Source organism: Dromiciops gliroides, chromosome 3 (assembly GCF_019393635.1).
Source record: "Dromiciops gliroides isolate mDroGli1 chromosome 3, mDroGli1.pri, whole genome shotgun sequence".
Classification (NCBI taxonomy): domain Eukaryota; kingdom Metazoa; phylum Chordata; class Mammalia; order Microbiotheria; family Microbiotheriidae; genus Dromiciops; species Dromiciops gliroides.
In genome coordinates, this window is record NC_057863.1 from 297,250,202 (window position 1) to 297,394,380 (window position 144,179).

General features: G+C 36.6%; 1 protein-coding gene and 1 non-coding gene across 2 annotated transcripts; one reads left to right on the top strand and one right to left on the bottom strand.

The window, feature by feature from the left end:
- Nucleotides 1–43,670: 43,670 nt before the first annotated feature.
- On the bottom strand, nucleotides 43,671–115,544 carry ZFX (zinc finger protein X-linked). Its single transcript, XM_043994809.1, is given in 25 exon segments — nucleotides 43,671–48,050; nucleotides 48,052–48,111; nucleotides 48,114–48,260; nucleotides 48,262–48,378; nucleotides 48,380–48,412; nucleotides 48,414–48,452; nucleotides 48,455–48,679; nucleotides 48,682–48,704; nucleotides 48,707–48,751; nucleotides 48,754–48,841; nucleotides 48,843–48,890; nucleotides 48,892–48,974; nucleotides 48,977–49,058; nucleotides 49,060–49,089; nucleotides 49,091–49,176; nucleotides 50,713–50,853; nucleotides 51,416–51,446; nucleotides 51,448–51,551; nucleotides 52,156–52,299; nucleotides 52,494–52,591; nucleotides 52,593–52,641; nucleotides 85,667–86,236; nucleotides 96,620–96,708; nucleotides 106,905–107,055; nucleotides 115,177–115,544. Coding segments are annotated over 23 exon segments (2,376 nt in total). The 5' UTR covers nucleotides 96,681–96,708; nucleotides 106,905–107,055; nucleotides 115,177–115,544; the 3' UTR covers nucleotides 43,671–47,978.
- Nucleotides 115,545–123,403: 7,859 nt separating this feature from the next.
- LOC122752060 lies at nucleotides 123,404–123,510 on the top strand. The gene has a single exon (XR_006355864.1). It is a non-coding gene; the product is annotated as a U6 spliceosomal RNA (small nuclear RNA).
- The last annotated feature ends 20,669 nt before the right edge of the window (nucleotides 123,511–144,179 follow it).

Below are 144,179 nucleotides of genomic sequence, written 5' to 3' on the forward strand. Positions count from 1 at the left end.
TTAAGAAAATATTGAATAACAAAATAAATTCTTATTTATAGCCTTTTGGAGGAATATTCCTGATTTTTCAAACGTTTTATTGGCATATTGTGTTTTTACATTACAAATGTTTCCAGATCATCCCCACTACATGAGAGCTCTCTTGTTATAGGCTTTTAAAAAATTGATCCATGGAATAAAAGAAAGAAGAAAGAGGGATCATCAAGGGATAAAAAGGACCCAAAGGTTAAAGACTTAAGGAATAATTAAAGAATCAGGAGAAATGAACGAGGTTGAGTTGAATTGATACTCCATGGTCAATACACCGACCCATTTAAGGGAATCAATATCTTTTGGAGAAAGTAATAACAGAATGGGAAGTTACACAAATAGGGAGAGAGGAGATCAATGATAAAGGAGAGCAGGTGATAGATCCCCACTAAATCCATAAGTGAACAATGAAGGAATATCAAGGTCTTTAGTCTTTCAACAAGAGTAGGATCTTTGAGAAAATAGAATGAAAGAAATGGAGGGGAAATATTGAGATGGAGAGGTTAGAAAGTATGTCTCACTCTAGAAGGGAAATGAAAGAGTGCTATTAAAAAGCACTTCTGGGGGGCGGCTAGGTGGCGCAGTGGATAAAGCACCGGCCCTGGATTCAGGAGTACCTGAGTTCAAATCCAGCCTCAGACACTTCACACTTACTAGCTGTGTGACTGTGGGCAAGTCACTTAACCCCCATTGCCCTGCCAAAAAACAAAAACAAAAAAACAAAAACAAAAAACAAAAAACAAAAAAAAGCACTTCTGGGGACAGCTAGGTGGCACAGTGGATAGAGCACCGGCCCTGGATTCAGGAGGACCTGAGTTCAAATCCAGCCCCAGACACTTGACACTTATTCGCTGTGTGACCCTGGGCAAGTCAATTAAAACCAATTACCTCACCAAAAAAAACAAAACAAAGCAACAAAAAAGAGTTTGAAATGACTGAAAAACAAAAACGAAAAAAGGCTTTCAGAGTTGTTTGTTTGGGGCAGCTAGGTGGTGCAGTGGATAAAGCAAGGGTCCTGGATTCAGGAGTACCTGAGTTCAAATCCTGCCTCAGACACTTGACACTTACTAGCTGTATGACTCTGGTCAGGTCACTTAACCCTCATTGCCCCACCCCCCCAAAAAAAAAAAAAAGCATTTCCATGGTGGGAAAAAGATATAAATTTGTAATGAGAGAAACGGAACTTATGATGGGTTTCATCTGGGATAAAGAACACTAAGACATTTCCCACAGAAAACCATATATCTAGATAGTATCATACCCCAGGAAAAGGAATATATGTTACAAAGGGCAGCAAGAACCCAGAGTGATAGGGGAAACGTAATCAGAGATATTCCCTGAGGAGTAGAGAAAGATCTTGGTAAAGGCAAGGGATAAAATTGAGTTTTATGATGTGGAACACAGAATTGATTCCCACCATTGAACATGGCTTCCATCAGACATTGCTTCTTTAATGAACTGATATTTTTAAGAGTGAAGCCCATATAAGAAATGATGAGCAGGCAGATTTCAGAAAAACCTGGAAAGACTTAAGCGGACTGATGCTGAGTGAAGTGAGCAGAACCAGGAGAACACTGTACACATTAACAGAAACATTGTGTGATCAACTGTGATAGACTTAGCTATTCTCAGCAATGCAATGATCCAAGACAATTCCAAAGGACTCATGATGGAAAATGCCCTCCACATCCAGAAAAAAAAAACCTGTGGAATCTGAATGCAGATTGAACCATACTATTTCTACTTTCTTGTGTTTTTTTCTTTTTTGAGGTTTTCCCCTTTTGTTCTGATTCTTCTTTCACAACATGACTAGTGCAGAAATATTTGATGTGATTGTATATATATAACTTATATCAAATTGCTTTCTGTCTTGAGGAGTGGGGAGAGAAGGGAGGGAGAAAAATCTTATGAAAACAAATGTTAAAAACTATCTTTACATGTAAATGGAAAATAATAAAATATTTTTATGACAAATAAATAAAACTACTCTAAATTGCAGAGGACAAATAATGAACAATAATGAAAACAAAGGAAAATTCAGAAAAAGATGATATTAAAATATAACATTGGAGGGAAAGGAAGAGAAAAAGATTCCAAACTATATGCCTGTGTTGCGGTGGGAAAAAAATAAGGTTCCAAAAGAGAGAGAGAGAGAGAGAGAGAGAGAGAGAGAGAGAAATAGATAAATATGTAAATAAAGAAAATAATTAAAGTAAGCTCAAAGAATTTTTTATTAGACAGGTAAATGGGTAATTGGGGAAAGGGAGATGAAATCTGGGGAAATTAGGCTAGTATAATATTCACCATAGGCAAAACTAATCACAGTGACAAAATACAGATTTCTGAAAGGATGGCAAAAATCAGTAAAAAAGAAAAAAAGTGGGGCAGCTAGGTGGCGCAGTGGATAGAGCACTGGCCTTGGAGTCAGGAGTACCTGAGTTCAAATCTGACCTCAGACACTTAACACTTACTAGCTGTGTGACCCTGGGCAAGTTGCTTAACCCCAATTGCCTCACTAAAAAAAAAAAAAAAGAAAGAAAAAGAAAAGAAAAAAAGCCTAACAAAGCTAGGAATCATAACTTCGAGTCTAAATAGGTTAAACAATAAGAATAAACAAATGACAATATAACAAAACTTAATATTATATAATTTATAATGATCATGCTTGTCCCTAATGAAGATTTGAGAAACTTCTCCTTTTTTCCTGTCTTTCTGCATGTGAGGAATATGGGTGTGGAATATTTACAGATGCTATCAAAATCAGTTGATGGTGACATATTGGTTGGTTTTGTTGATCTATTCCTCTTTAAAACAATCTTTGTTACAAGGGGTGGCTCAATGAGAATAGGAGAGGAAAGGGATATGTTCAAAATAAAGGTGAAGTAAAAAAAATGTATCACTAAACATAAGATCACAGAAAGAAAGAATATAGAGAAGAGAGACAATCACTGATATATCAAAGTCTTAAAGAAGCAAGGTTTCTGTAATATAAGGAAATAACTCCACTAAACAGTGGTTGTTGTTTGCCCTTCTTGAAGAAGATCATGACATGAGGGTGATGTCATGACTTACACTGAATTGGATTTAAGTGAGGGAGGACTCTACAAGGCTACCAACCTCACTCTCTCCTGCAGAGTCATCTGGGTCCAGTGACAGCTAGGTGGTACAGAGCACTGGCCCTGAAGTTGGGAGAACTTGAGTTCAAATCTTACCTCAGACACTTACTAGCTGTGTACCCCTGGGCAAGTGACTTAACCGAAACTGCCTTAAAAACATCAGGGGCCAAAAAAAGGCGGGGGGGCAGCTAGGTGGCACAGTGGATAAAGCACCAGCCCTGGATTCAGGAGGACCTGAGTTCAAAGCTATCCTCAAACACTTGACGCTTACTAGTTGTGTGACCCTCATTGCCCTGCAAAAAAATTAAAATTAAAAGAAAAGAAAACATCAGGGGCCATCTGCTGTTGTCCTGATCTATGACTGAACAGGAAGAATAGGAAGAACAAGTAACACCTCCTTGGAGAAACCACAAGTTTCTTACAACCCAGAAAATTCCGCCATATCAGAAAAAAACCTGTTGATAGAAAGATATCACCTTGGCACAGTTAACCAGGCCTATTGCCTCTGCAGGAAGGTAGTAACTTTGCCTTAGCTATTAGAACACTTGCAAAGTAAGAAGTATGTGTATGTTGGTCTCTGTATATATGTATGTGATATGCCCCCCTGGAGGTGAAAGCACATCCTTATACACACCTCTACACACTGCATGTCTGTTGTGTATTTCATCTGCCTTACTGATAAAAGTGAAGACAGGGGTTTCAGAAAAGTAGAAAAGATTTGGAACAGTTGCTATGGGGATACAATAAGGACTCAATCAGAAATGAATTAAAGGTTTGAAGAACAGTGATGATAGCCCAAATTGGGTTAAATAACATGAATTTGTGCTGAACTGAATTAGTGCCTTTTGTGACTTTCTCCATCGATGTGAGTCCAGGAATAAGATTAAAGACTGGGTCAAGATTGCTAACAATTTAAAAGTAGAGGGAAGCATACTACTGAAGAGACTCACCATGTAATAAATTAGGTTCTCAGACCAGTACAAAAACTTATTTAATAAAAAATATAACTGAAGTTCAATATAATTCTAACCTAACCATGCAATTTTGACATTTTGAGTTCCAACTAGACACTAGAAAGAATATATCCCACTGCCAACACCCACAAAGCAGTCCTAGAGATGAGAGAACACTGCTTCCCTTTGTACCCAAAGGGTAAATAAAGACTATGCCCTATAATAGCATATGGAGGACTCCACAGGCTACAAGAAGAATCAGTGGGAGGGAGGACATAAGGCATTTTTTTTTTCTGGTTTTGGTGGGTACAGGAGGGAGTGGCAGGATGAAGAGTTGGGAGCTCTGACAATTGAGACATTGTGCAAAGGGTGAGTGAGGAATAAACTAGGGGATGAGGCTATAATGAGTTAGTCCAGGAAAGTAGTCTAAAAGATAAGGGTAGGCCTTGAATAGAAGTTGGCATGTGAGGGAAGCCTTTTTTGGTTAAAAATTTTCTTCCTAAAAAAAAAGTTCTTCCTTTGTGATTGTAGGAAGACAAGTCAGAGACAAAAAGAATGTCAACATTAACACAAATATTTATAGCAGCATTTTTTTTGAGGTAGCAAAGAAGTGGAAACAGCGTAGATGCTCACCAGTTGGGGAATGGCTAAACAAACTGTGGTATATGAATGTAATTGAATGTTCTTCAGAGGAGTTCTCTGCTTTTTCAATAGGTCAAGTAATAAGCATTTATTAAGAGCCTACTGTGTACTAGTCACCATGCTAAGGTTATAAAGACAAAAGTCAAACAGTTCCTGCCTTCAAGGATCTTATGGTTGAGGGGGTATAGGAGAAGAACATGCATATATATATTTATATATATAAAAATATGTGTGTATGTGTATTCGTATATATATATATATATATGAGGAAGGGGAAAATAAACGTTTATTAAGTGCCTTCTTTTTTATTAAGCTGCCCTTATGTAGAATGCCCAGTGGTAGAATGCCAGGCCTGGAGTCAGGAAAACCTGAGTACAAACCTGGTCTCAGGCACTTGCTAGCTGTGTGACCCTGGACAAGTCACTTAACCCTGTTTGCCTCTGTTTCCTCATCTGTAAAATGAGCTGGAGAAAGAAATGGTAAACCATTCCAGTCTAGTATTTTTAGCAAGAAACGCCCCAAAATTGGTCATGAATAGTCAGCCATGACTGAACAACTGAACAACAATAACACTAATGTCTTGATTATGCTGAAAATTTTTGTGCCCTCGGATAGTTCTTCAACATCATTGTTTTGAATAAAAGGCCTGAGATAAAACCAGACCCTGAAATATATCTTTCCCTCTCTTTTTCAGTTCCATTAATTTCTTCCTGCTCAATGAATTCTTTGCTTAAAACGTAGCTGAACTTCCAGGTTCAAGAGTGCCATTTTGAATGACCACTTTGAAGGCAACTTTCTACTCACCTAATTTGTTGGTGTTAGTGGAAAGGGGTGGTTTAAATCCTCTTTTAAATCAGTTCATGGATATCTACACACAAAGGATCCTAGACAAGTGTTCAGAAATGAACCTTTCTTGAATAAAAGCTAATGACATATGTTAGATGATGAAAAATTTCCATTCTTATCTCCAACTATCAAAAGACTGATGGAATCCTCAGAAAAAGTATGAAAAAATGATGTCAATATATGGTCTTTTGAAAAGCACTGGCTCTGGGCTCAGTAAGACTGAGATGAAACCCCACCTGTGACATTTATTGCATGTGTGACTTTGGGCAAGTTGCTTAGCTTCCCTGGCCTCAGTTTACTCATCTGCAAAATGAAAGGGGATGGTTCCTTCCAGCTCTAAATATGAGATCCTTAGAACCTTTAAGTGTGAGAAAATTAGAAACTAAACTACATATGTAAACACAAAGTGATCCAGAGTTATTATCAGAGCAATCAGGTTCAGAGAATTTGTGACAGCTGTAGTTTTCTAATTGTTTTGTTTTGTTTTGTTAATGCAACATGTTCTCATACACTGTAGTCTTTGGTCACTGACTTTTGGATGCTTGACTCTGAAATCTCCTTTACCCACAGTTCTGGGGCTGGTTAGTTAGATAGGGAATGGCAGTTAGCTCACTGAGTCAGTTGGAAGGATTCCTGTAATGCTGACTAATTGTTCCTTTGATGTGTGTTGTGATTAACATGCTTAAGATACTTGATTCAAGACCAACTCGGCCCCTGTTTCAGGAAGAAGGGGCAGATTGACTACTATGTGATGCAGATTTGGCAGCTCTGTGATGGATGCAGAATTGCAAACTTCAAGGTCTAGATTATGATATGTAAGTTATTAGGGTTTTTTTGTGGGGGGGTCCCCTTTAAATTGATTACATTTAATACTTGCCTTGCACATCCCTGGCATTGGTCAATCCAACAGAATAGCATCACCGAAAATCTGTTGAGTCACCTACCTTTCTGTGATCATATTTCCAGCTCATCATGGAAGTTTCTGGATAAATATTTTAATACATAATAAAAATAGAATATATGTAAAAAAGGAAAAGAAGAAAGAAAAGGGAAGCAAAAGTGGTTTTTGTGTGAAGGACAAGATTTGTACTTATTTTCAAAGTATCCATTTATGATGTTGCTGCAATTAGGGATAAACTTTTTGATGTCTAATATAAATAGAAAAAGAACTTTGTTTTAATATAAATTGCTGAAATATATGTATGAAGGAAGAAATTTCAGATAGGATTTTTAACATTTTAGGAGAGAAAATTGTGTATAGATCTGAGGACTGCAATTTCTTTGTTAACAATATGGTATGATGCCTTGCTTGTGTGCAAACGATTTAATGTTATAAAGAAACACTAGGGGAATATAAATATGAAGAAACACGATTTCAAGGGCATCAGAGACAGACTGCCTTGCTGTAGACTTAAGAGCTTAGGCATGATGGGTACCTCTTCTCCTTTGCAAACACTTATTTTCTGACTTGAGAGTAACAGTTTCAACCAAGTCTTTCCTGATTGGTTGGAGAGAAATGACCATTGAAATGAATCATTGGCCAAGAGCTCTAATGACAACTATTGCCCTTCATCACCACCTAGAGTTTGAGAAAGGTAATTTTCTTTTTCTTTTTTTTTTCTTTTTTCTTTTTTTTTTTTTTTTTTTTTTTGCAGCTGTCCAGGTTAAAGACAAATGCTGCTTTTCACATTAAGAGCTAACATTTCCCAAATGCTCTTTTAAGGGTGATGGTTAATTGAAAGTGCTTTAAAGGCTTCAAGTAGAGAAGAGAAGAGGATTTCCCCAGCTGAAAAGTAGTCGGGATTAACAATGATGAGCGAAGCAATTTCAGTTGGTGCAAATGTTACTGAATGGACCAATAACACTGAAGCATGCAATCTAGAGTTCTGAGCTGCCTTAAGTCCATGCGCTTTCCTCCTCATGTGTTAAGCCAGGTTCTTATAAATGTGTGCCCACTCTTCACCATAGCTACTGAGTACATTGATGGGACAATGTGATCTGGGTTTACATATGTATTGTGATGCATTTTATTATTTGTGTAGTTATGTTTTTAGCATGTTAATATTTATAGTATCTTTTGCCTTATTGTTAAATAGATAGTTATATTAAAATGTCATTATTAGGAGTGCCTGGTTGTGTAAATGGAAAACCTATTGGATGGGGACTCAGGAACTAGTGTTACTGGTAAGATAAGTATATTTCCCTTCGAGAAGATTCCCCCCAGGAATGTAATTATGTGGTGGTTGTCTAACTCTAGCACCTTAGACTTGGTTAGTGAGGATAGGATGGAGAAGTGAGCAAAGCCTAGGGGGACCTAGGGATATTTCATACACCTAGGTGAGGGGTGGGAGGCCTCAAGTATAATACTATTGGGGGTTATAAGCCACTTTGTGACTAGACCCTATTTGTAGCACCACACATAGAGTGTGGCATTTGGGAAATGTGGGTGTTCAGGCTAACATACTTGTCTTGTCACACACATGTAACACCATCTTTCTGTTCTTATTTGTATGTTGAAATGGTCATGCTTTTCATAAAGAAGAACATAAAAAATAAAAACAACAAAAGGGAGGGCCTGAGGCCAAGGAATAATAAAGAAGGTCTCATCTAGGAAGGAAACTAAATGTTAAAAAATTCCTGAAGAAGACAGAGCATTTTGTACAAGAACAAAGAACTGGAAACAAATCAGATATCCATCAATTAGGAAATTGTTAAACAAATTTAAGTATGTGAATGTGATGGAATATTTCTGTGTTATAAGAAAAAATTATTTATGATGAGTACAGATATATACGGGAATCTTAATGTGAGCTTATGAATAATGAAGCGAGCAGAACCAGGAAAATAATATGCACAATGACCACAACAATGTAAATAGAAAGAACAAGAAGAAAAAAATGAAACTGGGACACTGTAATTATAATGACCAAGCCTGGTAATACAGATGATGTAAGAAAATGTATCTCCCTCACAGTGTAAAATCACAACAAAACCAGAAGAAACAAAAAGAATTATACCAGCAAAACTAAGAACATAAAAGAAATAGATTATCATAAAAAATATGAAATATGCAATAGAGATCAAAATAATTCCGTCTCAGAGAAAGGGAACAGGACTAGTTGTAACAGAAATGTGGGGAGAGAGTGGCAGAAAACTCTTGGTCCTGATGGATTTATAGGAGAATTATATCAAACTTTAAAAGAATGATTGATGACAATGCAACATTTTATTCTTGAAGATTGAGAAAAATGGTATTCTACCAAACTCCTTCTAGAAGATAAACATAGTCTTAATACTTAAACCAAGGAAGGGGAACTATAGGCCAATATTATTAATGAATATTAATTCAAAATTTTTAAATAAAATCTTTCAAACAGGTAGCACAGTACTTCATTCAAGAAATCATTCATCATAGCTAACTTGTATTTATACCAAGGATGCTTGCAAGGATGGTTCATCATTAGGAAATCAATCAAAATAAACATAATTAAAACAAAAATATCCCAAACCACATGATTTTCTACATTCTTTTATGCAAACCCCCCAAAAAAAGTATAGGAATAGAGAGGTTTTTTTTAAAAAATGATGGAAATCACTTATCTAAAACCCAAAGCAAATTTTATATGCAGTGAGGATACACTAGAACCTTTCCCCTTAAATATAAGAGTAAAGCAAGAATTATTCTCCCTTTCCCTGCTAGTATTTGAAATAGGTATAAAAATGCTATCAATACCAAAAAGGCAAGAAAAATAAATTAAAGTCATAAAGTTAGACAAAAAGGAGATGAAACTATCCCTTTTTGCTTATGACATGATGTTTTATTTTTTAAATCCTAGGGAACAAGCAAGGAAACTAATCAAGACAATAACTAAAAGAACTTGTAAGTTATAAAATAAAGCCACAGAAATATATTTCTACATAATAAAATTCAAGTGGTAATAATAGAAAGGGAAGTTCTATTAAAAATATAATGCATAAAATATAAAAATCAACCTAGGGGGCAACTAGATGGCGCAGTGGATAGAGCACTGGCCCTGGAGTCAGGAGTACCTGAGTTCAAATCCGGCCTCAGACACTTAACGCTTACTAGCTGTGTGACCCTGGGCAAGTCACTTAACCCCAATTGCTTCACTAAAAACAAGAAAAAAAATCAATCTATCAAAGCATACTCAATACCTATATGTATTCATTTGCAAAATGTTTCTTAAAGAAATAAAGAACTGGGGGCAGCTAGGTGGCGCAGTGGATAAAGCATCAGCCCTGGATTCAGGAAGACCTGAGTTCAAATTCGGCCTCAGACACTTGACACTTACTAGCTGTGTGACCCTGGGCAAGTCACTTAACCCCAATTGCCTTACCAAAAAAAAAAAAAAAAAGAAATAAAGAACTAATATAGTGTTCATAACTCAGTCATGCATAACAAAAATGAAAATATTACCAATTAGTTTACAAATTTATGCCATTGCTATAGCAATCAAATTACTAAAGAGACAATTTATGGAACTAGACAAAATTGTAACGATATTCATTTGGAAGACTAAAATAACTAGAATTACAAAGGAAACAATGAAAAAAAGTAAGGATTAAGGGAGACTGGCACTCTCAGAATTCAAACTATATTATAAAACATCAATCATTTAAACCATTTTGTATTGGGAGTTTTTAACAGGATGATGGAACAGACTAGAAAGGGAAAAATTAAAAATAACTGAACTAAATAACAGTGTTAGATAAACTTGAAAACATAAATTACCTGGGAAAGAAATTAAGATGTCTGGCAAAAATTAGCCTTAGACCAACATTTTATGCCATATTTCAGAATCATTCAAGATGGATATACAACCTGAATATTAAAGATCATATCATAAAATAATTTAAAATAACAATTCCTTTCGCAGGGAATAATTTTTTATACCAAATTTGTTGGTCAGTTCTCTTAAGCTGCCTTTTCTCTATTCTTTATTATGAAATGGTTCTCTGGGCAAGGAAGGTGGAAGGAATAGAGATGGAAATGGTAACATAAAACAAAAGAATGCAAAAAATATTAGACAAGAGTTTCAATAAAGTAGCAAATTACAAACTAAATGCATAAAAAATCATTAGTGCTTTTATATAGCAAGGACAAAATCCAGAAACAAATAACAGAAAGAGAAATCTCATGCAGTATAACTACAACATGCATGAAGAATTTGGGAACCAATCTACCAAAACACACTCAAGATTTGTATAAATGTGTAATGAAGAACTAACCAATGAGGTTCCTAGAGGGTTACATAGGGCATGCACAAATATTTTTTTTGCCTGGTTTTAATCTAACATGTGAAGACTTTGTGAACCTACTTCCAGCTATGAGTCAGAGGCTGGTATTTTGTAAAAAACAACAACAAAAATTTTTAAATGTATTAATTACTTGTGTGCTGGCATATTCATTTCTGATGATATCCTTTCCCTCTACCTCACAAGCCCTCACTCATTGAAGAGATAGCCAGAGAGATAGAGAGACAAAGAGAGACACAGAGAGAAGACCAGTCAGAAAAAAAAAACAAACAATGCATCAATTCTGACTGACTATATATTCAATATTGTCCATCCAGAGTTCTGCTATTGTTGTTTGTCCTTCATATTCAAAGAAGACCAATAACATCACAGGGTGATATCTTGACCTGTGTAAACTGGATTTAAGTGAGGTAGAATTGCGAAGTTGTCAGCCTCACTCTCTCTTCCTGAAAATCAAAATCCAATGACAGGACAAAAGTCAAGATAACTGGCAATGGCCTGGGATGCAGGGGATGACTTTGGATTCTTTGATGTCTGACCAAGTTTAAAGCATTCCACAGTGCTTGCTTCAGCTGCTTTCATAGTAAATTGTTTTCATCTATCCATTCTGCCAAGAGGAAGTCTTCATATGCTTAGGATAGCCATCCCCCTAACTCGCCAACAGGTTTGAGGCTTATTGGTTAACTGGATTAGTCCACCTATCAAGAAAATTTTACCAGGGTGTGACCATTGTGCATGTTACAGCTTCTTGGAGCCACAGGTGAGAGTGGTTCTACATTTGCAATGAAGGGAAGGTGTTTTCTCTTAATTCTTCTTTGAGTCAAAGTTTATTCACTATAATATAAGAACAGAATTTTTAACCAAACAAAAGATAGATAAAAACACAAAAGACAAAAGAAGATCAATTAAATGAAATTAAAACTCACACAAACCCAATCAATGCACTGTGGATAACAAAAATTATCAACTGGGAAGTCAAATTGAGAACCATTTATTAAGTGCCTACTATATGCCAGGCACTGTGCTAAGTGCTAGGGAATACAAAGAAAGTCCAAATAAATAAATAGATAGATAGATAGATAGATAGATAGATAGATAGATAGATAGATAGATAGATAGATAGATGAATGATTGGGCAAATAGAGAGAGATAGATAGATAGAGGAATGAATGAATGAATAGATAAATAAATAAAAACCAGTCCCTCTTGTCAAAGAGCTCACATTCTTATGGTGAAACATGCAAACTACTATTTATAAACAAGGAAATGGAGATAATTAATGGAAGGATGGCACTAACATTAAAGGGGATCAGAAAAAAAGCTTCTTGTAGAAAGTGGCATTTTGGTTGGGACTGGAAAGAAGGCAGGGAGTCCAGATAACAAAGAAGAGGAGGGAGGGCATTCCTGGCATTGGGACAGCCAGTGAGAATTCATAGGTTGTGTGGAGTCAAGATGGCGGAGGAAAGGCAGTAAGCTCTCAGAACTCACAACATGATCATTCCAAAAATCCTCCAAATCATGCCATAGGACAATTCCTAGAGCAGCAAAACCCACAAAAGAATGGGCTGAGATAATTTTCCAGCCAAAGATGGCTTAGAAAGTCAGCAGGAGGGGGCTGCTGTGCCAAAGCGGGAGTGGAGCCCAACCCGGAGGTCACACTGACACAGATCAAATCCCAGGCAGGCTGAGCCAGGAAAAGAGACCCTGGAGCCTCTGAATCAGTTGAAGCGCCAGTGTCATCTGGAATTAAGTTCACAGTCTGGAGAGAGGGTTGAGCCTTTGGCAGGGGGGAGATTACAGGGGTCTCTGCTGGTGCTGAGGCAGAACTTAGGTTTTTCACCTCTGCTGAGAACCAGGAAGTAGGGTTGAGTAGCAGTGGCCCAGGTTGGGGAGGGGTGCAGGCTAGTCAGAGCTAACAACCACAGCACACAAAGTTTTGCTGTCTGGTTAATTAGCAAGTTGGCCTGGGGTTATCTATGGACCACAGAACAGGCCAGGTGAGTAAAGAACCTGTCCCTCTTTAAATCATACCACCTGGGACCCCCTGAAGCTTGGGACAGTGCAGCCTGGAAACAGTGCCCCACTTTAAGAAGGAGGTAAAAGTCAAGTAAAAGATAGGCAAGATGAGTAGACAGAGAAAGGTGCGAACCATAGCGAATTCACAGGGTGGGAGATGGAGTATTGTTTTTGAGGAACAGAAAGGAGATGGTTCCATTGGAGATTATTGAATAGTTGATGTTATTGGACCTGAATTTTAGGAAGATCAATCTGATAACTAAGAGGAGGATGGACTAGGGTAGGGAGAAATTGGAGAGGGGGAGCTCAACCAAGGGCCAATCATAATAATCTAGTTATGAAGGAATAAGGGCCTGCACCAGACCTGCCAGTGGCAGAGGAGAGAAGGAGGTTGTGATGGGGGGTATTTGCAGCAAAACTTCAAAACCCTCTGATAATGGTCTGATATCTAAGATCTACAAAAAATTAGCACACATATATATGATCAAGACTTTCCCTAAAAAAAGTGGTAAAAGACAAACTAAAGTTCTCAAAAGGAGAATTTAAAACTATTATTTAAAATATGAAAAATAGGGGCAGCAAGGTGGCGCAGTGGATAGAGCACCAGCCCTGGATTCAGGAGGACCTGAGTTCAAATCCGACCTCAGACACTTAACACTTACTAGCTGTGTGACCTTGGGCAAGTCACTTAACCCCAATTGCCTCACCAAAAAAAAAAGAAAAATTCTGTGTGACCCTGGGCAAGTCACTTAACCCTCATCGCCCCCCCCACACACACACAATGAAAAAATGCTACCATGATAGGAGCAAGATCTACTATGTAGGCTAGGATAGTTTTTCCTTAAAAGAATCGGAACTATCTTTGAGCTATCTTTGGATAAAAACACTAAAGCTCAGGCTATTGATGGAGCTTCTTGGTAGATAGCAGTTCTTCCCTCAGATTTGTATCAGACCAGCATAGCCAACATGGAAGCAATAAGCTACACCTACCTGAATCAGTGTTGTATACTTGCTAAATATTCTTTTCCTGCTATATCTAAGTAAACCTCCTTTTGTTCACTATTAGATAGATTATGAGTGTTTCATTCAGTTCCAGTTTTAATCCTGAAACGACAGACAAAAAAAGCTGCAAGTCACAATAATAAAAGAAATCCAAATTAAAGCATTAGGTTTTACCTCACATACCCCCAAAAAATCATAGGCAAGAAAAGTTGGAAATATTCAATATTTGGGGGGATTTTGAGGCAACAATTCACTAATAAGCAAGTGGTGGAGGTGTGAATTGGTCCAAACATTCTGAAAAGCAATTAGGAAAAATGACTAAAATGTCCTACTATGCATATATTCCAAGGATGTAAGAGGAAAGAAGCATATCATGTATAGAGTTCATAAGTGCAGTTTCTTTTAGGTAAACAAAGAACTAGGAGCAAAATGGGTGTCCTTCAATTAGGGAATGGTTAAACAACATGTAGTACATGAATATGATGGAATATTATTGACATAATCACAGAATCATAAAATTTAAGAGCTAGAATAGACCTCCATGGGGCAGCTAGGTGGCACGGTGGATAAAGCACTGGCCCTGGAGTCAGGAGGACCTGAGTTCAAATCCAGCCTCAGACACTTAATACTTACTAGCTGTGTGACCCTGAGCAAGTCACTTAACCCCAATTGCCTCACAAAAAAAAAAAAGAAAAGAAGAAGAATAGATTGACCATCTAGTCCATCTCAGATCACAAGTGGCCTTAGTTTCTTCTTGAAAAAATAATGAATATGAGGAATTAAGAGAAACATGGAAAGACTTATTTGAATTAATACAGAGAGAAGTAAGCAGAACCAGGAATATACTATTCACAATGATTAATTTACAACCATGTAAAGAGGAAGAACAACTGTATTTAAGTGAATATTTTATAATTATAATAACCAATATGTCCCAGAGAAGTGATGAGAAAATACATCTCTCCCCTTTAATTAAAAAGGTACATTCCTAAGGGTGTGTAATATTGCATTTATTGTCAGAGACAGCCAATGTATGGCTTGATTTTGCTGAACTATTTTTAAAAAATCTTTGCTGCCAAGGAAATGTAAAGTGATGAAAAAAGTAAAAGCCATCAATAAAATTTTTAAATTATTTTTTTCAAATCAACACAGATGAATAAGAAAAACTAAAAGGCACATTTTCAAAGCCTTTTAAAATAAATCCAAAGAATTGTGTTCATCGGTGAATTAAAGCAGTACATTAAGTGCATAGATTGGCAGGTTTTCTAAAAGCATTCTAATCCATTTGTGTCTATATCCTGTGATCAATTCATTGCTTACTTCCTGGCATGTAATAGTAACAATATTGTAACATTATTAGTAATATTAATAATATGTCATATTAATTAGTAATATATAATTGTAATAATAATCAATATATGCCTTTTCATTCATTTATTCATTGTTTCTACTTTTTGTTACATAGCAATGTGTCACTCTATGCCCACTGAAATAAAGAACAATTATTTTATAAACTCTGCATATTCTTTCCAAGATCCTTGTACTATAATCTGTACCTAGTGGTTACTTGATAATTGTAGAAATAACAAATGTCCAATGTGGCTTCTAGAAGAGAGGGAGGGAGGAAGAGAAAAAAGGAGAGAGACAGAGACAGAGACAGAGACAGAGACAGAGACAGAGACAGAGACAGAGACAGAGCTGTAGATGAGTCCAGTAAATAACAATCTTCTTTGTATTTGCTTGAGTATTCTGTTCTTCCTCCTAAGAAAACAATAAAATAGAAACTTCTTTCATGATTGGGAAATGTGATATTCTAATTAATTCAGTACTCTGAATGGTAGGAAGGTTCCATGTTTATTACACATGGATAACAAATTTTCAAGTTATTTGAATACAGTAAAACACACAACCCTAACAATATATCGCTCAATCTTGTTTTCATGTTTAATAAGGCTTATTGCCGGGCACATCACAAAATATTTCCTGTATGACATCACCTGTTTCCATCTAATGATTAACATATTTCACTCCTCCCAAACTGATTAAAAGTTTATTCACAGGGGCAGCCAGGTGGTGCAGTGGATAGAGCACCGGCCCTGGATTCAGGAGGACCTGAGTTCAAATCCAACCTCAGACACATGACACTTACTAGCTGCGTGACCCTGGGCAAGTCACTTAACCCCAATTGCCTCACCCAAAAAGAAAAAAGGTTATTCACACTTAGTTAAGTATCTCTGGTTGATTTAATGAAAAATTGGAGCCTTCCGTGCTTAGATAATTTGGGATATGGGTTTCTGTTCCCACACTTACAGAAGAAATCCCGATTTGGGCATGTGAATGGAAGATACCTTCCTATAAAACAAACCATCCTTTTGTTGTGTCAAATCAAATGCTTTTTTGTTACCATCAAAAAATGAGCAGGGTCTAAAACCTAATCTCCAGTCTCCAGTGGGGATGGGAAGAGGAGAGGATGATGTCTTATCATCATGCTTCACATATCTTTTTCTTGTTGCCTTAGCATCCCTTGGAAGAGAAGAACCCTTCCAGTCTCCTGCTGCTGTGGTAAAGGAAGAAGATGAAAATTCCTGCCATTCCATCTCAGCCTCCTGTGGGAGGTGACAGGAGAGGGCACCCTTCCATCAAGTTTCCAGCCTGTTTTCCTACCTTTAGGGTAGGAGAATATCACCAATCTTCCTCCAAGCTCTTGTTCCCTTACTTGAAATGCTCAAGGCTCCTGAAGTTAAAAATACGACTGACATTGCAAATCTTTCTAAAAATTTCCCTTAATGATTTTTTGGGGAGCTGGGCAATGAAGGTTAAGTGACTTGCCTAGAGTCACACAGCTAGTGTCAAGAGTCTGAGGCTGGATTTGAACTCAGGTCCTTCTGAATCCAGGGCTAGTGCTTTATACACTGCACCACCTAGCTGCCCCCTACCTTAATGATTAACAAACTCCCCACTGGTCATACCCTCCCCACTTCAGTGATTCTGAACCCCTTTAGGTCATCATTCAAAGCCCATTCTCTAACCCCTATTGCCTGATTCCTTATTCCTGTTCCCCACAAGCCACCCCAACCATCGTCCCAACCCAAAACTATATACCCCCTTCCATGTGCTTCCTGGAATACTTGCTCCAAAGGCAACAAACTTGCTTTTATCTTAAATCTTTCCATTCCTTCCATCTCCTGGCTCTCACTGAGACCTGGATCTCTTCTGATGATATAGCCTCCCTGGACTCCCTTTCTAGTAATGGCTGCATTTTCACTCATTCTTATTGACTCACCAGTTGACTTGGGAGAGTTAGAATATTTCTTGTTCCCCATTGACAATTCCAAGTTATCCCCCCACCACTATTACTCAGTAACCTCTCCTCCTTTGGGGTTCTCATAATCTATATCCACTACTTAATCAAGATCCTTGTAGCTGTTGTCTAAAGACCTCCAAGACACTCCCCTTCCTTCCTCAATGAGATCAGAACCTTACTCACAAATCTTTCTCTCTTCCCCAACTCCTACCCTCATACTAGGGAGAGAGAGAGAGAGAGAGAGAGAGAGAGAGAGTTCCTCAAATACCATCATCTCCCAGTTTCTCAACTTACTCATTTCCTTTAACTTACTCTTCCAATTCATCTCAACCACACATAAAGATGCTCATAGTTTTGACCTTCCTATCACCTACAAATGCACCACTTCTGTGTTTATGAACTCCAAAACTCCCTTATCACAATCTAGTGGCATTCCACCTCTCCACCTTCCAATATCAAGCCCTGCCTTCATACACACTGGAACCTCCAATCCTTTAACCCTTCAAGGTTTCTCACAGGTGGTAACCCTACAACTAGCTGCACTCTCTTCCTTTCCCCATTTTAACCCTTGGTGAACCAGTTCACCTCAAAACTGTCCTCTTCTCAGGAGTCCCTTGCCCCTTTATCATATTGTTGCTCATGCCCTGCCAAGCCTCAGTTTTGGATTACTCCCACCACCCCACTGCCTTTGCTCCTGTGCATATGCTGCTGAATGAAGGTGATGAAAAATCATATAACTGTGCTGGCTGAAATTTATGTTGTTCAGTCATTTCAGTTGCGTCTGACTCTTTGTGACCCCACATGGAGTTTTCTTGACAGAGATACTAGAGTAGTTTGCCATTTCCTTCTCCAGCTCATTTTCCAGATAAGGAAACTAAGGGAAACAGGGTTAAATGACTTGCCCAGGATAACACAACTGATAAATGTCTGAGGAAGATTTAAACTCAGAAAGATGAGTCTTTCTGACTCTATCCATTGTGCCAGCTAGCTGCCTACAAATTTATGTTGCACGATCTCAATTTGGCCCTCACTATTGCTGGACAATCCTTATACACCTCCTTAAGTAACTCACTCTCCTCCTCTACCACAGCAGCTATTCCAAACCTTTTCATCTGTTCTCAAGTCTCCCATGGCTCTCCCTCTCCCAACCTGTCATCTGAGAACTCAATTTATTGATAAAATTGAGGTTATTTGCTGAGAGCTCCCTCCTCTCACCTCCTTATCTTACATCATCCAGATGCCTTCTACCACTATCTCCTCCTTCATCCATCCATGTTTCACATGACAAGGTAACACTTCTCCTTGTCAGGGCAAACCCCTCTACATGAAAAACTGATCACCTTGTATCCCTTCTTCTCCAACAGACTGACCTCTCTTTCATCTTTATTCTTTCACTTATCTTCAGTTTTTACCCTGTCTACTGACTGCTTCTCTACTGCTTACAAGCATTTCCATGTATCCCATCTTCAAAATACCTTCCCTTAATCCATTCATCCCTCCTATTGTCCTGTATCTCTCCTGCCTTTTATGGCTAAAGTCCCTGAGAAAGCTATCTACCTCCACTCCCACTTCCTCTCCTCTCCCTCATTCAAATGAATCTATCCTCTCCAAAGTTAGCAATGCTTTCTAGCCAAATCTAATGAACTTTTCTCAATCCTCATCCTTGACCTCTCCTGCAGGCTTTGACATAGTCAGTCACCCTCTTCTTGATAATCTCTTTTCTCTAGGTTTTCAGGACATTGCTCTCTCTTGGTTCTACCTAACCACTCTTTCTCAGGCCCCTTTGCTGGATCTTAGTGCACATTATACTTGCTGACTATAGGGATCCCACCAGCTCTGTGGTAGGCATTCTTCTCCATCTAGATAATTTCACTTGATGAACTCATCACCTCCCATGGATTCAGTTATCTCTAGGCAGATAATTCTCATATTCTCTCTCTCTCTCTTTCTTTGGGAGGGGGGGGGGGCAATGAGGGTTAAGTGACTTGCCCAGGGTCATACAGCTAGTAAGTGTCAAGTGTCTGAGACCAGATTTGAACTCAAGTCCTCCTTAATCCAGGTCTGGCTGCCCCCAGATAATTCTCAAATCTACTTATCCAGCCTAAACTTCTCTGCTGGCCTCCAGACTCATGTCTCTAACTGACTATCAGACATCTCAAATTGAATGTCCAGTAGACATCTTAAACTCAATCTGTTCAAAACAGAACTCATTATCTTTCCCTTGCAAACTCTCCCTCATTCCAAATTTCTAAACCTCCATCTTCCCTATTACTTTAGGGCAGAGATGTGGCTTGCAGGTTGAACTACTTTAAGTGTGGCAGAACCAGATTAAAATGTAAGTAGGAAATATGAAACAAAATAAAATACAATGAAATATAGGTAATGTTAATGTAAGACTTTTTTTAAAAAGTCAATATGCAGGGGGCAGCTAGGTGGTACAGTGGATAAAGCACCAGCCCTGGATTCAGGAGGACCTGAGTTCAAATCTGGACTCAGACACTTGACACTTACTAGCTGTGTGAGCTTGGGCTAGTCATTTAACCCTCATTGTTCCCCCCCCCCAAAAAAAATCAATATACATCTAGAGGGATTTTTATGTACAGCTTAGTGATCTCTTTTTTTTTTAAACCTTTGACTTTTTTTTTTTTTTTTTTGGTGAGGCAATTGGGGTTAAGTGACTTGCCTAAGGTCACACAGCTAGTAAGTGTTAAGTGTCTGAGGCCGGATTTGAACTCAGGTACTCCTGACTCCAGGGCCGGTGTTGACTTTTTTTTTTAATTCATTATTTTTAACATTCTTTTCTTTTTCAATTTTGAGTTCTAAATTCCCTTCCTCCTACTACCTGGGCCACCTACCCAGAAGAAAGCATTATGAGATCATTTTTACATCTGAAATCACACAAAACATTTCCATATTAGCTATATTTTTACTAAAAAGCAAGGAAAACAAAGCAAGAAAAGCATATTTCAATTTGCCACTCCTGTTACTGTAGTCACTGTGTGTGTGGGTTCAACACAGGCCTCCATCCCCAGTGCCGCAGACTTCTCTTGCCAACCTCTTAGTTTTCTTAGACCATAAAAATGTCTCACTCCAACCTTTTGTTGGCTCTGCTGCTCCACAATTTGATTTGAGGTGTTATTTTAAAGTTGTTTGAAGGGGAATGTTGGGACAGTTCAGCTAGGTAGTGATCCCTGATCCACTATCTTGGCTCTGCCCATAGTTCCCTTTCCTTTCTTCCTTCCTTCCTTCCTTTCTTTCTTTCTTTCTTTCTTCATTAGTATTTTATTTTATTTCCCAATTACATGTAAAGATTGCTTTCAACATTTGATTTTGTAAGATTTTGAGTTCCAGATTTTTCTCCCTCCCTCATTTCCCTCCCCCCTCCACAAACCAGCAAGCAATCAGGTATGTGTTATAGATAGATAGATAGATGATAGACAGACAGACAGACAGACAGATAGACAGATAGCTTACAGGAAAGGCTTCTGCCTTTCCCAATCCCTCTTAATCCTAGTGCCTTCACTCTGTGCATTATTTCCTATCTACCCTATGTAGAGCTTGTTTGTACATAATTGTCTGCACATTATCTCCCCCATTAGATTGTGAGCTCCTCAAGGGCAAGAACTGTCTTTTGTCTTTTTTGTATCTCCAACACTTAGTATTAGTGCCTGCCACATAGTAGGAGTTTAATAAACATTTATTGTTTGACTCACAATGGAGGTTTATGTCCTCTACATCTTTCAGATAATTTTAAAATGGTAAAGATGTGGTCTCCTGTTGAAAAACATTTGTGAAAGGTTTTATGTTTCCTATTTTTTTTGGGGGGGGGGGTGAGGCAATTGGGGTTAAGTGACTTGCCCAGGGTCACACAGCTAGTTAAGTGTCTGAGGCCGGATTTGAACTCAGGTCCTCCTGACTCCAGGGCCGGTGCTCTATCCACTGTGCCACGTAGCTGGCCCTTTTATGTTTCTTATTAATGCACTCAGCAAGTATAGGTGACTTTCATAAAGATTTTGTGTAGGTAGGAGAGTTAGATTGGAAGCAGGTAGTTACTGATGTTCTCTCAGTCATCTTTTTCAGTGTTAATAAGGTCTGAGATCTTTTCTCACATCTTTGGTGTCTTCCCTTACTTCAGATACTTTGTAGATCATCTTTCAATGAACCCACAATTGTACCACTTACAATATCATTTCCTCTCCATATTCATAATGCTCCAATCTCACTGGTTTTCCTATCTTTGTTCTCTTGGATGACATTTCTTCCTTTTCTGTAAACATCTCAGGGACTGTGATATTAGGATCCAATTGTGGTAGTTCCACCACCCTTCAAAGAGAAAACAATTTGTTGAAACGATTTTTGCAAATCTTTTCCTTTTTTCTTCTGTTTGTAATTTTCTTTCTATTTTTGTCTTCAGATGCCCTTGGAGTGACTTTGTTTAGTTGCATATCTTGCCAGCCTTTCTTTAAATCGTCTTTTTCTCCCTGTACTTCTTTCTGCTTTGTGAAATTATGCTACTCATTGTCAATCCTTCTTCATAAGATATTATTTTGTTGTTAGTCATTCAGTTATATCCAACTATATATGACCCACATGGTTTTCTTAGCAAAGATACTGGAGTGGTTTGTCATTTTCTTCTCCAATTTGCCCCCATTTTACAGAAGAGGAACTGAGGCAAATGTGTGTTAAATGACTTGCCCAAGGTCACACAGATAGTAACTGTCTGAGGTCAGCTTTGAACACAGATCTTCCAGTTCTATCTGCTGTACCACCTGGCTGCCCCAATATGGACAAGTACATACTCTAACCTGGCATTGTCTTTGGCAGCTATCTCTGTGTGTTTATCAAGTAGGTCATAGGTTTTCTGACTGTTATGCTTTCTATGTTCTTTTGATCTTCTCATTGTGAGAATGAACTCATAGTGGTTCAACTTTTAGATGAAATTATTCTAGTTAGTGATGTATTTTCTGTTGTTCGGCTCTCACTTTTTATTTTTAAAAAATTTGTTTAAATAATTGAGGATTAAACCTTTTTAAGTACACACGACATTTTTCCTCATTATTCTTGTTACAAATTTTTGTCTGTTTTTGCTTTCATTTACAAAATCTGATCCTGATTTTTTTAAAAAAATTCTCATCTTGGAAGAAAAGAAGGAAGGAAACAAGTATTTATTAAGCACTCAATATGTGTCAGGCACTATGCTAAGTGCTTTGTAAATATAATCTCTTTTGATCTTCACAACAATCCTGGATGGTAGGTACTATTATCCTCATTTTATAGTAGAGGAAACTGAGGCAAACAGAGGTTAAGTGACTTGTCTAGGGTCATACAGCTAGTAAGCATCTGAAGATGGATTCAGATCCTCTTCACTCTATCGTGCCACCTGTCTGTCCCTAAGCAGCTCTGATAAATCAAAGTCTGACTATACTCAGAGATCACTGCTCTCCCAATAAGTCTTTTCTGTTCAAATGTAGTTGGTTTCATTCTTTGTTCAAAGGTGATGGATGAGAAGAAATATAAGGGAAAATGTAGTTCAGGAGAAAGAACTTGTAGATTTTACTGAAACCTCACACTCCTATATCATGAACACTTTAAAAAAACAAACACTGACCACAGAGAGTTTTAATTAATACCACAAAGGATGACCTTGACAAATAATTATAGCTCAACAAACCACAGAATGTAAGAGCTGGAAGGGAGCTTAAAGATCCTCTTGTTCAATGCCTTCTTTTGTCAGGGGAAGAAACTGAGGCCCAAGGTCACACATCCAGGTAGTGACAAAGGTAGCATGTGGTAGTGGTGGAATCTACCCCTTGTGTTCTGAGTCAGAAGATTGGAATCAGACCTTTGCCACTAAATGGGGATAATAAAACTTACCTTGACTACCTCCCTGGGTGATTATGAAGAGCAAATGAAAGAATATAGGATAAAGCTCCCTACTGTGGTAAGATTATTGAAATTTGGCTTTGTCTGTACCACGAATTTGCCATAGGGGTTTATTCAACTGATGAATGATTACATTCAGCTGGTTATGTTTTGCAAAAGCTACTACTGTATCATTGTCTACAAATATTCCTGGTTTTTCTTTTTTCTTTTTTTTTCCCCAGGGCAATGAGTGTTAAGGGACTTGCCCAAGGTCACACAGCTAGTAAGTGTCAAGTGTCTGAGGCTGGATTTGAACTCAGGTCCTCCTGAATCCAGGGCAGGTGCTTTATTCACTGCACCACCTAGCTGCCCCGTATTCCCGGTTTTTCTAAGTCGGCAATATAGTTTTCAAAGGGAGTGTTGTCCTCCCTAAAAGACTCAAAGTCTTTTCTGTGATTGAGCATATAATCAGTAGTTTCTTGTCTGTGTTTGAGATGGCTTCTAGAATAACCTTCTAACTGGTCTCCAAGGGCTCTAAAAAGACAATTTCCAACTCCTAATACCTTACGGAGTCTGAGTCTCAGAGCAAGTAATTGAGTAGTAGGGTTTTCAAATGGGAACTGCCTATTGCCTCTAGGCTCTGTTAGGGTTCTTTGTTCTTTAGCAGCCGCTATTGTTAAGGTTCTGAAGATCCAGACCAGAGTCCAGTTTTCCTGATGACATCTCACCACTCCAATAAGACAAGATCTCAAAGACTTTAAATGAACAGTTTTGTTTTGTTGTTTTTATTTTCCTTCTGTTATTTTATACACCATTTGTAATATGTATTCTTTGTAGAGGTCCTCCCTCTGCAGACAGTGTCAAAGAGTGGGTTCATGAGGGACCACCCCTCTGGACAAAATTTCCCATTTCTCCCTTTTCTATATTGTTATTAACATATTGTTTGTTAGCAAAGGGTATTATATTCTGTTATTTTTATTTTACTGTTTCATCAAGGAAACACCGTGTGTTCCTCAAAGAAACAAAGGGAGGAATGTGGTAAGATGATTGAAATTTGGCTGAGGGATGAGCCACACCTGGCCTGCCCTGAGTGACATGTGCTGCTGATGTCAGCAGGAGAAACCACTCTCCACAGGCAGTTTTGAAGGACTTCCCCTTTTGGGGGAGGAAGAGTAAACACTTGCTGAGGGGAGCTTAGTCTCTTCCAGAGTGACTTTCTCTTCCAGTGCAAGCAGCAGGAGCAGACAGTCCTGCGGGCCTGGCTGCAAAGCTGGTTTTCCATTGAAGCTATGGACCCCAGGTGGTGAGTTAACATACGAGCCCTGCTCTTTTGAATTAGCTGAACTGGAAGCGAGTTTTGGGATTGTATAGACTTAAGTTAGAGTTAGGAGGATTATCCATATTTCTTTTTCCCTATTTCCTTGTCTTTGATTTTATTAATTTCACCTTTGCTGTTTATTTTATTCCTGTTAATAAAACCTGATTTGTTTTGTGGAAAAGAGGCTGTTAGGCTCCTTTCTTATTGGCCTGGGAGAAATATCTAAAAAGGCAGTTCAGAGGGGAGGGAGCTTTGGACCTAGAGGTCCCTCATTATTTCCGGGACCCCAATATTACGGTGAGACACTCAATTAACTCTCCATATATTAAATTTGGCCCTCACACTATAAATAACTATTCTACTTAAATTGTAAATTCTAATTATTCTTGTTGATTATTATAACTGATTGTTCCTTAAGAACTAGAATTGTTTCTTGTTGATCTTTGTATGTCTCAGCACCTACTACAATAGTAGGTATTTAATCATTTTTTAAAAAAATGAATTGGGGGGCAGCTAGGTGGCACAGTGGATAAAGCATTGGCCCTGGATTCAGGGGGACCTGAGTTCAAATCCGGTCTCAGACACTTGACACTAGCTGTGTGACCCTGGGCAAGTCACTTAACCCTCATTGTCCTGAAAAAACAAAAACAAAGAAAAAAAGAATTGACAAGACAACTAGGTGGTACAGTGGATAGAGCACAGGCCCTGGAGTCAAGAGGATCTGAGTTCAAATCTGGCCTCAGACACTTACTAGCTGTATGACCCTGGACAAGTCAATTAACCCCTATTGCCTCAAAGGTAAAAAAAAAATTGAATTGGGGCAGCCAGGTGGCGCAGTGGATAAAGCACCGGCCTTGGATTCAGGAGTACCCGAGTTCAAATCCGGCCTCAGACACTTGACTTATTGGCTGTGTGACCCTGGGCAAGTCACTTAACCCCCATTGCCCAGCAAAAAAAAAAAAAAATTGAATTGAGAATGGCAGTTCTTTCATGCCTAGAATTGCTGGTGGCTTCCTGCCCCAGTTCTCCTTTTCAGAGAGCACCAGCTCTGCCTGTCACCTTGGTGTCACTAACCTTAGCCTGTTAATTCCTGGTCCCTCAACTAATAAAAGTTCATTTTTAGATCTCAAAAAAGAATCTTCAAGAAAAAAAATGTTCAAATTCTCATTCTCAGGCTATCTCACCATCCCTTGTGTTTTTAGAACACATTTTCCCTTTCCAATTCTGAAAGCAACATCAAGTCAACTCTGTTCCTGGAAAGAATGTGTCATTCTACTCCCCTGTGTCTCCTCTGTAACTTTCCAGACCTGATTATTCAACTTGGCTACCCCTCCTCTATATATGTTGTCTCCCCCTTTTTCAGTACAAGGACTATGTTCACTTTTATATTTGGATACTCAGCACTAGATCTAATACTTAGTTTATAGTATTTGCTTAATAAATGTTCCTTTTAATTTGGAACTCAAATTAAAAAAAAAAAACTAATCTTGGCGCAGCTAGGTGGCACAGTGGAAAGAGCACCAGCCCTGGAGTCAGGAGTACCTGAGTTCAAATCTGGCCTAAGACACTTAACATTTACTAGCTGTGTGACCCTGGGTAAGTCACTTAACCCCAATTGCCTCACAAAACAAAAACAAACAAAAAATACAAACAAAAAACTAATCTTAAAAATTGTTTTTACAGGGGCAGCTAGGCGGCGCAGTGGATAGAGCACAAGCCCTGGATTCAGGAGGACCTGAGTTCAAATCTGGCCTCAGACACTTGACACTTACTAGCTGTGTGACTCTGAGCAAGTCACTTAACCCCAATTGCCTCACCAAAAAAAAAAATTGTTTTTACATGTAATTGAGAAAAAATAAAACATTATAAAAATAATAAATGTTCCTTTTTCATTTGCTAATTCATTCATTCAATTAAGTTAAATATTAACATCTCCTTAGTTCTGTTAGGCACTTAGATTACACAACAGACCAACAGGAAAACCTAAGTTCAAACACAACCTTGGACACTTACTAATTGTATGACCCTGGGCAAGTATTTAATCTTCCTCAGCTCAGCCTCAGTTTCTTCATCTGTAAAATGGGGATATTAATAGCAACTACCTCACAAATTATTATGAGGATAAAATGAGATCATATTTGTAAAATGCTTTCTAAATCTTAAAGTACTATATAAATTCTAGCTACTACATAAATAAAAATTATTATCATTACCATTCATCCTTACCTTAAAATGACAAATGGGAGGAGAGAATAATGTCATAGTCTCTGAAATAACCACTAATAATCTTTGTAAAATTAAGTCTGAAAATATTTTATACTCAATTGTAAGCTCCACTGATGTGGCATTGAATAAGTAAAATAACTTAGATATATTGTCATTTTTATGATATTGAGTCAGCCTGCCCATGAGCAATTAATATTTCTCTAATTGTTTAGACCTCTATTTATATGAAGAGCCTTTTGTAACTTTGTTCATGTAATTCTTACATGTGTCTTGGTGAATAGATGCTATCTGTAGTTATTTTAAATAGATTTTCTCTTTCTATGTCTTCCTCCTCAGTTTTATTGATTATATACAGAAATGCTGATAATTGATGTGCATTTATTTTACATGCTACAATTTTGTTGAAGTTGTTTGTTGCTTCTATTACTTTTTTAGTTAAGTCTCTAGCATTCTCTAAGTAAACCATCATACAAAGAATGATACTTCTGTTTCCTCATTGCCTATATCTTTTTCTTCTCTTATTGCTATAGCCAGCATTGCTACTACAATATTAAATAGTAATGGCTATAATGGACATCCTTACTTCACCCCAATCTTAATGGAAAGATTTCTAGATTTTCTTTATTATAGATAATGTTTACTCTTGATTTTAGGTAGATACCATTTATAATTTTAAGGAAAACTCCATTTATTCCTGTGCTTTCTACTGCTTGTCTTTCAAAACAAAACAAAACCAAAAAACAGGAACAGGGGCAGCTAGGTGACGCAGTGGATAGAGCACTGGCCCTGGATTCAGGATGACCTGAGTTCAAATCCAGACTCAGACACTTGACACTTACTAGCTGTGTGACCCTGGGCAAGTCACTTAACCCCAACTGCCTCACCAAAAAAAAGAAAGAAAGAAAGAAAGAAAGAAAGAAAGAAAGAAAGAAAGAAAGAAAGAAAGAAAGAGGAACAAATGTGGTATTTTGCCAAAACTTTTTTTGCATCTATTGAAAAAAAATAATAAGATTTTTGTTGATTTTATTGTTAATCAAACCAATCCTTCATTCCTGGTATAAATCCAGTCCTAGTCATACTGTATTATCTTTGTGCTATATTTCTATAATCTATGCACTAGTATTTTACTTTTAGTTTTTGCATCAATATTCATTAGGAAATTTGAGCTATAGTTTCTTTTTTTCTTTTTTGACTTTCTCTGGCTTAGATATCAAGACCATATTTATGTCATGGAAGAAATTTGGTAGGATTCCTTCTTTACCTATTTTTTAAAGCTTATTTAGTATTGGAATTAATTATTCTTTAAATATTTGGTAGAATTCACTCATAAAATTATTTATGGAGTTCATTTATGGTTTGTTAATTTTTTTTAAAGATAGGGTTATTTAAGTATTCCATTTGCAATTCTGTTAATCTGAGGAATTTATCTTTTTTGTAAATATTTGTCCATTTTATTAAGATTGTCAGTTTTTTATTGGCATATAGTTAGGCAAAATAGTTACTAACAATTGCTTTTATTTTATCTTCATTGTTTATGAATCCACTTTTTTCAATTTAACACTAGTTATATTCTTTTTTTTTTCTAATCCAATTAGCCAATGGCTTATCTATTTTATTGTTATTAGGTTTTTGACCCCTGCTCCAAATCAGCTTCTAGTTTTACTTACTAGTTCAGGGGGGAAAGGGGATTCTGGGGTGTGTGCGTGTGCGTGTGCATGCATGTGCGCGTGTGTGTGTGTGTGTGTGTGTTTTGTTTTTTACTTTCAGTTTTGTTCCTCTCTTCTTTGATATTCAGAATTTCTATTTTGGTATTTCATTGGGGGGCGTTATTTGTTAGTTTTCTATTTTTTTAATTGCATGGCCAATTAATTGATCTGCTCTTTTTCTCTTTTATTGATGTAGAGATGTAAATTTTCCCCTAAGTACTGCTTTGCTTATCTCCTACAAATTTTGTTATGCTGTCCTTTTTATAATTATCTTTAATGAAATTATTGTTCTTATGATTTGTTCTTTGAACCACCGATTCTTTAGGGTTAAGTTATTTAGTTTGCAATTAATTTTTATTCTCTGCTTCAAAAGCCCTTTATTGAATATATTTTTCTTACATCATTGCCAGCAAATATGCATTTAATATTTCTGTTTTTCTGCATTTGTGAGATTGTTATGCCCTAGCATGTGATCAATTTTTTTGAAGGTGTCATCCACAGCTGAGAAATAGGTATACTCATTTCTATTCCCATGTGATATTCTCCAGAGGTCTAAACTTTTATTCATTTCCTTAACTTCTTTCTTGTTTATTTCATGATTAGATTTATCTAGTTATTAGAGGGGTAATTGAGATCCCTCACTATTACAGTTTTATTATCTAATTCTTTCTCTACCTCAAATTTATTTAACTTTCTTTTTTGTTTGTTTTTTAAATTATAAAAGTATTTTATTATTTTCCAGTCACATGTAGAGATAGTTTTCAATATTTGTTTTTATAAGATTTCTAATTTCACATTTTTTCCCTCCCTCCCCCCTCCCCAAGATAGCAGGTAATCTGATATAGGTTATATATGTACAATCACATTAAACATATTTCTGCATTAGTCTTGCTGTGAAAGAAGAATCAGAGCAAAAATGAAAAACCTCAAAAAAGAAAAACAACAGCACCAAAAACAAAAGAAATAGTATGGTTCAATCTGCTTCCATATGCCACAGTTCTTTTTTTTTCTTCTCCTGGATTTGGAGAGCATTTTCCATGATGAGTCCTTTGGAACTATCTTGTACCATTGTATTGCTGAGAAGAATCAAGTCTATCACAGTTGATCAACACATAATGTTGATGATACTGTGTAATGTTCTCCCAGTTCTGCTCATCTCACTCATCATCAGTTCATGCAAGTCCTTCCAGGTTTCTCTGTAATCCACCTGCTCATCATTTCTTACAGCACAATAGTATTCCATTACATTCATATACTACAACTTCATTTAACTTTCTTTTTAATAATTTAGATGTTATGCCATTTGGTGCATATTCAGTATTGATATTAATTCATTGTCTATGGTACCTTTTAGGAAAATGTAGTTTCCCTATTAATTTTTTTTTAAATTAGGTCTATTTTTGCTTTTGCTTAGTTTGAGCAATCCCTATGTTTTTTAGTTCTTCCTTCCACTTCTTTATAATAGTGGCTGCTAAATTTTGTGTGATTATGACTGTGCCTCCGTGGTATTTGAAATCTGTCTTTTTAGCTGTTTGCAGTTTTTTTTCTTTGACCTAGGAATTTTGAATTTTGGCTATAATATTCCTGGGGGTTTTCATTTGGGCATTTCTTTCAAGAGACAACTGGTGAATTTTTTCCAGTTTTTACTTTGCCCTCTGGTTCCTTCATAATTTCTTGAAATGTGAGCCTAGTCCAGGCTCGTTTTATTTTTTTAATGGCTTTCAGGCAGACCAATATTTCTTACATAAACTCTCCTCAATCTTTGTTACAGGTGAATTGTTGGGTTTATTTTTCCTATCAGATATTTCATATTTTCTTCTATTTTATCCAGTCTTTTAATTTTGTTTGATTATTTTTTGATATTTCAAGAAGACATCAGCCTCCAATTGGCCAATTCTAATTTTAAGGACCCTTTTACTTCAGGAAGGTTTTGTACTTTTTTTTTTTTTTTGGCAGGGCCATGGGGGTTAAGTGACTTGCCCAGGGTCACACAGCTAGTAAGTGTCAAGTGTCTGAGGCTGGATTTGAACTCAGGTCGTCCTGAATCCAGGACCTGGCTTTATCCACTGCACCACCTAGCTACCCCTGTACTTTTTTTTTTAAAACCAAACTGTTATTTCTTTTCATAACTTTCTTGGCTGGTTCTCATTTATTTTCCCATTTTTCTTCTACCACTCTTATTTGGTTTTTCTTTTTTTTTTCTCTCTCTCTTTTAAAAATCTTTTTTTAGTGCTTGCTTTAATCTCTTCTAGGAATTCTTGTTGGGCTTGTGTCCATTCTGCATTGTTCTTTGAGGATTTGCTTATACTTTTTAAATCATTATCTTCTGTGTTTGTGTCGTAAGCTTTTCTATCACCATAATCGCACTTTATGATCTTGTTCCTTTTTCCCCCCTCATTGTTCCAACCTAATTCTTAACTTTGGACTTCATAGTAATGTTGGGCTCTGATCTCTTCTGGGTGGGGGATGCTTCTGAGGTTTTGTTTTCACAACTCAGTATGGAAACCTGCAATTTTTCAGTACTTTCAAGGTTGTGTGGTCCAGGGAGAGGTCTATTTGTAGCCCTGCTTGCCTGAGCACTACATGTTACTGTTTCAGGTTTAGGTCTATTGGTTTATGTGTAATTAAATTACCATAGACGGCTGTTAGATTCAGTCATCATTAGCCTTCTGGGAGCTTCTATAGGTTCAGAGCAACTGAACATATGGCTCTGGGTCTTGAACCCTGATTTTCCACTAAAGGCTTATGTGCTGGGCTAAAGGTTAAAACTGTGTGATTGTTCTGTTTCTGTGCTCAGAGCTACACAATTAAGTTTCTGGAATTTGTTTTGTGCTCAGTACTCAATCAGGTTGCTTGGTTGTGGCTGGTCCTCTCCTCCCTAGATCTGTGACCCAGAAACAGGTAATGGATAACATTTGCCACTTGTCATCAGTTCTTGCTCCCTAAACTAGTTCAGGGGACCCCTAGATCTCTTGCTATCCCAGTAGTTGGTTCTCTTTCATCCCTGGGCATGGAATGTCCCCAGTCTAGTCGCCACTATAGTTACCACCATACTGCTCTCCTGGCCAGCTTCCACCCTCAGTGGCTACAGACCTCTTTGTTTCTCTTCCTCAGTTGCCAGGGGCTGGAAAAAAAATGACTCCCTGTGACTTTTTCTTGACTTTCCCATTGAGAATTTGGTCTGGCATATTTTCTAGGTTCTTATAGAGGAGGTGTTTGGATAGAGGCAAAAATGCTGAATCTCTCTCCACCATCTTGACTCTGCCCAAACATCTGTTCACTCTTGATCTAAAGAAGCTTCTACTATACCATGGTGCCTTGATTTTTGCAAGGTTGCTATACTTGCTGAATAAAAATATTGTGCTATGCATGATATCTTTTTTTTAATTAATAAAGTATTTTATTTTTTTCTGTTACATGTAAAGATAGTTCTCAACCTTTGTTTATACAAGCTTTACAATTTCAGATTTTTCTCCCTCCCTCCCCTCCCTCCCCCCTCCCCTAGACAGCAGGTAATCTGATATAGGTTATATCTATATATCTATATCTATATATACACATAATAACATTAATCCTATTTCTGCATTAGTCATGTTATAAGAGAAAAAAATCAGAGCAATGATGGAAAACCTCAAAATAGAAAAAAAAAAAACAGCACCAAAAACAAAAGAAATAGTATGGTTCATTTAGCATCTATACTCCACAGTTCTTTTTTTTTTTTCCTGGATTTGGAGATCCTCTTCCATCACGAGTTCCCTGGAACTCTTCTATGCCATTGCATTGGTGAGAAGAATATAGTCCATCACAGTAGATCAACACTCAATGTCGATGTTACTGTGTACAATGTTCTTCTAGTTCTGCTCATCTCACTCATCATCAGCCCACGCAAGACCCTCCAGGTTTCTCTGAACTCCTCCTGCTCATCGTTTCTTACAGCTCAATAGTATTCCATTGTATTCATATACCACAACTTGTCCAGCCATTCCCCAATTGATGGGCACCCCCTCAACTTCCAATTTTTTGCCAACACGTAAAGATATGCATGATATCTTGATAATTAACTATCTAAACTTACCTTTTGGCAAGCCTAATAATTGTCAGTGTTAAATTCTGCAGCAGCCAATAAGAATAAATCAGATCTATAAATAGATACTAAAAGACTTTAAACACTTAAAAATGACTGCTTGAGGGGCAGCTAGGTGGCACAGTGGATAAAGCACCGGCCCTGGATTCAGGAGTACCTGAGTTCAAATCCGGCCTCAGACACTTGACACTTACTAGCTGTGTGACCCTGGGCAAGTCACTTAACCCCAATTGCCTCGCCAAAAAAAAAAAAAAAAAAAGACTGCTTGGGCCCCTTGTCTCCATCTTAAATCCATTAATGAGACAAAAATGAGATAAAGTAGTAAGGGTAGGGTGGTGGGAAGAGGCAAAGGGGAGAGACTACAATACCATTAGACTTCACTCTCCTTGCAGCAACTGTCTACTCACATCTGGACCCACCTGAGTTACTAGGCAGGCCCAGCCCTGACTGCTAGTTCCTGGGAAAGTCTTTACAATTGTTTGTTGTTACTAAGGACAGATTCCAATCCCATAAACTATTTCATAAAAGATGCTTTTCTCAGTCTGTGTGTAGTTAATATAGCAATTTTTGTGGCTGATTTGATGGTAGGGCAAAAGTCAAAAGCTCCTTTTGATCTTCTCAATCTAACCCAGTCCCTGGGATTTAGATGGAATCCTGGAAACAAGATGGGATATGAAGAGGTAGGAAAAGTCTCCTCACTACAATTTCACCCAGCTCTTGTGTATTTTGTTAAGTAGAAATCCTGGGAATGATAATTTCAGGGATATAGTAGGAATTAAGAGATTTTCTTACAGATCTAGCAGACTTAGAGTACAAAAGTTAGGGGATAAGGGTCAGTTCAAAAGGCTAACTTACCATGTTCCAACCCACAACCCTAGCTTGTACACTATTTCTAGAGTACAATTTTTTGTGATTTACATTTTAAAAGAATGGCTTCAGGGGGCAGCTAGGTGGTGCAGTGGATAAAGCACTGGCCTTGGATTCAGGAGGACCTGAGTTCAAACCCAGCCTCAGACACTTGACACTTACTAGCTGTGTGACCCTGGGCAAGTCACTTAACCCTCATTGCCCTGCAAAAACAAAAAACAAAAAACAAAACAAAAAGAATGGCTTCAGAGGCATCAAAACTGTTGTTTTTCTTTCTTTTCTTTTTTTTTTTTTTTGGTGAGGCAATTGGGGTTAAGTGATTTGCCCAGAGTCACACAGCTAGTAAGTGTCAAGTGTCTGAGTCTGGATTTGAACTCAGGTCCTCCTGAATCCAGGGGCTGGTGCTCTATCCACTGCACCACCTAGTTGCCCCATTCTTTGTCCTTTATTTTTGATAAAGACTAATGATTTCACAATGTTGGTGTAAGGGTCTGGTGTGTCCAACTGTGGCTGATCAGTTTGGAAGGCACTACTGCAGGTCAGGTACAGGTGGCCCATTAGGACATTTAGAGTGGAAGGGGCTAGGATTTGAGCAGCTCACACCTGCTCTGTGCTTCTTTGATTTTACAGCACCTTCTTGGATGCCATGCTTGATGATCCTGGGCCAGCATTTAGCATGTCTCACATTCAATATTAAAGTTCTTCAGAGATACCATGAGAGTATTCTTATATCACTTCTGATCACCTATGTGAGCACTTACCTTTTTTGAGTTCTCCATAAAATAGTCCTTGAGTAAGTGTGCATTTGGCATTCAAACTACACAGCCAGCCCATTGGAGGTACATGCTCTGGAGTAGAGTTTGGATGCTTGGCAGTTCAGCTCTAGAGGGGATCTCAGTGTCTGGTATCTCATCTTGCCAAGTAATCTCAAGATCTTCCTGAGGCAATTCAAGAGGTGGTTCTGGCATGGCAATGATTTCACAGGTATACTCTGTAGATGTTCAATCTGGCATGCAGGCTGATACCACTTTTCTCCCACACTTTCTTTCCAAATGTGGCAATACATGCTTTACCCTCATCATCTATGTGGACAGCCCTGGAGAGTGTACTGCCAAGGTAAATGAACTTATTCATGGCATTCAAAATTTCTCCATTTATTGTGACCAATGGGTCCATATATGGTGTGGTGCTGGCTGGTGGAGAACCTGTTTTGTTGGTGTTGATTATCAAGCCAAAACTAGCTCAGGCAGCAGAGAATCGATCCATACCCTGCTGCATCTCAGCTTCAGAGGCAGTATTGAGTGTACAGCCATCTGTGAACAAAAAATAAAGAGCTGACAAGTGTCCCCAGCTCACCTCATCCTTTCATAACAGAGAAAAGACTGCATTGTAGCAGAAGTCCAGCAGATGGGAGCAGAGAGCAGCAACCATTCCAGACACTCAGCTGAGTGGTTGCAGCTGCAGCAAACAATATGGCAAAGTGGCCAGAGCACCCCAGTTCAGCAGAGAAAATAACTCACTCAATGATATCATGAAAAGACCTCAGAAGCTTCTTAGTGAAACAGGTATGAATTGCCTTAGACATGCATTTGACCAAGTGACCTGTGGGTTCCTTAGCTATATGTATCCTTTAAAGGGAGGAGTCATGGCAGAGTGAGCTGAATCTGGAATCAGAAGGCTTGAGTTTCCATCTTGGTTCTTCCACTTACTACTTATAGGATCTTGGAAAGTTACTTAACCTCTCTAGGCCTGTTTCCCCAACTGTACATGGAAAGGGTAGACTGTGTAAAGGCTAAAATTCTAGCTAAACTATCTAAAATCTAATGAGTGGTCGCCAATAAATTATAAGCTTTAGCAAGAGTTAGGCTTTTAAGCATTTATTAAGGAGAATAAGAATTTGGTAAAGAGAGAGAAAGGCCTACATTCATCTATCAATTAAAGGTAGAGAGCATTTCCAGCTCCGCTCTCCACTGGAGTACTCAGGAAAGAGAGAATTAGAGTGCCAGTCTCTCCTTTCTTCCTCCCACAAGCTAACGTCACTTCCTGACGCCAGAGAAAAGACACATGGTCTTGCCCTCAGAGACCTTCTCCTTATGATGGAGCTTTTCCTACAGTAAGTCTCCAGCAGGTGGCATCATTCCAATCATTACAACTGCATGGCTGTTGTTTTCCTTCCAATTCTAAATCTATGATTTTATATTCAATACCAATATCATCTCCCCCATTTGAGTGGGAGGCAGGTAGCCTGTGGGAGAGTATATACCTGAACATATAAGGGAAATCTTTATCATTTACTTTTTGTACTATTTGATTAAATGTTGGTTTTGGTTGTTTTTGTTTGTTTTGCTTTGAACTGTGTCATCTGATTGTCTAGTTAAAAAAACACCACACATCAATGCGGAGGTCATAAGTGATGCTGTCCCACGCCTAGAATTTTACTCAGACCTGATGTAATTTTTAGGGCAGGTCATATGCAAGGGAGTGTTTCAGATAATACATGTGCTAGGACACACTTTAGATTATCTTATTTCAAATAAGCTATGTACTCATTCATAAAAGGGGTATAGTATAAATGCTGTTAAATGGGTGAGGAAGGAATGAAGAAGGAAGAGAAAAGATAATACAGATTAGGGACAGATGACATACACAACAGAGAAGAGGATATATAGAAGAGATGTCATAAAGGAATAAATGATAGGACTTGACAATAAGATACAGGGGGTGAGAGAATGAGAAGTCAAGGATGTCTCCTAGTTTGTGGGCCTGGGTGACTAGGAGGATGGTGATACTCTATCTATAGTGATAGGAAAGTTAAGAGTGGAGGGTTTGTGGGAAAGATGAGTTCAGTTTTGAACATGTTTAAGATGTCTATGGGCAGAGCCGAGATGACGAAGGAAAGGCAGTGAGCTCCCGAACTCATAACACAATCACTCCAAAAAACATCCAAATAATGCCATAGAAAAATGCCCGGAGCAGCAAAACTCACAGAAGGATGTGCTGAAATCATCTTCTAACCAAGAATAGCTTGGAAGGTCAGAAGGAGGGAGCTGCTGTGCTAATACAGGAGTCGAGTCCATCTCCACAGTCACCCTGACACAGATCCAGTCCCAGAAAGGCCTCACCAGAGAAGGAGACCCCCAGAGCCTCTGAATCATCTGAAGCACCAGTGTTGTCTGGAACTAAGCTCACAGTCTGGTGAGTGGGCTGAGCCCTGGGCAGGGGAGAGACTACAGGGGTCTATGCTGGTGCTAAGGCAGAACTTGGATTTTGCACCCCTACTGAGAACCAGGTGGTAGGCTCGAGTAGCAGTGGCCCAGGTGGGGGAGGGGCACAGGCTCATTGGAGCTAACAACCACAACACACAAAGCTGCTTGATTAGCAAGTTGGTCTGGGGTCATCTAAGGACCAGGGAACAGGCCGGGCAAGTGAAGAAACTGATCCTCCTTAAATCATACCACCTGGGACTTCTTAAGCTTGGGATACTGCAGCCTGGAAACAGTGCCCCACTTTAAGGAGCTAAAAGTCAAGTAAAAGAAAGGCAAGATGAGCAGACAGAGAAAGGTGAGGACCATAGACAGTTTCTTCAGTAACAAGGAAGACCAAGGGGCACCCTCAGAGGAAGATGTCAACATCAGGGCTCCTATATCTAAAGCTTCCAAGAAAAATATGAATTGGTCTCAGGCCATAGAGGTGCTCAAAAAGGACTTTGAAGATAAAGTTAGAGAGGTAGAGGAAAAAGTGGAAAGAGAAATGAGGGTGATGCAGGAAAGGACATGAGAAAAAAAGTCAACAGCTTGAAAAGTCAAATTGGCCAAATGGAAAAGGAGGTACAAAAGCTCTCTGATGAAAATAATTGCCTAAGAATTAGGATGGAACAAATGGAAGCCAGTGACTTTATGAGAAACCAAGACACAATAAAGCAAATCCAAATGAATAAAAAAATAGAGGGCAATGTGAAATATCTTCTGGGAAAAACTGCTGACCTGGAAAAATAGGTCCAGGAGAGATAATCTGAAAATTATTGGTCTACCTGAAAACCATGATCAAGGAAAGAGCTTGGGACACCATCTTCCAAGATATTCTCAGGGAAAAATGCCCTGAAATTCTAGAAGAAGCCAAAATAGAAATTGAAAGAATCCACCAATCACCTCCAGAAAAAGATCCTAAAAGGAAAACTCCTAGGAATATTATAGCCAAATTCCAGAGCTCTCAGGTCAAGGAGAAAATATTGCAAGCTGCCAAAAAGAAAAAATTCAAGTACTGTGGAGCCCCAGTCAGGATAGCACAAGATCTAGCAGCTTCTACATTAAAGGACCAGAGGGCATGGAATATGATATTCCAAAAGGCAAAGGAAATGGGATTACAACCAAGAATCACCTACCCAGCAAAATTTAGCATTATCTTTCAGCGGAAAAAACGGGACTTTAATGAAAAAGAAGACTTTCAGATATTTGTGATGAAAAGACCTGAACTGAATGGCAAATTTGACTTTCAAATACAAGACCCTAGAGAACTATTAAAAATTGGAGCTGGGGGATATACCTGGGGTCGTATAGTGGGTGACTGTCTTGTGTCTGAGGCTGGGTTTTGGCTGGGATTCCCCTGGGTCTAGGGGTGATGCTTTGTCCACTGTGTCACTTAGCTAGGTGATGACATCTTTAGGGTTAAATTGAGGGGTGAAGGGAATTCACTGGGGGAGGGGGAAGGGCAGAGGTGAAATCCTACATGAAAGTAACAGGAAAAGGCTTATGGAGTTGGGGAAGAGATGGGAGAAGAGCAGGGCAGTAAATGAATTTTACATTCATCAGAGCTGCCTCAAGGAGAGACTAACACACATACCCAACTGGGTGGAGTAATCTGTTTAATCTGGGCAGTAAATGAGCCTAACACTCATCAGAATTGGCTCAAAGACCTCAATCTCATTAGAATTGGCTCAAGGAGAGAATAATGTACACACTCAATTGGGTGGAGTAATCTCTCTAACCCTGCAGGAAAATAGGAGGGGAAGGGGATAAAGAGAGAGAGGGGTAAAAGAAGGAAGGGCAGAGTGGGGGAGGGGACAGACAGAACCAAATCCCTTTTGAAGAGTGATAGGATGAAAGAAGATGGATAATAGAATAAATATCATGGGGAAGGGAATTCGATGGAAGGGAAACAGTTAACAATAGTAATCATGAAAAAGAGAAAAGGGGGAAAAATTATACAAAAAATATTTATAGAAACTCTTGGTGGAGGCTAAGAATTGAGAATCAAGGGAATGTCCATCAATTGAGGAATGATGGAAAAAGCTGTGCTATATGATTGTAGTGGAATGGTCTTGTGCTACAGGAAATGACAAACAGGATGATCCCCGAAAAACCTCCAAAGACTAATGAACATTAATGTATAGTGAAGTGAGCAGAGCTGGGAGGACAATGTGCATAGTGACAGCAGTATTGTTCAATGAGCAATTGTGAATGATGTAACTACTCTCAGCAGTGCAATGATCCAAGACAATCCCAAAGAACTAATGAGGCAGTTTACTATGCACCCCTATAGAAAGAACTGATAAAAAGAACACTTGTGGATTGTACATATGTAACCTGATTGTGATCTTGTGGAGGGGGGAGGAAAGTGAGGGAGGGAGGGAGAAAAATTTGGAACTCTAAATCTTATGAAAATGAATGTTGAAAACTACCCTTACATGTAACTGAAAAACAAAACATTAATGTTTGTTGCTGAAAAAAAAAAAAGATGTCTATGGAACATATAGTTTGAGATGTCCAAGTAGCAGTTAGAGATGCAAGACTGGAGGTCAGAAAAGAGGTTGGGACTGGACAAATAGATCCAATAGTTGATTATTGGATCAACTACATAGAGATGACAGTTGAACACATGGGAAGGGGGAAAAGTAAGAAAGCTATCAAAAGGGGGAAATAAAGACAAGACAAAAGGAAGAAGGAAATTAGAAAGAGGAAAGAGAAAATGAAAAGAGGAGAATTGAGAAAGTCAAAGCCTTAGGTTAAAGTTTTTATGAAACTGCTCTCTCCTAGTTCTCTTCTTACCTGTATGACTACACTTCCTCTGCCTCCTTTCTTGGCTGTTTATCCAGGTCATGCTTACAAATCATGAGTGTCTCCCAAAACTTTTGTCTTGGAGCCTTTTTTCTTCTCTTCCTATACTATTTCACTTTTAAATCTCATTGGCTCCAAATTATCATCATATGGCATAAAAATCCCAATGTGCTCTAGCTCTGAAGCACTTCTTGACTGTGATTCTCAGGACAACAAGCAGATTTCTTGGTCATGAAAGGCAGTTTCTGAAGCATATTACAGAGGTTGCTACTGGTGGTAGCAATAAATCAGAAAACTGGATTTGAGTCCTGGCACTTACTAGCTTAGAACATGAGCAAGTTATTTAACTTCTCTGACTCCCAGGGTCTTCATCTGTCAAATGAGAAAAATAATATGTAGAATTGTAGTGGACTTATGGCAAGAAATATGCCATGGGAAATGAATGCCAGTTTTCTTGTGCCTACTGTGTAGATACTAGTGACTCTCTTTTGAGAGGAATGGAGGCCAGTCTGTTCTCTTTTCCCCAGGAGAAAAAGGGTGCATGGCTCCAGGAATTGAGTTCTATCTGAAGAACAAATATATTCTTCGTGCTGAATTTTTCCAGGTCCAAAGCTTGTGCTAACATCAATATAACTCATAGCATAGTATATGCAAAATGGGAAGAAAAAGGCTAAGGATATTTTAAAAATAAAAAAATACAATAAGTGGAATTCTATTGTCATTCCTGTTCTCTTTTTTCTTTCTCCTCTTTAATATATATTTTTTAACCACCTTGCTTTGAAGATGTTTTCTTTTGCATTAGATCTTGGAATCTCAGGCAAATGTATTCTATCTCCATGTAACAGATGAGATGACAGGGGTAGGATAAATGGAATGACTCATTTGTTGCCTTCTGACACAGACTAGTGTTACAAGCAGAAAAAATACTATTTGTTCCACCTACTTCGATGCAAGTAGGTACAGAAAACACATCATAGATCTTCAAATGCTGTTGTGTATTTCCTCTAAGGGCTCACCGCAGTGATTCTGAGCTTTTTAGTGTGATAGTACTAGAGCATGAGCTCTGCCAAGTCCTCTCAATTTGAAAAAGGCTTTAATATGGGCCAATGATAATTTAATATATGTCAGCCACCTGAGGCCCAATCTAGGTAAGTATGGAGAGAGGGGTTCATCAGCCTGGTTTTCAAGTGATTTTTTTTTGGCCAATCACTTTAGAAGGCAGTCTAAGTTATAATAAATATTAGAGGCAACTGATAGTGCAGTGGTTTGAGTGTTGGGCATTAAGTCAAGAAGAGCTGAGTTCAAATACAGCCTCTGATACTTTCTAGCTCTTTGATCCTGGACAAGTCACTTAAACCGGTTTCCTTTTCTGTAAAATAGGGATAATAATGTCACTTGCTTCCAAGATAGTTGTGAGGATCAAATGATATAAATATATAGAGAGAGATATATTTTTTAAGTTCTTAGCATAATGCCGGTACATAATAGGTGCTATGTACTTATTCTCTTTCCTCTTCCCTAGAGTGGTTGAAATATGCATTGGTTGATGAACGTTCTTGAAGTATAAAGTTATTATCATTATCAACATCACGATCGTTACTGTTGCTGCCCTGGTGCCATTTGGTTATATATATATATATATATACTGAAAGTCACTTGAGACAAAACGGTAATTAGTAAAAGAAAAATGATGCCTTCATTCCTTTCAGCCAGACAGTGCTTCAGTTACAAAGGTGAAGGAAAAGTGCACCAAATTTAAGAAAAAAAGTCTAAAGCAACTAGAAAGAAAAAAGACAACTCAGAAGAAACAATTCCACTGAATGACACCTGCGAGAAATTATACATATGTAAATACAAATATTTATGTTCCTAGTTTTAAGAAGGAAACATTTGAAAATCTCAACCTTTTATTAATAATGTTGCCCCTCTAAGATTCTTTTTAGAACATAAATTCAAGCATATGTACTGCATCTGGCAGAGTGGATTGAGCCAGTCACTGTCAGGAAGATTTAAGTTCAAGTCCCAGCTGTGACACATACTGGCTGTGACCTAGGGAAAAGGGATTTAACATTTTAGTTCTCAGCCCCCACTCCCAATTCTCTAAGACTCTGAATTGCAGAACTTGCCCATCTTTGCTGGTTTATTCAACAGTTGCCTGCACCAACAAAATCACAGGTTAAAAAAGGCGGGGGGTGCAGCTAGGTGGCACAGTGGATAGAGCATCAACCCTGGAGTCAGGAGTACCTGAGTTCAAATCCAGCCTCAGACACTTAACACTTACTAGCTGTGTGACTCTGGGCAAGTCACTTAACCCCAATTGCCTCACCAAAAAATTAAAAAAGAAAAAAAAGAAAAAGAAAAAAAAAAAGAAATCAAGCACATTGCTTTAGGTTATAGCCTTCTAAATCCACACAACCTACAAAAGAATATTCCTAAAGTTATAGTCTCACTCCTAAGGTGTATTCCTAAGTGCTGGAAGTCTTCCCTCAAAAATGTTCTGATTTCCCATATCTATAGATTAACTTCAAACTCCTTACCAGTCTCATTTCATATTATTCCCCTTCACAATATTACAGAAAATATTCATCAATATTCCATAAAAGCTGTATCAGCTGTCCCTTGAACTCAACATTCTATCTGTCGTCTTTGCATCTGTACTTATTCGAATATCTCCACATTATACAATTCTTGTCTTCCTTCAAGTCTCACTCAATTCAGGTGTCACCTACTGCACCAAAACCTTCTGAGCTCATCAAATTGTTGGTGTCCTCCTTCTCTCCTCAGTTTTTTTCTTTTTGTATTGTACTTATTTGGGAATATGCTATATTCACAGTCCCTTACCTTTTGTTTCTTCCCTGCCCCCACTGTAAAATTCCTTAGACCAAAGGCTGTTTTATCTTCATATTCCCAAGTACCTAGGATATTTATCTTTGGTTTTAACTTGTGATTTCATTTGTGTGGAACTCCTGGTGTGGAAACCGCTCTCCACTAATGTGGCTCTGCAATTTGTCTTAAAGAGTCCAGGGAGGACCTCTGATCATAGCTGCGATTACCCCAAGTCCTATCCATTACATCATGCTGCCTCTTTATGCAGGCACTTAAATGTTTAACTTAATTCATACCGACAATCTATGATGGGGGAAGAAAAGTAAAGCTGAGGTGGGACAAAAAGGGAAGAAGTCCAATAAGACTTTCATGCACTTATGTGCTCTTACAAGAGGAATTCATCAATGTAGAATCTTTCTAAGCTTCAGATTTTCTTGGAATAGAAAACCCAATAGTATTCGTTTTTCAGAAAAAGCAAATGAAAATATGGAAAGTAGATTCTATACTTTGAGCAAAATCATGGAAGAGAAAGCTAGAATATTTGCAGAAAAAAGCAATATGAGAAATATAATCTTAATTAGCAAGTATCTAAAAGAAAACCAAGGATGAAAAATTCTGCAAATATTGGATACAGGGTTTCAAAACTTCAAGAATCAGTGATTCTAACATGGGTAATCACTGCACTTATAAAACTCACACCTCCTCTATAACTTAATAGGGTTACTATGGTTGAAAAATTCATCACCGGTGAGCCAACCTGGTGAAAGGCCTTCCTTGAAATTAGCTGGATCCTCCCTGGATAGCATTCATTACTGGAACTATGGATGCATTAACTACACAATTAAGTGCCATTTGGAATATTTAAGTTGGTCTCCATTTTTTCTACACGTGATGACAACTTTTCCAAGCAGTTTCTTAGGTCATCACAATGCAAAGGCCTGTACATGACAAGGTTTATCTCTCATTCATCTCAATCGGTCTACCTGACACAGAGGAAAAGATAGGAGGCCAAGTGGATAGGAAAGGTCACTGAGAGAATACAACAATTTAGGAGATTTGTTCTCAAATTTAAAAATCAAATCACTTACTATACACCTACACTTCATGAGCATGTTGTGGAAATTCTATGTTGTATATGCAAAGTGCAAAAGATATCTTGGGGGCAGCTAGGTGGCACAGTGGATAAAGCACTGGCCCTGGATTCAGGAGGACCTGAGTTCAAATCCGGTTTCAGACACTTGACACTAACTGTGTGACCCTGGGCAAGTCACTTAACCCTCATTGCCCTGTAAAAAAAAAAAAAGATATCTTGGACAGTGCTATGTAACAATACTTACTAGATTATTACAATGGTAAAATTGCTCATTTATACCAAGTTAGAAGTGGAACAATGTTCTTAACACTCAGCTTTGGAGTAAAGAACAAAATCACCTCCCCTTCTTTGCTCACACACAAAAGTGCCTTTATCCATAGCCAACACTCTACTAGAATAGCTTAAAACAAAATAGGAATTTATTTACAAACAATAGCAAAGATGTCAAAAGAACAAGGAACAATATGTAACAAATTCAAGAATTATTTTATAAACAAAACAAACAATATATACATGATGGAACATAAAGTAACATAAACCAAAAGGGCAAACTTTACCTTGACCTTACCTAAACAATTGCAAAAGGGTGGAAAGTATGTTTTATTTTTTATTTAAGAATTTTTAAGTACTCCTATGGTAGTAAAAAATAAAACACAAAAGCTTTGTCTCTACCTTTTACTTAGCTGACCTGTCTATACCTTTAAGGAATGTAACATATTGGAGCTATGTAAAATTTATAAAATGGAAGAGATGTTAACCCTTTGATGGACATCTTATTGGAATTTTTTCATCTAAATCATACAAGGTAAGGCATGAGGTTCAAACTTTGCAAACTATGTTTCACCTCCACTTCTTCATTTTGATGTGTTGTAATACTTTCTCTTCTATGTCCCATACAATGAAATGTCAGACTAGTGATCCTAATTTTCTGCCAGTGCTCTAATGTTGCTTTTCCTTTCAAAATTAAGGGGGAAAAATAACAACTGTTAATGATACCCCAAAGGATAAAGAGAGGAAATTGACAATTTACAGATTCAAGAGATGACTACATCTATTTATTAGCTGTCTCATTAAAATTAGTTAGCTGAATCCTGGATTGATATGGTTTTTATATTTGATTCACAATTTCAACTAAGTCAGCAATTACTGCATTTTGTTCCATTAAAAGCTTAGGGATGGTAGCTTCAGTTATTAAGGCGGGTTTTTTTCCCTTGAAGAATTATTTCCTCCATAATCAGATAAAGCATCAGACAAGCAAGGCTTGATTACTACCTTTATATTCAGAAATGACTACATTTACTAAAACTAGTCATTGAATGTTAGCAATTCTGTCACCTTCCTTCTTTTGTCAGGGTTGCTATCTGGACTCCTGCTAGCTAATTTCTTGCTTCAAACTCCACAATGACCAGTCATCTCTATATTAGACTAGTCATTTGAAAGAATGAAAATCATGTTGTGGAATTTTTTCTGCCATCGGACATAATGAAGGCTCATGAAATTAAACACTGATTCAATTGCGTTGTGGATTTGTGGCAAAAAAACAAAAAAAGATTTTAAATGCTCTCAACACTTTATGGACATTGTGGCAGTAGTCTATACAATAGTTTTTCTTCTCCTTATCTTTTCTCTCAATGGCTGCTAATGAAACAAAATCCTAATTGAAACAAAAACCCCAAAATGAATTTCAAGAATATACTCATTAAAGAGCTCACCAATTACCTCAAATTTTATAAAATATTACTTGCAAAATCACAGAACTAAAGGATTCTCAATATTTGCATTTGTGTCAAAAATTCAAAGCAATGACATTTTGCATTCCAGTACTGCACAAAATGAGTTAAGAAATGGGGAAATGAAAATAATCCACTGTATTTTGTTTATTAGGTTTACAAAAACTGTACATTTTTCTTAAGAAAAAGCATTAACTTAGTACTGGTATCAAATAGACTAAACATTCATTAACAGGAAAATATTCTGATTTTTATTTTTGCACGTTATTCTCAAGTACACAATTACAATAATGTCACACTTCCCTATATGATTTTCTTTTTATGTATTTTACTTTTTTACAAAGTGTACAGAGGGAGGGACATACAATATTTAATAGGATATTTCTACAGAACAATAACTTATATTATGTCCTTGTAAAAATCTGTACCTCTTTAAAACATTTAACTGAAACATCCATTTTATAGCATTTGCTAATCAAATTGTTTTAAGAATTAAAACTATCCTGTAACTAATGTCAGTACAATAACAATAACTACAATTTCATTTTCTCTTTATACAGGACGAATACATTTTACAAAATCCACTTGACCAAACCCTTAATTACCTTTTAAAGGTTTCAATATTGTGCTTAAAAAAAAAATGTGTATGATTCCAGACTATGTAAGAGAAATACAAAGTGTGTAAAGTGTTGTGTTCTTTATCTTTCAGTTTATTTAAAAAAATATAGTTAAAATGGCTACTTTTATACTAATTTCATTTTTACAGCATGTTTCTTTCAGTTCTTTTACAACTGTTTAAAAGAAAATCAAGATTAACAGGGGGAGACTTAAAAAAAAGATTGTGATGAAAATATTAACATTTTGTTTTCAAGGACAATACTAAATAGCAATGGATTGCACAACCACATGTGACCAATGAAATGTATTTGTGGGGGCAATGTATTATGAAGGACATTAAAGTACCAGAAAACATCTTAGCTTTGATTACCATCAGTCCACTTCATAGCAGCCTGAAGCACTTAACTTAAAACTAAATAAATCTAACACCCTTGGGATTTGTCAAATACTTTTAAAATGTAGTATTCTACACAATTCTGAATCCAAATACTGGGGCTAAAAGGAAAGAAAATCAAAGATGAAAATCAGAAAGCAAAGAGTAGGACAGAGCAGCATGACAGTAGCAGGCAGCACTGGTATCAGACTTAACATGTAGCAAGCAAGGCATTGGGAAGAGGTATTTTAAACTTCCAAGAAAAATGCCAGAATACAGACGGGAACTGAATTAAGTGGCAGTAGCCATTTCTGGGTACTTATATGTATTTCCCTCCCCCACCCTCAAAATCCATATTAATTTCAAAGCAAAATTTAGGTTAAGAATGTCCGGAATCTACTATCTATTATATCCTTGCTTAGATATGATTTAGACTGGTTTAAAAAATTCGATTGCAATGAAAGACAAAACAATGAAAGACTTACTAATCGATACAAGGCCATAGCTCTTTTTTCTGTATACTTAATAAAGGCTGTAATCTTCAAATCAGTGCTGACTAGGGTGTTGGGTCATTTACATTTTTCCCCCACTGGTTAAGGTATAATAACTTGAACTTGTTACATTTATATAGTAATCAGTACCCATTATCTATTATAGAGATCTATAGTTCCTTCATACTCTTCATACTATCCAGCTTGGTGAGATAGATACATAGTGTTCTCTCAGCTGCTTGTATCACAGAACTGAAATTTAGTTGTGTACAGATAATTACTTTTGGGGAATAATCATGAAGATGAAATATGAAAAAACATTCTATTTAGATATGTATCATTTCTATTCTCAATTATGAAAGATATTTTAATGAAAATACCTTTACTCTTTTAAAAATACTACTGTATGTATTTTCTTTCTACTTCTTTACCTGAGGTCTCTTCTCTAAATAGTATGTTTTACAAAATAGTCTATCATGCACATCCCTGGATTTTTCACAAATTATTGTAAATTAAGTACTTTTTAGTTTGAAAATTTTAACTCAGCCATTGTCTTAGGATGTGCATAAATGTGTAAAACAATACACACAAATATATGTATACTTAAAATTTTGGGTACACTTACATACAAAGTTGCGAACTATTCTATGAGCCAGAGGAATGATCTCTCTCAAGTTCCAGAATTCAGTCAGTATTGTTTCATTTGTAAGTACACAACCATTCCAAGACAAAAAAGCACAGGCGAAATAGCAGACATAATAGTAATGAGCAAAAATCTTCAGTATGTCTTTTTAAAAGTTTGTTGTGCTGTCAAAAGATGTAAATATTCCCAAAAAGCCCCAAACAATTTTTCTGCTAAAAATGAAAATTTTAAAACCACCACAGCTTTTTCATTCAGTAATGTTACAGACTTAAAAGCTTAAATGTAAAGGTCTGTTGTCACGTGATCTTAAGATATTAAACAAGACAATTAAATGAGTTCTGTATTATGACAGCTAGATCTGACAATAAAATCTCCCATATATATTTATATATGTATATATATATTAGGTGTATCTATGACAATTTCATCATGAGAAAATGCAAATTACCTTTAAAATTTGACACAAATGAGTCAACATGAACACTTTGTGAGTTACCAATCTTAGATTACCTTTAGTTAAATGGTATTAGGTGAGTACCAACAAGGTAAGCAAGGTAAATATTTAAATAAATATAAAAACTACTAGGATTGAAAGATTCAGTATAGAGGCAGGGATTACTTTATTAATGCAACTTTATTGTTGCCATCTTTTCCTCATTTATTAAAACAAACTGAATAGAATCCAGAACACGCTATTGAACAAAATGTAAAAAAAAAAAAAAAAAACAACACAAAAAAAAAACCACAACTAGAAGCAATAATCCTATTTGTATACAGCATAAATCAATGCACAGTATTTTTTTTTTTGTAATCCACAACTGATTGGCTTTAAAATGAATTGACTGTCACACAGGCCAATATTCTTTTACAATTCCACTCCATAGAAGTCAGTGAAATAATTTTTATGGCAGCCCAACATCTTTATGATGTCGCATGATGTGCTGGTTCTTTTCTGAGGGTCTTCGAAAACCCTTTCTTGCAGTACTCACACCGATGGGGATAGTCTTTTGTATGAATGGAAATAACATGCCCGCTTAAAAGCCTGAGGCATCTGTAGTGCTATACTCACAGTACTCACACTGGTAAACTTTCCTGCCACTATGCGTCTTCATATGTTTTTTGAGCTCATTTTGCTGCCTGAACCCCTTCCTACATCTCTTACACCTAAACGGAAGATCCTTTGTAGTGAACAGAAAGAATGTGGCGACTTAGAACAAATGGATCTGCAATCTTAAAGTCACAATGTCTACACTGGTGCATTTTTTTGCCCTTGTGGGCAGCCACGTGTTTCTTGAGTTCTGAAAGGCCGATGGAAGCCTTTATCACACATGTCACAACTTGTGGGGGTAGTCCTTTGTGTGAACTGAAATTATGTGGTCGTTTCAAATTCACTTGAGTTTCGAGCTCTTGTGTCACAATGCAAACACTGATGTGTTTTGCTTTCTTGGTGGATAAGGGCATGCTGCTGCACCTCTTTGGTATCTGAGAAAGTCAGAAGACAAATCTCACACTTGAATGGCATCTCTTTACTATGTTTAGTCTTTACATGAGTTTTCAAGTTAGAAGAGTCAGCAGACCTATATTCGCAGTAACTGGCACTGGCTATGGCTTCTCACCAGTATGGATAACGCATGTGTTTTCTTGAGCTCTGATGGGTGACGGAAACCTTTGCCACTTCCACACAAATATGAGGAAAGTTCTTGCTGTGGACAGCCAGAAGATGGCGGTTTAATAACCCTTGTTCAGCTGTCTCATAATCGCAAAAATTTACACTTGTGCATTTTGTTGGCTCCCTTTTCCTTATGCACCATTTTTGTGAGTAAACAAAGCTCCAGCATGAGAGAAATGTTTCCCACATTCATCGCATTCAATTGCCTTTTCGGTTTTGTTGGTCAGCTGTGGCTCTCCAGGTGGTTGTGTAAACTAATTTTTTTGTTAGTAGTGTAATCACAGTCTGTGCATCGATATTTTTTCTTGGTAAGGGTGCTCTGGATGGTTTTTCATATGCCTCTTTCAAGAATCCTCTAGATTTAAATTTCTTCCCACAAATCATGCAAGGGTAGACAGTCAACGGATGACCATCAGGGCCAATAATTATTGCTATGGAAGAAGAAAAAAGTAAAGATTATAAACAGCAAAACAAAGATGTAAGAGCATTCAAGTTGTATGTTCTACAGATTATTACACAAGTGAGAGTAAATTAAAGGTACTTTTTCTACAATCTTCAACACTCAAACATCCTCATCAGAAAAAGTTATGTCCATAACCAGACATAGCTTTTTCTTCCATTGAGTACTGAGTATGAAGTATATACTACTTCACTAAATATTGCCATACTATTTCCTATAGGTAAATGTCATCAGTTCAAAACAGCAAATGAAGCTATCTCAATGTTGAGAGATCTACAGGATCAGAGCAAATCACAGAAAAAAAATTGCATATTACTTTCCCAAATTTGTCTGATTATTCCCAAACTGCCATTTAAACTGGACTTAACATACAGCAGATATAAAGACTTAAAAAAGCCAAGAATTAAGGGACCTTAAAATAATTCCTACAAAGAAATTACACTGAATGTCACTATCATACCTAGACTGTCATAACATGGCTTCTTGTTTCTTCATTTAAATAGGCTATATTATAAGCTTGGTCCAGAAGAGTCGAGGAAATGCACCCCCCCTACCTCACTTTATAGAACTGTGGGATTATGGGTGTGGCATATTCATATGCCGTCAGATATAATTAGTTTTGGTTGTGTTTGGTTTTTTTACTGATTTGAGTTTTCTGTCCCTTTTTTAAGAAAACATTTAAAAGTTTTGAGTTCCAAATTCCATCCCTCCTCCCCCATGGTAAGCAATCAGATATAGGTTATACACATGCAATTATGTAAAACATTTCCATACTAGTCATTTTGTACAAGACTCAAATAAAAGAAAAAAAAAGAAAGTGAAAAATAGCATGCTTCAGTCTATATTCAATAAATATGACTCCTTTCTTAGGAGGTGGATGGTATGCTTCCATCATTAGTCCTTTGGGATTGTCTTGGATCACTGTATTGCTAAAAACAGCTAAATCATTCACAGTTCTTCAACAAACAATATTGTTGTTACTGTATACAAAGTTATCCTGGTTCTGTTCATTTCTCTATGCATGAGTTCATGTAAGTCTTCCTGGGTTTTAGATTATGATTAGTTTTGCTACACTGTTTTTCCATCTCATTTTTTTTAAAAAAAGAGACCTTTGTTGTAAGGATAGCCTGCTAGATATGTGACCAGGGAGGGATATATTCAGAAATAATCATGCTGTAAAATAAATAAAAACACACACACATATTATAGAGACAGAGATAGAGATCAATAAATTTCTTTAAAATAGTGGTATCATGGTAGGGATAGGGAAAATTGTTCATCTGAATTAGAACTGGTCAAGTTAATAATCATCTTTCCCCTCCACATTTTGAAGTTTCTTTGCATATTCAAACTTAACATACAAATCCATGTCTTGTGGTACTCAAGCTTAAAAAGTATCGCAATATAGTGGTGCGCACAAGGTCACACAAGGTCCCTGTTACCGAAGGGATGACTGGCAAATCCCCAGAGACTGACCACTGTACTAGTGATGTTACTAACTTCTTACCTGTTTGGTACTGCCTGGAATCAGGTCTTCTCCTCTTCTTTGGTTTTTGTTTTGCCAGTCTGCCAAGTCCAGCAGACTCATCTATGTGCAAGAGGGCACTTGCAGTGCCATTCCGGTTTTCAATTCCATCAGTATTATTACCTAACAATGCGCATTAAAAACAAAATTATACAGTATTATCACTTTGAAGACTATTTGTATTGTGGATTCTTTATTAATAATAACATTGCAAAAAGAGCCACGATCCTCATGAATGACAGAAATTCCCCATCCTAAGTAATGAGTTTTAGATTTTTTTTTTTTTGGTGATGGGGGTCTAGGATACTCCTAGTTGTCAATTAAAAAAAACACATTACAGCATTTTGCCCCATGGAATCCCTTGTTGTCTCCCAAAATTGTAAGCCACGGGGCAGATATTATCAAGATGGAAATTTTCAAGCTTGGAAGTCCTGTGTACTTCTTGCAGTACTTCCTTCTACGTAATATAGACATGAAGGAAATTCCTGTTAAAAATAGAGACAAAAAGTAGACTTTATAATCTTCCTCTATCCTTGCTTTAATTAAATAACCTTTATAGGCACTGGCATTTTTAGCTTTCTGGGACTTACACCACAAAGAGGAGTCTTTGAATGTGCACAGATGTTTATAGAAAAAGTACCAGCTTTTTGTTGTTCCCAGGACTTGAAGATTTCATGTGACTTACCATAGGCTGCTGCCCAAGCTATTGGCATAAAAAGTTTTTATTTCAGTGTCATCAATTTGTTGTTCATGTGCCACTGCTGCATCTTCCTCACCAACAATCACTTCCATATAAACTTCATCAGCAATTTCTGCAACATCTAAAAAATAAGGACGTAAGTATTAACAATATTTTCCATAAGCAAATCTCTAAATATCCATAGAAAGACAGGTAAAATATGGGACAGTTAAGCACGGGAATGAAAATCTGAAGGCACAAGTTCTACTCCTCAATCACCTCCAACAACTCATTCTATGCCTAAAAGGAAGTAAGTCACTTTGCTTCTCTAGATCTGTTTTCTCAACTGGAAAATCAAGGAGCTGGACCGGTTGATCACTGAGATCCCTTTTCTAATATTAATAATCCATTAGAGTGAATCTATAACTAATGTCTCTATCTTCCTCTAATAGTCTATGAGTCTAAATCTGTGTCATTTTTTCCCATTTTAATATATAGTTACTACATCAATAAAGAAAAAAATGAAGCTCAAATTACAATCATCACTTGGTGTTTTTATAAGTTTGCCACCCCCTATTAAATTTTAGGCACACAAAGAAAAGCTTCACAGGCATATTTATTTTCTAGCTTTTGAATTTACATAAGTTTTTCTACAATTAGTGTTGCCATTACTGTCAAATATCAAGTGAATAAAAAAGGTCCTAAAAATCATAAAATTTTCTCCCACAAAAAGGCCACCTACTTACTTAAATCTTCATCTTCTTGCTGAGAGTCATATACAGTCATGTAAACCATCTTTTCCCTTGGAACACGAATACTGCTACTCTGATCAAGCAGTCCAACTCCATGATCATTCTCAGGTTCACTCTCCACAATATCCACTGTACCACCTAAAGGGAATGATTAGAAAACAAACAATTTACCTTCAAATTTCATACCTAAGTAGTTATAGTTATTACATTGGAATGTTTTGTTCAAAGCATTGTCCTTTCAGTAAAATACTATTTCCTATAAAACATATAAAAAGGAACAAGATTAAGAAGTTGAATTAAAGTATACAGTGTAAAGTAAAATTTCATCTCACCTAAATCATCTTCTCCAGGATCAGCCTTAAAAATATAAACTTTGATAACTTCAGGGCAAGTGCCATCTACTTTACATGGGTCAATTTCAGATTCGCATCATGGTGATTTCAGAAGAGACGTCATGTTCTATTTTCCCGGCATCATCCACTACAAAAATTAAAATAGGGCAAGTAAAACTAAGTTTCAATGAGACTGGTAATAACAGAACCACAAAGGTGAAAGATGTAACTTTCTGGAAAACTAAAAATGGGGAAAAAAAATGCCAGGTATACACACACATACACAAATGGTAAAATTCATATAAAAACTACTTTTGTAATATTTAACACTAAAACTATATACCTATTACAAACTGTTAATTTCTATAGAAAAAAATGCAGTAATGAAGTCAGGAAAAAACCAAAATATTTCCTAAGTTTTACTCATGACCATTTGGTAAAACTTGCTTTTGACTATTATTAACAGGTCCTGAATAAACCCTTTGTGAAAAGTTAAGACTGTTTATGATATTAAATAGCTAAATAAAAATTAAATTTATTCAGAAAGAGTAACATTAATATCACCATATAAATGCAGTATCAAAACTCTAAAGATTCCTGACAAAACCATGACAAAAAGTACATTATTTAGGAAGTATTTTTGGTGTACTTAGGTATAAACCAAGTAAATAAAGACTGATCTTAGTATACAACATCTAAATAAAACAGGAGAAAAATATTCTCATGCATCTCTACAGCATGTAATCTCAAAGGAGATACTACTGAATCATAGTCTGGAAAGGCTTCAAGTATGGATGAGAGACTAGAGTCGATAGTCTGAAGAACACTAGCAAAATTCATAAATAAAAAAAATTCATAAAATTCATAAATGGTGGCCAGAAGATGACCACCAGGTGACAGTTTGTCTTTCTGGCTCTAGGAATCATAAGGAACATGTACCTTTACTCAAGTATGAAGTGTATATGATCTCTTTTATTGGAAGTATCCACACCAGTAAAATCAATGGCTCTTTGGAATCATTTAAGCAAATACATGACTTTTAGTTATATAGTTAGTTATATGAGCCAGAGGGAAAATTTGTTCTTTTTTTTGTGTGTGAGGCAATTGGGGTCAAGTGACTTTCCCAAGGTCACGCAGCTAGTAAGTGTCAAGTGTAGGAGGCCGGATTTGAACTCGGGTCCTCCTGACTTCAGGGGCCGTGCTCTATCCACTGCGCCACCTAGCTGCCCCTTCAATTTTTTAAAAAGTTAAAGTTAACAAAAAAAGCTAAACACCATTTCCTAATTTGATGTTTGCTCACTTAATTTCAACTGATGTTGGATCTTCCTAATACAAGTACTACTATTCCTTCTTCTATCAGTATAGATCCATCCCTACCTTTGTATGCTGTGAGATTCTTATCCATGATCTCACCTAAGTCCATTGCAGTCTTTTAATCTTTTATAGGTATCGGTATAACCACTGAAAACAATTTGCTTGATCTTACCCATTAGACTAAGTCATCTGTTCTTTCAGTCACATGTGTCATGAATGTTTTCTACAACCTTTTTGCATGTAAGTCTCTGTTAGTGACAGGATGTAGCCTATTTATTATACCTACCATGAGCTTCTCCACTGCCCTCTGGATCATTTGCAATTTTGTTTCCTTGGAGAACATAGTGTTCCATGATTTGCAGCTATATAGCAGCACCAGAAGAATTAGGTGCCCAAAATTTAAGTTTTTGTTCCAAGCAGCAGCTTAAAATCACTAGAAGGAAATGCTCTAAATCACTAGTGATTAGAGAAATGCAAATTAAAACAATTCTGAGGTACCACCTGACATCTATCAGATTAGCTAATATGACAAAAAAGGAAAATAATAAATGTTGGAGAAGCTGTGGAAAAATTGGAAAGCTAATGCATTGTTGGTGGAGCTGTGAACTGATCCAACCATTCTGGAGAGCAACTTGGAATTATGTCCAAAGGGCTATAAAGCTGTGCATACCCTTTGACCCAGCAATACCATTATTAGGTCTTTTTCCCAAAGAGATCATAAAAAAGGGGAAAGGGACCCACAAGTACAAAAATATTTATAGCTGCTTTTTTTGTGGTGGCAAGGAATTGGAAATTGAGGGATTGCCCATCATTGGGGAATGGCTGGAACCAGTTGTGGAATATGAATGTAATGAAATACATGAGCAGGAGGAGTTCAGAGAAACCTGGAAGAACTTGCATGAACTGATGATGAGTGAGATGAGCAGAACCAGGAGAACATTGTACACAGTATCATCAACATTATGTGTTGATCAACTGTGATAGACTTGATTCTTCTCAGCAACACAACAGTACAAGATAGTTCCAAAGGACTCATCATGGAAAATACTCTCCAAATCCAGAAAAAAAAGAACTGTGGAATATGGATGCAGATTGAACCATACTATATTTCTTTTGGTTTGGGTGCTGTTGTTTTTCTTTTTTGAGGTTTTTCCTTTTTGCTCTGATTCTTCTTTCACAGCATGACTAATGCAGAAATTTGTTTAATGTGATTGTACATATATAACCTATATCAGATTACTTGCCGTCTTGGGGAGGGGGGAAATCTTATAAAAACAAATGTTGAAAACTATTTCTACATGTAACTGGAAAATAATAAAATACTTTTATAATTAAAAAAAAAAAATCACTGGAAGGACCAGGCAATTTCCCAAATGCAATTCAACCTGTCCTATCTAACTTAGGCTCAGCTTACTCTCCATCTTCGGTTCCTGTCCAAGATGAATACGTTGATGGATTAACTCAAGGAATACCTATCAAACTTTGTATATAATCTGAGGAATACCAGTCCTTCATAAACTATTGAAGTAATCTCTTCTAATTGAAGAGAAAAACCCTATAGTATTCTTGATCATACAGATTACAAATCTAGAGTTGGGGCATTTCACAGATGGAAAATGAGACCTAAGGAGTTTAAAATAACTTGTCCAATGTCACACACAGAGTAGTACTTACCCTTTTAATTGCTTTGTAATTGGGCTAGTACCTCAAACCAATGTTACCTTTGGCTAATGTATCTCTCTGATAAAGAGATCCAATTATTTGGCTGGCAGAGGTGGTTTCTAAGCTCTCCTGGCTTTCTTATGAGAACTATTTTACACAAACTGAGTTTCTCTGAGAAAAAGAGATGATAATAGTTACTGTCTTTATTTTAATCCATCTCCCATTTTTCAAGAATTAACAGATTTCTTATAAGGATAGTGAGGATTCTTATAACTTCATGATGTTCCTTCCTCCCTTCCTTTCATTTAGCTTGTTATAACTTTTATCTCTTCTCTAGTCAGTTGATGATCCTACAGAACATTGCCAGTTGAATATGAGATGACCACCACACCAATTCCCTTTCTGTTAAGATATAGCCAATTTAGGGGGGCGGCTAGGTGGCGCAGTGGGGTAAAAGCACCGGCTCTGGATTCAGGAGTACCTGAGTTCAAATCCGGCCTCAGACACTTGACACTTACTAGCTGTGTGACCCTGGGCAAGTCACTTAACCCCCATTGCCCCGCAAAAAAAAAAATATATATATATAGCCAATTTAGGGGCAGCTAGATGGCGCAGTGGATAGAGCATTGGCCCAAGGATTCAGGAAGACCTGAGTTCAAATCCAGCCTCAGGACACTTGACACTTACTAGCTGTGTGACCTTGGGCAAGTCACTTAACTCCAATTGCCACACACACAAAAAAGGATATAGCCAATTTCATTTTTTAAATTACAACATTCAGTGTTTCCCATATCTAGATCCAGCTAACTATAATTTTCTTAAAAAAAAAATATTCAGGATATACTGAAACATCTGAGTAATCCAGGTCTCATGAATTTTCTTAATCCAAAATCATACTTCCCAGCATTGTTTTTTACTGTCATTAAGCCCATCTTCATAATGAAGTCACCAAGTAGCTGGATATGAGGTGACTTGCTTTGGAGAATCTTGCCATGTTCTTCACACAATTTTTCCCCTTCTTCATCACTGACCCCCAATAACAGATACTGATGTATAAGCTATAATTATTGTCATCTTCTTCTTACACTGATCATGAATAAATTGATGAGATAATCAAATACTCTCATGAATTAATATTTCTTGTTGCCTTAGATTACATGATGAAAGTAATGCTAATCATCTATTAAAAGAAAATTTGCAAAGTCCTTCCATTTAGTTCCAACTTCCCCTAGGTCTTCTGGATTTTGTTTAGAGCAAGAACATCAAAATTGATATATTTCAGTTCTTTAATAGTTTATCAACTTATGGGTTGCTGGACAAAGATCTCATATTCAGTAGTACCAATTCTTAAATTAATGTTTGTGGAGAGTATAAAAACTTCACACCCTATAGAAGGTGGCACTTGAGCTTAGAAGGAAACTAAGGATTCTAAAGAATGAATTAAATTTAAGGAGGGAATGCATTCCAGGAATGGAGGGATAATCTGTGCAAAGGCACAGAGATGGGAGATGGAATGCTGTATTTTCAAAACAGCAAGTAAGCCAATATGGCTAGAACATAGTATCTGAAGTAAAGTAAATATGCACTAAGACTGGAAAGGTATGCTGGGGCCATTATTATAAGTGGTGTAACGATTGGAATGACGCCACCTGCTGGAGACTACTGTAGAAGAGTTCCGCCCATGAAGCGAAGGTCTTTGAGGGCAAGACCAGGAGTCTTTTCTTTGGCGTCAGGAAGTGACGCGGGCTAGTGGGAGGAGGAAGGAAGAGACTGGCACTCGGTCTCACTCTCTTTCCTGGGGATGCTGGTGGAGAAGGCAGCTAGAAATGTGCTCTCCCTTTAATAGATAGGAATCTAGGCCTTTCCTCTCTATCAAATTCTTATTCTCCTTAATAAATGCTTAAAATTCTAACTCTTGCTAAAGCTTATAATTTATTGGCGACCACTCACTAGATATTTTAGACAGTTTAGCTAGAATTTTAGCCCTTAACAGTGGCTTTAAAAGCCAAACAGATACAAAAAAAAAAAAAGTCAAAAGAGGCTGGGTTATGCCAAAATAGTAAAAATGGTAATACTATAAAAGTTATTACAGCTTTAATGCTTTATCAATCAAACTACTAAAGAGATATTTTATAGAACTTAATAAATAAGAAAATTCATTTCAAAAAACAAAATCTGAAAATATCATAATGAAAAGAGGTAGGAACAAAGCAAGGAACAGCACTTCTAGACCTCAAACTATATTATAAAGCAGCAGTCATAAAATTTGGCATTAGTTTAAAAATAGACAGATCAAAAGAACAAACTAGACAAAGGAGAACCCAGAAACAATGGCACTCCATGTTTTGATAAACTAAAAAAACATAAATTACTAAGAAAAGAACAATCTACTTGATTTAGAAAAAACAAAAAACTCCTGAGACAACTGGAGGTAGTCTGGCAGAAATTAGGTTAGACTACACCTTAAACCACATTATGTAAAACATTCTAAATGGTCACATGACCTTAATAGTAAAAATTATACCACTAAAACTCCAGAAGAGAAGCAGATCATCTGCTTCACAGCTATTGGTAGAAGATGTATTCTTGGGGCAGCTAGGTGGCGCAGTAGATTAAAGCACCAGCCCTGGATTCAGGAGTACCTGAGTTCAATCTGACCTCAGACACTTGACACTCACTAGCTGTGTGATCCTAGGCAAGTCACTTAAGCCCCCATAGCCCCTCCCCCCCAAAAAAATAACAAGATGTATTCTTAACCAAACAAGAGATAGAGGGAATTACAAAAGATAACTTTACTTGAAACACATGTGCATATACATGTATGTGCAGACAAGGAACCAAAAGCCATCCCTCCATAGGTAAGTGGTTAGAGATATATACAGTTTTCAAAAGAAGAATTGTAAACTATTAACAACCATACAATAGAATAATTGAAATTGCTGATAAAAGAAATGTAAATCCAAACAACCAGAGATTTCACCTTACAGCCTGCAAACTGGCAAAGATGGAAATTTTGGTCAATGTTAGAATTTGTATTTGTTCCTAAAGGCTGTAGAGACACTCCACTATACAGCTCCCTCCAAGTTTGCATCAATCCATTCACTGATGACTGACAGTCACCCTTTGAGTACAATCATACAACCAGTTTTGAATCTACCTACTTGCACATTAAGCCTCTCTATTTTGTCCATAAGGAGTTAAGGAAAGGGGCAGCTAGGTAGCATAGTAGATAAATCACCGGCCCTGGATTTAGGAATACCTGAGTTCAAATCTGGCCTCAAACACTTGACACTAGCTTTGTAACCCTGGACAAGTCACTTAACCCTGAATGACCAGCAAAAAAGAGAGGGGGGACCTCCCCCCCCCCCCGCGAGAAGAGGAGGAAAGACTGTCAAATTGCTTTCCTAATATGTAAATCAACCCAGAGAATGTCTGGTAAACCTGTCAAAAAAGGAAATCAAGATTAGTTTGTCATGATCTCCTCTAGATGAAATCATAAAGTTCTTTTTGATCACTACTTCCTTTTCTGGTTTAATAATGTCCAAATTTTTGTCAGGAATCACAGTTATCTTTTCTAGCTTATCATTTGCAGACTCATTTGGAGGGAGGAAAAATGGGGACAATCTTTATCCTCTCCAATCTGTAGCTTCATAATGAAAGATCATGCAATGGTGGTTCAGCAATCACACCTTCTAGTTTTCTGAGATTACTACCCATACTCAGACCTGGATAGCCAAATAAACCTAACTTAGTGATAGCCCTAAGCTATCTGCCACCCCTGCGGGTGAACTCTTATTTCAAAGTAGCTTTACAAGTAAAACATTTTTCAACTGAAAAACATAATTATCCTAGAATTTTCAGAGCCTATATTACTGGATGGACAAAGTAATTTTTCCCCCAATTGTTTCCAAAATATTTTTTATACCCTCAGTGAAAGAACATTTCCAAATCAGAGGCTTACTGAAGATAGCAAAGCTCTTATCTTACACTAGACAATTACTGAGGAGCTTGATTTGAGACTATTTGGTAATATTTTCTCTATCTTTTGTTCTGTCAATGCTATTTCACTGATTCAATCAGCATTTTATCTAGAATGCCAATGTTATCACAGAGGGAATGTCACCGAAAGTTTATCCAAGTGCTATTTTAGATACTGCTTAGGTTTAAATTCAAACATTAGGGGGAAAAAAAGAAAAAAAAAAACAACACAAACATTCAGTGAAAAATATAGTATAAGTGATAGACTATTGACTCTTGCCTGAGGACCAGAGTTCAAGTACTACCTCTGATGATTATTACCTGAATGGCCTTGTGCAAGTAACAATTTCCCTAAGCATCCATAGCATCCATTTCTTCATAAGGGAAAGGATGGAAGGAATGTGCACATGATGGTGGCATCTGAAGTCCCTTTGAGGTCTACATCTATGATCCTAAGAACAGTCTTGGGAAAACTATTGCCTGGTATTTTCTCTGAAGGAATTATATTTTTAAAATTGTGTTTAGAGAATTCATATGTGGTAGCTTTTGGCCTTCACAGAATACACATTCACAAATACTTAGAATTCATACCTCATCAACAAAAGTAAAGCAATATGTTATGGTCTGATGCTAACTGGGAGGTTAAGGTGGAATATCACTATATTAATAATATAGAAATACCATAATATTTTAATGATGCTAAGCTAAGAAGTCCAAGGACAGTAAAAGTAATAACCCATTCAGTCCTTTGTCTTACACCATCTATAACAAAATTCCTTTTTATGTCTACTATTGTATTAACAAATGATGCTTGTCCATAACAAGATTTTAGGTCTGGAAAAGAAAAAAAGGATAAAAGGTATAAAGAATATTTTGTATCTTAAGGCAAATTAGCATGATTTAGAAAGATTTTCACAAAAAATCATTATGATCAAGACATTTAGGTTAATTAAAATATTTAATAATGTTCAATTTTCTGTATGTCTCATTTATACAGAATACCCAAGTCCTACTTTCAGGAAAATGAAGTGTTATTTAATAGGAAATGAGTTGCTTAGGTCTCTGTCTTATCCTAAAAATCTAAACTAATCTCCCCTTGTTTAAATAAATACATTTACTGGGAGGTTACACAGATTAAAAAAAGAAACAAAACTAGTTATCTTCAAGGGAGCAAAACTCAAGTTACTAAACCAGTATATCTGTACAGTGGAAAACACTTAACGGGAATCAGAGGACCTGAGTTCAATTCCACCTTACAATCTGTGCCTTAATCACTTCCTAGGTCCTAGTTTCTTCATCTAAAAAATGCTGGAGTTGGACTTAGATGTTCTTTGAACATGCTAAATTTGTGCTACTATGGCCCTTAGTCTATTTTAGTCAAGCCTTGAAGAGAAATTCCTCTTGAGGTCAGTTGATGGTGATGCTAACAGTATTATTTACACAGGCCTTACTATGTGCCAGGTACTGTTTCATGCACTTTACATATTTATTGTCTCATTTGACCCTCACAACAACCCTGGGAGGTAGGCGCTGATATTATTCCATTTTACAGACAAGGAAACTGAGGCAAACAGAAGTGAAGTAACTTGTTCGGGATCACACAGCTGGTAAGTATCCAAGAACACATCTGCACTCCGGTTCTACTAATCCATGTAATTTCCAAGCTTATCACCTTAATGCCAAATACCCAGTATATTTTATGTACATTAAGATAATTTACCATATATATCTTAATAGGAGAACATATTTCAATTTACATGAGACCACATTATAATTTAGTTTCAGGACAAACTTCAACCAAATCAAATCTGGATTTACAATCACAAATGGTAACACTAAAAATCTCAACTTTCCCAATTTACCCAGCTTCTCAATTTTCATTTAAATGCTAACATCTCAAATCTGAGCTCACTGCTTTAAGTTAGCTCAATTTTAAAGATTCACAGTGGCAGTCTCACATTCTCATCCCCTTCTTTTGGGTCCTATGAAGAGAATTCTTTTTTTTCCCCATAAAATTATTTTATTATTTTCCAGTTACACACTGAGATAGTTTTCAACATTTGTTTTTATAAGATTTCTAGTTTCAAATTTTTCTCCCTCTCGCTCCTCCCTCCCCCCTCCCGCCTCTCCTCTCCTCAAGACAGCAAAGCAATTTCCTATGAAGTTCTAAAAATTGGAGAGCACCCTTCTACTGGTCTTTAATGACCTAGCACATAACATTCTGCAGCTTTTTCACAAGTCCTAGAAATAGTGATTTCATGTCTGACACTTCTTGACGCAGTCCCTTCTGTGAAAGGTTTAAAAACTTCAATTAATGACCAAAATAAAATTTGAAAATTTGCCGAGATCTCTTTATAAATTGCCTCGTTAACAAGAATGTGGAACAACTTTCTGCAGTTCCTAATTAATTTCTCCTGCAGAATGAAGGAGTAAAACTGCTTTAATAAAACCAGTCTGAAAAACTGCAGGTTATTTACACTGCCAGGAGAAATTAATAAAACTTCAGAAAATATGCAAAAATAAGTCATCAATAAAAATATTTTTAAAAGAATTCAAAGAATCCATAATTTCTGGGAAAAGAAAAAATGAGAAAGAAAACTTAGTTCAAATAAATGACTAAGTTAAGGAAGTTCTATATAACTTTGTAGTTATTAACTTGCCATAGGAAAGTATTAAGACAAAATTCTCAGACTGATCTAAGAAGATTAGGTTCTTCTCTGTGAGAAATCTAACACAAAACTCATACCTAAAAACAAAGTCCTGGTTTCATTTCACACCTCTAAAACTGGTAAAAATAACAAAAAGGGGGGCAGCTAGGTGGCACAGTAGATAAAGCACCGGCCCTGGATTCAGGAGGACCTGACTTCAAATCTGGCCTCAGACACTTGACACTTACTAGCTGTGTGACCCTGGGCAAGTCACTTAACCCCCATGGCCCCCACCAAAAAAAAAAAAAAAAAAGGGAAAATGAAGACAACTGTGGGAGAGGCTTTGAAATGAAAGTTACAAAGCTGACATACTTAGTAGAGGTGCTGAGACAATTTTTCTAGCTGGCCAGTGTGTCGATTTGTTTTTATTTATGTTAAGGGCTAAAATTCTAGCTAAACTGTCTAAAATATCTAATGAGTGGTCGCCAATAAATTATAAGCTTTAGCAAGAGTTAGACTTTTAAGCATTTATTAAGGAGAATAAGAATTTGGTAAAGAGAGAGAAAGGCCTAGATTCCTATCTACTAAAGGGAGAGCACATTTCTAGCTGCCTTCTCCACCAGAGTCCCAAGGAAAGAGCGCGAGACTGAGCGCCAGTCTCTTCCTTCCTCCTCCCACTAGCCCGCATCACTTCCTGACGCCAAAGAAAAGACTCCTGGTCTTGCCCTCAAAGACCTTCGCTTCATGAGCAGAACTCTTCTACAGTAAGTCTCCAGCAGGTGGCATCATTCCAATCGTTACATTTAACTATACACTTATTTATTCTAGAGAAAGCTTTTTTAGGGGGTGGAGGGAGAGAATAGGTGGTAGTTATAGAGATGCCAAAGAGAAGCTAAATTGGTCCCCCTAAAAACTCTGAAGTAACTTCCAATCAATGATACCAAAGAATTTGGGGGGGGGGGTATCCTCCTAGAAGCATATCCTATTCTAACTAAATGTGCTCATAAATTTTCAGTTACTTTATAAGAAGTTACCTTAATGAATAAGAATTCTTTTTTTTTTTAATTTTTAATGAGGCAATTGGGTGTCAGTGCTTGCCCAGGGTCACACAGCTAGTAAGTGTTAAGTGTCTGAGGCCAGATTTGAACTCAAGTACTCCTGACTCCAGGGCTGGTACTCTATCCACCACACCACCAAGCTGCCCCTGTGAATAAGAATTCTTATTCCTGTTCCCCAATCAATCCAAAGACAGAAACAAACGGGAGACTATACATGAATGACATGTAGGTAATCCTGTTGGAAAAACTATTTCTGGAGTAAAACTATTGGTTCACAATAAAAAACAGAATCAAGGGTTTTTACTTACTAATATATTTGACTGTGTTTTGATAAACATTTTAACTTTGTGTTGCTAAAACCTCTACATAAAAAATATAGTCTTATTTATTAAAAAAATATTTTATTTCTTATGCATGGTAAACTCTAGAATTTATTTCATTTTCATAATGAATAGGTGGTATGGGGGAAAGTTTGCTAAAAGCCAAAGGTTCAAAAGTTAGGGAACCCCTTACCTAAAGGATGCCCAATAGTCCTTCCAAATTTACCTTATGCTATGAAACAATTGACCTGATATATTATCCCAACATATAAAGAGTGTAGACCCATTAAATACCCAAACTGACAGAGAAGCAACACTAAAGTGTCAGGAGCTATTGAGAATAAAAGATCAATCATGAACTTTATAAAGGCAGTTCTTAAATAGTGAGTAAATGAGATTTGACTTACATATGATTTTGCAGGTAACCTATAAAGAAAAGTATTGTTACTATAATTCCTAGGATTTCTTTCTCTCTAAGAGCATTGACAATGGAATGAGATTTGTCCCTAATCTGCACAACTATTCCTAATTCTTTTTAATTTTTTTTTTTTAGTGAGGCATTTGGGGTTAAGTGACTTGCCCAGGTTCACACAGCTAGTAAGTGTTAAGTGTCTGAGGATGGACTTGAACCTCAGGTACTCCTGACTCCAGGGGCTGGTGCTCTATCCACTGTGCCACCTAGCTGCCCCAATTAATTTTTAAATTAACTTTGTTAAGAAAGTGCCCCAGGGCAGCTAGATGGCAGGATAGAGCACTGGCCCTGGAGTCAGCAGTACCTGAGTTCAAATCCGGCCTCAGACACTTAACACTTACTAGCTGTGTGACCCTGGGCAAGTCACTTAACCCCAATTGCCTCACTAAAAAAAAAAAAAGTGCCCCAATCTGTTTTGTGATAACACTAAAAGACTAAGAAGATATCCTTTGACAAAAGTGGTACACTAATAAAAAGTGTTTTTTATCTCTAGATATAGCTGCCCACCCGCCCCTGGCCTTAAGATAAAATCAAATCTATGAAAATTTGGCTTTGCAAACATAAACTAGAATGTTCACAATTTGGTTTTATTAAAAGATTCATAACTGTATTTCTTAAAGTGTTTTCCATCTATCGTCTAAAAATTCAATTTACATATGCATTTTTGAAAACAATTATTATATTTGACTATAGTCCCTCTCCATATATAGCTAACATTTATATAATATTTAAGGTATGTGAAGCTTTTTACATATTTTATCTCATCTGATCCTTACAAAAACTCTGTGAAGTAGACATTATTATCATCACACATACCACCCCCCCCCTCCCTTTTTACAGATGAGGAAACTGGGTGAGAGATTTGTAATTTGCCAGAGTCACACAGCTAGTAAACCGCACTAGTATAGGATGCAACTTGGGTCATCTTAGCCTCTAACCTAGTGTTCTGTCCAATGCCCAAAGAACTAGCTTTATATAGTTCTTAAAGTGACAATTTTGGGAGAACACATGCACAACACAAATACGCTCCATATGAATTTTTTGTCCTAAACATAAAAGTTTACATAATAAAGAAATTAGAGAACAAAAGATGTACCATTTACTACTATGGCTGTGGGAGTATTCTTAAACGAACAAAGGACAGAAGGGACCATATAAGTGAAAATAAGACAATTTTGATTAAACAAAGCATAAAAGCTTTTTTGCATTAATAAAAATCAATGTGGCTAAGATGTTGAATGGGGGAAATCTTTGCATTAAATATCTGTGATATCTCATATACAGAGATTTGGTATAAATATGGAAAATCAAGTGCCATTCTCCAACAGATATGGCCAGTGATTAAATGAATAAATGCAAATCATCAAAAACATGAAAGATTGCTCCAAATCACAAATAACAAAATAACATGAAAACAACTAGGTTTTACTTCATACCCATCAAAATGGCCAAAGATCAAGAATAATGGCTGCTGAAGGGGAAGAGAGGCACACGAATACACTGCTGGTAGATGTGAAGTGGTCCAACCGTTCCGGAAAGCAATTTAGAATTATTTGAGAAAAAGTCACAACTGACTTTTGGCTTATCGAACACTACTGTATCCAGATCACAAGGAGGTCAATATTATCTATAACAAAATATTTATAGCTGCACTCTTTGTGATAACAAAAATATATGAACTAAAATGAGACTAATCATTTGGGGTATGGCAAAAAAAAAAGGGCATATTTGAATGTGTGGTAATATTAAGAAAAATTAAAAGAAAAAAATACATAAAGACTTAAGTGATACAGATTGAAGAGGATCAAGACAATATTAAAACTATAATAATGTAAATTATAACACTAAAAATATTGAACTTAATTGAACTGTAATAAACAATAATAGAACACTGATACAAAAATATAATTTTCCTCCTTTCTGTAGAGAAATAAAGACTGTCACACCCAGTTTGCTGGGTAGAATGCTCTTTGTTAGAAGGAAGGGTTCAATGAGGTTGAGAGGACAGAGATTAAAAGAATGACTGGATTAAAAACAAAATAAAGCGGTAAACATTTTATATTTAAAAAGCAGCCAGGGGGCAGCTAGGTGGCACAGTGGATAGAGCACCAACCCTGGAGTCAGGAGTACCTGAGTTCAAATTTGGCCTCAGACACTTAACACTTACTAGCTGTGTGACCCTGGGCAGTCACTTAACCCCAATTGCCTCACCAAAAAAAAGGCAGCCAGAAGCATTTAAATAACATGAAGTTATTTTGTTTTAGAATGGCATTTCATTTATTATTAATGATTTTGTGAATATTTCAGTAAGAGCGGAAGGGGCTGCATTTTAACCACAGATGCACTAAATACAATAATGGTTGCATGTCCAACTCTCAAAACGTTGTACTTGTGAGAGAATGGGCAGAACATATTTAAATGGAAATTGAGCAGTCCATCCCTTCTACATTTATTTGTGAAACCTAAATTTTAATAATCAGTGCCGCAAAAAACAACAAAAAGGGTTTTTCAAAAGAATAGGAGAATATTAGAATTATTCAATTTGAAAAATGTCACCACAAGTAACCATTAAATAAATACAATGGACAAAGCAGTGGCCCTGGATTCAGGAATACCTGAGTTCAAAGCCAGCCTCAGACACTTGATGCTTCCTAGCTGTGTGACCCATAAAAGAATATTTTAAAGTATTATTTGAACAAGAGTAGATAAAATCTAGAAGTCATTCTATTTGAAAATAATAATAGCCATGTCTATTAATAACTATACATCTACAAACCATCAAGATTCTACAAACCATCAAGAATGAAGCTTGAAAGAAGAGAACCATTCAGACAGAAAATGAAATAGATGACTCAGATTTGGAAGAATTATTTTGATCAACTGCTATTCTCTTTGACAAAAACTGACATTTTACACAACAGAAAATAGTACAGTACTTTACTAAGTATGTTAGTATTAGTTTAGATATTAGCAATATACTTCATAGCAATTAACAATTACCTCCATCTGTCTCTGTCTCTGTCTCTCTCTCCAGAAGCTGCTAGTACAAGTACAAGGGATCATATCACAAAAACCTAACCATACCTCACCATTTGATGATGTCATACTTTTATCCAGGTTTAGGAATCAGTTTCTAATACAAGAGATAAAAACAGGAAGCCTTAGCTTAGGTATTCCTAATATTAATTCAACTCTGACAAAAATGGGGAAGGCGTTAACTGAATAGTTGTCATGCCTTTCCTACCGCTCTACCTATTACCAGCAAGGAGAATTAAATTAATAGATAAATAGTACAAGAAACTCAGAAAACAAATTTGGTTCTTTGTTTATAAAACTGTTAAGATATCATTAGTCAATGTTATGCTTCCAGCCAAAGTAAATAACTCATTTTACTAATCAGGTTAATTTTTTGATGGAAATTAAAGAAAACCAAGAATAAAAGCCTGGGGGAAAAAAAGAAATTCTGAATATTCACACTGATGCAATCTCCTAGGAAACTAATCTGTTCCAAGAAACCTATTCTAATTCAACAGCTGACAGACATAATAACGATTGCCAGTGGCAACGATGCTTTTCAAAGAGATCTCTCCTGATCAATGTAATGCCTAAAATAAAGTCACATTAATTACTGTACCCTTTTCCATTTAAAAGAATAGGATCCAAAAGAGATTTACTCCAAAAGCATTCCAAAATTTAAAGAACAATATGAGATTAGAGTCAAGAATAAAAATAGCAATTAAAGAAGATAATAGAAGGAAAAAGAAAACAGTGCCATTAACAAAAAGGAGCTATGACACAAAATAAAATCAAAGATATCAAGATATAGTTGGATAACTGGAGAAATTTTTCTCAGCTTAAACTACGAATAAAAATAGTCATCTTTTCAAAACACCCAGTTCTAATAGGCAAATTAGGTAAATGAAAATTTAAATTGTTATACTGAATAAATATAAATTGACAGCACAGTTACCAGTGTCTGTAATACTTCAATCACTCAAATCATAAATCTTCTTTAAATGTTATATATAGTATTTGAAAGTTGCATTAGCCAAAAAAATTCACTGCCCTGTAATTAAACTTATCAAGGCTGTTACTGTAACAAAAAACATACAGTGCATCACCAGGCCCACACTCAAACACTTTACAATCTTTTACAAACTGCCAGAGCTTACACTATTCTAGCACAGCCTTTGAGAACTCAGGATGATCAGGGATAGATAACTTTAGTAAAAGGCCAGAAAATTTAAATTTGGAGTTGGATAATGGGGGCTCAAATTCTAGCTCTGTGACTTTTTGTTGTTCAATCGTTTTTCTGTCGTGCCCAACTCTTCATGATTCCATTTGGGATTTTCTTGGCAAAGATACTGGAGTTGTTTGGCATTTACTTCCCCAGCTCATTTTACAGTTGGAAGAAGCTGAGGTAAACAGGGTTAAGGGACTTGCCCAGGGTCACATTTGAACTCAGAAACATGAGCATTCCTGTCTTCAGGTTTGGGACTACATCCACTGAGCCACCTAGCTGACTATTTGCTGCTGCTACTACTACATGTAAGATAATGGGAAGTCACTTAACCTTGATCTTTAAGTTTCCTTCCAAGACATAATAACAAAGTAGAAAAAAAAAAGTAATATTTTTAAAAGCAAAGGAAAATAAATTGTCTATATAGACTTTATTTGGGAAATTATGTCAATAAGCACTCCTGAAGAGATAAATTAAGATAAAAAGAAAGGAGGCAGTAGAAAGAGTACTGGCTTGGGCATAAGAGGATATGGGTTCAAATCTCTTCTCTGACATTTCCCACTTGTGGGATAAGTTATTTAATCTTCATGGGCCCCCGTATGCTTAACTATAAAATAAGAGACTTGGAACAGATGGCCTCTAAAATGCCCTTCCAGCCCTAGGTTAGTTATTTAGATCTTTACAGTACATTTGACAAGGTTTCACACCAAAGACTTAGGGAAAAAAAAAAACAAAACATGGGGCTGTTTTATTGTCACTTAACAGGGAACTGGTTTAGAGACAGGAAAACAGATAAAGAGTTAAAATGGGCATGTCTGTGGAAGGAGAAGTATCAACAGTGAGGTCTCCTAGACCTAGTTTGATTTGACATTTTTAATAAACAATCTGAAAGACAGGGTACCCTGTGAACAGACCAAAGTCTACAGGTCTGAGCTCTTCTGAGTAGTGAAATAGTTAAACCAATAGATAAAAAAGCTGAAAGATTTTTAAAAATCTCTATGACAAGAAAAAAGGTAGCAAATGAGTGTAGTACAAAAAAACTATATGGAGCACCTCGGTGGCTCAGTGGATAAAGCACTGGCCCTGGATTCAGGAGGACCTGAGTTCAGATTTAACCTCAAACACTTAACACACTTACTAGCTGTGTGACCCTGGGCAAGTCACTTAAACCTTCATTGCCCTGCCCCCTCCTCCCAAATATGAAGTAACAAATATACTTAGTGAAAAAGAGCCTGGCTATACCTTAGAAATTTTAGGCTTTTAATTATCCACTATGACCCAGGGATGGTATCTCAAAGAAACTTTTCCTGGAGACATCAGTCTAACAGTAACATTTTGAACCCCAATATGCTACTACAGATTTAAAAGACAATAAAATTATGGGCATCACTGGGAGAGACATTGGAAACAAAATAGAAACAAATCTGCAAAATTTTGTTCAAATTCATAATGACCCACAATGAATAAATTACCATATCTCAAAAAATAGGATTTGAAAGAAGTGATAGAGTGAGTACAAGAAGGAAAACTGAAATGATGAAGGAGATGGTCTAGGGAAAGGGAAGTTTTCCTGGCAACAGATTAAAAATTAGGATTCTTCATTCTCAAAAGATAAAACTGACCTGGATTATTACTGGAGGCAATAAAATTATGAACATTATTAATGTAACGGAAAGAGCTGGGTGATATAATAGAGTGCTGGGTTTAGAGTAAAAAAAGGTTTGAGTTCAAATCCTTCCTCAGGTATCACTAGATGTTTGGTCCTGGGCAAGTCATGTAATCTTGCTTAGCCTCAGTTTTTTCATCTATAAAATGGAGATAATAATAGCATGGTTGTCTTGAGGATTAAATAAGATAATATAATATGTAAAGCAGATTCTAAACCTTAACACACTATAAAAACAGTAGCTGTAATTAATATAGTAAAAATAGATTCAATATTTGTCAAATTCCAGTTACCTGGAACCAGGAGGCACTTCACTCAGCTTTAAAGAGGTCAATCTAAACCAATAAAAAGCAAGCCTCTCATCTTTTGCTCTTTACTCTCTACCTCTTTCTTATTTGAAAATTACATTCACTACCATCACTTCAACTACCATCTGTAAAGAACTAATTCCCAGTTCTCTCTTTAGTACTAACCTTTATTCTGAGCTCCAAAGCAACACTGCCAACAGCTTATATTGCCATCTCTGTTTAACCATCCTACTGGCACCCTAAACAAGGACATAAACATTCTTCTTTTTTGAACTTTTATTTAATTTAGCAATTTTTTGATACCCCATAAGCACTGTGCTCAAGGAATTTACATTCTACTAGAAATGTGAGGTAGATTATCTTGTATTCAAATTAGTAAAACACAAGGAAGACTGAGGAAAGAGAGTAGCAACAACTGGGGAAGTCCAGAGAAGTCTTAATGGAGGTGATGACTTTACTATTTCTGTCTGCAGCACTGCTATTTTTATGCATGCTTCCACATTCAAACTCTTGGAACTCATCCATCTTCACCACTTACTTATCACATATATAATCAGTTCCCAAGTTCTGCCAATTAGACCTCTGCACTAAAATTTCTGTCTCCTCTCCATTCTCACTGCCACCACCTACCTCAGCAGTGGCTCCCGTTAGCACTAATAGCCAACAAATTTCTTGTCAACTCTCCTCCCCTTCCAATCCATCTTTTATTGCCATACTAATGATCACGTAGAGTTCCTGATCATGTCACTTATGTACTAAGAAAAGTCTTCAGTTATTCCCTGTTGCCTATGGAATGAAATGATAACCCCTTAGCCTGGTGTACTGGTTAAATCAGTTGACTCAAAAATCAGAAGATTTGAGGGTCTGAGTTCTAGCTCTGATACTTTCTAGTTATTTGATTGTGGTCAAGTCACTTAACACCTCTTAACATATCATCTGTAATATGTAAATAACAATCGTATTATCTCCATCATAGAGCTGTTTTTTTAAAAAAGCATTCTGTAAATGATGTTAACATTTATTGAAGCGTGTAAACTATAAAAATGCAAGTAGTAACAAAATTAGACTTAGAGCTGGAAAAGGACTTTTGATTTACATCTCTCACTTTACAGCTGAGGAAACGAAGGTAGAAAGAGAAAGGCTCCTAAAACTAAGGTCAGATGAAAAAATCCAAAGGCTATGGTTGTCATCATGAAGCTGGCTATGAGGATTTTGTAGCCCTGACTGGTATCTATTCAAGGCTGTACACTCTAGTCACAATGGACTATCTGCCCACCAAACATTCTCTGCATAGTCCAAACTTTGCTTACACTCTTTCCTATGACTGGAATACCTCTCTTTCATCACCATCACCCCCAACCCCACCTTTGTCTGTTGAATTCCTACCCATCCTTTAAATCCCAATTCAAGTAACACCTCCTCTGTGAAACCTTATTTGATTCTTCCTATCAGTGACAACCTTCCTTTCCAATAAAAATCAACCTGACATTGCATCTTTTTGTTACTTTCTAGTACACAGACCACATAATCTTGTTTTGTAGTTACCATAATTTGTAATAATTTCTACTTCTCCACTACCCCACAAACTCCCTGAAGGGCAGAAACCAAATCTTTCTTTTTTTCTTTTTTTCAGTGAGGCAACTGGGGTTAAGTGACTTGCCCAGGGTCACACACCTAGTTAAGTGTTAAGTGTGTGAGACCAGATTTGAACTCAGGTACTCCTGACTCTAGGGCCGGTGCTCTATCCACTGCGCCACCTAGCTGCCCCAGAAACCAAGTTTTAATTAAATTTCATCATCTCCCCTTTGCCCTCCATACCACTTTGTACACAGTAGGCAATTAACAAATATCTGTTAAATGAATTAACATAATAAAAGGTATTATTTCTCACAATGGGTATAAAGCAAAGCTTCTTAAACTGTGGGTCCCTAACTGAATGTGGGGAACAAGAAAAATCTGGCAGCAAATGTCTGACTATATACCTATTTTATATACCTATTTACCCAGGGTTGCATAAAAATTTTTCAGGCGAAAAAGGACTGCAAGTCGAAAAAGTTTAAGAAGCCCTGGTATAAAGCATATGGATCTAGTTGTCCTAAGATATGGAACAGGTTTGATATAGAAATAGCTTCAAAACCTGTCCAGCTAGATTCACAGAACAGATCCATAACTGGTTATAAAGAAAAATGATAAGTGTTAGTAGTCTTATCACTAATCTTTTAAAAATGAGTCCAGGAAGAATAAAACAGGCCTTTCCACAAACTATTCTTTGGTCTACCAAACCAAGAGATAAACCACTATACCTGACCTACCCTGACTAAGGCAATTTTTCTCTTATTGTTTAATGCATATTTTAATCTCTGATCTAGAAATATTACAACTTGTTTAAGAATAAACACAGTTCAAAATATATATGCAGGCTGGGATAGGCATTACAACTTATCCTCCTAAAACTGGAGGAACATTTTGGCTAAGGAGGTAGACGGTACACATTGCTTTATAGCCTCCAAAAATAAGACTCTGTTCACCTGTTGTTTTTTTTAACAAAAAAAATCTTCACAATAATATAGTGTTAAAAGATATAAACAAATTAGGAAAGAACTATGACAATAATTTATCAAACTTTTATATGCTAACACTATTTACTACTCAATAATGATACACTTTTTGCCAGAATTTAGCAGTAACATACACCCATGTAGTCTTTAATCATTCAAAAAATATTTGAGTGACTATATGAGTGAACTTTCCCATTAAATAAAAGGTCAAGGGCAATGGCTTTTTAACTGTATAAAAAGTTTGTAGTTCTGTTTAGGGAAGATATGCCATTATATAGTTTTCTATTTAAGGTAGTATGGTGACTTGGCAGTAGAAATTATCAATCAACAATGCATATTGTTGACTGTCATGGTGAGGAAGAATAATTAAAAAGAATTCTCTAAAAGATACAAGTTTGAAAAGATGATAGAGACTAGAGTTCCACCTAGGTAGACCTTTTGCTAATTCGCTTTACCCCCACTCATATTCTTTTTGTCAGGTCAGTCTCTGGTTTCTAAGGACATGAATTCTCTCTAGCTGCTAGAGAAATGGGAGGGGTCTAAGGAGAGCAAAATTATTGTTCAGCAAGTGGTACGTTTAAGTAGTACAAATGCCACTCAAGGCAACAAGGAAAAAAGGTCAAAGATATGCATGTTATAATAAATAACCTCTGCAAATTATCCTCTTTATTATATGGTACAGGTATATTTTAGAAAATTTTATATTTTATGGATGAAATTACAGAAAAACAAAACTGAAAAGATTCCCGAGGAAGGCCATTTGAGACAAGTTCTATTACAATTAAATAACAATGAAAATTATTTAAGCTAAATTTTTCAAATGATTTCCTAATTATTCTTTAAAATGTAGAGATTCCCCAACATTGGAAGCCTTGGATTGAAAAAAAGGACCTCTGAAGTCTCTTCCAAATTTGTGACTCTATGATTCAGAAAGATGGAGAATTGTGGAGTCATGGGAATGAGCTGGCTTAATTCAGAAACTGTAAAACTGTTTTCTTTCTAAACTTTATATATAAACCTTCAGGATTTAATTCAATTTCTCCCCACTCTGGCCTAGAGTCTATTATGAGTACATTCTTCTAGGCAGCTAGGTGATGCAGTGATAAAGTACTGGCCCTGGATTCAGGAGGACCTAAGTTCAAATCCCGGCGTCAGACACTTGACATTTACTAGCTGTGTGACCCTGGGCAAGTTACTTAACCTTCATTGCCCAGCCAAAAAAAAAAAAGTACATTCTTTCTTTTTTTTTTTTGAAAAGAGGGGGGGGGGGGGGTGTTTATATTTTATACACCAAAAATCTCAGTACTATTTCAAGCTCTAATAATTTGAAACTGCACTAAGACTTTTGGTACATCATGTTTAAAAACACCCTCAGTTTTTTAAACCTATCTGTATGACTTCTATCACAAACTCAACTTAAAGGAATAGTTTGATGGTAAAATATTTTTTAAAAAGCAAAACTTCTCATATAGATATGCATTTGTAATAAAGCACAAGACATATCTTGAACTTTTCTTCAGGAGGACCCTGACATTAGAAAAAACATTTGCTTTTGTATAGAACTGTTAAATGAACAAACAAAATGGGGCAAAATTCAGATGACTTGAGTGAATCAAAGAATGCAATATTGCCTAAAATCTTCCTTTAATACATTAATTTGGCTTACAAAATGACAAAACACTAACTTAGCATCATAAATTAAAACTAAACCAACTTACTGATTTAGCTATCATTCAGTTATACAGCCAGTATGTACACTGTTTGGAAATAGTACAGTTACAATCTCGGGATATTGTCTAACTTGACCTTGTCATAGCCATACGTGTCTAAATACATTTACCTTGCACCTATCAAAAATTTTTAATACAAAACAACAGGATGCCCAAGACTAAAACAAGTCTAAAATGGTCACAATGGGAATGAAGCTCAAATAATTTTAAAGAAAAAGTCTGCTGATTTTAAGACTGACAATTACTTTTAAAACAGTTTTTCTTATTTTAGAAATGGGGTATCTATCAATAGCCTAGAGGAGAAAAAAATATTATACTGAGTCCCAAGATCTATCCAAGTTCAATGTTCTCTCTCTATAGTGGAAGAAATATGTCTATTTTTTTCCTTACCATCACCTTTAAAGGTGAGGGTCAAAACCTTAATAAATACTAGTTTTCCCCTAGTTAACTCAATACAGACATAGCATTCATTTATTTGTCTTAAACTGCTTTTAAATTAAAATTTTATTTTAAAGCCCACATGACTTCTTTTTTTTCCCCTCCTTTTTTTTTCAGGGCAATGAGGGTCAAGTGACTTGCCCAGGGTCACACAGCTAGTTAAGTGTCGTGTCTGAGGCCAGATTTGAACTCGGGTCCTCCCGAATCCAGGGCCGGTGCTTTATCCACTGTGCCATCTAGCTGCCCCCCACATGACTTCTTTAATGAGCTTCATTAGAGAGTAAGCTACCTGAGGGCCAAGATTCTCTTTTGCCTCTTTTTCTATTCTTGCCATTTAACACAACACACTGCCTGGCACATAGTAAATATTTAGTGAATGACTGAGTTTCAAGGGGGTCAGTCTTCATTCTACTTTTATTACCAGATTTGGTAAATAAACCCTTGCTCACTTAACCAATACTATTTATGATTTTATACACTTCAGATCATATCTCTGGCTTAGCCTTCAACTATCCAAGCTAAAATTTTATTCTTTTAAGTTTTCTTCATGTAGTAAGCCCTTTGTCTCAATCATTTAAGATGCTCTTTTTTAGATCTTTTCCAAGACTATAACATTTTCTTGAGGCTGAGGGCTAATCATGAATGTTTACTTTAGCAATAAATGCAAACAGCACCTTAATCGAATTTGTACCCACACTAAAAAAGATTAATTAGAAGTAATGCAAACAAAAGTAAGCACCTGCTTGCTACTCAACAGGCTGGAACTTCCTAATGTGAAACTGAAGACAATAGTTTCCCATTATTACAAGAAATTGAATTTCTAAAAAATCAAAATTAGAATGAAACTGTAGTCATGAAAAAGGTTTGTCAAAATCCCAGAATATTTTATTAAGTAGCAATTTAATCATGACATCCTTCCCTAGATAACTTGGAAAATAGCTGATTCATGATGAGAAGTGATACCATTGCCACTAGGAAGCAGAATGGAAAACCTATTCACCTATTCAGAAAACCTCCAGTTGTCACTCCTCTGCTCATCTGTTTCCATAGAAACTGGGGCAGGGAAAGCATCAAGGACAAGAAGCAGTCAGGGACCAGCTACTGTTTATTATAAAAAGGGACATAGGAGCAGATTTTGTGCTGCTGTATAAAACCTCTGCTACTCTATCCAATCAGCTATGAAGATAAGTGCATAAAAAAATTAAGAAGGCAGAAAGGAAAGAGAAGATTAGAAAGGGCACAAATAATAATGAAAAGGAAATTAGAAGGGCACTAAAAAAGTCGTTATGGTATTGGTTGGATAACTGGTAAATTTTATTTGAAAATGTTTATTTTCCTTTTTGATAATTCTCCCTTTTCTGTTACTAAAATAAGCAGAAGTAGAATCGACCAAACATAGATGGAATCTCAGCTGGGGAATCATTAAGCAAATATAAATATTGTGAAACATTACTGCACCTTAAGAAACAATGAATCTGAAGAATTAAGAGAAGCATGAAAGATTTAAATGAAATCAATGCAGACTGAAATAAGCAGAACTAAAACAATATCCACAAAAACATCAATAAAAAAGAAAAGAAGACGGGGCAGCTAGATGGTGCAATGGACAGAGCGCCAGCCCTGGAGTCGGGAGCACCTGAGTTCAAATTCAGCCTCAGACACTCAACACTTGACTAGCTGTGTGACCCTGGGCAAGTCGCTTAACCCCAATTGCCTCACTTAATTAAAAAAGAAAAAAAAAAAAAAAGAAGAAAAGCTGTGCAATTTCAATGACCAAGCCAGGCCCCACTTGTTTGCAGAGGTGGGGAGCTATGGGTATTTAATTTTACATATACTTATCAGACATGGCCGTCATGTTTGTTGGTTTTTCTGCATGTTTTTTTCTTTCTTACTAGGGATGGGCTCTGTAGGTAGGGCAGAAGGAGTGACAGAGTTGGAAATTAATATTTCAATAAACAAAACATTTCAACAATGCTAAGATTTTTTTTAATCTGACATACAAATAGATGAAAATTGTCTATTTTCAAAGTATGATGAATACAGAAGGCACTCAGTAAACATTTGCTAAATGAACTTAAATCCTCCTGATAGTCAAATTAGAGTCCAATAGTCAATTAGAGCCAGAGAAAACTAGAAGTCTAAGAAATTATTTTCTCACTTTTGGTACAAAGACTTAATAGACATTCAAAACACCATGTAAAAGCATTTGGAGTAAAGGATGATTCTCACACTTGTAATTATAATAATGACTGTACAGATAAGTAACCAAACCTTCAAAGACTGAAAAACTAAACTAAAATTTCATATTCTATACATTAGCCCACAACCCCGAACACAATCTATGTACTGAAAAATAGTGTGGTATAGTGGAAAGAAGCCTAGATTTAGAGATAAAGGGTCTGGGTTCAAATCCTGACTCTAACACTACAAACAGCTCCACATGATCTTTTTCCAAGGCATCTTTACCCCTCTCCTCATTGGCTCCCTTATGGGTAAAATCAGGGGAATGAATCAAAATACCTCTAAGGTTTCTTCTAGGTCTAAATTTTATAGTTCTATGCCATAAAATGACATGATGGTTATAAACCTAGCTCTAAATATCAACAGATATTCTAAAACTCCTAAAGCTGTGAAGATAATACTCAGTTTATGCCAGTTCCTTTAATCTGCTGCTCACTTTTCCACAATATAACTATCAAAGTGACAACCCGTTGAAATGCACCATGATGCTTGTAAAAAATAAAGATTCATTCAAGGACTTTGTGACAACTCAATAGCAATCTAAAATCATGCAGTATTATTTCCTAAGTGGGTAACTCCAGTGAAACATAAGAAACACAGGAAGCATGAAAAACCACCACTAGAACTTTTTTTTTGACAGGACCCTCAAGGTATTAGTTGCAGGAATGAGAGAAATGTATCTGTCAGTCCCTCGTAGCTTTTTGTTACAGAAGCAAGAGATCAATTTCTACAGAAATTCGAGGATGAGATTTATTTAACAAATATGTAACGAGCACATATTTTGCACTAAACACTATGAAGGATTGAAAAAATAATAAATAAACCAAAAAATATTTTTAAATACACCGAAGTGAGCAGAGAAAGTTTTGAAGGAGTCACAAATTGAGGAGGGACGGTTGTGTTCTGGTTTTTGGGTGGGTTTTTTTTGCTATTGTTTAAAAGAACTACAAAAATAAAAGTTCAGTTTCATATACAATCCTCTTTTTTGTACTTTACATATTGAAATGTTCAAGTCTAATTAAGGTTATAATAAAAATATAATCATAAGAATTTAAAGACAGCCTCTTCTCTTAAGCAATGTACAAATTATTGATCAAGTTATAGAACAAACACACATGGAAAATGCAAAGGCCAAAAAAGACACTGAATTATCCATGTGACCTCAAACAAAAGATTTATAGATACCTTACAGTATATATATTATATGTGTGTGTGTGTGTGTGTGTGTGTGTGTGTGTCTGTCTGTCTGTCTATGTAGACCATGGCATTGAGTAAGAAGAGTTCATCTTAAGCACAGATGAAACTTCCTGGTGAAGAGAAACAGTCAAGGTAAGGCAATAAGAAATTTTTTAAATGTTTGGAAAAACATCAGTTATAAAGCTCCTGGGCATTGCTAATACAATGTCTACTTTATATACTATATTATTTCACCACTGTCTATCACTGCTAAGATTCTTATTAAGAGTTTTATACCAAATACAAAACAATACTAATCCTAAATTGATAGTTTTAAGTGGCAATGCAAAACAAAAGTAATTTTGTTGTGAGACCGATTTTAAGGAATATACCATGAACACAATAACTACATGGTGAAGAAAAAAGACCCTGAAACTTTTGTGAACTGACTCAAAGCATGAAAAAAGCAGAACCAAAATAACAATATATGCAACTACAACACTGTCAATCAAATGAACAGCAAAAGATAGCTAAACCTTGGGTCAAATACAATGGACATGGTAGGCATCATGCTACAAATGTTAAGGCACAACATCTTTCCTTTTTGTTAACAATAATCAACAACCAATACACATTAGTCACAACCCTGCCATTAGGTGATTCTGCTTAACTATTTCAGGGAAAGTGTTTTGTAAAGGGGGTAGGGGATATTGTTTCTGTATTTCTTGATTTAAGTGTCTTACATCAAAATAAAAAGAATTATTAAATGTATAAAGACAAAGCAAGCCTTTTGGACTTAGTGTCAGAAAATCTGGGTTTGATTCCCTATTTTCATACATCTCTGACATTTCAAGTTTCTTTTTGGTAAAAAGAGAATAACAGCAGCTCCACACCTTCCTCAAAGATTTAGTGAGAATTAAATGAAATAACATGTTAAGGCACATTGTTAAACCTTAAGGTACTAGCAAGGATCACAGATTTAAAGCTATAACTTGGTTATATGCTATTTTAATCAACATTTTCTATCCTTGTATCCATTTATAGCACTAACATAACCTTTAGCACAGAGAAGGTACACAGTTAACTGTTTATTGAATGAATCAGTAGTCCTAGAATTTATTAAGCAAGTCTGAATGACTAAAGAAATCCATGAAAATCCTATGCTTGGGGCAGCTAGGTGGCACAGTGGATAAAGCACCAGCACTGGATTCAAGAGGACCCGAGGTCAAATCTGACCTCAGACACTTGACACTTACTAGCTGTGTGACCCTGGGCAAGTCACTTAACCCTCATTGCCCTGAAAAGGAAAAAAGGGCGAGCGGGGGGAATCCTGTGCTTATTCCAGGATGCTACTGCCAATCAAAATGAAAATGACCCTCATTTCCCATCATGAAAAGCAAGATGAAGCTAGTTTTATTCAAACAATTGGTTAGGAACATCAAAAGCACGTGGGGGCACATTTACACATATTTTCCATAAGCATAGTATTTTGAGTCCTCATTATGACAATGAGGTGAACCTAGGTCCTTGAAGGGCAGGTAGGTGGAATAGTGGATAGAGTGCCAGGCATGTAATCAGGAAAACTTGAGTTCAAATCCAGCTTCAGACACTTACTAGCTCTGTGATCCTGGGCAAAACAATTAATCCCATTGCCTCAGTTTCCTCATCTGCAAAATGAGCTGAAGAAGGAAATGGCAAACTCATTCCAGTATCTTTCCCAAGAAAACCGCAAATGGGGTGACAAAGAGTCGGAAATGACTGAACAACAAAAAAGTCCTTGAAAGTAATGTATTAGGGGCAGCTAGGTGATGCAGTGGATAGAGCACTGGCCCTGGAGTCAGGAGTACCTGAGTTCAAATCCGGCCTCAGACACTTGACACTTACTAGCTATGTGACCCTGGGCAAGTCACTTAACCCCAATTGCCTCACTAAAAAAAAAAAAGAAAGAAAAAAAGAAAGTAATGTATTAGCAAATCTCTGGTCAAGTATTACCCAGATGAAAAGCCTTTAAATATTGGTCATGGAAATGGAAGGTTATGTCTATCATCCAAGGACAGACAAGTTTGGAAAGGTTCATCCACATATTTCTTGCAAGTTGAGGAAATTTCTCAGGATACAACTCCTGAAGACTACACAATGAATTGTAGAAAGAGATTGCAATCTGCATCAATAATTAAAGTACCCACACCAATAAAGGACTATGTATGTATATATACATACATATATAAATGTAAAAGGTAGCATCAAGAAAATTGTCCTTCCAAAATACTACAAAGCAATTAGTAAGAAATATTTGGTAAAAGATTAAGGATAAGTAAACCAGTGAAATAAAAGAAAAGATGTCAAAAATAGATCCAAACCTATTTTAGAGTTTAAAGGCAAACCAAGTAAAATAAAACAATGAGGGGGGCAGCTAGGTGGCTGTGTGACCCTGGGCAAGTCACTTAACCCTCACTGCCCCGCAAAAAAATTAAAAAATAAAACAATAAGGAAAGGAATAATTAATTCATAGATACTACTGGAAAAACTGGATATATACATATATATAAGAAAAGAAATACATAACTACAGCTAGATTAAGAATTTAAATTTTAAAAAACAAACCACTTAAAGATTAATAATGTACATTTTCCAATTTTATGAGGAGATGTCTATTGAAATAAGAGAAGAAATTACCAGCAAAAGGAGCACAGTTAATAATGCATAAAGATAAAACATTTCTGCACAGCAAAACAAAAATTTTAAATAGGAATATATGTATATAGTCACAATTAAAAGTATAGATAGGATTCTGATCCCCAAAATAAATAGGCAACTGACTGATAGATAATCTTCATAAGGCAAAATAATGATCATATGAAAGAAATACAAATACTAAGAAATGGTTCTAAATAATAATTTTAAAAAGCATATTAAAAGTACCATCATACCCACTAAAATAACAAAAATAAATGAAAATGAAAAAGCACAATAATGATGAGGTTGTGGAAAGAAAGACTTCTACACTGTTGATGACACAGCACTAATAAAAATTCTTTGGAATACATCCTGCTAAAGGGTAAAAAGAGTGACCCTGGGCAAGTCACTTAACCCCGATTGCCTCACTTAAAAAAAAAAATTATGCCCTCTGACTTGGTAATGTCACTTTGGGGATAACATTCCAAGAAAATAAAAGGAAAAAAATTGTACAAAGATGTTTATATTCGCACTATTTTATTTATTTATATGTGTGTATATGTATGCATATATATTCTTTTTATATATTTATATGTGTGTACATACATACATACATACATACATACATACATACATACATACATACATACATACATACAAAATCTAAATACTCAGAACTGGAATGTTAATGTTATATGAATGTACATACTAAGCTGACTATTAATTTGCCTTCAGGAATGAATCAATCAATCAGCATTTATCAAGCACCTACTATGTGCCAGGTACAATGATACGTGCTAAGTGAAAAATGAAGACTAAACAGAAGCAGCAAAGAGCCAATAATAAGTAATAAAAAAACAATTCAGAATTAAATCATTCTGACATCTTGATGACAAACTATATAATATTATGTCTAAATAAACACTGAGATTAGAATACAGAATTGGGTGTATTTGTTTTCTACTTTACATAGATGTTGTTTTGTCATTTCTGGTTCTTTTTATTTTTAGAACTAAACATATATTCAGTTTTAGTTCAATCCTTCAGCCTGTTCAATGATTAGAATTACGGTTAGAACATGGAAAACTCTTTCAACACTGCAGTTTATGAGAATTAATTTGCAAATCCTGGATTGTGGACAGCTCTATAGAGTTGAGTTAGCACCAACAGACTGAAATTAAACAACGTACCAGACCGAACCAGGAAAATCCTATAGTCTAAAAACAAATACACAAAGTATTTATCATTACTTACACTTAATTATGTAGAATACTATACATAAGGTACTGAGTAACAAAGTAAGCAACAAAACCAGAAAAAATAGTAGTGCCCTCTGGAAGTTTTTTCAAGTATAATAGCCACATGGCAACAATCTTTCAATCTTTCGTGTAACTAGGAAAATTAGAAGCTGCTAGGTATTTCATCAGCGATGGCACAACAACTGGTTGAATTCAGAGAGGATACAGAAGTTTATTCTAGAATACATATACATAATTAATCGGTGGGGAAGAAAGAATGTAATGACCGCCAAAGCCAGAGAAAATAAAACCATACTTTTTCCATGGAAAATGTTGGTAATTGGCACCTTTCCATCCAAGGATCCTTAGACACTTTTCTAATATCTCAGTCCTTTACACTTAGCCCATTATATTTTTCCTTTGGTACTAATGCTCAATTTGTAATCAGATATTGCTGACAATTCCAAAGCTACCCAAATCATTGATAGAATGTAAGCTCTTTGAGAGCAAGGGCTGTTTCATTTTTGTCCTGTATCTCCAGTACCTGGCACATAAAAAGTACTTAATAGGGGGTGGCTAGGTGGTGCAGTGGATAGAGCACAGGCCCTGGAGTCAGGAGTACCTGAGTTCAAATCCGGCCTCAGACACTTAATACTTACTAGCTGTGTGACCCTGGGCAAGTCACTTAACCCCAATTGCCTCACTAAACAAAACAAAAGTACTTAATAAAAAAAAGAAAATAGAAAATAAATCTGGTACCCCAAAACCACCATCACAGAATCAGTTTTTTAAAAAATTAATGGAACCATGTTAATGGTTTTTCTTAATGTTTATCAAATGTGGAACTGATGTTGGTGTATATTTACATTAGAGGACAATGAATGTCTTAATCATCGACACCAGCACAAATTCTTATAGGAAAGTAACTTAGTATTTGTTGGGATTTCAGTTCAAATTACAAAGGAAGTAATTTTATTTTCAAATTGCTCATTTTAAAATATACTATATGGAAGGGAGGCAGTGTGGCATAGTAGAGACTAGACTGGGAAGCAGGAAGACTTGGGTTCAATTCTCTCCTCAGATATTTATTAGCTGTGTAACCCTAGGGAAGTAATGTAATCTCTTCTCAATCCAATTCTTCATCTGTAATATGGAGATAATAGCATTTAGCTCATCAGGTTACTCTGAGGACCAAATGACATAATATGTGCAAAATATTTACAAAAATTAAAATGTATATAAATGTTAAATATCATTACTAACAGCTAGATTATGGAAACTTTCACTCTGAAGGTTTTAGACTAGTTAGGGGTTTTGTGGGTTGTTTTTTTTAAACAAAAAGGGCCATTCCTTCTTTAATATTTATTTCCTCGGGGCAGGGGGGAGGTGGGGGGGGGGTGAGGCTTCTTTAAATTAGACCCAGGGCCTAAAAGAAAGCTAAGTAAAAATGTTAATAAAAAAGAATGGGGGCAGCGAGGCGGCACAGTGGATAAAGCACTGGCTCTGGATTCAGGAGGACCTGAGTTCAAATCCAACCTCAGACACTTGACACTTACTAGCTATGTGACCCTGTAATAAAGATCAAAACAAATGATTCACTGTACCAGCCCCTCCCCAAGTAAAGATTTTGTTTTTCATGAGCCCCCAGAAAAGATGTGAAAGGTGGGGGTGGTTGGTGTTAGGCTATATGCTATTTTTAAAATGCTGATTACAAGTACTGTAACCCTGAGAAAAATAGATTTGGGTTTTGGTTTTTGTTTTCTTTGAGATAGGGAAGAAGAGGCATTCAGTACTGGCCAAGAATACTAGAGGAACTCCTTTCCCAACTGGGCTCCCACATATCAGGTCCCTGTTACTCTTTATTACCTTGATTACAGTATTTGCTATATTCCTAGTGTCTTTTGATCTCCCAGCCTCTGGTCCCTCTCCCTATTGAATATATTTTATATACTAGTGCCAAATTAATCTCCTAAATATAGATCTGTTCATGGCACTTTCAGTCAAAATCCTTCCAAGATTCTCTTGCCAGCCCAAAAGAGTACAACCTCTGGTCATTAGAAGTCCTGGTTCCAAACCATCCTTCTTAGCCCTATTCCCTATTTCTCTCCTTCATTTACTCTATGTTCAACTAAACTGGACTAATCACTGTTACTTGAACATGTCTGTCACTTTCCTACTTCCATTCCTTTGCTCACACCCTACCTTCCTTGGAATTTCTACCTCCTCTATCTCTGCCTATTGAAAGTCTATCCATCCTTGAAGAACCAGCTCAAATTACCCCTCTTTCCTCCACAAAACTTTTCCTGATCCTCCCCAGTTAAAAATAACTTTGTGCTTAGAACTGTCATAAAGTTTTATTTGTACCTTTTACAAACTGAGTGTAATTTGGGGGGTTGGGAGGTACCATCATTATTTTTCTGTCTCCTCTCCCTTGCAAATTCCAAAAGGTGAGGAATCATACTTTATCAATCATCTTCCTTAGCATCTAACAAACACTTTTACACAAAATAAAGACAATGTTTGCAAAATTACATTGAACGTATACCCCATAAATTTTATAGGTTCCCTATATATTATATTATATAACCTATATCAGATTGCTTTCCATCTTGGGGGGGGGGGAGGAAGGGTGGGAGAAAAATTTGGAACTAAAAATCCTATTAAAACAATTGTTGAAAACTATCTTTACATGTAACTGGAAAATAATAAAATACTTTTATGATTAAAAAAAAACAATGCTAAGTGTTTAAAAGACAATCACATATGACTTTAGAGAAGCAAATTGTTTCCAATCATTTCCTATGGAAATTCATCCTAAAACCATCAAAATTTTCAAACAATGATTAGAACTATGATACATCCAATCTTAAATTCTGTTTCTGACAGCAGGACTAAGAAACATTTTGTTCAAAGGCATAGTTGCCTGTCAAGCTGGAAAGATAAGAAAGTAACAAAATATCCTAGTTTCATTCGGTCACCAATTTATCCAAACCATTTTGAAGATGCTTATACTTTTCTCTGTACTCACCTCTTATCTGTTGTATGGTACATTCCTTTTATTCCTCCCAAATTACTCCATTTGACATTTCAGGCACTGCCCTCTAGTTCTAGTTTATCAAGATTAGGCGGTCCAGCTTCAACTACTCTTCATGATTTAAGGAATCCATTAAATTCCTTTTTGATGTCAATCTTTCTGAACTAAAAAGTGCTAATCTTTTTAGTCTATCTTCATACGGCAACAATACCTATAAGCAATGCCTTTAAGCACCTTAATTTTCTTAAGGTTCTAACTTAATAGGATCCAACTAAAACACAAATACAGGTGGGTTTATGAGATTTACTTTAATTTTATAGAAGGTTCAAGTAAAGTAAATATCATCCCTGATATCATTTAGAGAAGATATCTTTCAAAATATATCTTTGACAATAGAGCTTTACCCCAAAACTTACAGGAAATCATAAGGTAATCCTCACAGTTGCTTTTATCATCATCTTGTTGTTCCACAGGGATTCCATTGGCATCTATAACAGCTTCTGAGGCACAGTCTGCTACCAATACTTCTTCTGAAACTACATCAGTTGTCAGAGGATCTGTGACAATTTCTGCTTCTACAACATTGTCATGAACAACATGTTCCACATGTCCAACATCAGGTACATGCATAGAGTCACTTGTCAATACGTGTTCTGGTATAGACATAGTAGCTGTAGTTATGTCAGATGCTAAAACATCATCAGGGACAGTGCAATGTGCTAATGAGACTTCTTCAGTTACATCTGTGTCCAGCACTTGCTCAGGAATAATGACTGTTTCAGATACATCTGCTTCTTCCATGATATCTGGGCACTGAACATCCTCTATAACAACGTCCTCAATAACATCTTGGATTACTACAGAGTCTGGGTCGTCAGGGACAAAGTTATGCACAGTTATGTCTGAATCCACCACATCTGAAACAAAAACAGTTTCTTGTACTTCCACAACAATCTGATCACCATCCATGTGTGTAGCATCAGCTCCTTAAAAAAATAAAAACAAAAATGAACAACTTGCAGGCATATAAGCCCATTTCAAATGATAGATTACTTTTTTAAAAAAAATTTCCACAGGGAATACTACTGTCTTCAAAGTTTTCTCTTATATTGAATTACACTAAAGCAATAAATGTGTGATTTATTTCTACTTTTGGAAGAAGGTTGGGGGAATACAAACTTATAATACACATCACTTTTTAACCCATCACAAGGCAAATTAATATTTGTTTTTTCAATTAATTTAAAAAAAATTTTCAGTTCAAAATTCTCTCCCTCCCCATTACCATCCATTGAGAAGGATAAACATATAATACCTATTACACATATGAAGTCATACAAAACATTCAAATAATATTTGAAAAAATGTTCTAGGGAAACTAATGACCAAAGGCAATAAGAAAATATATTCAGAGGGAAAAAAACTTCTGGAAATACAAGGATAAAAAGTTTAAACAGTATATAACTAGTAATGTCATCTAAATATTTACAGATGACTATAAAATTAAAAAATTATAATAGATACCATAAAAAATAGATACCATAAAATTCTATCTGTGAAACATGTTTCCTTTCTCCTTCACCATACATTCATTTTCCCCCCTTCCTCACAAAACATTCACCCTCTTCTGATTTCTCCTTTCTATTTCTTTCACTAGCATACTTGCCCCTTTATCCCCTCAAATTTCTTCCCTATTGTTCTGACAATGATCTGGACTACAGTACTATGTATGGGCATACAAATACATTTAAGTTCAAAAAAGAGACATCTGAAATTATAGTATAATAACCATAGTATAAGTGTAGCATAAGAGAGAAGTAGGGAAGACAATAAATAAGGCCTTTTGAAAAGGAAGGGATCCTTTGAGAAAAACAAGGTTCAGGAAGCAAATAGGGAGATATTCTTTGATAGTTAAGGACTAGGATAAGAGGAGAGAAACTAAAATTTTAAGTTGGAAAAAAACAACTAAAATATGGGCTCATCATGGGCTCAACACCCATTCTTACTCCTAAATATAAGAATGAATAAGCCAATGTCACACACAGCCAATTTAAGCAGATGACCTAGAAACAGAGGCTAGGTCTTTTGACTCTCAGACTCAATGATCTTGTCACTATGAAGAAATTTTCTTTAATTTCTTAACTGAAAGCCCACTCCTTAACTATTTTACTACTCTTCTATCAATTTTGCAGGTATATACAGTTAATCACTACATCACTACTCAAATACACTGAGACAGAAACTTTTGGTTAATTTCTTCAACACATTCTGAAGAACAGGTCAAAAGAAATCTTAAATGTAAGAAATTATTTTAAATGAGCTAAAACATTAACTTTATCATCAATTTAGAAGGTATTTTAAGTTCTCTAGAATTTCTTTTGTAAAATACTTTCTAATAAATTTGTGTCCATTTTCCCTTTTTCTTATTAAATCAATATCAGGATTCTAGTTTTAAATACATTTATTTACATGTTGAGATGCAAAAACTACTGGATTAATATCTGGAGACCTGGGTTCTAGTCCTAGGCTCTGCCATCCAATGGGGGGGGGGGGGGCGGGGCAATGGGGGTTAAATGACTTGCCCAGGGTCACAGAGCTAGGAAGTGTCAAGTGTCTGAGGCCGGATTTGAACTCAGGTACTCCTGAATCCAGGGCCAGTGTTTTATCCACTGCACCACCTAGCTGCCCCCTCTGCCATCCAATTTGACAGTCATGTACCGTCTCTCGCCCTGTTTCTTCATTTGTGAAATGATAATAGCTTCTATGCCTCCCACACATGGTTTGAGGTATCAAATGAGGGAGGGAGGGAGAAAGGGATAAATCTGTGATTTCACTGACATACAATACTCCTAGATGAGGAAACTCCCCCTATTAATGTAGCTCAACACTTCTTCTGCAACTTGGTCTTAAAAAGATACCTACAGCACTAAGAGATTAAAAAGACTTGCCCAGTGTCACATAGCTAGTTTATGTCAGAGACAGGACTTGAACCCAGGTCTTTCTGGCTTTGAGGCCAGCTCTCTATCCATTATACCATGCTGCCTATCAAATTCGAGAATGTAGATTGAAGTCCTATGCAACTACAAGATGACATTGCTATTATATATAATTATTTTGTATATTAAAATTTACATATCCCCAAATTTAGTCATTTACTCAAAGGCAAATACTTTTAGTGTTTAGAAATTTGAGAGCACCTGAATGTCATTTCCATTCTGTGAACTACATAGACCTGTAGTACTATTCTTAATTTCTCTAAAGAAATTATTGTAATTTAAAGATAAAATATAACCATCCCTTACATACTGAAATAAAATGGGCTAGAAAACATAATTATCAGTCCGGCTTAATAATATCCTCAAATTGGATTATAAGAATTAGTAAAAAAGGAATTTACAAGCAATATAAACCTGTCAGATTACAGAACTGGCAAGAAGGCAAGTTATAGCTGTGATGAGAAGCTTTAAATATTTGGACATCTGCTGAAGGCCTCCTTCTGCCAAGAGTCATGCATCTCATAAATTCATGACTTGTTTTACTATAATTTCCTATTTCAAAAGGTAGAAAAAGTGTCAAGGAAAAATGCTATTCCAAACCTGATTCTGAATAACAGGGAAGGACTGGTAAACTAGAAGAATAACCTTGGGAGAAAATGATCATATCATTTTAGAGCCTATAACAGTCATGGGAAAGACCCTAAAATCTAGGAGAATATAACTGACAAATATCAGAGAAAAAATAAGTTATAATTGGTGGATAGCAAATCTAAAACAAAAGCCTACAGAATGGTACATAGAGCAGTGGTTCTGAAGTACATTCAAATCCTGCCTCTGGGGATGCCAGTCAATTGGGAATGGCTGAACAAGTTGTCACATATGACTGTAATGGAAGAATACTATCATGCTATAAGAAATAATGAGCAGGATGATTTCAGAAAAACCTGGAAAGACTTACATGAACTGATGCAAAATGAAGTGAGCAGAACCAGGAAAACACTGTACATAGTTAACAGCAATAACATATGATGATCAACTGTGAATGACTAAGTTATAGTCAATGATCCAAGATAATTCCAAAGGACTCATGATGAAAAATGCTATACACAAGCAGAGAAAGAACTGATAGAGTCTAAATGCAGATTGAAGCATATGATTTTTAACTTTTCTTTTATTGGGGAAGAGGGGGGGAAAGGGGGTTGGTCTCTGTTTTCTGTCACAACATGACCAATACAAAAATGTTTTACATGAGTGCACGTGTATATCCTATATCAAACTGCTTATCATCTCAGGAATGGTGATGGGGAAGACAGGAGGGAGAGAATTTGGTACTCAAAAATTTTTTAAATGAATTTTAAACATGTAAGTGGGAGAAAATAATGTTTTTTAAAAATCCTGTTTCTGACACTACCTGTATGATGTTGGGAATGTCATTTAACTTCTCTGGACCTCAACTTCCTTATCTGTAAAAAGAAGGAGTTGGATTACATGACTTCTCAAGTCCCTTCCAGCTGTGGATCTAGGATCCTATTATCAAGAAGGGTAAAAAGACTCTTAAGAAATGCAAAAAATAAATAAATGAAATGAAATGAAATGAAATGAAATGAAATGAAATGAAATGAAATAAAATAAATAAATCCCAAAGAGGGATCTAAAACATTTTGGTTCTAAAGAGAATTTTCTGATGAGCACAGATCTTAAAAGGATATGGTTCAGTCTTGGGAAATGAAAAAGGCCAAAGGCCTCTTTAGACTCACACCTTTACCTGACATCTGTATGTCATTAATATTTTCTTCTGAATCAGCTTTCTGTGGGCAAATGGACCACTAGCTGCACCAAATATCAAAGTCTATGAATAAGAATATTATTAAAGATGAGAAATCACCCTGAATAGTTAAAACAACTTCAACCTTACCTATTCAAATTATCCATCAATGATGAAAAATTGGAACTGGAAAAAGACAAATAATGACCTCAATTATCACTATTTCTTGTAAATAATTAATCAGTATAAAACAACCAAAGAAAGGAGGAAGCCAAAAGAGCTCAGGAAATGCAATAACAAGTAAACACTTGATCTTCTTGCCAAGTAGAGTTAAAAGCCAAGGGCAAAACTGATTTAGACCATAAATCCATTTGTAAAGCAATAAAGGATGACAAAAGGTTGCAAACAATAAAATCTCATAAAAGAGCAAAAAGCAAGGGAAGTAAAAGCAAGTAAAAGGAAAGTCTAGCATGTGTTCCAAAAGAGTCACATCACCCCAAGAGCAAACTGATGTAAAATGGAACAAATTTATTAACAATTTTATAACAAATTATTTTCATCATCAATAATAAATGAACCACTACATTTGGACTCTTAACACCTATACCCAATCTAATCCAAAGAATAAAAAATGGCATATAAGAAGATTAAGTCAGGAAGAATAGATAAACCAAATCAAATACATCTTAGAATCTATACTGGAGGCAATTCAATGTAAGCAATAGGAAAAACTTCACAAGATACCTCGTGGAGAAAAAAATATCAAAAGTGGGGAAAATCATGGACAAAACTACTCCCCTCAAAGGCAAATGAGGGCACATCAATAGCTACCAACTCATATGTCCACTTTCTCAACTTTATGACATCTTTATGCAAATTGATCTACATACTTCCAGGGTATCCTTAAGGTTTTACCAACTATCCTCTATAGCTAGCTAAGGTAAAGAGTTTACAAGATTATCACAGGCTTTTTCTTCACTGATAACAAAAAACAATTCAGTAAAGCCTTAAAAGTATCTCTTCTCACAAAGTCTCTCAAGTGTATGTTAAGTTCAAACAAAATTCTTGATAAGTGCAAACACAGCAACAACTATTCAAAAGCCTTGTGATCAACACCAAGCAAGGCATAGAACCACGAAATTTATGCACGCCGAAGGGGCTTATCACTGACCCAGTATACCAGGTCTAAATGGAAGAAGAGTAGTAGTAAGATTTTTCCAAATGCTTCTCTTTTATGGATGATAATGAGCTGACTTCATCAAGTATCTGAATATTATAAAGTCTACTCAAATAGATACATAATCACTCAAAAGAGGTCAGGCTAATAACCTATAGAGAAGTACTAAATGGAAAAAAATACCTATTGTCTAGATTTTAACATGAGGTTGGAGGACCATAATAAATTAAATATGTATGTGTGATGTATATATGATTATACGTAGGTATGTATTATATATACATATATGTATTTGAGAATATATATGCATACAAATAATAATAATACAGCATTTACTATATGCCAAGTTACTGAGTTCAGCACTTTACAATGATCTCCTTTGATTCTTAGAACAACCCTATAAGATAGGCGCTACTATTATACCCATTTTACAGATGAGTAGACCAGGGTCACATAGCTAGTGGAGGCTGAATTTGAACTCAGATCTTCATGATTCCAGTTCCAGAGCACTATCCACTGCACCACCTAATTGTGTATGTGTATATACACACACACACACACACACTCACGCTCACGCTCACGCTCTCTCTCTCTCGGACTGGTACTATAGATAGGCAATGAGTTGCGTTCAAAAGTGAAAAAAAGTTAGTAAGCTAGATTATTTTGATACTCCAATTGATCTCTGATATCAATTATGCGGGTGTTCTTTCCAACTAGGCAGGCTGCAAACCACCCATTCTTGCCTAGGACTCTTTTCCATGTTCTCCCATAAGTTAACACAGATTCACCCAGTATAGTAATAATCCTTCCACAAATTCTCATGACAAAACATGAGCATGCAGGTTTTTCACTGATAATACTCTGTTCCTGCCATAAGGCTAGTTCATCATCTTTTTTGGAAAAACATATCTTAGACATCTTCAACACCACTTCTTCATAATTACTTGTTTGTAATATGGTGCAAACCTATCATGTGTCTCTTGGTAGTCCTTTGGGTGATCTTTAACTTCAGTTCTTTGGAGTCTAGAGTATCTCATAACTCACAATCATACAATTTCACCAGAACAATACTAATTATTATAAGGATGGGCCTTTGGTTCAAAGAAATCTGGGGCCATTAAAAGAATTTTGCAATTTTCCAAAGAAAACCCAGTCTGTCCAAGATATTTCCCAGTGGACAAAGCCTAACAGTTGCCCATCCAACTACATATAGTCTAGATCTTTCATTCCTGTCCCCTAAGAATGACCTTTACATTTTAAAACAAAATTTTGTTGTATTTTAAAATGTAAAAACCATTTTTAGTTTACAGGACATACAAAAGTAGGCTGAGGCCTTCTGGTCACAGTTTGCCCTCCTTGACTAGACAATAGGCAGTCTTCATCTACTTTTTGTTGCATGGCTTAAAGCTCTTTTGTTTTTTGGGTTTTTTTTTGTGGGGCAATGAGGGATAAATGACTTGCCCAAGGTCACACAGCTAGTATTAAAGCTCTTTTGAATTACCATGAATATAATTTAGGAATCTATGAAATGTTCTAGGGCTTAATGTCATGACTTTAATATTTATCCTGGCACAAACTTCCAACGTTTAAATACAAATTTTCTTTTAGCAATGCTGCCTGGTTGCAAATACGTAAATATCACAATTTCTAAGGAATCAAAGCTGTGGGTTACCCAAAAGGTAATAGATATACACAGTGAGCACAAATAGGAAATGGCATAAATCTTATCATTAAATAAATGTGTGGTCAGAAAAACAAGTGGGCCAGTTATATGTTGAAAGTAAAGAATAACAAGTGGACACCCCAAGCATTCTACTGAGATACACAAAATAGAAAAAGATTGAATGAAAAGAAGCCCCCCAGGAGTTTGGGTAAATCCTAAGGAGATGTATAAAAAATTCAGTCAAGAGTCTAATGGAAAGAATATCCATACTGATTAAGATCTCGGATCCACTGACATATTAATGTCTATGTTCAAAATATGGCATTAGGAACATTTAACAAGGGATAACTAAAAATAAATCTCTAAATGACAAGCTCCTTGAAGAATAGTGTCAAAAAGTCTAGAGCCCTAAATAAGGTGAAGCTTGTAAAAAATTCTAATGATTACAAAAATACCCCATTATAGTTACATTAGAGGAAAGGAATAGGAATAAAGAAGATCCAACACTTGGGATCAATATGATAAAGTTAACAGATGACAGAAAAAAAACCAAATTACCCATATATTTCTGTTTTTTATATACTAAGGAAAATTATTGCAGAGTAAAAGGTAAAGTAAAAACAATTAGATGAAATTAAAACCCAAGATAGGTGAGCAAGTAAGAAAGCATCTGGCTGTTCTAATTAAATGGGTTAAAGTCACTTGAAACTAGAGAATTCCTAGGTTGCTTAAATAGATAACAGCTACATCATTATTTGTTTACCTCTGAGGAACCATGGAGTACAGAAGGTACCAGGACTAAAGACTAACAAATGTCTCAATTTTCAGAAAAGTGAGAGAATATAAATTTGTTTAACTATATACCAACAAAATTCTAGAACAAATTATAAAATGTTAGAACTTGTAAAGGATATTGATGACCATTAGAAACCATAAGAAGTCATGAAAAATAGGTGATGTCAGACTAAATTCATTTTCTCTTTTGACAGTGTTATTAGGCAAGTATATCAGTAAAAACACAGCATTTCAAGATTTCAGAAAGGTTTACCATTATGGTCAGAAGACAGAAATGCTGTCTGAATCACAAAATTTAAGTGCCCACTGAAAAACTGGATCCAAAGAGTGTTAATGAATTTATATCAACCTGAACTGAAAACTTTGTTTTCTCCCATTTCACAAGTTTTTATGGCAAAAAAAATTAACAACCTAAGCTCCAATCTTCAGTGTTACATATGTTCCAAAAAGAGGACAAAAGACATCATATAGAACATATATGACCAGAAATAACCATGCATGTACCAAAACTAAAGGGGGAAAAAGATGAATACTCTAAATGTAACACTAGTTATTAAAAACATATCAAATTAATTGGGTGGTCTTCTATGGCAGACATAGAAAAGATACAGATAAACATCACATAAAAGGATTGCAGTGCAAGTTATATAAGCATTAGTTAAAGAAGGGGGGGGTGGGAGGCAGCTAGGTGGCACAGTGGATAAAGCACCAGCTCTGGATTCAGGAGGACCTCAGTTCAAATCCGGCCTTAGACACATGACACTTACTAGCTGTATGACCCTGGGCAAGTCATTTAACCCTCATTCCCCCCCCCCCAAAGGAGCGATTTGGAACAATGCCTAAAGGGCAACCAAATTGTGCATATCTAAAGAACAAGGAATGGTTAGCCTGGAGATTTGAGGCAGACAAGGTAAGTGCCTTCAATATTTGTAGGGCTATCATATGATGAGAGTTCATCAGACTTATTCAACTTGTCTCCAGAGGAAATAACAAGGGTCAGTAGGTAGAAATTTGAAGGAAACACGTCTTAACTTATCAAGATAAAGAATATTCCAGCAATTAGAGCTATCTGACAGTACAATGAATTGTTTCAAGTAGAGAGTTCCCTATTTAGAAAGAGACTGGATTCCTATTTGTCAGGGTTAATGTAGAAAGGATTTGCCATTCAAGCAGGCATTTGACCAAAAGAACCTTCTAAAGCCCCTTTCAACTCCAGTATTACAGAGTATCATAAGATATGTAGCTCAAAGGAACCATGGAGATCATATAGTCCAGCCCTTTCACTTTATAGAAAACTTAACCCCATAACGGTTAACTGACTTGGCTCACGTCACGTTGACACTAAGTAGCAGAGCCAGGGTTTGAATATAGGTCCAAATCCAAAACACTTTGCAGACAACTATGCCATATTTCTATGATTCTAAATTCTTTAAAAGCAAATTAAGGGGCAGCTAGATGGCACAGTGGTTAGAGCACCAGCCCTGGATTCAGGAGTTCAAATCCGGCCTCAGACACTTGACACTTACTAGCTGTGTGACCCTGGGCAAGTCACTTAACCCCCATTGCCTGCCCCCCCCCAAAAAAAGGGGGAAAAAAAGCAAATTAAAAGAGCCGTCAAATTTCTTGGTGTTTTATATATTTAAATATATATATAAAAGTATGTATATATGTATATTTTTACATATATGTTTTCTTATAATTTTAATAAGAATATAAAATTTAACTAAAAAAAAAAACACTACAATATTGAGTCTACATTTTAAAAAGCACTTCTTTGCCATGCTGGTAGTATGGACAGAGAAACTTAATTCTTTGCTACAGGGTTAAAATATTATATTAAGAGGTTTGGGAAATAGTGATTACATTTCCAAATTCATAATGTTCTATGAATAAATTACAAGTATTTTCCTTCAAAATTCATTCAATTAACAAGTATTTATTGAGGATCTACTGTGTTGTTGGTTTTTTTTAGCTCTTAGAAGCTGTGAAGAAACAAAAGAATTATAAAACAGTCTCTTCCCTTAAGGAGATCATACTTTAGCTGGAAAGATAAGACTTAATACATATGAACTAATCATATAAATTATGAACATAATCCTGTTAAACTATAGGTACAAATAATAAATTCTAAAAGTTCAAAGAAAGTTAAGATCCATATGGGCTTCAAAGAAGAGGTGGACCCGGAGATGGGCTTAACAGGTCATACTTATATACTGCTTTACAATTTGAAAAATAAAAGATTTAAACAGTCAAAAGACATTTCGAGTAAACAAAGAAAAAGAGAATTTCATGTTCAGTGGAAGGTGGACAAAGAAGATTCCCTTGACTGGTAAAACATATTCCTATTGTGAGTAGGTACAGAAAGCAAAAGATTAGATTTCAGAGGGCCAAGACTTCTGGACAGGAGGCAATGGGGAGTCATTGAAAGCCAAAAAAACAGAAATGGAATGACAAAAGGAGTTTTAAAATGATCAATCTGATGGCAATGAAAACCCTAGGAGAGAAACTGGAAGCAAAGAAAACAATTAAGAGGTTATTATAATAACACAAGAGGAAGGAAAAGAACAGGAAAAATAGCTGAATCTGATTAGCAACTCAAAGGAAAAAATTGGTACGGTTTAGTGACTGGAAAAAAAGCATAAAAGCAATAGTAAAAATTGGTTCTAAGACTCTTAAGACAGAAATAGGGAAGTTGGGAGGGAAAGCCAATTTAGGAAGAGATGACAGGATTTAGGGCCCAAAGGGGCCTAAAATCTCATGCTCCCCTTTTTTTTATAAATGAAGAAACTAAGGCCCAGAGAGGGTTAAATTACCTGCCCAAGTTTTGGTATACATATTGACTCTAAGGTAATAATAGCACAAACATCCAAATGTGTGATCAAGAGCATCACTCATAACAATTTATCCTCTTCATAATCACCTTAACATCTTTCAGTGATTAAGTTAAAACAACCCAAGAAGTTGTTGTGATACCTGTTGCATCAAAAAACGAGTTTGGCTCTTGTGGCTGCAATTCAAGTCCATCTTCATCCATGGCCTTTAATTCTCATCAGTCACTGATCCTGAGCCAGGAAAAAACCAAATCCCATATTAATCTTTTTACAATAAGTCAAAATTATAGGCTTATCAATTATGAAGTTATTTTCCTTGCCTCAGAATGAGTATTTCTTTTTCTTTGATACATTAATTACTATCAAAGACTTATCAGTTCAAAATTAAAATAAAGAAGCCCACACTCTTAAAAATGGGTATGTTTGAAAAATAACTAGGAAAATTGGACAGACCAATGTGTAACTCAAACTATTCCCAGTCCAAGGATCTAACTCTAACTTTTATTTCCTTTTAAAGTTAATTTTAACCCATTCTTTAACTTGAAAATTCCCACAATCAAACAATAAATACTTATTAAGCACCTGCTAAGTACCACCAATTATGCCAGGTGCTAGGGAAACAATCCCTTTTTGAAAAGCAATTAACATTTTAACCCAAGACTTCCAAATCACAAGTCTATACCTAATATACTTTGTTTGCAATGTTGCAACAAAGCCTGAGGATAAAAATTCTAAATAAACCAATATAGGTAACAATCACCTAACAGCCGAAGTTAGCAATTTTGGTTTACTTCTATTGGGGACAAGAAGATGGTTATGCTCACAAAACTTAAAAATTCTAGGTGCAAATTTAGGAAAACATACAATTTTAGCTCTTCTGAAGAAATGTATTAAGTAAAAGATGGTAGGGTATTTCTACAGAAGATAATTACATTTAATATGACATTAATAAAAGGACTGTCATCTTATGATACTGATATAATGAAAAGTCCAATGTGAAAATACTGTTATATACATCCTTAAATATGATTTTTACCTAGGGAAAAAAGTATCAAAACTCAACATGCAAACCAAACAGAGAATTCAAGGTAGTTTAAGACCATGTTAATTCTGCTTAGTGAACAAAATTTTGTCAAATAAGTTGATATTCCAAAAAAGAGGATACATCCTCTTGACATTTCATTTAATGTGGTTTCTTGAGGTCATGTGCCCAGTGTTCACAAACTCCTTCTGAAATTTTATTTCACACATATAAAAACTCACATGACCGTATCCCAGATTTCCTTTAACGACATAAAATCACAATCTTTGAACATACCTCAATTACACACAACTCAAATTAGTTCCTTTTATGTGATTAGAAGGTTACAATATTATGGCAATTGTTGGAAAAGCAATGTTATCCAATGCTACTTATAATTAAACAGGGAGCCTCAATCTGGACACAACTCAAATCATCTTAAAAAGAAGAACAAATCTGAATACACGCACACAAGTATACAATAATACACAAAGATTTTTATTCAAGGAGTTATTCAATCAAAAGCTAAATAACCATCTTTTAGGGAAACAGCTATTTGGCTGAAATATTGGCTTTGACTCTAAGGTCTATGCTAACTTAAAATTGTATTATTTTAAGTCAATTTCATGAATAACGCAAGAAAACATTTCAAACCATTTATTCCTATTACTTTTTATTGAAATAACAGCAAGTTAGATAAGATAATAGCCAAAAGAAAAATATCCCTGTACAGTATTAGAGGAAATTGGAGGACCTTCATTTCAATCTTGCCTCTGCCTACTAACTGGGTGACCCTGGGTAAGTCAGTCCATTGACCTCTCAGCATCTGATTCCTCCTCTATCAAACAAAGGAGTTGAACTAAATCATAAAATCAAAGACTTAAGCTTATACTTTTTCCCTTCATTGAGGAGGTAGGAACACTGGATATACTGTCAAATGTTGTTATGTGTTGACTGGTTTTGCTGACCTAATTTTTATTTCTTAAAAACTTTGTTACAAAAAATAAATTAATGAAGAAGGTAAGAAGGAAAGTTTTATCTGAAAATCTAATATAAAGGACATGTGATTTAAAAAAAAAGACATTAGGACTAGAAACAGATCAGGTCATCTAGTTCCAACCCCATCATTTAATAGATAAGGAAACTGAGAGCCAGAGATTAAATTATTTACCTAAGGTTACACAGGGAGGGAGTAACAAATTGAACCCAGGTTCTCTTGACTTAAATTCACTAGTCTTTCTACTGCACTAAGCTGCAACATTTAAGTATTCCTCCGCATAAACAATTTATTTTCTTAGTCCTTTCCTCCATATCGAAACCCTCTTTCTACTTGGGTTTTGTGGCACCAAATATGGTTATATTCCTACCTCTCTGATTGCTCCCACTTACATTCTTTCTCCCATTTCACTTGTTCCCTATCACTACCTAAAACGTGGGTTTGTTTCCCTCAAAGGTCATGTGATTTATTTTCTTTTCTCTACATTCTTTCTCAAAGATCTGATCCTTTCTCATAGCTCCTGCTACCACTTCAACTCATGAAGACTTCCAAAATGTCTATCTATGTATAAGCCTGACCTTGTTCCACAGCTCCCATGCCACATTTTTAAAAAATTCTTATTGATCTCTTGTTATTAAATCACCTGAAACTTCCCTGTATACCTCCCTATCTGCCCAGAAAATCATTCCATAAAACAAATATTTAAATAAAAAGTCAGAAAAACCAATTAAAACACTGAAAAAAAATCTGAAAATACATGTCTTTCCATGCTTTTCTATAATCATTATTTGTCATTTCTTACACTAGAAGCAGCTAATTGGCACAGTGGATAGAGCACTATCCCTGAAGTTGGCTCTGAAGCACTGGACCTAAGGTCAAATGTCACCTCAGACACTTACTAGATGTGTGATCCATGGCAAGTCATTTAACCCCAATTGCCTTAAACATCCAGGGCCATCTCCAGTTGTCCTGATATATATCTTGCCACTATACCCATATGGATCTAAAGGAGAAAGTGAGGTTTGTGACCTTGAACAGCCTTCCCTCACTTAAATCCAATTCAGGGCAAGTCATGACATCATCAGATATCATGGTACTCTTGGGGAATGATGAACAAACAACATAACAGCACAGTAATGTTTAATTACTTTCATGTACCACCACATTTCTTTAGCCATTCCCCAATCAATTGAAATCTACTTTGTCTTCAGTTCTTTGCTAATACACACACAAAAAAGTGTTCCTACAAATATTTTGGTGTACATGGGGACTTTCCTCTTAGTAGTGACCTCCTTGTGGTAATATGCATAGTAGAGGAATCTCTGTGTCAAAGAATTATGAACATTTTAGTCACTTTATTTGTATAATGCCAAACTGCTTTCCAAAATGATTGTAATTATATATAGTTTTATCAATAATGCACTCACTGGTATGCCTATCTTTCCACAATCCCTCCAACATAGATTATTTTCCCATCTTTGCAATTTGCAGGGCGATAGGTAAAACCTCAGGGTTGTATGGATTTTAATTTTTCTTATTATTAGTGATTTGGGCCATTATTTCATAGAGTTAGTAGTTTGTTTATATTCTTTGTCCTCTTATCTACTGGGAAAAGGCTTTTGTTCATTTGTATTATTTTTAATATGTGCATATTGGTGTGTGTTTACACATGTGGATGTTTTTGTACATGTTTTATTTTGTTTTGAGGCAGTGGAATAAATAGGGAGCCAGTCTTGAAGCCAGGAAACCTGAGTCCAAGTACCATACTATTTCAGATACATAATGGTGGTGTCACCCCAAGAAGTCATTTAACCTCTCAGCACTTTATCTGGGTACCTTTTGAAGACTTAATAAAAAAGGTTCATGGAAGATGCCAGCCTGCACTGTAGTGGAAGTTCCCCAAAGGAATTCCCTAAGCCACTAAAATCAAAGATCAGATCCCTATATCACTATTACCTATCATTTTAAAATTGAATTAACTTAATTATGCATATATAGTAATAAAATGAAAAATCAATAAGATCAGTTCTCTTCTTCCCATGTATTAGAGAGAAGAGAAAGTAACTTACCTTAATAACTAACCCTATATTAATAGACTATTGCAGGGTCCCAAAATGTGGGAATTGCTTCTTCCACAGATACTGACAGCCTGGCTCAAAGATGAGTTCCAAGATAGCATCATAGGAAAAAAAAATTGAATTTGCAATCTGAGTTTCTATACAAGTAACTTTACCACTCTAGGCCTCAGTTTTCCTATGTGTAAACTACAAGTCAAAATGACCACTGAGGTCCCTTCAAATTCCCATCTGATCCTGTTACACACAGCAATAGAGGGATTCAGAACAAAATTTATAGTCAAATCTATGAGTAGCATGTACATGGTTGAATAAATAGAAAAGAATTTAAGTAAGGGTCTCACTAATAGTGACACTTCATGAATAAACAAGTTCCCATGTCTCACTTCAATTTCAATTATTTGTTTCATAGATCTGGTCTAGACCATTTAATCAAACATTACAATTTTCTAGTTTTATTAAGACAGTATGGTATAGGGGGCAGCTAGGTGACACAGTAGGTAAAGCACCAGCCCTGGATTCAGGAGGACCTGAATCTGGACTCAGACACTTGACACTTACTAGCTGTGTGACCCTGGGCAAGTCACTTAACCCTCACTGCCCTGGAAAAAAAAAAAAAGACAGTATGGTATAGAAAATGGAAAGCTGGCCCTGGAAATTAAGAAGACTTAGGTGCAAATCCTGTCTCTGACATACACTGAATGTATGATGCTGGGGAATTCACTTTACCTCACTGCCAGTAGGCAATTATCTAAGGCCATAAACTGTATAGCATTTGTTGATATGCATTGATAGTTTCCTCACTGGAAATTACCTATACCAATGAAATCACAGGTTCAGAAAAAATTGTTTATTAACTTAAAGTAATAACAAAGGCAACTGGTAATAGGTTCATAGCTATAGGGGATGATAAATAATAAATGAGGATGATATTGGGAAAGATTGAAAGCAAAAGGAGAAGGGGATGGCAGATTAGATGGATAGTGTCACAGAAGCAACGCATCATGAGCTTGGACAGACTTGGGGAGATAGTGGAGGATAGAAGAGGCTGGCGTGTTACCATTTGTGGGGTCGTGAAGAGTTGCACACAACTGAATGACTGTGCAGCAACAACAACAAATGAGAATGAATACAAAAGAGTGGCAACCACGCATAAAAAAATGTCACCAACACTAAAGCTTACAAGATACTAAAGCTTTTCAGGAATGCTAGAAGATGACAAATGTCCTCACCTGACAAGTCACTCAAATTTGCAACCTGAAGTCATCCTCAACTCTTAACTCTCCCTCTTTCTCAGTCTACCCTCATATGATTTATACTGTATATAGCTCGTTCGTACATGCTTGTTCCTTGTTTTTTCTCCCATCTGATTGTGAGCTCCCGGAAGGTAAGTCTTCCATCTCTTTGTATACCCAGAACGTAGCACAGTGCCTGGCACAAAGTAGGCACTTAATAAATGTTTATTGACTGACTTTAGTCCCAGTCACCTTTCTGACATGGGGCCTGTGGTTGTTCCCTCTGGGCAATGGGACTCTTGATAACAGCCCCTGGGTGATTTTAATAAACATGACTTTGGAATTGCAATCTTGGGAGATCTGCTGTCCTGAATGAAGAGTCAACTAGCATAAATGGGTCACTATGTCTGGTCAGCTCCAGACCATTCACTGGACCATGTTTCACATCCCACATGACCATCAACCCCCTCATTTCCTTTCCATCTGCTCACTCTCTTGGCTCTAAAAGAAAATACAAACTTCTTAACCTGGCATTTAAGGCCCTACACCACCTGGCTCCAACCTACCATTTTAGACTTATCTGTACTCCTCCTCTTATCTCAAGCTAAACTAGCTGTTGCCCTGCACTTGACATGCCATTTCCCATCTCTGTGCCTTTCTAAAGCCTGTTTTTCATGCCTGGAATACACTTTTTCTTCCCTTCCACCTCTTAAAATGCCTAGCTTTTCCACTATACCATGCTTCCTCTCTCACCTCCCCTAAGTCCCCTCTTTCTTTCCATACTCTTCTTCCCCCCTTCTTTTATCCTTTCCTCTTCCCCATCCCTTTTATTCTTCCCTCTCTCCTCCTTCCTCCCCTTCCTTTTCCCCTTCTTTTCCCATTCATTGTTCAACTTACCCTCTTGACTTCTTTCACTCCCTCAGGGCTTCTTCCCTCTCTTGGCTGGCCCCAATCTATCCAGGTCCCAATTATTACCTTACAGATAAAACTTTTAAAAATACTACATACATGCATATATTCATATCACATTAATTATTCTATTTCCTCTCCTATTCTTTGCTTATTAGTCACCTCTGCATTTGTGTATATAAACAGATACATAATGTCCTATTACTTAATTGGGTTATTGGGGCGATGGGAAAGCCATCTAGACCTGTAATTTCATCTGTGTAGGAAGAGGCCCCATAAGGAGACTCTTTCTACCCATGCAGATGGGCAACTGTTCTGCAGCTTCTCATCTTAAGAGAACTATCTGGAGGGGGCAGCTAGGTGGCGCAGTGGATAGAGCACCGGCCCTGGAGTCTGGAGTACCTGAGTTCAAATCCGGCCTCAGACACTTTACACTTACTAGCTGTGTGACCCTGGGCAAGTCACTTAACCCCAATTGCCTCACTAAAAAAAAAAAAGAGAACTATCTGGAGCACTACGTGGCTAAATGACTTGCTCAGATCATACAGCCAACAGATGTCAAACCCAAGTCTTTCTGGCTTTAAGACTGGCCTCTACTGACTTCCATAAGGTGTTAGGCTGCTAAGAGATACAGACTATCAACTAATTGGAGTTCTGATTCTCCTTTTTTTACATTGCATTACTTCTTGTCCTTCCATATTACTTTACATTCTTCATACTACTCATTCTCAATTGTATTATAATGATTTACACAATCTATAGCCATAGTTTCTTGAATAATTTTTCCATCAAAGTGATTTATTATTTTGAATTCAACATATCCAAAAATAAACAGTATTGGAAAGACTTCTCTCCTAATCCAACCTTCCATCTAAATTTTTCTATTTTGTTCAAAAACACCAGTATTTTACCTGGCACCAAAGAGTGCTTCATTCATTATATCAATCTGCCAGTAAATCTTCTTTCACTACCTCTCTCAAGAGTTTTTCCCTTCTCTATAAATCTATTGATACTCTCCTCATCACCTCACATCTAATTCATCTCACTTTCTCCAATCATATATCATTAAAGCCAGGAGTGAATCTAGCCCATTTCTCTCATTTTAAAGATGAAGGTCATACAACTAGTTCGCAGCAGAAACTGAAGTTGAACCCAGGTCTCCTGACTCTCCTAGTCCTGTAGTAGATAGAAGACCATAAATGAAGTTTGCCCCAATTTCAGCAAAGCTTTTGATAAAGTTATTTATCAGACCAATCTTTACAACATTATCTTTATCACATTACATTATAAATTCAAGAACCTGTAAGAAATTCTATATTGCTTATCTTGCACGTAACATTATTTGTTGAAATGAACTGAAAAACCAATGCCAATATACAGTGAGTCACGTAACAATAACAAGTTGAATAGTTGCATTAATCTGAAAGTAACAACTTCCAGGTTTATTCACAAAATTTACCTTGGGATTAAGAGTCTTATACAAATGATAAACCATTGACTAAAAGTAGTCAGCTAGCATTTATTAAGCACCAACTATATGCCAAACATTGTGCTAAGTGATGGAGACATAAAGAAAGGCAAAACAGTCCCTGATCTAAAGCAGCAGAGAGTCTAATGAAAGGGGCAACATATAAGCAAACTATGTACAAACAATACATATAAGGAAAAACTGGAGGACAGACTCAGAAGGAAAGCACTAAGATTAAGTAAGATTGGGAGAGAGATGCTTATTGCAAAAAGTGAGACTACTTTAGCAAGACTTGAAGCCAAGGAAGCCAGGAGGTGAAGATGAGGAGGGAGCATTCCAGGCAGGAGGGACAGCCAGTGAAAATACTCATAGTCAGCAGATGAAGTGTCTTGTAGAAGAACGTCAAGGAGGCCAGGGTCATTGGATCACAGGGCACATGGAGAAGAAAAGAGATTGGAAAGGTAGGAAGGGACCAGATTATGAAAAGCTTTAAAAGTGAAACAAAAGTGCAATAAGAGGTGCTCAATGAAAAATAACACAAGCTGAAAATAAGAAAAACCACTGCAGAAATTCCTACTACACAAACAAGGAGAAAGAAACATAAGTTTCAGCATGAATTGCAAATGAAGCAGATGTGAAATCAAAGTTCATTTTACTAAAATAACACCTGATATTTTTGTTGTTCATTAGAATTACTTTTGTGCATTAATATTTAGGTCCTAGGCTTTTAAAAAAAGCCAACACAAACATCTTTTTTCAAATTCTCAACATCCTTCTCAAATCATTCTGCATAATTATGGAGTGCCATGCTGGTAACTCAAGCTCAAAACTATTTTTGACAGTAACCAATTTGAATGTTAGGTTTTCCTTAATTCCAATATTCAACTGGTTAAAACTAGTTTTGAATTCAACTTCACCTTCAGATGATTAAAAAAAAGCATTTACTGGAAGCATATTTTAAAAGATAAGCAAAAAACAAGCTCATTTTAATGTAATACATAGTACTATAAGAAGTTGGTATAAATGGTAAATTTGAATTAAAAACTGAAATTTTTCTCAATAAAGAGCAAAATAATAAGTGTTGTCCCTTATTCTGAATGAATTAGTAATAAGTCCACTAAAACATACTTGAATTTTTTATTAAAACCAAGATCAACACCAACAGAAAGTTTACACAATGAAGTTGTTTTCTGCCTAGATAAGTCAACAAACTCACAAAATATATTTCAAATTAATTTACATATTTAAAAAAATATCTTGAATCAGTCCAAAATGTCCCTGAGCAGAAATTACTTTCTCTATTCAGTCATTATCACTGAGCTTTTATCTATCCTATTTAGCATTATTATACAAAATTTCCTCTATTCTCCTGATGGAAATGAATTATAAGCTGAATTTTTAACAAATGAGATCTTATTTTCCTATTTACATATAATTTGAGCTTTTTTTTTCTTCATTTATATTTATCTTTAATTACTAGCACATCTCTCCAAACATTTGAGCTAAGTTTCTCTTCTCACTAGGGAGTCATTCATGAATTTAAGGATTTACTTGATAAATATTTATTAAGAACCTACATGTTGGGGCAGCTAGATGGCGCAGTGGACAGAGCACCGGCCCTGGATTCAAGAGGACCTGAGTTCAAATCCGGCCCCAGACACTTAACAAGTACTAGCTGTGTGACCCTGGGCAAGTCACTTAACCCCAATTGACTAACGGAAGGAAGGAAGGAAGGAAGGAAGGAAGGAAGGAAGGAAGGAAGGAAGGAAGGAAGGAACCTACATGTTATGTGCAGCTAGGTGGTGCAATGGATAAAGCACTGGCCCTGGATTCAGGAGTACCTAAATTCAAATCCAGCCTCAGACACTTGACACTTAGTAGTTGTGTGACCCTGGGCAAGTCACTTAACCCCCATTACCCCACAAAACAAAAACAAAAAAAAGAACCTACATGTTACAAACTACCATTCTAGGAGGGTTATAACCACTAGGCTCATATACTTAATGAACTATATGCCTCATTTTGTAATGTGAATTATTAAAATACCTTAAATATATCTCTTTGCAAATTCAGATTTTGATATATCAAGTCTCCACAACATAGTCTATATTATTTAATTCACACAAAAGAAATGACATCTATTTCTCCCCTTATTTAAAACTCATAAATTCTATGTCCTTCAGGAAATATATATGCTTAAGACATGTAGATTTCCATTCACATCACAAGATATAGATTAATATCTAAAATACTGAAATTAGAAAAACAAGACTATAAATCAAAATAGCACTCAACAATCATTCTTAGGACCATGAGGTCATAGCATCTACAGCTGAAAGTGACCTGAGAGACTAATTTAGTCCAATTCCTTCATTTTTTAGATGAGGAAACCGAGGCCTGTAGAAGTTAAGTTGTCTAAGGATGAAGTAGCAGAGGCAGAATTCAAACTTAAATAAATCCAAGGACTCCAAACCTATTGCTCAACTGCACTGCAAATTTGAAGGCTCAGGGTAAAGATTCAAGAAAGTTATCCTCTGAAGTGTTTTTAAAGAAGAAAAGCCAACAAAATTTTCACTTGAGTACCTTAAGTCAGAAAAGGCTTTGCAATTCAACAATTATTATTTAAGTCCCTATTCACATGCAAAGAGGATAAAAAGTTGAGTAAATCAGAGTGAGTCTTTAAAGAGTTTGATACAATCTAGTGAAGTAGAATCCAACTTACAAAAGCTTTTTCTGCCAGTGAAGAGGCAACAGGGTCTGATGGAGAAAGCACTGGATTTGTACTAAGGCCTGGATCCAAATTTGTGTTCAGCAACACCATGTGGTAATTGGTCAACAAGTTACTTCACCTCTCTGGGCTTCAGTTTGCACATCTGTAAAAGCAGGGTTGAGAGTAAGATTATCAAATGTTCCTTTCTGTTCTAACTTCTTTGATACTATGGACAAAAAAATATTTTCTTCTTTGGACTAATTTATTCTGAAGTGAAAAACCCATTTATGAACTTAGACAAAGTAAGTTAAGTTCATCTTATTTTTCTAATCTACAAAATAACCTTAAAAAGAAGATAAAATCCCTAACACTAAATTTTAAGCACCATTTCCAAATCTGTTGTCTGTATAATAAGAATATCAAATTATAAGAGCAAAGATCAAAATATCAAATCATAAAACAAGGAGACAACATATTAGACTAGCTCCAACCGGACCTATCCAAACAAGACACTGACGCCAACAATTAGGAAATGAATAAAAAAAGAGACAGCATATAATAAGCTCATTTGCTAAGAAAGTATATAGGATATATATGAATTTCTTAAAATGTGCAACAAGGCCAAAAAAGACTTAGAAACAAGGCCGCTGGGTGGCGCAGTGGATAAAGCACTGCCCCTGGATTCAGGAGGACCTGAGTTCAAATCCAGCCTCAGAAACTTGACACTAGCTGTGTGACCCTGGGCAAGTCACTTAACCCTCATTGCCCCACCCCCACCCTCCCAAAAAAACCTTTAGAAACCATCTCAAAAAACAAATGCTTAGTCTCCTTAAAAGGAGAACTATATGGTAGGCAAGGATAATACTAGCTTAATATAGAGAAGATGATGGTGTAAGATAATGAACATATTTTTTAAAAGAGCAGTAAGCAGGTAAGGAAAAAAGCAAGCTTATAAAAAATTGGTGGGAGGCTCAATTAAGTGAGATCATTCCTATAGCATTTAAGGATGAGCTTGAAAGACACTAAACAAATGGTATCAATTACTGACCCAAATGCCTTTCTTGCCTCTACAGAATCCATTCAATGCATCTTTGATGAAGATATGAGAAAGTAACAAGCGAGTGTCCACAAATGATATCCTCCAGATGTTCCTATTTGTGGATAACATTGTGTTGATTTCATTTAACCATGAAACACTGAGGATCCCACAAAGGAAATTTAATAAAGATCAGCCCAACTAGTCACACATGAAAAAAAAAGTGGATGAAAGAATGTCTATTGTCCAGACTATGGATGGAGAGCCCACAAAGATAGTCCATATCTATAGATATCTATCTACAGATAGAGATGGATATAAATATCTAGGTATTTATGTTATATTGACATAAATATATATGCACATATTGTTCTATTATTTTTATCTATAGTAAGATAGATGATTATCGGGGCAGCTAGGTTGGCACAGTGGATAAAGCGCCGGCCCTGAATTCAGGAGGACCTGAGTTCAAATCCAGCCTGACACTTGATGCTTACTAGCTGTATGACCCTGGGCAAGTCACTCAACCCTCAGTGCCCCACAAAACAAACAAACAAACAAAAACAAACAAACAGAGAGATGATTATCCAAACTGCAAATAAACAATGAACTGGGCTCAGAATTAAACAGAAGGAAAAGAGCAAGATGAATTGCATTTGATAGATCATGTGTACTTTCAACATCCCTAAAGTTTTTTCCCTGGCACAAAGTTCTATCTTAATAAAAAAACAAAAGAAAAACAAATGGACAGCCTAGATTTTCCACTGGCATCCAGGTAATGTCAAAAGAACTGGAAGGCAGATCCAGCACACTGAATAATTGTCAACAACCCCTCCTCCCCCACCAGCTCCCACCTCTGGACCATTTACAGAATGACAATGACAAGAGTTGTACAAGAAATATAAAACTGTGATCTGCACTGTTAGTGAAGGTACCCACAACAGTGAGATCAAAGATCTACTTAAGTATCTACTAAGCTTGCTCATATTCACTTGAACTCTTTTTTCCCTCCAAGAAACACATTTTACTTAAGTATAGGATTTAAAATTTCAAAAGAGAAACTATTAAAACTCATATACCTTTCTTTTGTTTGTTTTCATATTCTTGTTGGAAAAAAAAACACAATGCTAATTTAAGATATGTTTCCCAAATATGGAAAGAATCTATGATTTAGGGAGCACATGAAACACTTAGTGTAGGAATTCCACAAACAGGCAGATGAAAACTCATCTATGGCTTAGTAAATAACTCACAGGAAATTACTTGTGTCACACAGAGGTTCCATCATTTGCCCAAGGTTATATAGTTAATAAAGTATTGGAAAGGAATTTGAATCCAAGTATTTTTGCCTTAAGCTCCTTTTTTAATAATAAACATTTTAATTTAAAGTTTTGAGTTCCAAATTCTATCCCTCTTTCCCTCTCTCTTCTTCCCCCTCCCTGAGGCAGTAAGCACTCAAATATAGGTTATCAAGTGCCAATGTGTATATTAGTCATTTTGTATAAGAAAACTTGAATATCCCTTTCTTTTGAAAACATGTTTCACTTAAATAAAAACTGCACTCTTATTCACAATGAGTAATGGTGGTTGTCCTACCTAATAACAACATGGCAGAAAGCATCCCCTAAAAACATACTTAATCTATTGAACAGGAGGCAGCAACTTTCCCAAAGACTTCAAAAGCAATTGGCTTTGGTCAATAAAATAACCCAGTTTTCTCAGTGTTGCAAAATCTATCTCTTCTCCTGCTCCTATATTAGACTGCTTCAAAATTTATTCAATCAACAAATATTTAAGCATCCAGAATCTCCAAGGCCTTATGGGGAGCTGAATGACAGCCTTTAACCTTTGAGATCTCTTCCATCTCTAAATCTACAATCCTATAAGATCCAGTCCATAACCATAAAAAGTCTTTATTATAGTTGAAAAGATAAGACATGTAAACATCAATACAAGAGTAGTAACATTTTAAGGAAGATAAAGTAATAAAAGTACATCATGAAAGATTTCAATAAAGCAGAATTTGAGAGGACGCTGAACAAAGGGAAAAAATAAACAAAACTGATAAAATATGTCTACAGGCTGCACAGAATTACTTATGTGTATGGAGAAAGTGGGAGGGGAGGCAGAAAATGGAAGTAGTAAGACTGAATGGAAGGCTATTAGAAAAGGACAAATGAAAAATAAGGATCCTAAGGGTGACAGCAATGGGAATGGAAAGAAAAGACTAGATCAGATATGGGTGCTCAGATAGGGGAATGGACCAAAGATGATTCTGACACTGAGCCTGGGTTATATAAAATAGTGGTGCCATTAAGAAATAGGAAGAACAGAGAAAGAAGGGAGTTGGGTTTTTGTGGGGGCAGTCCAGAAAGATGCTTAATTACATTCAAACTCAAATCAGATATCTAAGAGAATGTTCAGTAAACAATTGAAAATATAAGGTCTGGTACTCAAGAGAGAAGACAGAGTTAAAGGAAAAAAAAAGGGGGGGGGGGCGCAGCTAGGTAACCCAGTGGATAGAGCACCGGCCCTGGATTCAGGAGGACCTGAGTTCAAATGTAGCCTCAGACACTTGACACTTACTAGCTGTGTGACCCTGGGAAAGGCACTTAACCCCAATTGCCTCACAGGGGGGAAAAAAAAGACAGAGTTGGACAATTCCCAGAATCACCTTAATGAGTGATAGTTGAGGTCATGAAAGTATTTAAGATAGCTACAAGAGAAAAGCACAGTAAGAACTGTTTAGAGAATAGCTATACTTACAGATGAGGTAGAAAAGAAAGAGCCAGTGAGAATGACATAGGAATGGTGAAAAGACTAGGAGAACTAAGATAATGTAGCATATCAAAGAAGTTATGAGAGGAAGCCAAAGGAAAGATTAGCTTTTTAGGAGACGGTAACCAACACCAGATTTTGCAGATGGAAGAAGGACAGCCACCTAGTGTAAGTTACCGGATCTGGCCATTAGGGAGCAAAGAATCCAGTGAGTAGGTAAGGCAGTTTAGGCAGCAAATTGTATATGTACGTGTATATACATTTTAAAAATACACACACACAAGCATGTATCTACGTGTATATGTATGGGCAATTATGTGGCGTAGCTGACAGAATGCTAAGCCTGGAGTCAGGAAGACTCATCTTCCTGAGCTCAAATCGGGCCTCAAACACTTACTAGCTCTGGGACCCTGGGCAAGTCACTTAACACTGTTTGCCTCAGTTTCCTCATTTGGAAAAGAAAATGGTAAACCAGTATCTTTGGCAAGAAAACCCCAAATGGGATCACAAACAGTAGGACAATAAATGTTTATATACATATTCATTCTTTTAAGAATTTTGGAGAGGGGGCAGCTAGGTGGCACAGTGGATAAAGCACTGGCCTTGGATTCAGGACGACCTGAGTTAAAATCCGGCCTCAGACACTTGACACTTAATAGCAGTGTGACCCTGGGCAAGTCACTTAACCCTCATTGCCCCACCAAAAAAAACAAACAAAAACAAAAACAAGAATTCTAGAGATAAAGATGAGGAATAGCTTGAAGAATATTAGTTAAAAGGCTTTAGGCTATTTTTTTGAAAAGGGAAAATCTAAGCATATTTTCTAGAAAGGGAGGGAGGGAAGGAGATTGCAAAGGGGCTGGAAAAGAAAGAAATAGTATATAATTGATGGAGGCGGGGCTGTCAAAAAAGAGGTATTAGGATTTCACCTTGAAAAGAAAGAGGATGAGTGAAGAGATGGAGAAAATGTTTAAGGCGAAAAGAGGGAAGTTATAGGAACTCCCATAAGATGGCATAGCTTTCAATAATTCTCAGTATTCTCCAGTTAACTGAATCTTATGCCTTCCAGCTCCAAAAGAATATTGCATTAGAAGAGGACCAAGGTTCTAGACCAGGCCCCACTATCTTAGCCATATGTCTCTAGACAAGTCACAGTGTTTGTGAACCTTACATTTTGATCTATGAGAAAAATATTTGCACTTAACCTCATAGGGTTGTTTTGAACATCAAATAAGATCATTCATATGAAAGTGTCCTAATATATTAGGACGATATAAATTATTAGGACAATATATATTACAATATAAATCTATGGTAGTATTATTATTAACCATTTCTTATGAAATTCTTTTGCATATGTGTATGCTTCCTTTAAAATTCTTCCAGAGATATGTTTTTACATCAACTAAAATAACCAAACTATCCCTCCATCCTTTCTAGCCAGGAGCCATTTCTTTAAAGGGAGTGGAGGGGAAACAGACAGCAAAACTAAACAGAATATAACCGAGTCTGGCATTACATGTAGTGTTCCATACCCATAGTCCCCGCCCACACATACAGATTCAGAAACTTTCCTGCCTTTCTAAATAGCATAATTTAATCCCTTCTGGATGATTCCATCATTATCAACATGCATTATTTTAATAGCGCAAATAACTACTGTCTGTATTTTTAGCTGTTCTGCCTTCCTCTCTACAGGTCAGGCCATCAGCTGTCAGTTTTGCCATAATTGTGTCTTCCTCTAACTTACACACCTCTCTGGAGACTTTCTCTTGAACATAACACAGGCTCCTCTCTCATCTCTCCTAGTTTAGTGCCTCTAATCTGTTGGAAACCGGAAAAACACATTTAAAATGTTTAATGCAGTCAATTCCAAACATATTAATAAAGCTGAGTGGCAGTCTAGCTTTAACTCTCCAGATAAGTGAGGTGAATATAAACATAAAGACTATCACAACTGACCTACAGTTTACCCCCAGAGCAGCTGTCCTTTCCTCCCATACATTTTGAACTAATTTTCATTTTAAAAAGAAAACACACCTAACAATCTGTTATTCTAAGTTTGGGTTCTCTTATTTTATAAAAGTTATCACAGATCTCTTTTATGTGTCTCCAGAGCACTTAAAATGATTCCGTTTACAAAAACATGATTCATACATGCCCTCAAAAACTTACCTACTTCATAAAGATTGAGGTCCATTTGTTTTAAAAACTAGAAACACCCAGAAGAGTGAAAGTCTCTAGGCAAGATCCTTTTAAAGTTGATAGACCATTGGTGTAGTACCAGTCACTCTGCCAAAAGCAGTTTATAACACCACTGCTACAATTCTGGGTTGGAATTATCTTCTACTATCTAAGCTGTCACATCGATTTAGGTCCAAAATTCTAGAATCCAGGGATTTTATTCATCTCCTAGTTTTTAGGGAATTCAAACATTCATCATGTAAACATTAACCAATGGGCCAGATGAACAAACTGAATTACCCTTTCAAACAAAAGGATGATTAATTTCTCCATGACCAAGTTGAAACACATGGGTTGCATAAAGCAATCTCTAAAGTCAGTGCCTTAAAATTTAGAATACTTAACAAATTGTACTAGAAGAACTCTGATAGGACTGATTCCCCAACCTATGAATTTGACCTGTAGCATCATCATTGCTTCATGATAGATAATCGCTTCTGAGCAAGGGTTATTTGGGGTGAGCAAAGGCTCGAATAGAATAAAAAGTAACAGGGGCAACAGTCACCAAAGGTATTCGAGAGGTACCAACTTTTGGCCAGGTCTTCCAATTTCATTACATTATACATCTTTTTACTGTCCTAAAACTGATTCAAAATTCTGTTGACAACAGTTCAAATCAACTACTGTTTCCAGAATTTCTTAATTTTGAAACGCTGTCAAGGCTATAATTTTAGGTTACTGACAACCGTTGCTAAGATTTTTAAAATTATGATATGGAAGAAAGCATCTTTAAAAATGTTACAAAATACACACACACGTACTTAGGCAATAAACTACATTACATCACTGTTCTCATTTGATTAGAAACCCTTCAAAAACTTCCATCTAGTCTGTATTCTATACATTTGAAAATGCACCACCAATGAAAAATGATCTACAAAAAGGTATTACTCTCTAGATTTAATTTTTATTTTTAAGAGAAAAATGTTATTAAAATAATACTTTAAATTTTGATGACGTGTTTATTGGTTTGTGTGATTTGTACTTTATCTGTGTGGACAAAATGAGAATTGGGTCTAACTTCTTGTCTAGCCAGTTAATTTCTTTCTAATTCTGCAGTAACCAAAAACAATGTTTCTCGTTGTATAATCGAGTCAAGGGCACAGGACCCTCCGAACGTGCCTGTAAAATTAATCTACAGTTTCCTTTTAATCTCCTTTCTCTTTGATTCCGTGAGATCTTTGTTTCCTGGGCAAGACCATATTTGAATGGTCCAGTAAGTTACAGGAGCACAGAGTGAGCCTCGGGGAGGTGCGCTGGAGAACAGCGGGATCCGGGGGGAAAATAAGGGGGCAGTGAGGTACCCCAGGGAAATGCGAGCCCCCCGGCGGCTACGGCCAGACCGCAAGCCCACATCAGGGCGCCGGCTTCTCAGCGGAGGACTAGAGCCGGGTGCAATACGTGGGAGGCACACCAGCGTTGGAGGGAGAAGGTGGCGGCCGCCTGAGGCTGCACAGTTAAAATTCCGCGGAAGCTGCAGTCACCGGTGCCAAAGGAAGAGCAGGAAGGTGGCGCTAAAGCCAAGAAATTGGAGGCAAAGTGATAATGATGGCGGCGCCGGCTCCGGCAGTCCCAGGGAGAGGAGAGAGCACGCCCCCATCCGCGCAGACTCCGAAGCTCCCGTCTCCGGAGCTCCTAGCGGCGGCAGCCCTCGCCTACCCTCCCCCCACCCCCTCTCACGGTCTGTAGCGGAATTTTCTATCCCGACGACTAATTCAAGATGGCGGCTCCCCCGCTTCACCACCCCCCCTCAACCGCCCTCCTGCTGCAGACAGCAAGCCGCCGCCATCTTGTCCCCCACCACCCCCCCCCCCGCGGATATTTACATAGCGAAAAATCTCCATCTACCCCTAGCCCGCCTGCGGCCTTCCCCCCACCCCTGCAGCCTTCGCCTCGTCCCCGGTTCTGCCCCGTGCACGATACCCCCGGCCCCGTTGTAGCACCGACCTTGTGTCCCCCCCCACCCCGCCTCTCACACTAACCCTCCCCCCCACCCCCCTCCCGCTTACGGAGCGCGCCTCCGCCGGCCCCGCCGCCGCCGCCGCCGCTCTGGGCACACGGGCTCCTCCCCGGGCCTAGCTGCGGCCTCCTCGGGGCCTGCACCGCGCCGCGCGCCATGCCGCCCGGCCTAGTGCGCGGGAGGGGGGCCTTGCGGCCGGCCAGGCCACGACCAGGCCGCCCTCCCGCGCACTAGGCCGGGCGGCCGCCGCCGCGCCAGGGACTCACCGTGCAGGCGTGTAGGGATGTCGGCGGCGGTCGCGGGTGCTGCAGGCCGGGCTCTCTCTGGAGCACTGGGCCGGGCTCCGGCTGGTTGGGGCGGGCGGAGGGAGGGAGGAGGGGCCGAGCTCGGAGCTGACAAAAAGCGGCCCAGATCCCCGGCACGGGCCCGCCGTCAGCACGTCACGTCACCGCCCGGGAGAGAGACCCAGGAAAATGCGGAAGGGGAGATGGTCTCTCACCTCCCCTCCGGGTCCCTCCGTAGCCCCGGCCCCGACGCAGCCTGCTCCCCTCCGCCGGGGGAACCCACTTCCCTCGCTGCTGCGGGGTCCCCGGCGGCACCGGAGTCTCCGTGACAACGCTCCCCCCCCTCCCCGCTTCTTTCCAGCACCGACGCCGCCGCCACCTCCTCCTCCTCCTCCTCCTTCTCCCGCCCGCCCGACACACACGCACCGCCACTGCCGCCGCCGCCGCCGCCGCCCTAGCTCGGCCGTAAAAACCCGCTCGGGGCTGCGACTTGCTCATCTCCCACCCGCTGAGACCCGGGGAGACTCTGCCAGGAGGCTACCCTTAAAGCCCCCCCTCTTCCTCTTCTCCGCCAAAAAGGATACCCCAGTGTAGCCCCCGCACCCCCTTTCCCCCGGAGAATCAACCCTGTCCCTTCACGTAGGACTCACCAGCAGCCTAGCTCCACGTCGGGATCGAGGGTTTCAACTCCATTTGTTGAAGGCCTCAAACCGCCGCGCCCCCCCCCCCCCAAAGCGGATTTATTCATCCACCGTAGCATAGGAGCATATTTTGCATCCCCCCCCCTCCCGATACATTAATTTCCTTTTTAAAAATAGTATTGCGCTGATTTTAAAATGAAAACGAACTTACCAGTGCAAATGGAGGGGGGAGGGGGGAGGGGGGGAGGAGGAAGGGAGAGAAGGCCAGCCTAGTGCAACTGCAAAACAAATTAAGTTAAATATTTTAAATTGTTCATTGATCCATAAGTCCCAACTGCTTCTGTTATTTTGCAAAAAAAAGAAAACGGGGGGGAGGGAAATGACTACATTTTTTAAATGGCTTTGCACATGTGCAGAAATACATGTAATAAGGATTTTTAAATTGTATATTTTCTACATATATGTTATTTTTTTCTATATTGTTGTGATAGTAACATGGAAATATCCAAATTTTAGGCTCATAGTTTTAGGAACTCAAAAGGATCTTAAGTCCATCCCCCTCATTATACAGATGAAAAAACTGAGGACCAGAAAGATAACTTGTCCAAGGTCATAGATACTAAGCGGTAGAGCCAAGAATTTGAACTTAAATCTTTTGCCTGAGTGTTTTTAAAATTATTTTCCCAAGTTTCTAAAATATAATAAACTTACTAGGTTGCGGTACTGAAGTATATGTGCGTTAAAATAAAAAGGCATTTCTATCTTCTAGTTTTAAATTGTAAGAAAAAATTGGCATTGTAAAATAAAGCAACATTAACAAAAATAATCTTTTTCCTTTTTTTTAACTATTATTTCCTTTTTAAAGTGCATCATTTTTTCCATTGTAAATACCTGAGCTAAGCAATGTGAACGTCAAAGATTGAGTTCTTATTCTACTATAATTCTGTTTGGCTACATACTATGTGTTCTTTGGGTCCAAGTTTAGTGTGTGATAAAGCACAAAAGACAAATTATGAACAAAAAATGTAGAGTCCAATCACTTTGTATTCCACAGACTGATTTGGCTGTTTTGGCATTGCTGTTTTGTTTTGTTTTATTTTGCCAATATCCTAAGAATGTTTAAAATATATGTGTATGAATGAAGTTTCTGGCACCAAAGCACTAAAATACAGCCTTAAGAAGTTTATGAGAAAGCAGTATTTTTAAAGTGAATATATAAGTTCAAAAAAAAGTTAAATGGTAATGTGTCAGCTATTTCAGTAAGATTTCACAGTGCTTTGAGTGATGTAATTTTCCCAATATTTTTTATTCCTAAAGCTTTTGTTTCAAGGAAAAGTCAAATAATATCAGTTTTCAGATGGAAATTATTAAATAATTTAGAAGTGCTCATTTTAAAAAAATTTTTAAGGTTCATTTTCAAGAGAATGATATATTACAAACAAGTATGGAAAGGTAACTTGGAGCCAGGTTCTGGAATGTCCTTCAAGCAGAGTTTGAATTTTATCCTAGAGGGCACACTGAGCCACTAAGGGTTTTTTTAATGAGTGTAAAGATGAGATTAGTTCCTCAGAACAGTTATTTAACTCCAAAGGATGAATTAGAAGAAATATTGGAAGCAATAAAACCAACTAGATGGCTATTAGAATAGAACAAGGCAAGAAGTGATGAAGGACTGAACAGTTTTCAACAGATGATAGCAGCTCAGTGACTACGGAGAAAGGGACAAATATGCAAAATATGTTAGAGAGATGGTGGGATTTGGCATGTGATTGGCTATGATGAATAAAAGAAAGGAAAGAGCCCATCAAAATGACTAAGATCATGAACTTGGATGACTCAGAAGATAGCAGTACCCTTAATAGAAACAACAAAGTAAGGGGAAGGGACATATCTAAGAGGAAAGATGAGTTTGGTTTGGACATGTTCAATTTAGGATGCTCATGGTCTATGCAAGTGAAAATGTGAAATAAGTCAGTTGGAAAGAGCAAATGCAATGAAAAGATTATGGATGGATATGATATAACTTTATAAGTAGCAATATAACAATGTGAAAACATTAAATATCATGTGGTCTATTACCATATAGATAGCTATAGTCAGTGTGTTGGGGTTTTTTGTCTTTGGAATAGGAGAGAAAAAAATCATTTATAAGGCTATAAAGCAAGATACACTAACATCAGTTAAATAAAAATGCACTTTAATGTATATTATAAAATGGGCTTCATAATGAAATTAATTGATTAAAGGAAATTCAAAGGAAATCATTTTAGGTAAAATTATAGCCATCACAACTCATTGATTTTATTACAATGATATAACAAAGCGCATTTTATGAAAGTAATGACTCATTCTAAGATAGTTAAGCTGACACCTATACTTCTTAGAAAACTGAAGATTCTTGGTTGTCTCATGCCATAGTACACTCAAATGGGCTAAATACTATTTGTTGTATCATTGTTAAAGTTAATAAGTCCCTATAGAGTTCTAGATGCTATACATAGTAACAAAGGTGTGGTACTTGCCCTTGAAGAAATAAATGTATAATAAAACTAAAGACACTAGAATATAATAATTCTATTGTGTCGTCATTTTCACTACCAAAAAAGCACACAAAGATACTTACTTATGTAGAACATAATGTACAACTAAAAAGCCTATACAATACAAAAACAGCTAGTTTCACAACAGTAGAAAGAATTTATTATGTACTAAAATACATATATTTATTCCTTCAAAGCTGTTAGTGTATATCAGATAGTTACAAGCATCTACTGAGATTCTTGACAGCTTTCTAATAACTAAACACTTTTTAAAAAAATCCTTGACATGTTTATAGGTCCTTCAGCAAGTAACAATATAATACCCAATGCTTTTTTTTTTTAACTCAGATTAGAAATTATTCAATTTTCCTGGTAACTACACTGACAATAATCCAAACTGTAAAGGGGGGGCGGGTGGGGAAACCTGTTAGCTTATGGGGAAATATTGACTTTCTCAAGTAAGATAGTTATAAAATAACTATCTTCTCCAAGAAAGCCCAGAGTCATTTACTGAACTAAATATGTCTTATGAAATAAACTATTTTGTCTCACACTGTACTGTAGACAAGTTCCGTATTCCCACTGTAGTTATTATGTTGTAGCACATTAAGAAATGTTAACTTCACTTAACCCTCATTGCCCTGCAAAAAAAGAAAGAAAGAAAAAGAAATGTTAACTTATGACTCCCAGAAACCTAAAAGAAAAGTAAGTTTAAAATCTTGAGTCCATGAAAATTATTTTCTTGTAGCCCTTTGCAAATCAATGAAATACTCTTTAAACAAAGTCACTGGTAGCCATGTTCTTCATCAGTTCTAAGACACAGGACACAAAAATCAGTCAGGCTCAAGGCAACAAGATAAGAACAAAGTACTCTAGTACTTGGCAAAGGAATGCTCAAACACAATTTTTTTTAAAAAGGAGAGCAGTTTTTCCTTTCTTCAATTATCTAGAGGACTTGTAAAATCTAATTTCAAAATAATTAGGTGCCGCTATTGACCAGGAAGCCTATTTGTATGTCTTGTGAAGGGAAAATACAGTATCATTTTAAATTGGTCATATTTTTTAATGTTATTCTTTATGTTCAAGCAGCTCTGAAATTGCAGAATGTCATTATATTAATGGTTATTACATATATAATGGAGAAGGAACCTGGGCCACATACTGGCAGCTGTAGGGCAAAGCTCCTTGACTCTGCCCTCCCCTAAGTGATCATAAATTTAGACCTTGAAGGACCTTAGAAGTCATCTAATACAACTTCTTTTACAAATGAGGAAACTGAGACCCCAAAAGGTTAAGTGAGTTGTCTAAGGTCAAACAGATATCAAATAACAGAGGTGGGGTTTAAATCCTGATCTTCTAACTCAAAATCCAGTGTTCTTTCCACTAAACAATTTCCCTAAGGCTTTTAAAAAATTCAAGCTAATTTACATGATGCCAGTTCTAGAGGGCAGCAGTAGTCTCTGAGACTTCCTGTTGAGTGGACAGATCATTTGAACTTGGCATCAAAAACTAAGTTTTGATATTGATTAGCTCCAAGCATATTGGCTAGGCAGTCTCACAAAAGGGAGATAACACCAGGATCAAATTAATGTAAGGAAAACTAACAGAAGAAAATGGATAAACTGATTGGAAAACAATACCCAAATCTATATGACATACAAAATCTACTTTTAAAATATAAAATCAAACAGAGAGTGAAGAGGAGGGCCTGGGACAAAATTTACTAGATATTTGGCAATTAAAAAAAAAAGGGCAAGAATTACAATCGTGATTATAGATAATGCAATAATTAAAAAGCCACAGTGTCAATAGAGGTAAATGGGAAATCTACATTTTCTTTAAAGGTACCATAAACAATGAAACAATAATATTACTAAATCTATATTCACTAACAGAGGCATCACTGTCGAGTAAAAAACTGACCTTAGAATTAGGAATATCCAGAGGGACAGCTAGGTGGCACAGTGGATAAAGCACTCAGGAGGAACTGAGTTCAAATCTGACCTCAGACACATGACACTTTACTAGCTGTATGACCCTGGGCAAGTCACTTAACCCTCATTGCCCCGCCCCAAAAAAATTTAATTAAAAAAAAAGAATTAGGAATATCTGTATTTAAATCCCAACATTGACACTTGTAAAATCTATCAGTCACTCAGTATATCAGTCAACTCTCTAAGAGTATAAATTGAGGAACAGTTGTTAACTTGCAATGGTATAGAGAGTTTCCTTACAAGTTCCCCATATCAATGAAATCACAGGTTTGGACTTACCCCAGCCTGCTCCCTCCTTCCCTTCCCTCCCCACATCCCAAATGGAATATAGCAGTTTGGTTCCTTGATTAAAAACTAAAAACTAACCAAATTGTAAAAAGATATATACAGAGAGTAATACAATATTGAGAGACTTTAATTTTGCTCTTTCAGATCTGAATCAATCTAATAGAAAATCACACAAAATGTCAAACAGCTGAGTAAACTGTTGGGAGAATTAGATTTAAAGTTTTTGGTTATGAAGACAATGTTAAAGGGCATAGAGAGTCCCAGCTATAGTAATAGTTAACATTTATACAACATTTACTGTGTGCTAAACACTTTATAAATATCTCATTTGATCCTTAAAACAACCTTGGGAAGTAGGTGCTATTATTATCCTCACTTTACAGTTGACAAAACTGAGGGAAATAGAGGTGAAGTGACTTGCCTATGGTCACAGCTAGTGTCTGAGGTCAGATCTGAACTCACGTCTTTCTGACTAGGCAGCTAGGTGACACAGTGGATAGAGTGCTGGGCCTGGAATCAGAAAGACTTGAGTTCAAATCTGATCTTACTTAACTTACTAGACCCTACACAACTCACTTAACCCTGTTTGCTTCAGTTTCCTCATCTGTAAAATGAGCTGAAAAAGGATATGGCAAAGTACTTTAGGATCTTCGCCAAGAAAATCCCAAATTGCATCACAAAGGGTTGGGTAGAACTGAAAAATGATTGAACAACAAATTTTTTACTAAAGGCCCAGTGCTTTATCCACTGTACCACCTAACTATTCCACATAAATTCCAGTATATATCTGAAAAGGACACTACAAAGAGCAGTAATAAAGAAAATGTAAAAGAAAGAAAAGTAAGCATCTCCATCCAGTCCAGAACTGTGCAAAATGGACTGGTAGAGGGAGGGAAAGGAGACACTCCAAGGAAACCAGCATGTAAACTTTGAAGCCAGCAGAAACAAGGACAAGAGCTATGACAGGGAAATTGGCACAAGTAATAGTTAACTGACTTGAAGACAGCCAACACTCTAAACAGTAGGGTTACAAGCCAGTCATGTGAGCCATACTATCCTGGGATCTGAAACCAAATCCCAGTTTCTGCCTAACAAAATAGAAGCTGAGGAAAGAACCAGCTGTCATAGGTGACTGCCCAGGGAGATAGGGATTGCACTCTCCAAAGAAAACCGGTAACCACTGTGCAAACTCAGCACCAAAACCCCAAAACAAAGTTGGGGTAGGGCTGTGCAAATATCCCCAGCAGGGTCACAGCAAGAGATTGAAGGAGAAGAAAACAGAGAACATCTGAGGCTAGAACCAGCAATGAATCTGAAGAAGATCGAGACAATAGCCAAGTACTGAGGCAGAGAACAGGATCTAATACCAGTAACTATTTAAATTAGCAATGGCAGCAACATCTAGACAAGAGAGGGAAGAGAATCAAACAAGGCTTACCCAATCCAGCAAAGGATTCAGGAGGGTACTGACTCAAGTACAAAATCCCAGCCTCTAAGAATTGAGACTGAAAATATGAGTAAACAAAAGAAAACACAGAACATAATGAAGAAATAATATAAGTTAAGATAAGCCCAAGAGGTAAACCCATAAGAGAGTAACCCACAACAACTATAATAAGAAACTCAGGGTAGGAAAGAATGGCTTGTCCACAACAACTACAAGAGTGGCTGGAAAAAATTAAGCTAGAGAGAAAAAAAAATAAATTATAACTGAAGAGTTTGGTAGAAAAAAAGTTGAAAGGAGAATAAATACCTTAGAACAAAAGGTAGAAACCTTTAATAGTTGACTCCCTTAAAAACAGAATTGGACAAGCAATGCAAAGACTGTGTTAGACAATAAGAAATATTACAACAAAATCGAGTTTTAAAAATAGAAGAAAATATATGGCATCTATACATATTGAACAATAACAACAAATCTGACCTGGAAAACTGGTTGAGGGGAGATAATTTAATAATTATAGAACTCCCTGAAAACAGTGACCAGATCCCCCCCCAAAAAAAAAATTAGAGAAGATATTTCATGAAATCATAAGACTGAAATGATCTATTAGAATTAGAAACTTCCAACTGAAAACACTTAGAAATGCCATAGATAATATTTGTAGCAACTCTTTTTGTGGTGGGAAAGAATTGGAAATTGAGAGAATGACCATCAATTGGGGAATGGCTAAACAAGTTGTGGTACATGAATGTAATGGAATACTTTTATTGCTGTAAGAAATGATGAGCAGGGGGAGTTCAGAGAAACCTGGAAGGACTTACATGAACTGATGCTGACTGAGAGGAGCAGAACCAGAAGAACATTGTAAACAGTGACAGCAACATTGTGTGATGAACAATGGGGATAGACTTGGCTCTTCTCAGCAGTGCAATGATCCAAAACAATTTCAAAGAATTCATGATAGAAAATGTTTTCAAAATCCAGAAAAAAGAACTGTGGATTATTAATGCAGACCGAACCATACTGTTTCTACTTTTGGACTGGTTTTCCTTCTTTTTTGAGGTTTTTCCCTTGTGCTCCAAATCTTCTTTCACAATATGACTAATGTAGAAATATGTTTAATATGATTGCACATATATATAATCTATATCAGATTGCTTTCCATCTTGGGGAGGAGGGATAGGAGGGTGGGAGAAAAATTTGGAACTAAAAATCCTATGAAAACAAATGTTGAAAACTATCCTTACATGGAACTTGAAAATAATAAAATACTTTTAATTATTTTTTAAAAAAGAAATGAGGGTGCTCGCTTCGGCAGCACATATACTAAAATTGGAACGATACAGAGAAGATTAGCATGGCCCCTGCGCAAGGATGACACGCAAATTCATGAAGCGTTCCATATTTAAAAAAAAAAAAAAAAAAAAAGAAAAAAAGAAATGAGGGAAGAAAGACAGTGAGCTCTCGAACTCGTAACACGATCGCTCCAAAAGCCATCCAAATAACACCATAGGAATATGCCCGGAGCAGCAAAACTCACAGAAGAATGTGCTGAAATCATCTTCTAACCAAGAACAGCTTGGAAGGTCAGAAGGAGGGAGCTGCTGTGCTGATACAGGAGTCAAGCCCAACCCCACAGTCACCCTGACACAGATCCAGTCCCAGAAAGGCCTCACCAGAGAAAGAGACCCCCAGAGCCTCTGAATCAGCTGAAGCACCAGTGTTGTCTGGAACTAAGCTCACAGTCTGGTGAGTGGGCTGAGCCCTGGGCAGGGGAGAGACTACAGGGGTCTATGCTGGTGCTAAGGCAGAACTTGGATTTTTCACCTTTGCTGAGAAACAGGAGGTAGGCTTGAGTAGTAATGGCCCAGGTTGGGGAGGGGCACAGGCTCATTGGAGCTAACAACCACAACACACAAAGCTGCTTGATTAGCAAGTTGGTCTGGGGTCATCTAAGGACCAGGGAACAGGCCGGGCAAGTGAAGAAACTGATCCTCCTTAAATCATACCACCTGGGACTTCTTAAGCTTGGGATACTGCAGCCTGGAAACAGTGCCCCACTTTAAGGAGCTAAAAGTCAAGTAAAAGAAAGGCAAGATGAGCAGACAGAGAAAGGTGAGGACCATAGACAGTTTCTTCAGTAACAAGGAAGACCAAGGGGCATCCTCAGAGGAAGATGTCAACATCAGGGCCTCTATATCTAAAGCTTCCAAGAAAAATATGAATTGGTCTCAGGCCATAGAGGTGCTCAAAAAGGACTTTGAAGATAAAGTTAGAGAGGTAGAGGAAAAAATGGAAAGAGAAATGAGGGTGATGCAGGAAAGGCATGAAAAAAAGTCAACAGCTAGAAAAGCCAAATGGAAAAGCTCTCTGATGAAAATAATTGCCTAAGAATTAGGATGGAACAAATGGAAGCCAGTGACTTTATGAGAAACCAAGACACAATAAAGCAAATCCAAATGAATAAAAAATAGAGGGCAATGTGAAATATCTTCTGGGAAAAACTGCTGACCTGGAAAATAGGTCCAGGAGAGGTAATTTGAAAATTATTGGTCTACCTGAAAACCATGATCAAGGAAAGAGCTTAGCCATCATCTTCCAGAAGCAGAAGCTAAAATAGAAATTGAAAGAATCCACTGATCACCTCCAGAAAGAGATCCCAAAAGGAAAACTCCTAGGAATATTATAGCCAAATTCCAGAGCTCTCAGGTCAAGGAGAAAATATTGCAAGCTGCCAAAAAGAAAGAATTCAAGTACCGTAGAGCCCCAGTCAGGACAGCACAAGATCTAGCAGCTTCTACATATAAGGACCAGAGGGCATTGAATATGATATTCCAGAGGGCAAAGGAATTGGGATTACAACCAAAAAAAAAGAAATGCTATAGAAAAAGTCCAGACCTTCCAAGTCATAGAAAAATAATATTCCAAGTAAGCAAAGTGTTAAAGTACCAAGGAATCAAATTCAGACTAAAACAACACTATGCAGCAACTACTTTGAAGGAGAGGAAATGCTTGAATGATTTTCCAGAAGGCAAAAAATAAAGAATTACAACCAAGAATAACTTAGCCTGCAAATTTTAATATAATCCACATGAAAAAAAATGCAGAATAGAAGCCTTCTGAGTATTCCTGATAAAAATACTGGAGCTAAGCAGAAACTTTGAAAACATGAGAACTGATCAATCAGTCAATATATCAACAAATATTTATTAAGCCCCTACTATTTGTCAAGCACTGAGCAAGATGATGGTAAACAAATACAAAGAATGAAACAAACTGTCAAGGAATTTATATTCTAACAGTCTCCTTTGCTGGCTCTTCATCTACATTATATCCCCCTAATCGTGGATATTCCCCAAAATTCTGCCCAGGGTTCTCTTCTTTTCTACCTGTAACCTCATCAGCAATATGGAAACACATGGTGTCAAATTATCATCTTCATGTAGATGACTTCCAGATCTACATATCCAGCCCCATTCCCTCCCCTGAGATTCAATACTATATCAATAATTGCCTATTGAATATTTCAAGCAGAATGTCCCAGATATCTTTTATTTTTATTGCACATGTTCCTTGTTTATTTGTTTTAACTTTTTCAAAAAGGAAAATGTCCAACCAACAAGGAGGACTGAAAGAAGAGAAGGTATAACAGTAGACCATAGACAGTGCTGCCTAAAACCACAGTCAGAAGGAAACTGCAGAATGACGGGCAGAAAAGAAACACAGAGTGTCTTAAGGGAGTATAAGGCTGAAACAACTGATCATGACACAAATTTTAGTTCTAATGAGATTTTGTGACAGTTGTAAATAAAGCAGGAGTATAGTTAAGGGAAACATTAAAAAGCTAATTTATTGGCTATGAATTTGGAGAACTTTAAGGGATCTAAAGAAGTAGGTCTGATGCCTGAAGCACCAATGGGGCAGAGTGGATCTGATGCAAGTTTGACAAAAGAGGTAAGGAGAATAGGATGGCCCTGCTTCCTGCTAGCAGCTCTTCGCAGAAAGGCTATCAACAATAAGACATTAAAAGGAACGGCAGGGAAACAAGATTTTAAATCTTTCTCAACATCTTGGTGGCACCTGTGCTAAATAGGACCCCATTAGTAAGGAGTTTCCCCAGCAACACTGGTCTTTATCTTTACAGAGTGGTAACAAATAAAAAAAAAATAAAACAAATGACTGGAAGGTCTGCCAGACTGAATTGAAAGATTTCTACTACTACAAACATACATCTTTCAAAAGACATGACTACTTATATACAGTATCCCAAATGTCTTAGTGCAATTGTAAGCTATTAAAGCAAGACTGCTGTACTTTACTACTAGCCAATCTTAACTATTCCCCTTATAAAAGCATACTTTATCCAAATCTTTCTTTTTCTCTTAAAGAAATTTTGAGTTAGATTTCAATTTCCATTGGCTAAGAGCTACTGTTCATCAAAGGATAATATTCCATTTTGACAATTCTTCAAACATCTTAAACTTAGCATATCTAAAACTGAACTGACCATCTTTTCTATAAACCCTCTCCACTTATGAGTTTCTCTATTTCTGAAGACACTACTATCCTTCCTGTGTCTCAGGTTTGAAATCTTAGCAATATCTTTGAGATTTTCAAATCATAAATCTAATCAGTTGCCAAATCTTGCTATATCTATCTTCACACCATCTTTCTCCTGCCTGCTTCTCTATGCTCACATAGCTACCACATTAGCACAGATCCTCATTATTTCTAGCCTACATGATTCCAAATGCTTCCTAATTGGTATGCTTGACTCAAGTCTTTCAGCACTCTAGTCATTTTCCTCAAATATATATCTGATCATTTCACTGCCTTATAAAACCAACCCCTATGGTTTCCTATTGTTTCTACAATAAAATACATTCTTTCACTTAGATAGGTTAAGATCAGCATTTTACATCATATACTACCATAAGCTCCAAATGAATACTTCATTTAAATATAAAATGTAACTTTGTTTTTATATGTTGGAAGAGAATGGAAGGAGATTCTTTTCAGATTTATGGTTATGTGGAAAATTCTTAAACAAGATAGAAGTGATTATAAAAAAATAAATTACATGACTGATTACATAAATTTTTTAAAAAACTTTTTAATATGATGAAAAACTCTGAATGACTCAACTATTCTCAGCAATACAATGATCCAAGACAATCCCAAAGGACTAATGATGAAGCATACTATACACCTCTGAAGAAAGAATTGATATTGATTGAACACATACTGAAGCATGCTATTTTTTTTACTCTTTCACTTTTTTCTTTTATTTGAGTTTTCTTATACAAAATGACTAATAGGGTAATGTTTTACATAATTGCATATTTACAACCTATATCTGATTGCTTATCACCTCAGGGAGGGGGGTGGGAAGGAAGGATAAAATTTGGAATTCAAAACTTTAAATAAAAATATTTATTATTAAAAAAATAAAATAAAGTACTGTATCCAAAAAAAAAAAAACCACCTTTTTTTTTGGTGGGGCAATGAAGGTTAAGTGACTTGTCTAGAGTCACACAACTAGTAAGTGTCAAGTGTCTGAGGCTAGATTTGAACTCAGGTCCTCCTGAATCCAGGGTCAGTGCTTTATTCACTGTGCCACCTAGCTGCCCCAAAAACCATTTTAATAACAAAATCAATGTACCTTAAATAAGAGAAGCTATAGAGTATGGAAAACATTTGATTCAAGTATCTGATAAAAGACTAATATCCATAATACATAAGGAATTGATGCAATATATGACCAAAATCCATTGCCCAATAGATATATGATTAAATGATATGAAGTTTTCAAAAGAAGAAATGAAAACTAAAATCAACATTTCTTAAAAGGTCACTTGTCATTAATTAGGAAAGATGTAAATCAAAGTAACTTTGAAATGTCCCCTAAAATCTATTGAATGGAAGATAAAAGATGGAAATAGTTATTGTTGAAAGGAATATATTCCACTGCTATTACAGCTGTAAAGTTGTCCAACTATTTTGGAAAACATTTTGAAATTAGGTGAGAAAAGTTACTAAATGGTTTTACCCTTTGACCCAGTAAGTTGACTACTGAATATATAGTCTGAAGAATTAAAACCAAAAAATTTTCACAGATACCAAAATATTAAAAGCAACATTTTTAGTTGTTGAAAAAAACTAGAAACAAATTGAGATGAGCAAAGTCAAGATGATGGAGTAAAGTTAGCAATTTTTTCTGAGATCTCCCAACCTATTCCTCTAAATAACTTTATTTTTTTAAAATATAAATTAATAAAGTATTTTATTTTTTCCTGTTACATGTAAAGATAGTCTTCAACTTTTGTTTATACAAACTTTCCAATTTCAGATTTTTCTCCCTCCCTCCCCTCCCTCCCCCCTCCCCTAGACAGCAGGTAATCTGATATAGGTTATATATATATATATATATATATATATATATATATATATATATATATATATATATATATATATATATATATATATATATATATATATATATATATATATATACACACACACATACACACACACATAATAACACTAATCATATTTCTGCATTAGTCATAAGAGAAAAATCAGAGCAATGATGAAAAACCTCAAAATAGAAAAACAACAGCACCAAAAACAAAAGAAATAATATGGTTCATTCAGCATCTAAACTCCACAGTTCTTTTTTTTTTTTTCCTGAATTTGGAGATCCTCTTCTATCATGAGTTCCCTGGAATTCTTCTGTAGCATTGCATTGGTGAGAAGAATATAGTCCATCACAGTAGGTCAACACTCAATGTTGATGATACTGAGTACAATGTTCTTCTGGTTCTGCTCATCTCACTCATCATCAGCCCACGCAAGACCCTCCAAGGTTTCTCTGAACTCCTCCTGCTCATCGTTTCTTACAGCACAATAGTATTCCATTGTATTCATATACCACAACTTGTCCAGCCATTCCCCAATTGATGGGCATCCCCTCAACTTCCAATTCCTTGCCACCATATAAAGAGCAACTATAAATATCTAAATAACTTTAAAAAGCATATCAAACTAAATTCTTAGTGGGACACCAACAAAAAGTCACAATGAGCCATTTTTCCAACCCAGGGAAGTTTAGGAGCACAGAAAAAAAAAATGTTTCATAGACACTGGGGTAGGAAGTAGAGCATTATCCAACAGAAGGGTCATCAGTTATGGGCTTTGGAAGCAGCTAGACAGCAGTACAGTAGAACTGGGAGTAGCCAACACCTAGGGTTCGTAAGGATACTGAAAATGTGATCAGAAAGAGATTCCAGGTGGAACCCTGTGCTAAAACTGGTAGTGGGATCCGGCCCCATTTAACATCTCCATCACCTAATACCCAATTTCCAATAGCAGTTCCAGGATGGAGAGGAACAATCTCTAAGGAACAGGGGCCCTACCTAGGTAAGGGCCAGAGGACAGGCCAAGAAGGAAGTGGCCAGACCACTTTCCAAATCAAACCACTTTGGAAGCATCAAAAACTTGCAAGGTTCCCAGACATAGTTGTGGCATGTAAAATTAAATGTGGTTGCCTTATTTATTTATATATATATATTTTGGTGAGGCAATTGGGGTTAAGTGACTTGCCCAGGGTCACACAGCTAGTAAGTGTCAAGTGTCTGAGACTGGATTTGAACTCAGGTCCTCCTGAATCCAGGGACAGTGCTCTATCCACTGAGCCACCTAGCTGCCCCTGGTTGCCTTATTTCTGTCCCAAGTTTAGGGAAAATTAGCTGGGGTTTCTAATATATTTGTTACTTATAAAGCAGAAGCTTTAGTACCAGTTTTGAGTATTAAGAATTTATTAAAGCATACTAAATATTAGTAAAAAAAAAAAACAACAACAAAAAAAAACCACTTGGCTCAGAAAGTTAAGAAGCCTATCTACCCTAGAGGAGAGAGAAGAGCTCAGCCTGGCCTGATTCTTCCTCCAAGTCCTCCTCCACCAGTGTGTGTGAGACCCTAACTGAGAATGCAAGCTTCCTCTGGGTTCAGAGGAAAGGCGGTTCTTACATATTGCTTCCAGTCAATTGGCTATCATAACCCAAATCCATTGGTTCACTGGACTTGAGGGCAGTCCATGAGCAGAACATGCTGAGGTCAGAGTTCAGAGAACACCCCCCCCCCCCAGGGCCAGGCCTTCAGGTAGGTGTGGTTCCAATCAAGTTAACTCCAAGTGAGTCAATCCAATCAATCTTAATATAATCCAGGGGTGGGGGCTGGGGGCACCTTCTGGGTGTCCCAAAACCCATTATTTCTCACATAGTTGTGAAAACAACAAGATATAAAAGCCTGAAGCTCAGGCCAATTATCCATCCAGAAGTGATCAGAGCCAACTCTAATATGAATTCTAAAGTCAAAAAATAGTCTGGGAAAATGAGCAAACAAACAAACAAAGACCCTGAACATAAAAAGCTACTATGGTGATAGGGAAGATCAAGACAAACTCAGAAGATCATGACTTGAAAACATCTGTAAACAAAGCCTCAAAGAAAAATGCAGATTGAACACAAGCCCAACAAGAATTCCTGAAACAGTTAAAAAGATTTTTAAAAATCAAATAGGAGTGGTAGAAGGAAAAATAGGGGAAGGGGGAGAATGAGAGCAATACAAGAAAATAGTTTTCTCCTTTTTTTTCTTTTTAAAAAATAGTATTTTCTTTTTTCCAATTGCATGTAAAGATAGTTTTCAACATTCATTTTTATAAGATTTTTGAATTCCAAATTTTTTCCCACCCTTCATAACCTCCCCCTTTTCAAAGCCAGAAATTTGATATAGGTTATACATTACAATCATGTAATACAAGAAAATATTATAAAGAGAATTAAGTTTAGAAAGAGGCACAAAAATACTGAAGAAAATAACTCCTTAAAAATTATATGTGGTCAAATGATAAAAGTAGTAAAAAGAAAAATTCCAAGAAAACTATCTAAGCAAAATAACTCTTAAAAAAATCAGAATTAGGCAAATGGTAAAAGAAGTACAAAACCTCACTGGAGAAAATAACTCCTTAAAAATTAGAATTGGTCAAGTGGAAGCTAATGATTCTATTGTATATCAAGAAACCAAAAAAAGTCCAAAGACTGAAAAAGTAGAGGAAAATGAAAACTATCTCATAAGAAAACCCACTAACTTAGAAAATAGATCAATGAGAGATAATTTAAGAATTATTTGACCACATGAAAGCCACAATCAAAAAAAGGAGCCTAGACATCATACTTCAAGAAATTATAAAGTAAAACTGCCCAGATATTTTAGAAGCACTTTGCAGAAATTACATTTTGTTTTGTTTTATTTTTTTTACAAAGTAGAAATTGACGATATTCAACAATTACCTTCTGAAAGAGATCCCAAAATGAAAACTCCCAGGAAAATTCCAGAGCTCCCAGGTCAAAAAGAAAATATAATTCAAGCAACTACAAAAAAATAATTTAAATACCACAGAGCCACAGTCAGGATCACAGAAGATTCAGCAGCTACCACTATGAAAGAACAGAGCAAGGAGCTTGGAATATGATATTCCACAATGCAAAGGAGCTAGGATTACAAACAAGAATAATCTGCCCAGGCAATTTGAGTATAATCTGATGGGGGAAATGAAAATTTAATGAAATAGAGGACTTTCAAGTATTTCTGATAAAAAGATCAGAGCTGAATAGAAAATTTGACATTCAAATGTAAGACTCAAGAAACCGTCAAAAAGGAAACATGAGTAAGAAATCACATGGGACTTAATAAAGTTAAATAGTCTACATACCTATAAAGGAAGATGATAACCTAGCCTAAGAACTTTATGATTATTAGGGCAGTTAGAAGGAGTCTACTTAAGACAGAGGGCATGGATGTGAATGTTTTATTAGAATGACCTCAGAAGAAAAAAAAATGCACTGAGAGAAAGTAGAGAGAAGACAGAGGAAAAGAAATCTCACATAAAAGAGGCAAGCAAGGAAACATTTTTATAATGAAGAGGGAAGTGGGAGGAGAGCAGCAATACTTGAACTTCAATCTCATCTGAACTTGTTCAAAATAGAGGAATATAAGTACATACACAATTGAGTATAGAAATGTATCTTGCTCAACAGGGAAATATGAGGGGAAGAGGCAAAGAGAAAGGGGGTTAGAAGTGTTGAGGGAGAGAGAGTGGTCAGATGAAAAAAGACTTTTGGGGAAGGGACAAGGTAAAAGAAGAGAGAAAGAAGAATAAATAGAAGAGAATAGGATGGAGGGAAACACAGCTAGCAATCATAACTGTGAGTGTGAATGGAGATAAACTCACTCATAAAATGAAAGAGGATAGCAGAATCGATTAGAAACCAGAATCCAATAATATGTTAGTACTAGAAATATACTTGAAAGAGAAAGAAACAAAACAAACAAATAAATAAATGGAATTTTAACAATTAAAAAGAAAAAAAGAAACGCAGACTAAAAATAAGTTTGTAGTAGAATCTATTCTGCTTCAACTGAAGCAAAAAAAAAAAAAGGCAGCAGTAGCAATCATTAAGCAAAAATAGACCTAATTAAAAGAGATAATCAGGTAAACTACATTTTATTAAAGGCACCATAGATAATGAGTTAATATCAATAGTGAACATGTATGCACCAAATGATATATCAAAATTCTTAAAGAAAAAGTTAATTGCTTTATTTTTTTTTTGGTAGAGCAATGAGGGTTAGGTGACTTGCCCAAGGTCACACAGCTAGTAAGTGTCAAATGTCTGAGGCCAGATGTGAACTCAGGTCCTCCTGAATCCAGGGCCTGTGCTCTATCCACTGTGCCACCTAGTTGTCCCAGCTAATTGCTTTATAAGAGGAAATAGACAGCAAAACTATACTAGTAGTGGACTCAATTTACTACTCTCAGACATAGATAAATCTAACCTTAAAATGAACTAAAAAGAAGTTAAGAAGATAAATAGAATTTTGAAAAAGTAAACATGATACACATCTGCATAACATTGAATGGGAATAGCAAAGAGTATACCCATTTCTCAGATGTGCATAGCACCTTCAAAAAATTGACTGTGTATTAGGGCACAAAAACCTCACAAACAAATACAGAAAAGAAAGAATATTAAATGTTCCATTTTGGACTATAATGAGATAAAAATTTCTTTAATTAATTACTTTTGTCAAAGAATCAATAATTTCATCAAATATGACAACAATGTGATGACTACTAAAATTGTGGGATGCAGCCAAAGCAGCATCTAGGAAAAATTGTCTATCTCTAAACATATATATCAATAAAAGAAAGAAAAACCATTTCAATTAATTGGTCATGCAAATAAAAAAACTAGAAGAAGAATGAATTTTAAATACCCAATTACATATAAAAATAAAAATTCTGAAAATCAGGGATTAATGAAAATGAAAGAAAAAACACCATTGAACTGAACCATAAAACCAGCTCTTGATTTTAGGGGGGAGGGGCTTACTTGATTTTCAAAAAAGATAGAAGAAAACCAGATTACTTGTATCAAAAATGAAAAGATGAATACACAACCAATGAAGGTGAAATTAAGGCAATTATTATGAGCTATTTTGCCCAACTTATATGGAATGAAACAATCTAAATGAAATGTATAAATAATTTCAAAAATGTAAATTTCCTAAATTAACAGAATACCAAAATAACCCATCTTAGAAGAAGACATTGAACAAGCCATAAATGACCTCCCTAAGGGAAATAAAAACAAAATAAAACCCAGAAACAGATGGATTTATAAATTAATCCTACCAAACACTTAAAGAACAATTAATTCCAATATTATAAAAACTGTTTGAAAAAAAATAGGTGGAGTCCTACCAAATTTCTTCTATGACATAAATATGGTTTTGATACCCAAACCACAGAGAGTAAAAAGAGAAAAAGAAAACTATAGGCCAATTATATAGATGCAAAAATTTTTAAATAAAATTATAGTAATGAGAGTATAAAAATATACCACAAAGATATATTTTTATAATCTACATGTATTATAATCTCTATAACTAGGTGGGATTAATACCACGAATACAGGCCTGATTCAATATTAGGAAAAAGAGAAACATAATGACATATCAATAATAAAAATAACAAAAATCATGTGATTAAATAAATAGAAGCGGAAAAGGTTTTTGATGAAATAAAACACCCATTCCTATTAAAAATCAGTAGAATGCACAGGAATAAATGGAACTTTAAAAATATGATAAGTCATCTTCTATCTAAAATCAGGAACAAGCATTATCTGTAATGGGTATAACCTAAAATCCTTTCCATTAACATGAGGGGTGAGAGGGCAGCTAGTTAGCACAGTGGCTAAAGCACCAGCCCTGGATTCAGGAGGACCCGAGTTCAAATCCAGCCTCAGACACTTGATACTTACTAGCTGTGTGACCCTAGGCAAGTCACTTAACCCTCATTGTCCCCCCCAAAAAAAGATCAGGGATGAGGCAAAGATGTCTGTTATCAACACTATTATTCAATATTGTACTAGAAAAGGTAGCTATAGCAATAAGAAAAAGAAATTAAAGGAATAGGAATAGGCAATGAGGAAATGAAACTATTGCTTTTTACAGATGATATGATAGCACACCTTGAGAACCCTAGCAAGTCAGCTAAAAAATAACGAATAACTTTATCACAGTTCTAGGATATAAAATAAACCCACACAAGTCAACAATAATTAGCAGGAAGAAATAGAAAAAAGAAATACCATTTAAAATTACTGCAGGCAAAACAAAATACTTGGAAATCTACTTATCAAGATACACAGGAGCTATAACCCTTCACATAAATAGAGACTAATAAACAATTAGAAAAATATTCATTTCTCATGGGTAGGACCAACCAATAAATAAAAAGAACACTACCTAAATTATTTATTCAGTGCTTTGCTAATCAAACTACCAAATAATTACTTTATTGAGGTAGAAAAAACATCAAAATTCACCTGGAAGAACAAAAGGCTAAGAATACTGATGGAATCAATGAAAAAAATGGGAAGGAATAGGGTCCAGCAGTACCAGAACTCAAACTGTATTATAAAGCAGTTACCATCAAACCAATTTGACATTTGATAAGAAATAGAGCGGTTTAGCAAACATATATAAATAAATTCCCATCCATAAACAGTAATAGAGTACTGTGACGTTTAAAATCTAATGTGTGGGACAGCTAGGTGGCACAGTGAATAAAGTACCAGCCCTGGATTCAGGAGGACCTAAGTTCAAATCCAGCCTCAGACACTTGACACTTACTAGCTGTGTGACTCTAGGCAAGTCACTTAATGTGTGGTTGCCTTATTGCTATCCCAAGTATAGGGAAAACTAGCTAGGGTTTAGTTATGAATTAGAAGCTTTAGCACCAAGTTTTGGCATTAAGCATTTATTAGTGAAAAAGAGAACACCTGGGTCAGAAAGTCAAGAAACGGCCTGTCTAACCTAGAGTTCTCAAGTTCTCCCACCACCAGCCTGTTTTAGCACCAAACTGACTCAGGATTCTTCTTCCATGTCCCTAAGAGAGGCAGTCTTCCACTCTGCTTCAAGCTAATTGGCTAGCATCACCCAAATCCAATGATTTACTGGACTTGAGGGTGGTCCTGTGTTGAGGTCAAAGTCCACAGCTGGGGCAGCTAGGTGGTGCAGTGGATAGAGCACTGGCCCTGGATTTAGGAGTACCTGAGTTCAAATCTGGCCTCAGACACTTAACTCTTACTAGCTGTGTGACCCTGGGCAAGTCACTTAGCCCCAATTGCCTCACTAAAAAAAAAAAAAAAGTCCACAGCTTCTGAAAACAATACCCTGTTAAGTGCCCAGCAGGTGTGGTTTCAATTGAATTAACTTTAAGTATGTTAATCATCAGTCAGTCAATATCACTCAATCCAATCAATCCAAATCAATTCCAGCTGGGGCCTTTGAGAATTGGCAAAGCCCATTATTTTCTTACAGTACATAATATTGAAAAGGAGTAAAATTAATCTTGTGGAAAGAGTATTAGACAAGGAGCTAAAAGTCCTAGACTTCTCATTTACTCTCTCACCTTGAGCAAATTGTTTACCCTAAGCCTAAGAACCTTCATTGGCAAAAATGTAGCTATTAATATGTGGAGGTAGTCATATGCAAACTCTTTGACAGTATGTCAACTTTATTGTACTATTAAAGTAGCCCATTTGTTCTGACATTAATTCAAATTATCAGTTTCATAAATGTAATACCAATAAACATCAAAGAATTGATACTATGGGCTTGGGTTTTTTCAAATCAATTTTTATTAATATCTTTTGTTTTATACTGCCTAAGTCTCCCTCTATGTCCCTAACTTAGCCTCTCCCAGAGAGTCACCCCTTATGACAAAAATTAAAAAGAAAGAAAAAAGAAGAGGAAAACACCAGCAAAATAAATCAATATTATACACTGAAGGAAGACTAACAATATTCTCAGTGTTTCACATCTATGGATTTCCCATCTCTGAAAAAAAGTAAAGGGAGGTGACTTTTTTTAATCCCTTATTGGAGGCCAAGCTTATTCTTTGCAATTTTCCATATTATTTTTCAATTGTTTTATAGTTATCATCCTTTCTATTCATACTGCTGTAGTCGTGAATATTGTTTTCTTGGCTCTGATTAATTCACTTTGCATTGCTTCATGAACTCTTTCCATGCTCTTCAGAATTCACGATTATTTATCATTTCTTACAGCATAGTAACATTCCATAACATTCAAGTATCACAATTTACTTAGTCATTTCCAAATCAATGATTATCTACTTTGTTTCTAATTCTTTCATACCATGAAAAATGTTCCTTTAAATATTTCAGTGTATATGGAGCCTTTCTTATTATTAATGACTTCCTTGGAGTATATGTCTAAGCAATGGAATCTCTCAGTCAAAGGATATGGACATTTTAGCCACTTTATTTGCACAATTCCCAATTGCTTTCCAGAATAGTTGTACTAAATCACAGCTTCACCAACAATATAGTAGTTTGCTTTCAACATTTACTATTCTCATCACTTGTAATCTTTGCCAATTTTCTGGGTAGGAGGTGAAACTTAAGGGTTGTTTTGATTTGACTTTTCTCATAAGTGATAACATTAGTGATTTGGGTCATCCTTTTATATGTTTTTCAAGAGTTTTAAATTCTTTGGGGAAATATTTGCTCATGTCTTTTGACTGTGTATTTATTGGGAGAGTGGGGAGTTTTACATGTTTCTGTTATTTGCCTATATATATATTTTTTTCTTTGTTTTTTTGTTTTTGTCTTTTTGGGCAGGGCAATGAGGATTAAGTGACTTGCCCCGGGTCACATAGCTGGTGTCAAGTGTCTGAGACCAGATTTGAACTCAGGTCCTCCTGAATCCAGGGCCGGTGCTTTATCCACTGTGCCACCTAGCTGCCCCAATTTGCTTATGTATTTTGGCTGTATAGGGTTGGGGGTTGTTTTGTTTTGTTTTGTTTTGTTTTGTTTTTTGTGGGGCAATGAGGGCTCATGATTTGCCCAGGATCACAAAGCTAGTAAGTGTCAAGTGTCTGAGGCCGGATTTGAACTCAGGTCCTCCTGAATCCATGGCTAGTGCTTTATCCACTGCACTACCTAGGTGCCCTAGGCTTGGTTTTTAGAGAGAGTTCAACCTGAGATAAGTGGGACAAGCATGGATTTGGTTCTCTAGAGAGAGTCCTACTCAACTACCACATCCTCAAAGCAGCCATGTGCACTAAGGAACTGGAACAAGACTGAAACACATTACCAGTGAGTCAGTGAAAGAAATGTGGGGCTAGTGCAACTGAGTGACCCCACCTGGAGAAGAGCTGGCACTAGAGAAGCAGACCAACAAGGAATTAGACATAAAAGCAGAAAATAGCCAATCACTAAAAAGAGATATGAGGAATTATTGCTAGGTAAAAATACAAAGAGGAAGTATTAGCATAGCATAACATGGATTCAAGACTATGAGAATGAACCTGTACCTTGGCTGGTATTGTGAGTCATATGAACTACAGAGAACCAACTATACCCGATGATAGACAGAATAGATAAGAAACATAGATGAATAGATTTGATAGATAGGTAGGATAGACAGATAGACAGAAATCATAAATGGAACATTTATTAAACACTTACTATGTGACAGGCATTGTGCTAAGTGATAGGGTACAAATATAAGCAAACAAAATAGTCCCCCTAGGATTAAAGAGTTTAGAATCGAAGTATATAATCTGAATCTCCTGGCTACTTTACAAAGTTGAAAAGGCAGCTGGTGGTACAGTGGATAAAGCACTGGCCCTGGATTCGGGAGGACCTGAGTTCAAATCCAACCTCAGACACTTAACACTTACTAGCTGTGTAAACCTGGGCAAGTCACTTAAACTTCATTGCTTCTCCACCCCCCCCCAAAGGCAGCAAAGTTGTCATGGGAATTAAATAAAGTAATAGATCACATATATAAATACTTTGCAAAATTATTTTTTAAGAAAGAAGGCAGAAATGGGGGAGGGAGTAGTGAACACTTTTATTTCGAGAGCTCAAATTATATAATAAAGCAGTAACCGTGAACATTCACTGGTTCATATTATTGAAAAACAAGAAATCCAAACTGTCAACAACCACATAAAAAAGTAGTTCAAATTCTTCAATAATTAGAAAAATCTAATTTCTGAGATACTACCACATATCTATTAAGTGAACAGATCTTAAAAAATAGTAAAATTCAATGCTGATGCAGTTATGGAAAAGAAGGTATACTATCACACTGCTGATGGAGCTATGAATTACTGCAATCTCTGGAGAGGCATTATTCTTGAACAGAGAGTGCTGGATTCTTTCAGGAAAACCTGGGTTCGAATCTTATCTTTGACTCTTCTTGGTTTAGTGATCATGAGAAAGTCACTTCTCTGAATCTCAGTTTTCTCATAGTTATTCATGAAAATTAACAAATATTTATTAAATCTCTACTGTGGGGGGGCAGCTAGATGGCGCAGTGGTTAAAGCACTGGCCCTGGATTCAGGAGGACCTGAGTTCAAATCCGGCTTCAGACACTTGACACTTACTAGCTGTGTGACCCTGGGCAAGTCACTTAACCCCTATTGCCTGCAAAAAAAAAAAATCTCTACTGTGTGCCAGGAACTGTAAAATAAGGATCAAAATACCTGGAGTAATCATAACTGATATTTATATAGTGCTTTAAGGTTTGCAAAAAACTTTACATTAATCATTGCATTTGATTCTCATGACAATCCTGTGAGGCAAGGGCTACAGAAATAATTAACTCTATTTATAGATGATCAACTTTCAAAGACTTAGTAACTCTGATCAACACAATGGCCCACCACAGTTCCCAAGGACTCATGATGAAACATGCTCCCCACCTGCAGATGGAGAACTAATGGACTCAGCGTACAATTTAAAACATGTTTTTTCTGTTTCTTTCTTTTTCTTATTTTTGTGGTGGGGGGTAGGGTGAGGGGGTGGGGGTGGTAACAGCTCATGGATAGTACAGAAATTTGTTTTGTATAACTATACTCCTAGTAGGTACTTAATGCTTATTGCATTTCTAAGTTTTTGTTTTTTTATTTTTTTTGGTGAGGCAATTGAGGTTAAGTGACTTGCCCAGGGTCAAACAGCTAGTAAGTGTTAAGTGTCTGAGGTCACATTTGAACTCAGGTCCTCCTGACTCCAGGGCTGGTGCTCTATCCACTGAGCCACCTAGATGCCCCAGTATTTTTTGATTGATTGATTGATTCTCATCTAAGTTAAATCAGTGTATGCTACATTCTAACATTTATTTTGGTTTCTTTGGGGAACCAACTCTATCATACCATGGTTATGTAAAATAAAACTAGTCAAAAGGAATTGGGCATAGTCAGTGGGTGATAGTCCAGTGTGGTAAAAAAAATATGAAAGTTTTTTAACAGTCGGTTAGGATAACTGAAAGACTCCAGTTTTTGAAGGACCACCCTTTTGGGGAGGAGACCAACGGAATGAGCTACGCACGCCAGTCCGCCTGCTGCGCATGTCAGACTGCCTGCTACGCACTCGACTTCCGGGGTGCGAGCTTAAAAGACAAGGAGAGAACAGAAGTGGGAGTTTTTTCCTGCTCTGCTGGTCTCCTGACTGCGCTGTACAGACGGTCTCTCTCTCTCCAAAGGTGGCCTTCGGTTTTGGTGAGTTTTTATAAAGAATATAGACTAAGCTTAGACTTAAGACGATTTGTATTGTGTTTCTACTTTCCTATCCTTCTAATCAACATCACCTTGTGACTACCATAACAATAAAAGGTCTATCTAGAAAACCAAAAACTTCTTCCATTTACTAGTCTTGGAGATAAATTAAGGGAAAGGTTAAGTAGGGGAGATTTATGATCTAATATCCAATTTTAAATCTCACACCAGTTAGGTTCTAACTGGTAGATCCACAAATCCACATAGCCTAGGCAATGAGTACTATCAATGCATAGAGATGGTGCTGGAAGATTAAAGAACTCTTACTTTCTGGTCACCTAGAAAGTGCAAGATTTATTCAGCACTTCCATGCCAACAAAGCATGGAACTCCCTAGCTAGAGGCCATTAGTGCCACCTGGTGGAAAAAACATGTATAACAATATGCCAACATTAACTGTTGAGTCATTTTTCACTTATGTCCAACTCTTCATAACCCCATTTCAGATTTTCTTGGAAGAGATACTTAAATGGGTTGTCATGTCCTTCTTCAGCTCTTTTACAGTTGAGGAAACTGAGGGAAACAGGGTTAAGAGTGACTTGACCAGGGGGCAGCTAGGTGGCGCAATAGACACCAGCCCTGGATTCAGGAGGACCTGAGTTCAAATTGGACCTCAGACACTTAACAATTACTAGCTATGTGACCCTAAGCAAGTCACTTAACCCCAATTGCTTCACACACACAAAAAAGTTACCTGACCAAGGTCACACAGATTTGAACTCATGAAGAAGAGTCTTCTTGACTCTAGGCCTGGCACTCTTTCCACTGTGCCACCCATACATAAATGTTAATTATCGTTTTTTGGAAAACAATATGAAATTAGGCTGTAAAAGCTACAAAACTGTCCATACCCTCTCACCTAAAGGCCCCACTACTAGGATAATGCACAAAAGATATAACTGACATGGAAACAAGATCTAACTGCACAAAAATATTCTTAGTAACATTATTTGATTTATTTTAACCATAAAAGTATTTTATTATTTCACAGTTACATGTAAAAATAGTTTCCAACATTTGTTTTTATAAGATTTTAAGTTCCAAATTTTTCTCCCCTTTCCCTCCCCAACACAGAAAGAAATCTGATATAGGTTATATATGTACAATCACATTAAACATATTTCTGCATTAGTCATGTTGTGAAAGAAGAATCAGAACAAAAGGGAAAAACCTCAAAACAAAGTAGAACAGTATGGTTCAATCTGCATTGAGATTCCACAGTTCTTTTTTCTGAATGTGGAGAGCATTTTCCATCATAAGTCCTTTGGAATTGTCTTGATCATTGTATTGTAACTATTGGAGTGATGCCACCTGCTGGAGAGTTACTGTAGGAAAGCTCTGCCATGAGGAGAAGGTGTCTGAGGGCAAGCCATGTGGTCAGTTCCTTGGCGTCAGGAAGTGATGTTTGTTCATAGGTACTGTCTATCAAAGCTACCAGCCAATTAGCTTGGAGCTGTGTGTGTACATGTGGATGGGATGTTCCCAGTTTCACAGGAGGCTTCTGGGAGGAAGAAGGAAGTGTTGGGTCCTTTTTGTTCCTGACTTCACCATGGCAGGTCAGATGATGGAGTTTCTTAGAAATAGTTAGATTTGGGGGCAGCTAGGTGGCGCAGTGGATAGAGCACCGGCCCTGGATTCGGGAGGACCTGAGTTCAAATCTGGCCTCAGACCCTTGACACTTACTCACTTACTAGCTGTGTGACCCTGGGCAAGTCACTTAACCCCAATTGCCTCACCAAAAAAAAAAAAAGTTAGATTTTTACCTTTCTCTCTGATCATTAGATCCTAATGTTCTTTGATAAATGCTTAAAAGTCTAAACTCTTGCTAATGCTTATAATTTATTGGCCACCACTCATTAGATATTTTAGACAGACAGCTAGGATTTTAGCAACCTTACAGTATTGCTGAGAAGAGCTAAGTCTATCATAGTTGATCATTGCACAATGTTGCTGTTAGTAATATTATTTGTAACAGCAAAAAGCTGTAAATGATTGAGTCGAATGTGGGAGATGAACAAATTGTAGTATGTGAATATAATGAAATATTGTGTTATAAAAAAGTAACAAAAATGATACCTCCTGAAGCTTTTCTTGATTTACCTACTTATTAGTATCTACCCTTGCATCCTCCTAATAGACCATAATCTTTTTGAGGTCAGGGACCTTTTCACTTTTGTACTGGTATCTCCAGGATTGAGCAAAGTTCAAGTAAAGCAATGAAGAAAGTAGAACTGAAGGAATAATATACACATTGACTATAATTGTATAACTAATAACAAGAGTTAGAAAAATGCATGAAAACAAAGGAAACTCGGGAACCTGGAAAGAAACAGAATTATTTTGTCACTACCTTGTTAAAGTTAATATACATCCTTTTAAAAATGGAAACTATAAATAGTAGAAATATGTGGCTTAATGTAAAATCTTTTTGGTCCTATTTATATATGTGAATATTTTTCTTTGTTGGTAGTTTTAATTTTACAAATACAGAAAGCTAGAAAAAGTATTTTGAAAACTATAAGGCGATAATCAAATTTAAAAGAATTATTGTTAATATAATGCTTCTCCATTAAAGTCCACCTTTGATGATTCATCTTAGCATGGAGGTGACCCTGTGTTCTCAAAGGCCCTCAATGGAATACAAGCTCTATCAAACTGGAAGGACTTTGATGCCCCTTGGATGAAACATATGCCTTCTGTCTGAATATTAACCTAAGCTAAAATTTAAAAGACTCATTGCCGTAAATCTAGCTACCACATGTTGATTTTCTTTTTTTAGAAAGCAGCAACTCAATGATAATCTACCAAATCTACAACAATGGAAGGAATGACCATACCAATTAAATCAGGTGTTTGAATTGTTACAATGCTTTGATAGATCTGTGATCTGTCAGATAAAGGTATTACCTTTCAGTGTAGAGTAAAACATGACCCATCTATCTTGCCCTCAACCTCTTTGCTCACCTCAATTCTTGCATCTCCAACTGCCTTTCAGGCATCTTAGACTGGTTGTCCAATAGATATCTTAAACATCTCTAAAACAGAACTCATTATATCTTTTCTCCTAAACTTTTCCCCTACCCTTCCCTATTACTATAGAGAGTAACACCATCCTCCAAGTCCTTCAGAATGGCAACCTTGTGGTTATCCTCAACTCCTCACAATCTCTTCCACAGCTCCCTCACCCCCATCCAATTTGTTGCCAAGGCCTGTTGATCTTAGCCCTGTAACATCTCTGCAATACACCACTTTCTCTTCTCTGACATTGATACCACTCTAGTGAAGGCCCTCATCACCACACATCCTGTCTTAAGTCTCTCCTCACTCCAATCCATCCATCTCCCATTCAGCCACCAAAGTGATTTTCCTAAAGCTTGGGTCACTGAGCCGGTGGCTCCCAATTGCCTCCAGAAGCAAACACAAATTGCTGTGTTTGGCAAAGTCCTTCATATCCTAGCACCTTCCCACCTTTCCAGTCTTCTTACACCACACCCCTGCTATGTCTCTCTGATCCAGTAACACTGGTCTCCTGAGTGTTTCAGGAACAAGACCACCTCCTCCTCCTCCTCCTCCTCCTCCTCCTCCTCTTCTTCTTCTTCTTCTTCTTCTTCCTCTGTGTGTGTGTGTGTGTGTGTGTGTGTGTGTGTGTGTGTTTGCTTGGGTTTTGTTTTGTTTTTTTTGCGGGGTAGTGAGGGTTAAGTGACTTTCCCAGGGTCACACAGCTAGCAAGTGTCCAGTGTCTGAGGTCAGATTTGAACTCAGGTGCCTTTTCCACTGTGCCACCTAGTTGCCCCTTCTGGCTTTCCTTCTTGCCTGGAATGCTGTCCCTCCTCAACTCCACCTATGGCTTCCCAGACT